The sequence below is a fragment of the Sabethes cyaneus genome, chromosome 1, assembly GCF_943734655.1.
Source record: "Sabethes cyaneus chromosome 1, idSabCyanKW18_F2, whole genome shotgun sequence".
NCBI lineage: Eukaryota > Metazoa > Arthropoda > Insecta > Diptera > Culicidae > Sabethes > Sabethes cyaneus.
The window spans coordinates 96,230,172-96,374,350 of NC_071353.1; the positions used below are offsets into that span (position 1 = coordinate 96,230,172).

At 39.9% G+C, this 144,179-nt stretch overlaps 4 protein-coding genes across 6 annotated transcripts in view; 3 read left to right on the top strand and 1 right to left on the bottom strand.

The window, feature by feature from the left end:
• The first annotated feature begins 1,086 nt into the window (after positions 1-1,086).
• Positions 1,087-16,597, top strand: LOC128739659 (WASH complex subunit 4). Its single transcript, XM_053835157.1, has 9 exons — positions 1,087-1,195; positions 1,250-1,758; positions 1,898-2,122; positions 2,186-2,434; positions 2,505-3,014; positions 3,073-4,041; positions 4,391-4,634; positions 4,712-5,107; positions 16,157-16,597. Exons 1-9 carry the CDS (start codon positions 1,171-1,173, stop codon positions 16,420-16,422), a joined length of 3,393 nt encoding a protein of 1,130 aa, XP_053691132.1. The 5' UTR covers positions 1,087-1,170; the 3' UTR covers positions 16,423-16,597.
• Positions 16,445-48,899, bottom strand: LOC128739669 (peptidoglycan-recognition protein LE-like). Its single transcript, XM_053835168.1, has 7 exons — positions 48,822-48,899; positions 48,597-48,756; positions 48,438-48,549; positions 33,086-33,314; positions 19,889-19,999; positions 16,719-16,998; positions 16,445-16,661 (listed from the first exon to the last, which is right to left on the bottom strand). The coding sequence occupies exons 1-7, from the start codon at positions 48,874-48,876 to the stop codon at positions 16,529-16,531; spliced, it is 1,080 nt and encodes a 359-aa protein (XP_053691143.1). The 5' UTR covers positions 48,877-48,899; the 3' UTR covers positions 16,445-16,528.
• A 12,913-nt stretch (positions 48,900-61,812) lies between these two features.
• LOC128745611 (excitatory amino acid transporter 3-like) lies at positions 61,813-119,167 on the top strand. 3 transcript variants are annotated; one of them, XM_053842717.1, is made up of 4 exons: positions 61,813-61,925; positions 117,332-118,081; positions 118,182-118,745; positions 118,817-119,167. In XM_053842717.1, exons 2-4 carry the CDS (start codon positions 117,375-117,377, stop codon positions 118,989-118,991), a joined length of 1,446 nt encoding a protein of 481 aa, XP_053698692.1. In that variant the 5' UTR covers positions 61,813-61,925; positions 117,332-117,374; the 3' UTR covers positions 118,992-119,167. The 3 variants fall into 3 exon arrangements, with proteins under 3 accessions (XP_053698692.1, XP_053698757.1, XP_053698810.1); XM_053842782.1 differs by lacking the exon at positions 61,813-61,925 and adding an exon at positions 61,958-62,058; XM_053842835.1 differs by lacking the exon at positions 61,813-61,925 and adding an exon at positions 61,989-62,100.
• Positions 119,168-143,449: 24,282 nt separating this feature from the next.
• Positions 143,450-144,179, top strand: part of LOC128745979 (uncharacterized) — a 2,892-nt gene continuing 2,162 nt past the window's right edge. Inside the window, exon 1 of the mRNA XM_053843035.1 lies at positions 143,450-144,179. This exon is cut by the window's right edge and continues 2,162 nt beyond it. Coding sequence (XP_053699010.1) covers positions 143,450-144,179 — 730 coding nt within the window.

Consider the following 144,179-nt stretch of genomic DNA (forward strand, 5'->3'; position numbering starts at 1 on the left):
ATATACAGAGTGGCGACAACGTCAAAATTGGAATGATAATTATCTGTCAGTGTCATTCCAATCGAGCAGACGACCTATCCAACGCGTATGCAGGAAAGAGAAAGAAAAACCTTAGAAAAACCGCATTGCATACATTTGGGATGGGATGTATGTGGGATACATTTAGTTGTCAGGCGGGCGTTTTTGCTGCAGTAGCGCCCTTCGTTAAGTCGACTGTCATACACCGTTCGTTAAGATACGGATAGCACCCACCCGCTTTGGCGCGTCCAGCAGAAATCGAACAAAAATCTGGCAGCGAAAAACTTTTTCTGCCGGACATTCTGCCGGATTTCTGGCCGCCGTCACCCGTGAAAACTAGCAGAAATGCAACAACCGATTCTGGCAGAAATTTCGCCTAACGGTTTTGTCAGCCAGATTTCTGTTCGATTTCTGTCAGTGATGACGGACAGAACCGATACCGAAACCGATTCAACCGGTTTGTGTTTTTTGCGTAACTTTTTGATTAAAAAAAGCTGTCATCAATAATAAATACAATACATAGATACATTTGCGCATTTTACACTACTTTATTGTTCATTCTTACGTTTTTGTTAGTTTTCGGTGCATTTCAGAAGCTAAAACCAGATGAGCGGGACCTTTGGTCTGAAAACAAAAAGAATGCACGGAGCACGCACGTTATTGGAATCGACCATTTAAAACGTTTCGTGAGGCTTTAAAAACAGAAACTAAATCCCTCAGAAACAGGTTGAATATTATTTTCTTACCTGTAATGCAGAACTGCAACATTAGGCAGCATCGTTTGAAGCACGTTTCTCCCGTTTTAAAATGTCATTTTTGACATACAGAAAAGCGAGCGAAAAACGAAGAAGACGAACCGGTTCTGAATGTCAAATTTTGCCGGCGCCATATTGATTCTGTTCGATTTCTGCCGGGCATCCGAATTTTTCCTAAGCGGGCATCTGCCTGATAAAAATAACTGCGAAAACATTACCTTGTTTTTAACGTACTTTGGGCATCGCCTCCAGTCTTCTTGATAAATTGTTATTGTTTAGACTTTAGTTTAAAAATCGAAAAATCAAAAGGGTAATGTTTTGGTGTTGTTGCTCTTAGGTTTCTGTTAATTATATTACCCTAGATTAATGATAATATTTATTCAAAAAATAAAAAATAATGTACCGAAGTCAACCCAATCTAAGTAAGTAAAAATTCGAAATGGTAGTTACTCTCTAAACCAGTTTTATTTCTATAGATTACTATGGTACTACACAGATCAAAGAATTCGGTCTATTCTTGGAAGATTATGACGTACGATTGCTTAATTTGGCCTCTGTATCGGGCATTAAGGAATGTGAGAATAAAACGACGTATGTTGGACTAAAGGCTGCTCAAGAAAAATTAGATTCCATTAGTCTAATAGACACCGATAACAAGGTGCTCAATAAAATCTTGTACACATTAAGCGCAATGTGTCTGGAGGCTAACTTATTGAAGGATGAATTCGAAGAGATTATACAGGAGTTTCTTTGTTTCGATGAATCACTAGATGATAATCCAGATCAGCTACGTGAAGATAGCACTTCAACTGTTGATCAATCTTCACTCATAATCATTAGCGACAAAATCGAATTACTAACACGAATTAAGTGTTACTTCGAGCGCATTATAGAAGTATCCGTTTTAATTTTGTCGCAGCTCGGAGGCCTCTTCGACCCCGCAAACAAGTTTGGTCATTTTAACCATGTAAATTGGGAGCTACATGTAAGTAGAGTTGAAATATGTTTATTTGCTATCAGTCAAACCCTACATCTTGGTCTACGACTATTACCGATGTTACAAATTTGTGACGGGTTCTAGAAAAAACCAATATCTTGCATTTGTTTTTTCCTTCTATTTACAGATTATGTTCGATTGCCTAGCGGAACTGATTTATTTACCTGTATCGTTTGACGTGATTGTGGAGAACTCTGTTTTCAAAACGTTTTGGAAATTTTATGTTAAACAAATTAAAGCTTTGAGCTTAAACCAAAAGAGAATTACTGAAATTGAAAACTCTGATCACGTTTGTGATTTAAGCAAAGCAATAGATGCAATTGCTATATGGTGTGATGGAAATGCCTACAAGGTTGTGTATATTTTAGTTTCTTAAAAGCTGACAAATGATATTCTTTATGTTTATGTCTTACAGTACATTTTGGAAGCCATGTTTGATACTAAGCAAAAACTCATGCTAGAATCTGCTTCGATACTAGGGGAAAATTTTTTACGTTATCTCAAGCATCGCATTACCGAAATAAACCTATATAGTACCATTTTGCCAAGTAACGACGAAGCAACCAGCATCATTAAGTTAAACGGAATGGTAAACATGTACCACTATATTTTTGTTAGTATCGATGGTAAAGTTTTGAAAAACGTGCTAGATATAAACGAAAAGGTAATACATTAATTGTGATGTAGCATTTTAATTAATCTTGTATTGTAATTCATATATCAATTGTTTACAGTTTTGTGATATCCCTCTAAAAGGGAAGGCAATATGGGTTGCCGATGATTTTTTTCGGAAGTATGGTCATAAATCCATTCGCGATTGTGATCGCAATGATTATCAAAAGGCAAGAGTTGCTCGTCTGATGTATAGGAAAAAGAGCTTGGTCAAGGATCTTCTAATTCACTGCATTCGAATTGCCAGTTGGTTAGTTAGAATTACAGCTGCTTTTACGACAACTAAATATGATACAACATTGGACACGCTGCGGCAAAAGTGCGGACTAATTTTAGAAGGTGTTCGTTATGCGGAAGAAATCAGCTTCGTTGTGCAATCGGTAACATCACTGCATTTATATCTGCATGAATCTGTCAGCAAGGAAATATTTCAAACTATTGGAAAAATGCTGGAATATTTGCAGTGTATTCACAATTTTTTTGCTTCTTATCAAAAAGCGATATTGGAAGCAAATCAGTTTATAATCCAGCACTTGCAGCATAAAATTTTTGTCATTGTTGGACATTCGAAGGTCTGTTTAACGTTATTTATTTTTATTCTGGTTTAATATCATTCTTATTTTGCTGCAGAAAAAACTTATCAGCGAAGCCAAACAAGCAAAAATGAAGAAAAGTGAAGCTTTCATTGATAAGCTCTCTGCTTTCCATGTGATAGAGCGATGTATGAGCGGTCCAGCAAACCGAAAGCGCTTGATTGTTGCTCGATTAGCTATATCAGTGAGCGATCCTCGACAAACGCTAACGCCCGAAAGCTATGAAAGAATTCGAATTCTGTTAAATCAGTTAGAGACGTTATCCAACATTCAGAGCAAAATCAGTCAGCTATGCAACACTCAGTTTATGTATTGGCATCAGTCATTTTTTGCATTTTGTGTGACAGATTACTACCAACAGAGCTCTGCGCAGGAAAATATTAAATTTATTATACAAAATGCTTCTATGTGTTGTGATAGCGTCTTGAAAGCTTCTTCTGATAACAAAATTGTGTCTCATCTAGCAAAGAGCCATCGAAAAATAGTAAACGATCGGCTCATGCATCAAATCAGCAATCACATAGAGACGTACATTCGTCTTGATTACTATGGAAAAACATGTCAGATTGAAGCTTTTAATCCTTTTACGGACTCGACATTGGTATTAAAAAATATTCATTCATTACTTCGAATGGAACCTGTCCTAGTCGGTGGTCAATATTTGTGTGCAACGGAACATGGCAGGCGCTATCTCAGTAATACATTCTATACACTTGCCTCAATTTCTCAACATGATTGGAAAATATATAAAGAAATGCGTTGTCAAGCAGAAAACTATGAGGTTGAAACCATAGAAGATCAATTACCAAAACAGACACTTGAACAAGGGCTGGATATACTAGAAATCATGCATAACATTGAACACTTTGTCAGTCACTACGTATATAATTTGAATTTTCAAATTTTTATTCAACAAACCAGTAACAATAACTTCTTGAATACTGTCAATATAAGCCACATAGCCAACTCACTACGCAGACATGGAAATGGTATCATAAACACAACGGTAAGTAAGTATAAACATGCAGCATGCTTTTTGGCAGTAAAGGGGAAAATAAGATTAATACACTTGAAATTTTATAATACAGGTCGAACTCGATTATCCGTATGAAAAAAAAAAATTTTCAATGGTAAACAAGCTTTTAACGTAAACGTATTTCGAAAAACTAATTAGAAGAAAAATTTACTCGGATAATCGAGTCCAAACTGTACTTACTTTACTCATAATTCACCAAATATTTTTTTCTTTAATTACGTAAATACATACTCAAGACTAATAAATATAACAAGATAAATGTTTTTTGTTCAAATATAATATTGTAAATTTAAATGTAATTTTGTAAATATTCTTTCAGGTTAACTACACTTTCCAATTTTTGCGGCAAAAGTTCATCGTTTTTTCCAATTTTTTATTCGATGAGCAAATTAAGGCTCGTCTTATCAGCGATGCGAAATATTTCTCAGAAAATACTGATGAACTTAATCAAACATATGATTACAATCGAGCTCATGCTTTCAATAGAAAAATAAAGAATCTTGGCCTGTCTGAAAACGGTGAAACTTATATGGACTTATTTCGGAAATTAATTTGTCATATTGGTAAGATCAGATTACATTCATTACATCAGATTACATAAAATAACATGAAAAGTTGTTTCATTTATCACTTCATACAGGAAACGCAATGGGCTACGTGCGAATGATTCGCTCTGGTGCTTTGCACGAATGTACCGAAGCGACAATTTATTTACCGGTGATAGATGGCGATCTCAATTTTGTAAAATATGCTAAAGAAGAGTACTTACACGAACAAAGCCTCAGTGCTGCACAGATTCTGGAAAATGATATAAACACACTTTGTAAAAATTATCGCATAGACACAAACTATTTTCGTTTGTTGGTGAATGCCTTTTTGACGCTGCGCGATCCTGAAAATATTCACCTGCAAAACTTCTACATGATCATTCCTCCATTGACGATTAATTTTGTAGAATTTATTTTAAAAGCAAAGGAGAAAATCACCAAAAAAGACAAGGTTGGTGCTTTGTTTACAGATGATGGATTTGCAATGGGTAAGTTAGCACACATTTCAAATAAAACTGCGCTTAGGATTGCTAAGATGTCCATCTTCCGTTCACTTGAAAAAGCTTTTAAAGTTGAAAGTTCACCAACACGTTATATTTTTATGCCAACACCTATATTTTTTAAGGTACCTTCACCTTCACTGTTGATAATCTGTCAAATATCTGCAAAAATACCAAACCAATAATTTGATTTACAATCGTTTTGCCTTTCTACTATATAAATATACTAGCTAACCCGACAAACTTAACTTAACAAATTAACCTGTGTTGTACATAAATCATGAATCTCGGATGATCTTTGTCACAATCTCGAGTTTTGCAAGCCCCCCAGTGGGCGGCGCTTCCGACGACGGGTCACCGGCAACACTCGCGACCGTCTCGTCCTGAATGATCTAGTGTTACTATAGATAGTTTTTGTGGTCTTGTACTTGTTGACTAATGTTTTATGGAAAAGTCTCGAATTTCTCGAGTTCGATTAGTTTTTGAGTTTCGCAAAAATTTCTGTTTTATTTGTATGAGAGTCCTTTGCGTCCTACCACAGGGGTGAGAGATCTCTAATTATCGTAAAATAAATTCAAGACTCCAAAATCTCCCACATGCCAAATTTGGTTCCATTTGCTTGATTAGTTCTCAAGTTATAAGGAAATTTGAATTTCATTTGTATGGGAGCTCCCCTCTTAAAAGGGGAAGGGGTCGTAATTCACCATAGAAAAATTTCTGCCATCTAAAACTCCCATATGCCAAATTTGGTTCCATTTGATTGATTAGTTCTCGAGATAAGAGGAAATTTGCATTTCATTTGTATGGAAGCCCACCCTCTTAAAGGGGAGATGGGCCATAACTCGCTTTCTAAAGAAGAGAGGGGTGTCAATTCACCATAGAAAAAAACTTGCGTCCAAAACCACTTACATGTCAAATTTGGTTCCATTTGCTTGATCAGTTCTCGAGTTATGAGGAAATTTGTTTTTCATTTGTATAGGAGCCCCCCCCCCTCCTAAAGTGGGGAAATCCATAGAAGGTATATTTTCTAGAAAATATTCTTGCCTACAAAAACACCCACATGATAAATTTGGTTCCATTTGCTTGATTAGTTCTAGAGTTGTGAGGAAATTTGTATTTCGTTTGTATGAGAGCCCCCCCTCTTAAAGTTGAGAGGGGTCCTAATTCACCATAGAAAATATTCTTGCCCTCGAAAACTTTCACATGTCAAATTTGGTTCCATTTGTTTGATTAGTTCTCGAGTTATGAGGAAATTTGTATTTCGTTTGTATAGGAGCCCCCCCTCTTAAAGTTGAGAGGGGTCCTAATTCACCATAGAAAATATTCTTGCCCTCGAAAACTTTCACATGCCAAATTTGGTTCCATTTGCTTGATTAATTCCCGAGTTATGAGGAAATTTGCATTTCATTTGTATAGGAGCCCCCCTTCCTAAAGCGGAGAGGGGTCCCAATTCATCATAGAAAAAAAATTTATCTCCAAAACCACCCACGTGCCAAATTTTGTTCCATTTGCTTGATTAGTTCTCGAGTTATGAGGAAATTTGTATTTAGTTTGTATAGGAGCCCCCTCTCTTAAACTGGGGAGGGGTCCTTATTCACCATAGAAAATATTCGTGCCCTCGAAAACTTTCACATGCCAAATTTGGTTCCATTTGCTTGATTAGTTCTTCAGTTATGAGGAAATTTGTATTTCATGTGTACAGGATCCCCTCCTCCTAAAACGGGGAGGGGTCCCAATTCATCATAGAAAAAATTTTTGTCTCCAAAAACACCCACATGCCAAACTTGGTTCCATTTGCTTAATTAGTTCTCGAGTTATGAGGAAAATTGTGTTTCTTTGGTACAGCAGCCCCTCCTCTTAAAGTGGGGAGGGGTCCTAATTTACTATAGAAAATATTCTTGCCCTCGAAAACCTTCACATGCCAAATTTGGTTTCATTTGCTTGATTAGTTCTCGAGTTATGAGGAAATTTGTATGGAAGCCCCCCCTTTTAAAGAGGAGAGGAGTTATAAATAAAATAAGGAGTCTCAATTTACCATAGAATAAATTCTTGTCACCGAAAACACCCACATGCCAAATTTTGTTCTATTTGCTTGATTAGTTGTCGAGTTATGCAGAAATTTGTGTTTCATTTGTATGGGAGTCCCCCCTCTTAGTGGGGGGAGGGGTTTCTAACTATCACTAAAACCTTTCCTGGCCCCAAAAAACCTTTACATGCATATTTTCATGCCGATTGGTTCAGTAGTTTTCGATTCTATAAGGAACATACGGACAGACAGACAGACAGAAATCCTTCTTTATAGGTATAGATAGTATAAAGGTATAGAAATCACTTCGAAAACCGGAAATGGAAAGAAGGTCCTGCGAGCCGAATGTCATATACCATTCGACTCAGTTTCGAAAACTGAGCATTTTCTGTGTGTGTGTATGTATGTGTGTGTGTATGTATGTGTGTGTGTATGTATGTGTGTGTGTATGTATGTGTGTGTATGTATGTGTGTGTGTATGTATGTGTGTGTATGTATGTGTGTGTGTATGTATGTGTGTGTATGTATGTGTGTGTATGTGTGTGTGTGTGAGTGTGTGTGTGTGTGTGTGTGTGTGTGTGTGTGTGTGTGTGTGTGTGTGTGTGTGTGTGTGTGTGTGTGTGTGTGTGTGTGTGTGTGTGTATGTGACGCTTTCAATCTCACTCTCTTTTCTCGGAGATGGCTGGACCGATTTTAATGTTTTTAGTGTCAAATGAAAGGTCTAGGTGTCCCATAGGTCACTATTGAATTTCATACTGATAGGAATTTTAGTTCAAAAGTTATGTATAAAAATACGAACAATATGGGACCTCATTATCTCATAGGTCCCTTAACCGATTTGAACAAATTTGATTGCATATGAAAGAGGAGCCTTGCAAACCCTTAACTTCCACATTTCATGACGATTGGACTTGTAGTTTGAAAGTTACATAAAAAAAAACCTGATTTAATCCACCTAGTGGTGAAAGGAACCTTTGTTATACGGCCTTACTTGCTATTTGAGATAGAAATCGACACGTCTTCGGAAAATAGTTCATCTATTGGTAGCACTTATAAATTTTGATAGTTCCTTTTCTCATGAAATTGCTGAGTAAGTTGTTACTAATGTGGGTAAGTGCAAGTAACATTAAGTTGTTAGAAGAAATATTATTCTTTAACATATACATTGCGTAGTAAAGGCCTAGTTTATAGGTTTTTGAACTATGCATAATTTCCTGTAATGCCATTCTATTTGGTTCAGATCAACAAAGTTTTCTTGAATAAATTTCATCAATTTTTATTAACCTTCGGTTACTCACGCTGCTGTATTTTATACAACATGTGCAGGTTTTTGAATGCCATATTGTTGTATAGTTATAAATCATTGTTTAACTAACGTATATTCTTCAATAAACTTGTTATGAGCAAAATGTCAGAATTATTCGATGCATTAATACTTTAAATTGTTAGGAAAATAGATCAGCATAAACCGACAGAAAATCACAGAAACGAATAAAGCAGCATGTGAGGTGTACCGCAATTGGCCCCAACTGGCATTTTATCTCGTTTCTTCATATAGAAAAATGGTGTCTGTATGCAGCAAAACTATCAGCAAATGTAAAATGTTTAAAATGTAGCCGTCTGTTGGTAGTCGAATAATTCGGAGTCAAAATTAGGGTGTTTTTACCTTTGTTATACTATATAACAAAGGTTTAGAAATTGGTCGAAAAACACGAAATTGATCTAAGGTCCGGAGGGCCGAGTCACATGTACCAATCGATAGGGTTCGACGAACTGAGCAATGTCTGTGTGTGTGTGTGTGTGTATGTATGTGTGTATGTGTGTATGTGTGTTCGCTCCGAATTTTCTATCGCCTGTTACTCGGAGATGGCTGAACCGATTCGACCGCTATTACTTTTGTTTGAAAGGTACTATTGCCTAGTATATCACTATTAAATGGTTTTGTGGTCTGACTTTTCGTTTGAAAGTTATAAGCAAAAATGTGAAAACTACGTGACACGGTTTTCTCCGGAACCACGCAACCAATTTTAACGGTACCAAACGAAAGCTCTTACTATTACTAAACATTTTGCTAAGTTTTATTGAAAACGGACAAGCAGTTTAAAAGTTAGCCCTGAAAAACCTGTTTTGACTAGGTACAAATGAACGCCTGTTTCTCAGAGATGGCCAAACCGATTTACACGCTATTAGTTTCATTTGGCAGGTAATATAGCCGGATAGATCACTATTGAATGGTTCTCTGATCGGACGTTTAATTTGAAAGTTATGAGTAATCGAATACACCACACCAAAATTAACAATAATTTATAATGATTTTAACCAAGTTAATTTACCTAATTTCATTTATTTTAATATCAAACGAGAGGTTTTCACACTACGAATATATATGCAAAATTACATAAGTATAGGTTTTACCGGTCAAAAGATATTAACCCTCGAACACTCGCCCCAACTTTTATAACACGGTTACTTGCGTGCAGAATACCCAGTAAACATTTTCATATGCATATCAGAGCAATAAATGAGTTATATGTACCTATATATACCCTGAAAAATCGTACCTGATGCACAAAACTAGCATATGCGTACTAATTTGGAGGCCATATACGTACTACAAAATATACGTTAACAATTCAACTTTATAAGTCTTTGTATGCGATAAGATCCGACTCAAAGCGATTAGTTTTATTATGCTATACAATTCTGTACTGAAAGTCGTAGGTCAATCACTTGCTATCGTTAAATACGATAGAATATAAACTTATGTGCGTTTCATTAGACTATATTTACGACACTGAATTTATTAAAAGTTAATAACGATAATTTTCGTACATTGATATACGAGTTGGTGTTTGCTGGGTAGCCCAAACCCAAAGAAAACGTGCGCACTAGAGTTTTGACTAGGAAAACTTGGTTTTAAGTTTATCGAACCTTTGGAAGAGTTTCTTAAAATTGAAAGTTCTATCGTCTGGTAGAATTTGAATTTTGATTAATCCCCCTAAAAGTGAAATAAAAAAATTATTTTCCTTCAGTGTCAATACAACACATGGATGCACACGGTGGTGGTTCTGCAAACTTTTAGAGCATATTATTACAAGAAATTTTGCTGAAAACAGTAACCTTCTATCTCTTCAGTGAAGGTAGAAAAATCTTATTTATTGTATATGAATTTGTAAAATCAGTTTTTCTATTCTAACTCTTCTTATAATTGTTGTATGACTTTTTCGTGTATTACAAAGTTGTACAAATAATAAAAATACACAACTTTGTTGAATTTAGTATACCTCTATGTTTGCTTGTTAGGAACTGTAGAACTTTAATTGTAAAAAATAACCTGATTTTGACCCCGAATTACTCGATTACCAACAGACGGATACATCTTAAACATTTTACATTTGCTGGTAGTTTTGCTGCATACAGACACCATTTTTCCATATGAAGAAACGAGAGAAAATTCTATTTGGGTTTAATTGCGGTACACGTCACATGCTACCTGCTTCGTTTCTGTGATGTCGGTTTATGCTAATCTTGTTTCCTAACAATTTCAAGTATTAATGCATTGAATAATTCGGACATTTTGCTCATAACAAGTTTACTGAAGAATATACGTTAGTATATACGTAATATACGATTTGTAACTTTATAACAATATGGCATTCAAAAACCTACACATGTTGTACAAAATACAACAGCGTGAGTAACCGAAAGTTAATAAAAATTGATGAAATTTATTCAAGAAAACTTTTTTGTTGTGAATCAAAAAGAATGGCATTACGGGAAATTATGCATAGTTCAAAAACTTACAAACTAGACGTTTACTACGCAATGCATATGTTAAAGAATAATATTTCATCTTACAACTTACTTTTACTTGCACTTACCCTCATTAGTAACAACTTACTCAGCAATTTAAGCATAAGCATAAGCATAGGATACCGCCCGTGTGCTGCTACTCCGTTATTGACCAGGACCGATGAAAATTGCAAAATGATGGTTGGAAAAAGCATACTTGGGACAGCAGGCTATTTTTCATTGTGCAACATTATCAGGTCCCTGCATGCTGATCAATACCGACGCCGGCCACGTCCGAATGCGGGTCCTGGTGGGATGGGAAGGAATGTTAGTCCAATACTTGTTGCTACTAAAGACCAGGGAATCCTCTGCATCTTCACAAGTATTTCGGGAAAGGAATTGTTGTTAGTAGATGGGCGGAGCTAGATGGATAATGTAAGTATGTAAGCATCAGTCATATGAGACTAACCTGGATATTCGAAAATTTTCTTGTAAAGCCAGTAACTACGAAAATTAAGATATAAAAAATACCTTTTTAACAAATTCAATATAATGCCAATGGTGCTCATATACAACCATAATTTAATTTATATCGAAAAATACTACGCACATGCGAGATTTACGGTTCAAAAACCACGTAACAACTTGAACTTATCCGCGATCAGGGAAATCAGGGATAATGAGACGAGTCAATATAGTCCCTAAGTTGATAAGGATTTCCTCTTACCAACGCTAATATGCAGAGATATAGCGCCCTACACGCTTAGTAACAACTTACTCAGCAATTTCATGAGAAAAGGAACTATCAAAATTTATAAGTGCTTCTATTTGGTTCAAATTTTGTAAACTTATTCAATTTCCAAAAATTTCATGTAAGCAAGTAAGATCGTATAACAAAGGTTCCTTTCACCACTAGGTGGATTAAATCAGGTTTTTATAATCAAAGTTCTACAGATCCTAAACAAGCAGACATAGAGGTATACTACATTCAGTAAAGTTGTGTATTTTTACTATTTGTACAACTTTGTAATGCATGAAAAAGTCATACAACAATTACAAAATAGCCGAAATAGAAAAATTGATTTTACAAGTGCATTTACAATAAATAAGATTTCTCTATCTTCGCTGAAGAGATAGAAGGTTGCTGTCTTCAGCAAAATTTCTTATAATAATATGCTCTAAAACTTTGCAGAACACATCAATGTGTTATATTGAAACTGAAGAAAAATATTTTTTTTATTTTACTTTTAGGGGGATTAATCAAAATTTAAATGCTACCAGACGATAGAGCATTTAAATTCAAAAAACTCTTCCAAAGGTTTGATAAACTTAAAACCAAGTTTTCCTAGTCAAAAATCTAGCGCGCACGTTTTCTTTAGTTTTGGGCTATTGTGCGCGCGAGTAACTGTGTTACAAAAGTTGGCGCGAGTGTTCGAGGGTTAATATATTTTGACCGGAAAAACCAATTCTTGTGAAATTTTGCATATATATTCGTAGTGTCAAAACCTCTCGTTTGACATTAAAATAATTGAAATTAGGCAAATTAACTTGGTTAAAATCATTATAAATTATAATTAATTTTAGTGTGGTGTATACAGTGGCTCATAACTTTCAAACTAAACGTCCAATCAAAAAACAATTCAATAGTGATCTATCCGGCTATATTACCTTTCAAATGAAACTAATAGCGCATAAATCGGTTTGGCCATCTCTGAAAAACAGGCGATCATTTGAACCTTGTCAAAACTGGTTTTTTAAGCGTAACTTTTAAACTGCATATTTGTTTTCGATGAAACTTGGTAGAAAGTTTAGCGATAGCAAGAGTTTTCATTTGGTACTAAGATCTTTCACATTGGTTGTGTAGTTCCGGAAAAAACCGTGTCACGTAGTTTTCACATTTTTGCCTATAACTTTTAAACGAAACGTCGTACCACGAAACAACTGAATGGTGATATACTAGGCAAAAATACCTTTTCAACAAAAGTAATAACGGATGAATCGGTTCAGCCATCTCCGAGAAACAGGCGATAGAAAATGAGCTGCACACACATACATACACACACACACACACATACAGACATTGCTCAATTCGTCGAACCCTATCGATTGGTATATGACACTTGGCCCTCCGGGCCTTGGTTCTATTTCGCGTTTTTCGACCAATTTCTAAACCTTTGTTATATAGTATAACAAAGGTAATTATATAGTATAACAAAGGTAAAAAGTAAAAAAATAGTATTTAAACATATTTTTGTAACATATAAACATTAATTCAATGAAAAAAATCACACATTTTATTATTATTTGAAAATTACTGCTGAGATCTATCAAACGAAACCGAGTTATCCAAAATCAGACGGTTCATTCAAAAGTTATTTAAACTTTAACACTTAAGCACCGTATATTAAACCGTTAAAACGTGTGAAATCAAAACAAATGTTGATTGTATGCAATGTGTGTGATGTATGTGTGTATGTATGTATGTATGTATGTATGTATGTATGTATGTATGTATGTATGTATGTATGTATGTATGTATGTATGTATGTATGTATGTATGTATGTATGTATGTATGTATGTATGTATGTATGTATGTATGTATGTATGTATGTATGTATGTATGTATGTATGTATGTATGTATGTATGTATGTATGTATGTATGTATGTATGTATGTATGTATGTATGTATGTATGTATGTATGTATGTATGTATGTATGTATGTATGTATGTATGTATGTATGTATCTATGTATGTATGTATGTATGTATGTATGTATGTATGTATGTATGTATGTATGTATGTGTGTGTGTATCTGATGACAATTTGCAATTTTTAAATTTGCATTGAAATTCAAGAAAAGTGAGAAACATGTCAATTGTCGGAAGTTTTTGAAGCCTCTTAGTGGAATACGAAATTTGAAATTAAAGAAAAAAAAAATTTTACCGACTAAATTTCACTATTTAATATTTATTCGCGACAGATACGTATACGCTTTGAAATAAGACACTGATGAAGCCTGCACGTCGTAGGCGAACTACGTATCTGTTGCAAATAAATATTAAATAGTGGGATTCAATCGAAAAGCTTTTTCTTTTCTTTGATTTCAGATTTCAATTGGCATTTTGTTCACTTGCTGTTACTCACAATTGTACAAGCAAAGCAAAAAGCGAAGAAAAGCAGTTCATTTAAGCATGTAGGTATAGTGGTGTATAGGATTAAAAATACTAGTGAGTTGATTTTTCCAAATAAATTTTTACAAATTTCAAATAAATTTTGCGCATTATTAGATGCTCTTTTTAATCAATAGATACTAGAGCTTAGAAATGTTATATGAAAAATAGGAAGTAGACGTTGCACGGTAGTAATTTTGTAAGATTTGTTTTCGTTAGTGACATTTTAAAGGACAGATGTCTTATGTCATGTATCATGTTTTAATATGTGCTATGTGCTATGTGCAGTGCTATATTGACCAATTTACAAAGTGGTGTTGCCTAAATAACCTGACCATCAGTATTTCCAAGTGCACTGTCATCACCTTCACTCGAAGCAAAACACCTATTGTATATAATTATAAAATCGACGAGTCTAGTCTTGAACGGGTCAGCGTTGTTAAGGACCTAGGAGTCGACCTGGATACTAAAATGACTTTCAACAACCATTACTCAAACATCATTTCAAAAGCCAAGGACTTCCGTGATCCATATTGTTTGCGAACTCTCTACTTTTCGTTGGTGCGCTCTATTCTCGAGACGGCTTCCGTGGTATGGAGTCCATTCACTCATATTTGGTCAGCAAGAATCGAAGCCGTGCAACGGAGATTTATTAGACACGCGTTAAGACATCTCCCGTGGTCCGACTATCAAAATCTCCCACCTTATGAGAACCGCTGTAAACTGCTAAATATGGAAACCTTACGTAAAAAGAGGAACGTATCCAGAGCCGTTTTTGTAGCTCAACTTCTGAAATGGGAGATAGATGCACCTGAACTTCTGGGTATGATAGACATAAATGTTAGACCTCGGGCACTTAGATCCCGAGGATTTCTTCGGCCGGCTTTTCATCGCACACAATACGGACAACACGAACCAATTCAGGCAATGTGCTGTTTATTTAATGACGCATATGAACAATTTGACTTTTCTATATCGACGAGTACATTTAAGAATAGGATAAGGGCTAATGCATTTTAATGTGAAATTTATGTTTTATGTTTATTTAAGTTTGTGCTTATAAAGTAAAAATGCCTAAAATCCATTTTTTTTGCTCGATTAAAATAATCTCTTTGTTTTTTCGCCCCCCCCCCCTTCAGTGGCCCAACACCGGAAGGACAAAAGCTTTATAAAATATTTGTAATGGCCTAAATTTGTTTAGACAAGTTCTTTCGGTAGAAGAAACTAATGAAATTAAAGTGTGTATAGAATCCTCGGGGTAGGCCAAGAAGGAAAGGAAAAAAACATCTGTCCTCATGAGGATTACGCAATATCGTTGAATCATTGATTGCTTTGAATTCAGCATTCAATGATCCGAATTATACACCGTGTCCAACCTCTAACTTCGCTAGTATAACGAACAACGAAGCTAATGGGCATGCTTCAAACCACCCTGTTACAATCTAATTTTTCGCTGTTTCTCCGTCATGTTTTATTCCACCACCAGAAGGTTTATTGTGAACATTATCGTCTGACTTTATTGATAAGTCGTCACAACAATAAGATTACAGCTTTAGTCTAGTGAATGTGAATACTTATGAAATTTGACTGTATGGCTAAATCAATATACTAGTCGACAAATACCAGACTATAACTTTATTTTAATGTTATTATAAACTTTATAGATTCCAAAGAAGATTACAAATTTAGCAGTGTTATCTGGTTATCCCTCCACAACTAAATGCTGTCCGTTGTCGGGTATGATTTACGTTCAGTTATAAAAATAAATTGCTGGTAATTTTTGTCGAATCTGTTGTTTTGTAAGGCGATAAAAAGTTCCCTATAAATTTTATAAATAATTTCATTCCGTAGTTGATAGCTGCTTATATTAGAAAAATTCTTTACGTCAACAAGTTATTGAAGAATTCAATTCGACGACGACTTTTGTTGAAAGTAAATAATGAACATGCATGAACGGGTGATGGACACCTGATTGCACCTAAGATAAGAATTCACTTACAAAAATGTCATGAATTAATAACCCATCTTTTTAATAATAATTTGCAGGTATCGCTTTCATCCTAAAACTATTGGATCAAACAAACCAATTCAATTCGCTACATTGGTTCCGGTCTGTCAAAAATAAATACAACCAAGAAATTGAAAAATTGGACTCCAATCAGCAGTTATCTGCCAAAACAAGCGACACAGATAAACTGATGCAAACTTTCGCTTTAACCAGACGGAGACTCAAAATGGTGCAACAGGAGTTCGATTTGTTATTCTGTAATCTGAGTAGTGCCAAAATATTTTTCAATGATGCCGTAGATTAGCATATAGGAACTTAATGTCAAAGGATTTGCATGCAAACTACAGAGTAATTTATCTTAAGACGAAGTCATCTATAAATTGTCATATGTAATATTTGATATTTTCACATTATGGTTCTGCTTTCCACTGAGGCCATGTTTTTATTTCTTCGAATAACATTCTACCCGGGCTTTCTGTTGGACTGCATTGGCAATGTGCGATTAGTTTATAATCTTTCTGAATGTATCCTTCCCGAACTCCTCTAAAATATAGTTCAAAAAACCATTAGACTTTGTATTAAATCGTAATTACAACATACTTTTTGATTAATAATTTACAAGCATCGAATGCAATTTTAGTAGGTAATTCATTCATGAAGCAACCTACAAAGCTTATGCCAATTCCTCGTTCATTATAACCATAAGTGTGAGCGCCAACTTTTTTCCAACCGCGTCCTTCATATACATTTCCATCGTTGCCAATCAGAAAATTATAGGCAATGTCATTCCAACGCCTTGACTCAATGTGAAAACACTGAATATTTCTTACCATGTATACCATTCCTGCTTGTGTTTCAGCAGATTCCGTGGCAGTGTGTGCTAGAAAAAAAATGATGAAAATTAAAAATTAATTTGAGACTGCTGTTGTTATGCATTAAGAAATTTGAAAAAAATTTGGATTAAAGTAATATACTTAACTCTTAAATAAGTGCCTCCCCCGCGAAACATTCTTAGTTCCCACGTTGGCGACCACAATGTTAATCAAGAATTCAACTATTTAATGTAAGGAAAATTAAACGCTCAAGTGCAACCGATAATTACTGCAACCGCTGCAGTAAAGTTTCCGCAGTTCTGAAAATTAGACCCTGCATTGTGCCTCGCACAAGCTGAAGCATAATTAGCGTTAGCAGGTGTTGCACAGGAAGACTAACAACATTTTATCACATCGTTGCCAAAATAGACCAATCGGTCCTCGGTCAAGTCGATGATCTAATTGAAGATCCACCGCAGCAGGACAAGTATACTTCCATTGAGGATCTCTGATTTCCCATTTTTAGTTATCGCCTGAGGCAAAACTCGAACAGCTTCTCGGGTCTTTCGGTTTGGGAAACCTTCGTCCAACGAACTTGTTACCCAAAATGTAGGAACTCCCGCCCAGTTAGCTTCGAGGTGCGATGCTGGTCTAACAAGCCAGTCGTCGTATGTTTCTTACAACCAAAACCGGTATTTTATTACCTACATGATCCATTTTCAAATATCAACTGAAGAAGCTTTCACCACTGTTAAAAATTTTTAACGTTTAGTGTCAATTCAATTTTATTATTGAAAGTTATAAAAAACAACTCAATTATATAATTCTTCTAAAGGAGAAGAACACACTCTGGAAGAGAAAATCGTTCGGTTACTAGTACAAACTGGAATAGCCTGTTGACAGTCCTACGCCAATTCTACAAGCTCCGCTCTCCGTTTCACACTATTAAAGCAAGCATACATTTAACTTGAGCGACGAGAAATTCATAAACAGTTTTGGCTGCTGTCGAGTTGCTGTACCGGAAAAATGGCAAACTCTATGAAGCTGACTCTACGAGCTGCACTCGGAACACATTTCATCTACTGTTCGGGTCATTGTATTGGTCGAATTTCACGAGAGAGTTCGTCGTATATTTTAATTTATTCGATTTTACAATTAACCGCAATCATCGTGATTTCATAACAAATAACTGTGCAGTATTCTTCAAGACTTCAAGAGGTTTTACTAGTAACAAAGTTAATGGAATAAATGCAAAAATGGCCAAGAACCGCTAGCAACGGCAGCAACGGCGGAGTGGATCGAAGATGTAGTCTGTCCCATCTACAAAAAGGGCACCCGCTAGATTGTTGTAATAACCGCGGCATTACGTTGGACAATACACCTACAATGCACCTACAAGGTGCTCTCTTAGATATTGTTGCTTCGTCCACAGACTAACAGACGTAACACTGAAGTCTCATTCCATTGCCAATAAAAACGATCATTTCAAATGTTCACGTAAGCCAAGACTCAAACAACAGTCGCTGCGCGAGAACACCGCTCGCTTACGCTGGCGCTGTTGTCAGATAATATACAAGTAAATTTATAGCATTGCTAAATTTATCGCAAGCTGCTTTGCGTGGCGCGAAGACTGCACCAGGTAATGCTAGTGTTTTTTCCCAGTTTTAGGGGTGTCATTGAAACGATGTTTTGTTAGAAAATTTGTTCGAAGTGTTACGTCTGTTAGTCTGTACTTCGTCTATCCTTAATAGCAAGAGAATTCGTAGGGCAGTATCAGGCGGGTTTTATGGGGATCCGTGCAACAACGGATCAAATTTTTACTTTCCAACAAATCCTCCAGAAATGTCGAGAGTACAACGTGCCCACACAACATATTTTCGTGGATTTTAGAGCAGCGTACGATACAGTTGAACGTGAACAGCTATGGCAGATAATACCCGAGTACGGTTTTCTAGACAAACTGACGCGGCTGATCGAAGCTACCCTGGGGCGAGGGATCTGCTACTTGTGCGTTTCTGGAACACTCTCGAATCCTTTCGAATCGCGCAGAGGATTGCGGCAAGGGGATGGACTGTCCTGTATGTTATTCAATATCGTTATTGAAGGTGTGATCCAGCGAGCGGGCAACAAAATATGAGGAACGATCTTCAGCAAGAGTAGTCAGGTCTTTGCAGATGAACTCGACATCATTACTAGAAACCTTGGAACAGCGGAGGAAATCTACGCCAGACTAAAAACGGAGGCTAGGAGGTTAGTGTTGCAAATCAATGCGTCGAAAATCAAATATATGGTAGGAAGAGGCTCCAGAGAAAGCAACGTTTGCCTCCCACGGGCAGTGACTATTGACGGCGGTGAACTGGAAGTAGTTGATGAGTTCGTATATTTGGAATCTCTGGTCACCGCCGACAATAATACGAGTAAGGAGACTCAACGACGCATTCAAGCTGGAAATTGAGCCTACCTTTCCTTCCGCTAGACGCTTCGATCAAGGATCGTTGCGGACTATTTTTGGCAGATTACAAACGGAAAGCGAAGAGTGGCGGAGGTGTATGTATCACGGGCTACAGGTACTGCTTGAAAAGATTCCCATCGTTTATCTGGAGAAAGTTCTCCCAACTTGTGGTGGGCCGGCCACATCGCAAGGATTCCGGACAACTGTACAGTAAAATCCGCTCTCTTTAAGAACCTCACCGGCACCATGAATAAAGGAGCCCAACGTGCTAGATGGCTCGACTAGGTTGAAGCCGACTTACGTGTGTCGAGACGCGCAATGAATTGACAGCGAGTAACCCAGATCCGAGTACAATGGAGAGGAATCCTTGATACGGCAAGAGCCACCCCGGCTTTCGACTGGTAAAGCAAGTAACTAAGAAATAAATGCAGAAGCCAAGCTGGGAGAGAACCCAAATCAACTGGACTGTCAGTAATAATTTAACTTGATTCTTGTATGATACTTACATATAATCACATACGGAACAGGAGTATCTAGTGTTTTGTATTCCAAAGCCGGTTGAGCTAACCATGTTCGTCGATCAACTATGCGTAGCACTCTGCTGTCCACATTTTTTACTGAAAAGATATTATTTTCATTATTTAATTATTATCGCGGTCTACATAAATATCTTAAAGCTATGTACATTGTCAAAAATTGCAAAAGTTAAAACGATCTCTAAAAACATTATTAAATACTACCATTGAGGTCGAATTTATCATATGCTTTTTAAAGGGATTACCTACGAATGGCCGAAACTTAAAAGGCCGAATCACGAATAGCCGGCCGAAAATATTCACGGCTTTCAACCTGCACAAACGTTGGGTACATTTTGTCCTTACTCGCTGCTGCTCGTTCGGACTTATTATTTTGTAGTGTTTGGTTATCGTTTTTACTCAGTGCTAATATGCTGTTTTTACGTTTTTTCTGGATTTTCTCTATGCTGCATACCACTTTTTGAATGCATCTCATCGCATTTAATTGGAGTTGTTTGGAGTACAACGTCTCCCGGTGATTATTAGTGCAAAATCGCCAAGAAACTGCTTAGCTTTGATACTGATTATTGGCCGCGCGAAAAGCAATGGAGTCGGTTTGTTGTGCTTGTACCCATGGCTTAGAAGAGCCAGATCAAATTATATGCAGTGGCTTTTGCAAATCTTCTTTCCAGTTAAAATGTGCCAATGTATCAGCTGAAATGCGTGATGCTGTGGCTGGTTGTTCCCAACTGTATTGGATGTGTAGGGCTTGCTCGAATATGATGAAAAATGCTTGTTTTCGTCAAGTCATTTCATCCACAAACATGGCAATGCAGTCAATTGCTGACGAGCAAAACAAGGTGCTGGAATAGTTGAAAAAAGAAGTCGCACTAAAAACTACCAAAATCAACACCATACACCATTTATGTATACTTGAGCGAACATCACTACCAACTACACCGAGGCTTCCTAGATCACAACTCACATTAAACTTGCGGAAGAGGCCACGGTTATTGATAACGGATGAACCGCCCCAGCCGCAACACGAACCAGCTTTCGAAGGTACAAAGGATATCGAACCAGATGATGCAATACCGTTAGCTGCTGCTAGAAAGGAACAGCTGTTTTGGGTGTATCTGTCCGGTTTTGATCCTCAGGCGACAGTGGAGCAAGTCGAAAAACTTGTCAGAAACAATTTAAAAACTGACAAAGTTGTACAAGTAGTTAAATTAGTCCCTAAGGGCAAAACACTGGACGAGCTCACATTTGTTTCTTTTAAAGCCGGCATCGATACCCAGTTGAAAGATTTAGCGCTATCAAAATCGACCTGACAAAAAGGCATTATTTTTCGGCAATTCGATTTTCAGCATGCTTCAAACACACGCGCTCCCTTTCGCTTCCTATCTACACCAACGGGAAACCAATCACAATGATCAAGCTGTATCGTCATCTAATTGTCCCCGCACGGAATATTCTAACACTAGCAACGATCGATCGTCTACAGTTTTACACAACAGCACGCCTTCTCCTGCCAATCGCTTTTTGATCCCGAACAGACGAGATCAGATTGCACCCGCTAACACTTACCGTTCACTCACGCTCTATCAACAGAACGTTCGCGGGCTTCGCACAAAGACTAATAGTTTACTGCTAGCCTTGTCGCAATGAGATTATGACGTCATCGCTCTCACAGAAACCTTGTTGAATAACACCCCATCGACATCTCTATAACGAGCTGCAGTAAACGTCAGCGACAACATGTCGTGGGCTCAAAATTTGACAGCGGGCCCAAATCAGACTGTTGGCAGTTGAGTGAAACGCAGTGCTGACATGCTATATCATTTTCGCACACACGAGATGTTGGCAGCGAAAACATGGTTGCCTGCCGATGGGGTGTTGAATAATGATATTCGCAATTCAGAACAGGGGGGATCTATTGCTGTCAAATTCCATACATGTGTGCGTTATCGCAGATGGTGTTTGGTCCATGACGTTTGTACTGTCATGGACCAAACGGCGTGTGATTGATTTCGAGCCAAGGGACTCGCAACTCTATTTTTGTCTGCTGCAGTTGACAGAAACTCAAACCCAAACACGCAGCGCAATTGTCGTTTGTATTGTTTTGATCCCGATAATGGATTTATCTGCTTTTTAGCGTAAATAAAACAAACTAGTAAACTTTTCGGAAGCTACATATACAGGTAAGAGCAGCAAATCGGTAAGAAAAAAAGTAGCAAGAGCGGCATTGAAAATTATGGTCACCTGCCTGCCCCTTCACATGTGAGTTTCACAATTCCTTACCGATAGATCCCCCCTGATTCACACAACTATACCATTTATCGGTGTGATCGAAACGAACCGACCAGCCGACACAGACGCGGCGGAGGGGTTCTCATTGCTGTGAATAAACATCTTCGTAGCACTGCTGTTTGTGTTGAAGGCAGTGATCAGCTGGAGCAAATTATTGTTCGAATCGCACTGATGAATTTTGACTTAATTGTTTGCTGTATCTATTTGCCACCTAACAGTGAGCCTGCATTATATCAGCAGCATGCGGTATGCGTGCAAAAATTGATCGATCTTGCTGGTGATCGCAATTTGGTTTTGGTTGTTGGGGACTATAATCTTCCACGCTTATGCTGGACACGCGATGAGAATTTGAATTGTATGCTGCCTATAAATGCCTCATCCGAACAGGAAATTGCTTTGGTCGAATCCGTTTTATCAATTGGACTATAAATGACATAACGAATTTTAATGGGAGACTTCTCGATCTAGCTTTCATCAATGATAATAGTCATGTAGAACTGCTGGATCCGCCGCTACCGTAACTTGCAATCGATCAACACCACGTTCCCTTTGTATTAAGGTTTGAACTTGCTGACGAGAAAGATAATGCTTTTAATACTGTGGACCCGCTGAATTTTGACTTCAACCGATGTGATTTTGAGTCGGTTAACAGACGATTTGCCGAGACTCGCTGGGAGGATTTTCTTGTTGGTTGCAGTGCTGATGAAGCTGTGGCACGTTTTTATGACCACATTTACGGAATACTTAGCGAAGTTTGCCCCAGGAAGAAACAATTCTGCCGGCGTGGAGGTAAGCAGCTGTGGTGGAACAATCAGTTACAGCATCTGCGAAACCGACTCCGCAAGGCTAGAAAACGTTTTTTTCGCAGAAGAGATGAAAGGAGTAACGCTATGTTGCGTGATATTGAGAGCGAATATAACTCATTACATGCACACTGTTTTCGCTGCTACATTCGTCGCGTGGAATTTAACATTAGATGTGAACCCGCATCGTTTTGGACGTACGTGAGGAATCGGAAGCAGCAGGGTGGAATTCCACAACGAGTACACTACTTCAACACCGTAGCCGAGTCTCCGTCTGAGTCAGCAAGCCTGTTCTCATCATTCTTTCGAACTGTGCAAAGTAATAACTTACCACCTTCGTCTGAAGCGTATTTGAGCAGTTTGCCGCTATTCGACTTAAACATGCCGCTGTTCAACTTCAACAACGATCACCGATGTGGCGTCGAAGCTACAATCAATTGATGGATCGAAAGGCGCCGGACCTGACAGCCTGCCACCGCTTCTTTTCAAAAACTGCTCTGCAACACTTGCAATTCCTGCAACGATTATTTTTAATCAATCTACGACGGAAGGAATTTTTCCGAGTGTTTGGAAGTCTGCTGCAATTACACCTGTCCATAAAGCAGGTAGTACCCATGACGTTACCAACTACCGCGGTCCGCGGTATCTTTTGAAAGCCTTATCCACGATTCGCTTTACACGAAGGTTCATCATATTATCTCGGAATGGCAGCATGGATTCGTGAAAAAACGTTCGACGATCACAAACTTGATGGCGTATGTTTCAACACTGACGAGAGCGCTTGAAAAGCGACAGCAAATCGATGCGATTTATGTTGATTTTGCTAAAGCTTTTGATAGGGTGCCGCACCTGTTAATAGTAACGAAGCTAGACAGAATGGGATTTCCTGTGTGGCTAACACGGTGGATATCGTCATACGTTCTTCTTCTTCTTCTTCTTCAGCAGCATAGAGCCGGGGTGGCTCGTGCTGTTTCAAGCACTCGACTCCATTCAACTCGGTCTTGGGCCACTCGTCGCCAATTTCCTAGTCGTCTCAGAAGTCGCAAATCGCTTTCGACCTGGTCGAGCCATCGTGCACGTTGGGCCCCCCTGTTCCTGGTGCCGGTGGGGTTGTTGAAGAGGACCATTTTCGTCGCACTGTCGTCCGGCATCCTTACGACGTGTCCGGCCCACCGTAGCCTGCTAACTTTCGCTAGATGTACGATGGAGTCTCCCCAAGCAGTGCCTGTAGCTCGTGATTCATACGACTCCGCCACTCTCCGCTTTCAGTTTGTACTCCGCCAAATATCGTCCGCAGCACTTTCCGCTCAAACACGGCAAGGGCGCGTATGTCCTCCGTAAGCAGCGTCACGGCTTCAAGTCCATAAAGAACTACCGGTCTAATAATGGTTTTGTACATTGTTAGCTTCGTGCGGCGGCGTATGCTTCCTGATCGTAGCGTTTTACGAAGGGCAAAGTAGGCCCGATTTCCCGCTTGGATGCGCCGCTGGATCTCCTTACTAGTGTTGTTGTCCGCGGTCACCAGCGATCCCAAATACACGAACTCTTCTACCACTTCTAGTTCGTCGCCGTCAACGGTTACCGTCCGTGGGAGGCGCGCATTTGTTTCCTTTGAGCCTCTTCCTTTCATGTATTTGGTCTTCGACGCATTTATTTTTAGCCCAATTCTCCTAGACTCCGCTTTCAGTCTGGCGTAGATTGCCTCCGCCGTTGCAAAGTTCCTGGCTATGATATCGAAGTCATCTGCAAGGCCTAGAAGTTGGCTACTCTTGGTAAAAATCGTGCCTCTCGTTTCAATGCCCGCTCGTCGGATCACCCCCTCAAGAGCAATGTTGAACAGCATGCAGGATAGACCGTCACCTTGTCTCAACCCTCGTCGCGTCTCGAAGGGACTCGAGAGTGTCCCAGAGATGCGTACGAAACACATCACTCGATCCAATGTAGCTCTGATCAGTCGCGTCAGTTTGTCCGGAAAACCGTATTCGTGCATTATCTGCCATAGCTTGTCTCGATCGACTGTATCGTATGCTGCTTTGAAATCGATAAAGATGTGATGCGTGGGCACGTTGTACTCCCGACATTTCTGCAAGATCTGTCGGATAGTAAACATTTGGTCCGTAGTTGCGCGAGCCCCCATGAAACCCGCCTGATAATTCCCTACGAAACCTTGTGCTATCGGTGACAGCCGGCGTAACAGGATCTGGGAGAGTACCTTGTAGGCGGCGTTTACCAGCGTAATACCACGATAGTTGCAGCAGTCTAGCCGATCACCCTTTTTGTAGATGGGACAAACCACTCCTTCCATCCATTCCTCCGGTAGCTTTTCCTCCTCCCAAATCCTCGAAATAACCCAGTGTAGAGCCTTTGCTAGCGTTTCCCCGCCATGTTTATAAAGCTCTGCCGGTAGGCGGTCCTTCCCAGCGGCTTTATTGGTCTTCAGCAACCTGATTTCTCGTTTGACTTCTTGGAGATCAGGTGCTAGGACATCGCTATCTTCCATGGGCGCTCCTAGGTTAATTTCCGTTCCGCCTCCTTCTGCGACTTCGCCATTGAGGTGTTCATCGAAGAACTGCTTCCACCTGTCGACCACCTCGCGCTCGTTTGTAATTAGATTCCCTCCCTCGTCCCTACACATGTCAGGTTTCGATGTGTAGCCCTTCCGAGTTTGGTTCACCTTCTCATAAAACTTGCGCGTGTCATTAGCTCGGAATAGTTGCTCTAATTCTTCACGATCTCTGTCCTCCTTTTGGCGCTTTTTCCTCCTCAGGATCGTGGTCAACTGGTTCCTAGCTCGTCGGTACTTGGCCAGGTTCTCTCTAGTGGCAATACTTAGATAATTTTTCCAAGCATTTTTTTTCTCCTCCACCGCTTGTTGGCATTCCCCATCAAACCAATCATTTTGTGTACTCCGAGGCTCAATACCTAGTGCCGCGGTAGCGGCCTCTCCGATGGCCGAGCGTATTCTGCCCCAACCGTCTTCGAGGTTTGAAGCACCTAACTCCTCGGAAGAAGGCAGTGCCTCATTCAGTACTCGCGCGTAGTTCTCGGCAGCTTGTGGGTTATCTAGCTGCCTGATGTTCAGCCGAGGAGGGCGGCTTTGACGTGTCCGGTATACGGTGGACAGCTTTGAGCGCACATGTACTGCTACTAGGTAATGGTCAGAATCAATATCCGCACCCCGACGGGAGCGTACGTTCGTGATGTTAGAGAAGAACCGGCCCTCTATGAGAACGTGGTCAATTTGCTTCATTGTACGTTGGTCAGGTGATCTCCAGGTGGCTTTGTGGATATCCTTGCGCGGGAAAAAGGTACTTCGGATCACCAGGCCTCGGGAAGCTGCGAAGTTTATACATCGTTGGCCGTTATCGTTTGTGTCGGTGTGAAGGCTATGGGGTCCTACCACCGGTCTATACAGTTCTTCCCTACCGACCTGGGCGTTCATATCCCCGATGACGATCTTGATGTCCCGTGACGAGCAGCTGTCGTACGTAGCCTCCAGCCTCGCGTAGAACGCTTCTTTCTCATCGTCGGGTCTACCTTCATGCGGGCAGTGCACGTTAATGATGCTATAATTGAAGAAACGGCCCTTTATCCTCAATACACACATTCTCTCGTTGATCGCCTTCCAATCTATCACGCGATCCTGCATCCCGCCCAGCACTACAAAGCCCGTTCCCAGTTCGTTGGTAGCGCCACCGCTCTGGTAAAACTGGGCCTTTCCGCCACGGATCTTCCATACCTTCTCTCCTTTGCGACAGATTTCCTGCAGAGCTACGATGCCGAGTTTGCGGGGTTCCAGCTGTTCAATCAGCACCCGCTCGCAACCTGCGAAATTTAGCGATCTGCAGTTCCAAGTCCCGAGTCTCCATTCGTCGTCCTTATTTCGTCGCCTAGGCCGATGCCGAATATTCCGCTCCGAATATGCTTGAATGTTGTTAGTTAAGTTTAGTTTAGGTGTGTAGCCGTACTGGGGCAACACTACCGAGTCTCGCGATGGGGCTGCCATCTCATAGTGCCGAGACGCACTATACCTCCTTCCCGGTTAGTATGCGACCTTAGTTTCCACCGGGGTTGGTTACCCGATCTCCGCTAAGGTTGCTCGTATTCCGGCTGGTACCACGAGGAGGTCGGGATCGGAGTTGCTGGATAAGAGGCTAACGACCACTATGGGGTCTATATTCCGCATTATCTAGCCGTTTACCAACCATACCTCATACCTTACCGGTCGGAATACGTTTGTGCGTGTAAATGGAGCAAGTTCCCCTCCATTTGAAATGCAATCAGGTTTGCCCCAAGGAAGCCATCTGGGCCCATTGCTATTCATCCTTTTTGTGAACGATTTGTGCTCTACAATTGTATCCCCTAAGAGTATGTTTGCCGACGACCTGAAGTTCTACCGTGTAATATCTTCGAGAGTTGATTACTGTGCCTTACAATCTGACATTGATTCGTTACTAAATTGGTGCATTCTGAATGGAATGAAGATGAATGTGCAGAAATGTAATGTCATCTCATTCTGCAGAAATAGACAGATCACTTCGTTCAACTATAAGATGGAAACAGCCAGTATCACCCGGGTCGACACCGTGAAAGATTTGGGCATTTTTCTGGATAGCAAACTTTGTTTTGCGCAGCAGGTCGCAGCTGCTACTGCTAAAGCTTATGCTGTACTAGGCTTTATCAAACGGAATACACAGCAGTTCCAGGATGTCTACTGCCTAAAGTCCCTCTACTGTTCGATTGTGCGCAGTATTCTTGAGTACGGGGTGCTTGCATGGGCGCCCTACCATGCAGTTCAAATCAACCGAATCGAACGAATCCAGCGTAATTTCATCCGGTACGCTCTTCGAATGCTACCTTGGAATGACTCAGTCCGTTTGCCTCCCTACGAGCACCGTTGCGCCCTAATACGTCTGCCCACTTTGGCAAATAGGAGGAGTATGTTGCAACGACTATTTATCTTCGACCTCCTGCAAAACAATGTCGATAGCCCGGAGATGTTAGGACAGCTTCGACTCAACGTCCCGCCAAGGCGTACCCGACGAGCGGACTTCTTTAGATTTTCAATGCACCGTACTTTGTTTACCAGGAATAATCCTATTGATGTGTGTTGTCGTGAGTTTAATGTTGTATCTGATTGTTTTGACTATAATGTGACAAGAACTGCGTTTAAACTTAGAATTAGTATATATTAGAACTGTCTGTACGATACCTTCGAAGACCAGTATTAATAAATTAAATTAAATTAACTAAGGGATAATTCCTACTAGTTAGTAAACCTAGGAGAACGCATGCACCTAAATAGAAGTGGCTTCTGCGGAGGGGCTGCCCCAAATCAGAAATATCCGTTTCATTGTAAGTAAAAATAAAACATCATCAATTTGCATTCTTCCAACTTTATTTCTTCAAAACATTGTGTCTTAAAAACTAAATAAGGTACATTTCTAAATTATTGATATATTATCAATTGTGTAGGGCACTATATCGCTGCATATTAGCGTTGATAAAAGGAAATGCTTATCAACGTATGGCTACGGCCCATTTCCAGATATCATGAACTCAAATATGTCACCTGGTCTTCGAGTCACCGTTCCGTCACCGATGATCAAAATTATTTCAACGCATCTTCGGGCTTGAATCGCTGTAAAAAGTTGTAAAAGTATACAAATATCACTTTAGATGATTCAATGTTGGGTTTTATTCACATAGAATCATATAATCATGAAACATCATATAATGCCCAATTGATAATATATCAATAATTTAGAAATGTACCGTATTTAGTGTTTAAACACTGATGGCAGATGGAGCAGCCGTTGTGATAAGAACATAATAAAATCGTTAAAGCAACTTTGCCTCCGGAATATCTGGAGGAATTGAGTGACAGCAACGACAGTTTCATGGACCCAAATTCAATGTTACAACCTTTCCAGAACATGTTGGTAGGCATTTAATCATCTTCGATGCCGTGCACTCTCAATTTGCATATTATGCGTCTAGTACAAAGATGGTCTCCAATCCAAATGTTTCGATATATCTTATATGGGTCATTCCATCTCAAACGTGCACAAAAATCGGCAAAATTGGATCCGACCATCAGCGATTTCAACTAAAGTTGACATAATTTTTCATTCCGACACCACAACCAATTTCCCAAAGTTTCGCGCCGATTGATCAATCCCCCTAGCAGTGGCGCTACTTCCTTTTTACAGATTTTCAAGAAAAGTCATTTTTCGGGTTTAAATATCTCTGAAAATTTTACATAAGATCACTTATATTTCATCAGCTGGCAGGCCGTTTCTGAATTTCGTTCGTTTTTAAGCTATAGTTGCAATGAAGTGTTAATAAAGCCATTTTCAAGTTTCGATATTACTTCGAAATTTCGAATAATCTCAGGAGTGAAATACCACATTAGTCGACATAGCAATGCATTATATTGCACAAATAACTAGCATAATTCAATAATAGAACTATAAAAAATTGTACGAAATTGCTACTTTTATTTAAATATATACAAAAGTATCCAGAACATGAAAAGTTAACATGTTGATTCTATGTTGAAAATGCATCTTTTTAATCAAAATACACTATTTAGTCATGAAAAAGTCCGGAAGTTTTAGGTAGACGTGTTTAAACATACTTTCACTAACAATTCAAATAGAACTTGGCATGCCGCAGATATTTAAAACGCCATATTTCCCAAACTACCAATATTGTTTTTTCTAGTTAAGTGATTCTTATGTAGAATTTTCTGACGAACATTTTAGGCATATTTATTTGAAAATAAAATTGGGAGTGTTTTGAGATATTCGCATTCTTCGCATGTATCATGTTGCCAAATTAGATAAAAACTGCTAACATCATTCGATTACGCGGCCAAAAACCCATAGAAAAAGTATTTTGGCATGTCTTTACATCAAACTGTTTCAGAGATATTTAAACCCGAAAAATGACTTTTTTTGAAAATCTGTAAAAGAGGAAGTAGCGCCACTGCTAGGGGGATTGATCAATCGACGCAAGACTTTGGGAAATTGGTAGTGGTGTCAGAATGAACAATTATGCCAACTTTGGTTGAAATCGCTGATGGTCGAATTAAAACCTTGTGTACGTTTGAGATGGAATGACCCATATATAAAAATGGATTTCTGTCTGTCTGTCTGTCGGGATGTTCCTTATAGAATCGAAAACTACTGAACTAATCGGCGTGAAAATTTGCATGTAGAGGTTTTTGGGGCCAGGGAATGTTCTTATGATGGTTAGAGACCCCTCCTCCCACTAAGAGGGGGGGAGGGGCTCCCATACAAATGAAACACAAATTTCTGCATTACTCGAGAACTAATCAAGCAAATGGAACCAAATTTAGCATGTGGGTGTTTTTGTAAGCACATTTTTTTTCTATGGTGAATTGAGACCCCTTCCCTCTTTAGGAGGGGAATTATGGTTCCTCTCTCTTCAATAGTGGGGGGTCTCCTATACAAATGAAATACAAATATCCTCATAACTACAGAACTAATCAAGCAAATGGAACCAAATTTGGCATGTGGGGGGTTTTGGAGGCAGGAATTATTTTTATGATGGTTTGACACCCCTCACCCCTGTGGGGGATAAGGACTCATGCAAATAAAACAGAATTTTTTGCGTAACTCAAAAACTAACTGAACTCGAGAAATTTTAGACTTTTTCATAAAACATTAGTCAATAACAAGACCACAAAAAACTATCATTAGTAACATTAGATGATTCAGGGCGAGACGGCCACAGGCCGCGAATGTTGCCGGTGACCTACCGTCGGAAGCGTCGGTAACTGCGGGGGAGTCCCTCGTAGCGATCACCTCTATCTAGGTTTATTTATTTTCCTAGATCTACTGACCACTATTACTTTCCTCCAGTTGGGTCACCCCTGCGAAATGGTACTTTCTACGAAAAGATTTTCCGTGAAATGGTACATCCCGCGTAAGATTTTTCGCAACATGCTATTCTGCGAAACTTTATATTCCGCGTTATGGTCAACCGAAAATTGGTGTTCCGCAAAATGGTATTCGGTGAAATGGTTTGTTGTGATGGCGAATATTCAAATGCTATCCGCTTTATTTTATCAGGCTAAGCAATGAGGAGGAGTTGTTTTCTACTTTACTGTGAGCAAAATTTGTATATGAAAACACCCATGAAGTCCCCAGAAACTTGCAAAACTCAAGATTGTGACAAAGGTCATCCGAGATTCACGATTTATGTACAACACAATTTAATTTGTGGCAATACGAAGTTTGTCGGGTCAGCTAGTTTCTGATAAAAATTCAAAATGGTCAATTTTGAGTTCCGGTAGAACCGACCCGACAACGGGTATTGCGGAATATCCAGACCGGGTCAAAATACATCCAAAAGTACTCCCAAGAAATCGCGTTGAAAAATCCTTTTATTTGATACCCCATTTTCCATATTACTGAAGAGAATTCAAAACGGCCAATTTTCAGTTCCGGTAGATACCGATACCGGATGTTCCGGAGTCTGGGACATGAATTTGCGCTCTGCTCTACAGGGTAGTGTAAGATTCATTCTTATTGACCAAAACAGAAATGGAGGACATTTGCGCACTTTGTTAAGCGGATTTCTCGTTTTTATTTCACCACATACTTATGACTTATGTCAAAAATCCCACTGCGATCAGGAATATCTCCAGGAAAATGGAACCGTAATTTATCAACTAATTTTTTCATCAAAGGCCAATCTAATGTGCTTCTTTTAAGACTAATTGCATAAAAATCGAATGAAAATAAGTGGAGATAGAGCCAAAAGTGTAGCTGCAAGTACCATCATTTTTGATGTCGGGGTTAATAACAATCAATTTAAGGCTGTGAACCATTTCGCGAAATTTTTAACTTTTTAGTAAAAATTTGACAGTTCGATGGCTATTTCTCCTCGAGTGGTTAAAATCAGTTCAGAATGCGAACCATTTCATATTTGACAGATTGATAGTTGTTTTACTCAATGAGAGCATATAGAAGGTGAGGATGAAGATATGTTTCTATAACAGCGAATTTATTTATTCAGTCCAGGCTGGAATTGGATGAATTTTTGGTGTTCATTTGCTCCTATTTGATAGATAAAATTTATCTCATTTCATTTCGGGTTGAATAAACAAATTTGTTATATGTTAAACATCCATACATCGGTGAAAAAAAAATTCAAGGAAAAATCAGTGAAACACAGCGAAGCTCTTTCCTCACCTATGGCATATCTCATTGACTCTCAGAAGCGAACCATCGAACTGTCAAAATTAACCATGCTCCCGAGCAGGGTTATTTTCGAAAAACCATCGAACTGCCAAATTTTAAGCAAAAAGTTAATTTCGCGAAATGGTTCACAGCCTAAGTAAAGCGTCGATGACACTGGGTGAGTTTTTAGGTTGCTAGTCAGTTCACGAGTGGGCGAGTTAGCGAATGCGCGAGTCATGATGACACACAAATCGGCAAGTAAGCTAGTATGCGAGGGGTTTTGATAAATCTAAAACGTATTAGGCTGTGATGCCGTACATACAAACAAATCGTTGCTAGATAAACGATCAAGTTTAACGTACACAATGTACAATTTACATAAGAGTTATCTCATGTTATTCAATTCTAACTTCTTCATAGATGTTTAATTGGTTAATATGAAGTATTACGAGGAATTACTTCAATTAATTCACATTGCATTTACAATTTCAAAATTAGTAAAAATTTCTAAAAAAACTATCACATATTTAGGCGTAAAAATGTAGGATTTCATCATTTCAACTTAACATGTATATGATCTAAGCCGTGACAATAATTAGTCTTTATTATGAAAGAAACCAAGTCCCAATAACACCGATCGGTACGTTCTACAACAAATTAAATATATTTATACTCTAATGTTGAGAAATCATTATATCTGATTGGACACATTATTAGCCATTGGTTATGTTGCATACCGCTTAATCAACCAAACACGTGCCTACTTTTCATTATAAGACCAAGAGCATTCAAATCGGTTCAAATAAGGAGATTCCACGAGTTGTATCTTTGTCTGTGCATACTGAAAGGTATGATGAACTTACCAACATTACTCACAAACAAATCATCCTTATTTCGCTCCTCCTCTTCTACATGATCGTAATTAATGTTAGTATCATTCGTTCCTCGTGATGGATGTTGCTGCGTTGCTGTCGATGAAGTAGAAGCGATTTGATGGATAGATCCCATGTTGCCACCATTGTTGTGTATTATATGAATTGGTCCAGTCACGTAGGTGACATTACCAATGTGTACTTTATTAGAATTTGCGACCTGAAAAGCAAAGCAAAGCCATAGGTATAAACGTCCTTAAGAACTTGACTTTTCTTTATCGATAGCCTTCGGAGCTGGTTATTAGAGTATAGGACAATTACGAGGCTAGTACAACGATCCTACCCACTCTATAGCAGCCTAGCCGAGATTCGTACCCTGGGCATTGGTTTTTGCGACCTCAAATACATTTTGAATCATCAAAAATGTAAACACCTTAACCTTTCGAAGATCTGCGTCATTTTTGTGCACCGCAAAATTTATTAATGGTCGTGATTTTTTCGTCAATATTTTTTCATCAAAGGTAGATTTTTCAAAAAATTTGTTTAGTTTCATAATTTGTAAAGAGTTATTGTAAGCTTACTACATTAGCATTAAAAGTTACGTGAAAACTTTGCGATATCGCTGATGCTGAAGGACAGTTGACTCCAACTGGATGACTCAATTCGGCCCACACTGGATTGCAAGAAAAAGTTGAACCATCCCATACAGATGATGATGTTTATGCAATTTTAATCTTTGTATATAAAAGTGAGCGTGAGTGTGTTTGTATGCTTGTATGTTTGTATGCTTGTATGTTTGTATGTTCCACCATAACTCCAGAACGCCTTGACCAATCTCTACCAAAATTGGCACACATGTTCCTTGACATAAAAAAATCAGCACTGGAGGGTTGACAAAAGAGGAGGGGGGTTCATAACTAAAAACTAAAAACATTGTTTACAAACAAGCTTTGTCTTGAAGTGAAATGAAAGGAATGACAGGTTTGTTGTATCCCTGGAAGAAACACTGTTGCTCCTTCTACTTTTTTGATGTAGGACTACGTCTTTGTTTACTATACTGGGACTGGGTAGAAGATTTCAAATTTCAAAATTTCAAGATTTCAAATGCTAATAACTACTAAACTACTGCACGAAACTGAACAATTTATATGTCGTTGGATAGATAAAATGATTAGCAATTTTCTGAAGGGGGTAAGAGAGCAATTTTATGGAGGGCGTAAGAGGGGGGGCTCCTATACAAATGAAACACAAATTTCCTCAAAACTCGAGAACAAATCAAGCAAATGGAACCAAATTTGGGATGTGGGAGTTTTAGAAGGTAGGATTTTTTTCCATGGTATACTGAGACCCCTTCCCCTTCTAAATGAGTTTTGTGACACAATCAGACAGAGGGGGGAGAGGGGGTCTAAAAAACAGAAATTTGGTGGACGTCATATTTTAATCCTTGTGTAACCAATGGCTTTTTTAAAGGCCACAAGCGAGTTAAAGCAAGATTATTGAAACATGTAAAGCTACGCATAATAATTTTTAATACAAAAATCTATGGGCTGGTCATTCATTACTATTCTAACCTTTATGATGCACACATGTGATTTTTAAAAGGAATCTCTATGTCCCAATAGTTGCAGGCGTTGTAGGGGAACTGTGGGTAAGACGAACAGGGTGGGTAAGACGGACAGGTGGTTGATTCTACCAGTTAAGCATTAAAATTCGTAAATATTTTATTTTATTTTTATTTTTATTTTATTTTACAAGTCTTCGAATTAATCGTACAGACTGGTCCTACGACTTAATCTACGCTTAAAAATTGTTTTACTAATGTTAAAGTCATAGCACTCAGATACATTTTCGAAATTTCGGCAACACATATCAAATGGATTATTTCGGCCATATGTAGTACGGTACACTGGAAGCCTCAGGAAGTTAGTCCGCCGTGTAAACCTTGAGGGCACGTTGAAACGAACTCGGCTGAGCAACTCGGGGCAATCAATATTGTTCTCCAGAAGATCAAATACGAAAAGCCGTTGTAGCAGTATCCTCCTACTTGTAAGCGTGGGCAAGCGAAGAAGCGCGCATCTGTTTTCGTAAGGAGGTAGACGGATTGGATCACGCCAGGGCAGCAATCGTAGGGCGTATCGAATAAAGTGGCGTTGGATTCGTTCGATGCGATTGATTTGCAGAGCCTGGTAGAGAGCCCACACTAATACACCATATTCGAGTACGCTGCGAACAAGTGCACAATACAATGACTTTAAGCAGTAAGCATCTTCGAATTGCTTTGTGTTTCTTTTGATGAATCCTAAAACAGTAAAAGCTTTTGCGGTACAAGCTGCAATGTGTTGGGTGAAGGTCAATTTAGTGTCCAATAGAATGCCTAAATCTTTAACCGTATTCACCCGACTGATGTTTGCTGTTGACATTTTATATTCGAACAAAGTAACGTGTCTTTTTCTACAGAAAGAGATGGTATTGCATTTCTGAACGTTCACCTTCATCCCGTTCAACAAGCACCAATCCATTAATGAATTAATGTCTGCCTGGATTGCACTGCAGTCAGCTGCCGACTCTACTACCCGGAAGAATTTAAGATCATCTGCAAACATGTATCTAGGAGATTGTATGGTAGAGCACAAATTGTTCACAAACAGTATAAACAGTAGTGGGCCAAGGTGGCTACCTTGAGGCACACCTGATTCTATCTTGAAGGGTGTCGAATTTGTTCCATTTATGCGTACATACGCAGTACGTTGAGTGAGGTATGAAAATAGCCATCGTGTTAGCCACACAGGGAACCCCATTTTTTCCAATTTAGCTACCAATAAAACGTGCGGCACTGTGTCGAAAGCTTTCGCAAAATCGATATAAACGGCATCGACTTGCTGTCGTTTATCAAGAGCAGTTATCAGCGATGAAACATAAGCCATCAGGTTCGTAGTTGTCGATCGTTTTTTAACAAATCCATGCTGCCATTCAGAAATAACACGGTGAATCTTCGGGTACAGCGAGTCGTGGATGAGGCTCTCGAATATCTTTGGCAAGCAGCTCAGAATTGAGATCGCACGGTAGTTAGTAACTTCTTGCAAACTGCCGGTCTTATGAATAGGCGTTATTGCAGCAGTCTTCCATACATCGGGGAAAGTTCCTTCAGCCATCGAACGGTTAAAAATAATTCTTGCAGGTATTGCTAGCGTTTCTGCACAGTTTTTAAACAGTAGCGGTGGTAAGTAGTCAGGTCCGGCGCCCTTGGATCCATTGATTGATTGCAGCTTTAACATCACTTCGCTTAGCGTAAAGTTGAAAAGTGGCACATTCAAATCGAAAAACGGCAAACTATTCAGATACGCTTCAGACGAAGGTGGGCGGTTATTACTTTGCACGCTTCGAAAAAAGGATGAGAATAAGTTTGCTGACTCTAACTGCGACTCGGCTACAATATCGTTGTAACGAACACGATGTGGGACACCAGTCTGTTGTTTCCGATTTTTAACATAAGACCAGAACGACTTAGGATCACGCTTGATGTTTCCTTCCATGCGATGAATATAACAACGAAAGCAACGAGCATGCAAAGAGTTGTATTCGCTCTCAATGTCATGCAATGCAACTTTACGCCGTTCATCTCGGGAGCGAAAATATTGCTTTCTAGCTTTACGAAGACGATTCCGTAGACACTGCAACTCATCATTCCACCAGGGTTGCCTTCTACCAAGAGACCGACGTGTTTTTTTCAGAGGCACAACTTCACGAATCACAGCAAACATTTGCTCATATAAGCGAGACGCAGCTTCATCGACACTGCATCCAAACAGAAATTCCTCCCAGCGAACCTCGGCAAATAATCTATTGAGTGACACAAAATCGCACCTGCTAAAATCGAAAGCATACGGATCCATAACACTAGAAACATTTGTTTTTTCGTCGGGCAGTTCAAATAGCAACACAAAAGGCCGGTGGTGTTGGTCAACTCGTAGCAATGGTAACGGTGGTTCCAATAATTGTACGCAACTGTTGTCATTGATAAATGCTAAATCAAGAAGCCTGCCGTTTACATTTGTCAAATGGTTGATCTGGAGCAGACCGCTAGACATAACAGACTCAGTCAAAGTAGTTTCTTGCTCGGAAGAAGCGTTAATGGGTAGCAAACAATTTAAATTTTCCTCTGGCATCCAACACAATTGTGGCATATTGTAATCGCCAACAACCAAAACCACGTTACGATCACCGGATCGATCTATAATCTTTTGCACACATGCCGCATGCAGCTCATATAAAGCAAGCTCGCTGTTAGGTGGAAGATAAACGCAGCAGACTGTTATATCAAAACCTGGTAGTGAAATCCGAACAATAATCTGCTCCAACCGATCACAGTCCTCAATACAGACAGCAGCACTATGAAGCCCATTCTTAACGGCAATCAATACACCGCCACCACGTTTGCATCGGCTTGTTTGAGCATTTCTATCACAGCGGTAAATCACGTAATTATTAGAGAGCTCAGAATTTTTAATATCGTCATTTAGCCAGGTTTCTGTAAATGCAATTACGTCATAATCACATTGAGAAAGTGCTAACAAAAGATCATTCGTTTTTGTGCGAAGGCCGCGGACGTTTTGATAGCTGATCGCAATAATTGTACGGTACACATTACTGACAGGAACACTTGTATGTCTGGCTGTTAACGGAATGCTGCGATCTGGAAGGCTAGTGCTGTTTCGGGGAAGCATGGGTGATCGTTCTTCATTGGTCGAGGAATTTACAGTGCGGCGATGCGGTGATAATACTAGCTCGATGTGATTGCACTCCACCCGGCGTCGGTTGGAATCGAAAGAAAGTACGTGCGTTTGAATTGTGTTGGAAATCAAACGGCCGGAATTTAATTCCTTTCTGCCATGTCGAACTAGATAAAGCTAGGTCTTTTAACTCAATGTTGATACCAGCTTTGAACGAGACAAATGTGAGTTCTTCCAGTGTTTTCCCTTTTGGGACAAGTTTGACAACGTCCACAGTCTTGTCGGTGTTCAGATTGCTTTTTACAAGCTTTCGATCTGACTGGTCGTAGCCTGAGGATCAAATCCGGATAGATACAGCCAAAACAATTTTTCCTTTTTAGCTGCAGCCAGTGGGATAGAATCATCAACCTGCACATCTCTTGTTCCTTCGGTGGCATTATTACGTTGCGGTGTTTCGTCCGGAATTATCAGTCGTGGCCGTTTGCGTGAGTTTGTTATTTGTTGTGATAATGGAATTCGTGGTGTTGTAGACAAAGGCGTTCGCTGAAGAATTGTGTTTATTTTGGTAGTGTTAAGTGCGATTTCTTTGCGCAACTCGTCAAGCACCTTATTTTGATCGTCAGCCATCGCTTGCATTGCGTTATTTGTGGATGTTATGGCTTGGCGAAAACGAGCATTATCCATCATTTTTTTACAAGCGTTGCACATCCAGAACAGTTGCGAGCAACCAGCGACAGTATCACGAATTTCGGTGATCAGACGAACGCATTGCAAGTGGAAAGATGATTTGCAAAAGCCATTACAAACTATTTCATCTGCTTTGGCTAGATCACCGGCACAAGCACAACATACCGACTCCATTGCTCGCTCTACTTGTTCGCTATTCATTAGGAAACCAAAATAATTTGATGGCAATTTTCACTACGAAATCCTCACGAAAAATGTTATACTCCAAAATATTCCGATGAAGTGGTAGAAAATACGTTGGATACGATATGAACAGCACCAAGAAAATCCGAAAAAACGTAGAAAAACGAAGAATTAGCACGATTAAAAATCAATGACTAGTCAATTGTTTACCTTACTATACAAATTTTGATGAGAATCCAACCATCTTGCTATCTCATGACGTCTGAACGTTTCCATCATCATTTAGAACTTTCAAATTTTGATAAAGTACAGTAAAACTGAAAATTGTAAGTGATTCTGCGTTTGGATGTAACTTTTTACCTTTGTTATACTATAACAAAGGTTTAGGAATTGGTCGAAAAACACGAAATTGATCCGAGGCCCGGAGGGCCGAGCCACATATACCAATCGACAGGGTTCGACGAACTGAGCAATGTCTGTGTGTGTGTGTGTGTATGTGTGTATGTGTGTATGTATGTGCGGGGCGCAACTTTTCTATCGCCTATTTCTCGGAGATGGCAGAACCGATTTGTTCGCTATTACTTTTGTTTGAAAGATATTATTGCCTAGTATATCACTATTGAATTGTTTCGAGGTCCGACATTTCGTTTAAAAGTTATAAGTAAAAAAGTAAAAATTACGTGACACGATTTTCTCCGGACCCAAATGACCGATTTCAACGATCTTGGTATCGAATGAAAGCTCTTGTTAACACTAAATTTTTCGGATAAATTTTATTGAAAACAAACAATCAGTTTAAAAGTTATGCTTAAAAAACCTGTTTTGACAAGGTAATAATTATCGCCTGTTTCTTAGAAATGACTAAACCGATTTAGACGCTATTAGTCTCATTTGACAGCTAACATAACCTAATAGATCACTATTGATTTGTTTTTTGATTGGACGTTTAATTTGAAAGTTATGATCAATTGAATACAACACATTAAAATTTACAATAATTTATAACGATTTCATCTAAGATGATTTATCTAGTTTGAATTATTTTGGCATCAAATTAGAGATTTTAATGCTACAAATATATCTGCAAAATTTCAGAAGAATCGGTTTTGCCGATCAAAAGATATTAACCCTCCAACACTCGCGCCGACTTTTGTAATTCGGTTACTCGCGCACACAATGGCCCAAAGCCAAAAAGACATGCGCATTAGAATTTTGACTGGGAAAACTTGGTTTTAAGTTTATGGAACCTTCGGAAGAATTTCTTAAAATTGAAAGTTCTATCGTCTGGTGCAATTTAAATTTTGATTAATCCCCCTAAAAGTGAAATAAAAAAATTATTTTTCTTCAGTTTCAATATAACACATTGATGTGTTCTGCAAAGTTTTAGAACATATTATTACAAGAAATTTTGTTGAATACAGTAACCTTCTATCTATTAAGCGAAGAGAGAAAAATCTTATTTATTGTATATGAATTTGTAAGATCAGTTTTTTCTATTTTAGCTCTTTTTGTAATTGTTGTATTCCTTTTTCATGTATTACAAAATTGTATAAATAGTAAAAATACACAACTTTGATGAATATAGTATACCTCTATGTTTGTTTGTTTAGATACTGTAGAACTTTGATTAAAAAAAATGCCTTAATTTTGACCCCGAATGACTCGACTACCAACAGATACATTTTAAACATTTTATATTTGCTGATTGTGTTGCTGCACACAGACACCATTTTTACATATGAAGAAACGAGAGAAACTTCCAGGGCCAATCGTGGTACAACTCACATGCTGATTGCTTCGTTTCTGTGATGTCAGTTTATGCTGATCTATTTGCCCAACAATTTAAAGTATTAATGCATTGAATAATTATGACATTTTGCTCATAACAAGGTAATTGAAGAATATACGTTAGTTAAACAGAGATTTGTAACTTTATAACAATATGGCATTCAAAAACCTACACGTGTTGTACAAAATGCGTGTTGTACAGCGTGAGTAATCGAAGGTTAACAAAAATTGATAAAATTTATTCAAGAAAACTTTATTGATGTCAATCAAAAATAATGGCGTTACAGACATTTATGCGTAGTTCAAAAACCTATAAACTAGACTTTTACTACGCAATGTATATGTTAAAGAATAATATTTCCTCTTATAACTTGCTTTTACTTGCACTTACTCAAATTAGTAACAACCAGCTTACCCTTACTCAGTAATTTCATGAAAAAGGATCTATCAAAATTTATAGGTGCTGCTATTTTGTTTAAATTTTGTAAACTTATTCAATTTCCAAAAATTTTATGAAAACCAACGCACCACGCAACGTTAACCAATAGATGAATTATGTTCCGAAGACGTGTCGATTTCTATCTCAAATAGCAAGTAAGACCGTATAACAAAGGTTCCTTTCACCACTAGGTGGATTAAATCGGGTTTTTGTCATCAAAATTAAGCTTTTTTAGTGGCTTAAGTCTGAAATAGATAATTTTATTTTCAAATGAAAAATTGTAAACGCTTTAAAAAAATGTATAATCATGGGGTGAAATGGACAACTGCTAGTGTGGGTGATGGTCAGTGAACATATTATAATAAAATTGTTGATTTTGCTTCTTAGTAATATCTCATGCATATAACCGGCAAATGTGGACTTCAAACAAATTAGCAGCAGCCAGGCATGGAATAGATTTTAGAATTGTTATTTATATTGCCGCTGTCAAACAATTTTCGATTGTCTGCCACTGGGTGGTAGCGGGGGGGGGGGCAACTGCCCCTTTCACTTTTTGCACGATACACCAACATATTTTACGTATTCAATTTGTTAATGGTCAAAAATAATAATATGCTCTCAGTTGGGGCGATTCAGAATACCTGTCCATCTTACCCCCACACATTGTCCGTTTCACCCGCAGCACTAAAAAAGTACATTTTTTCGGACCATTTTTAAAACGCAAAATACACATCGAAAAACATTTTTTGTTAAATATTTCAGTAGCCGCTTTTGAAAACAATATATTGAACTGAAGTAAACTGTATTTAGATTTTATAAATAATAAGCTCTCTGTATTATATTACATGTTCTTCCTAACCTGTTCGTCTTACCCACAGTTCCCCTACTTATGAACTCCTGTCCACGTATTTTCAAAGCCACCATTCCATTCAATGAAGAATTGAATCTGAATATTTCGCTCTTCTCTTTTAAACATTCACTTAAACAATGGCACTCACAGATTCTTACAAACATACGTATGCCAGAAATGCAGTTTACATTAGTCTTCGATCTAATGATCTGATATAGTCCTACGTCACCCTTTCGTACAACCCTTAGGGCTGTATACCTTGTAGTTTTTTATTAGGATAGTATGTAGGGTATAGTGGACCCTTTACCTATAATGGACCTCGAGGGCAGTTTCGGCGTTTATTAGCGTGTGCTTCTTATTTCCGAGGACATATGACATGAAACAGAAAGTATTAAACATACTACACAGTTCAGTTTATAAAATTTTAGCTGAATTTAATGATTAATGCCATAAAATCGACATTTTCAATAAGTTAAGGTCCATTTTATGGTTAACAATGCGAAATGTGGTCATTAGTGGACCCTCTTCAGGCAAAATACACTAGAACGCCTATAATGGACCCGGTGGGGGTATTGTAAACCACATGGTCCATTAAAGGAAAACGGACATTTCAATCTTTTTTAAAAACTGTGTAAAATATAGAGATTTGCAACATATATAGCTATTTTTTAGGCTTAATCGAAAGTTACTTGTATTGTAAGTGCCATCTGTTTCGTGTTTAGCCTTACCAGTTTAAAATAATTCGTGGAAGAAAACTAGTCAAGTACTAACTGGTCCACTAATGGTTAATTTACCCTAATACTAAACTAAATTTCCTATGGGTGGGGTGGCCATTGTTAAAAGCGGAAGGAAATAGGAAAAATGGTTTTGTTTTTCTTTCTTTATAGGGTTTTATAGGGATTTCCGTAAAGAAAACAGATGTGCAGGTGGTCGGGTAGACATAAAAGGCGGAGCTGACAAATGGGGAGGAACCACCCCATCGGCAGGCAACCATGTTTTCGCCACCCACATCTCGTGTGTGCGAAAATGAGATAGCATGCCAGCACTGCGTTTCACTCAACTGCTAGCAGTCTGATTTGGGCCCGCGGTCAAATTTTGAGCCCAGGACATGCTGTCGCTGACGTTTACTGCAGCTCGATATAGAGATGTCGATGGGGTGGGAGGAACGTCCGAAAGACCCAGTAAACATTTTCATATGCATATCAGAGCAATAAATGAGTTATATGTACCTATATATACCCTGAAAAATCGTATTTGATGCACAAAACTAGCATATGCGTACTAATTTGGAGGTCATATGCGTACTACAAAATATACGTTAACAATTCAACTTTATAAGTCTTTGTACGCGATAAGATCCGACTCAAAGTGATTAGTTTTATTATGCTATACAATTCTGTACTACAAATCGTAGGTCAATCACTTGCTATCATCAAATACGATAGAATATAAACTTATGTACGTTTCACTAGACTATATTTACGATACTGAATTTATTAAAAGTAAATAACGATCATTTTCGTACATTGATATACGAGTTGGCGTTTGCTGGGGAGGAACAAGCGTTGTATTTTTGCATTATAAGCATTTCGGTTACAATAACCGATGTACAAGTGGCTGTGAGACAAAGGCTCCCCGAGTAAGATCGGGCACTCAGCTAGTGTGGTAATAAACATAAGAGGCATCTGAGAATTATCAAACCCCTGGGCTGATATCAGGCGAAAAACCCGGTATTCCGCCACAAGTAGCTGAAAACTGACGTATTGATCATATAACCTTCATAATAAGTTTAGTTATCTAGAGCTGCGTTAACAGCCTTGAAAGAGAAAATTTGATGCTCAAAGAAATAGCAAAAAATTTTTCAATGATAATGAGGCATTAAAAAAAATACAAGTCAGTGTGTTTTCGATTTTTGCAATAATGAGTAGGTACTAACGTGTTGTCCCCTGGCACGAATGTCATTCTCATATAGTTTTCTTGAAGCCGTTTGAGCCAGCTGATTCAATTTTATGTCAAATCTGACAGCAGCTGTGAGAATTACGCAATCGTACGGTTGTATACTCGACTAAATTTATTGCATGTAGGATGTACATAGTGAAAGACGTTTGTTTTTTTCTGTTATCGGCAACGGAAGATTGGAAAAATTCAGACTTTTGATACTCTTATTTTTTACGATAAACGGAAGAGGGGAAATAACATGCTGCATTCGTCATACTGCACAGCATCAAATACAAGCGGTCCCGTATAAACTTTGCTTTAAAACTTTTAGTCAACCTCTATTACCACTCCACCACTATCGGAGGCGGCTTCAGCTGACAGCTGTCGTGACAGGCATATGCGCGTTGTACGTTATACGCGTTTTTAACCATTAGCATAACTAGGGGGGGGGGGCTAGGGAGAGGCCCCCCTAGAAGACATTTAGCCCCCCCTAGAAAAATTAAGCTGGATTTTTAAATTTAAGAAAAAACTATAGTTAGATAACTTTACATAATAAAAATATGAGAGTAATTTTTATAGGCATCACAACTTAAAGTTCCCATGCATCAATGTACATTCAATTTTAATGTGCCAAGGAAATAAAATGGTCGAAAAAATGCCGGGGGCTATAGCCCCCCCTAGGAATGATCACTAGTTTCGCCAATGTTTTTAACACCAGGCATGGACTGAAGATCGAAATTAATTGGTAAATAAAACGGGGTTTAATCATTTTTTACGTAAGATTTTCACACACGAAAAAATTATGAAATATTCACATTTTAATAGTAACTCATGTTACTTGTAACAAAAAAAAAATTAAATTGATGAGTTAAGTTGTGAAGTGTCGAAATCCTTCATGCTGCAATGAAATGCGTAGCAACCTGCTGAGTATATTAGCCTTGCCCATTCAGGGAAACAGCAGTTGGCCTACTTGTTCCAGACCCATCTGATGTCATCAGTTTATGCTATTATTCCAACATATTTCGTTGCAATTGCCTATCCCAATCCCGCAAGGCAGCCGCTAAACCCCTCATGATATCACGAGAAACATTTTTGTTTAAAAGTAGCTTATTCAACTAATTTATAGCTGTACTAATGGAACAAGTGTTTGATAAGCTACTATACAACAAACATAATTTTTGGGATGTATTGTTCTTCTGTTCCCAAAAATCTTGCCTGCCGCATGTGACCAGAGTGGGGTCAGTATTTTGCTTCAAAGGAAACCGCGGATGGTCATTACAGATCTGTAGAGGTGGGCACAATTCCGCTAGTCCGCTAACAACTCATTAGCTCAGCTAACATTTTGGTTAGCGGCTAGCGTTTTCGCTAATTTTTATAACTGTTAGCGTTTTTGTTAGCTTCCGCTAAATTTACGTGTCGCTAAATAAACCGCTAACTTTTTTTGTCAGAAGGAAAATTATTGAGAAATATGAAAATGTTCTTTTAATTCTTCTATTAAGTTATCATATTATCACACAGGTTTACGTCGAAATTCCAAATTTCACACTTTTGTATGCGGACTCAAATAACCCTTTAAGGACGTGACGTTTTTCGGAATTTCGCGGAAAATCATAACAGTGAAACAATTTCTCCAATCCAATCCCATCTAATCTAACTATTGGAATACCAAGAGTAACTTTTACGCTAACGTTTTCAAGTTTTGTACTTTGTGGGTCACACGAGTGATTTTGTGTAGTCGTTTTACCAAAAGTTTTCACCTACACAATTGTATGAGCTAGTGCTTAAAGGGATAAATCTATATTTAGTTCTTTGTATGCTAGTTGACGAGGGCACGTGTTCACGATGTAGAGTAAAGTAATGCGAATTAAGTGAACCCTACCCTAGTGAGTTTCTGAGCATACACCAACATTTATTGACAACGTCAATGCGGAAATAGGTTCTGTTCGTGAGTGGGCTATAAACGAATTAGTTTTTTTTAAAGATTTTGTTTGAACTTTGATTTTTATGAACTTGTTTGAACTTTGTTGAATTTGTTCAATGTTTCTATATTCTTCCAATGTCTAACTTTTTAAATACAACTTGAATTTTGATGTTTCAAAAAATCTTACTAAGATTTTTCACGGGGGGAGGGGGGATTGGCCAAAATCTTATACAGAGGGAGGGGGGGGGGGGGGTAGTTGAAAATGAGGAAAAAGTCCTTACGTAATTAGTGCACGGCCCCCAACTCTAGGTATCTGATGTAGCCATAGACAAGTAAATTGAATACTTGCTTGAAAGATAGTTTTACGTGTTTTTATTTTACCAAAATTACTTAATAAAACTACGAAACGGACGGTGACTGAATCCAAATTAAATAATTCCAAATATATGTTTTCCATGAATGATCACTTTTGTTACCTAATTACAAATAAGTTACAAAAGTTACAAAAGTCACAAAATTTGTTTACTTTATTATTAAAGAATTCAAATATTGCATATTAACAGATTGATTGACCATAAAAATGTGGCCATCTTTATTTGTAAAATCATTGACTATAGCAACTTAGCTAGAATGATTTATGAATCATCAGCAGGCGAATATAAGGTACCCCGGGGCAAGTGGGAACACGGGGTAAGTGGGAACGGAGCTCATAACTCTCTTCCGCCTCATTTTCTCCAGCAGAACCTTTCTAGAAATGAAAGATACAACTCAAACGCATGTATTAAAATTATAGATTATTTATAACAGGCATTGTAAGGCGTTGTAAGTTTGACGCACCTTTCTATAAATGATATTTTGGCCACAGGCTTTACGTAAAAGTACATGTTTTGTGACAGTAGGTAAACATAATGAGTGTATAAACAAGTTACACCCGAAAACTAGTTGGTTAATTTGACAAACGGCATTAAAAAAAATGGGTCGAAATAAGGTCGGCCCTTCAAAGCACCCGAGGCAAGTGGGACCTATTAAAAATAAAGTGTTTCAGTACAAAACTTCCTGTCTTAATAGGGGAGTGTCGTCATGGTTGGGCCACGTTTTGGAAGTCGCCCATAACTTTCGTTTCAAAAGGAATTTTGGAAATCTAAATATATCGTTACAAAGGTCTAAGAATAAGGTATATTTCCGGAAAGTTTTCAACTGATTGCTTGAAAAACAAAAAAGTTATAGGCATTTTCGTGAAGACAAAAAATGTTGTCATAATCAGGCCATATTGTACAGGTTGGGTCACCGCAAAAAATCTAAGACATACGTATTGAAATTCTATATAGAGACATGAAAAGAATGAATTCCGTGAACAACGGTTCATATAGGTACAAATACCCTAGTTTTAATAGCATTTTTGCGAAATTTTGGCGATCTTGTGAAATCAGTATTGCTACAATCGCCTTTTCCGAAGTGTACAACTACAATGAAAAAAACAACAAAAATCTAGGTTCTTGTCGTATTAATTGTGCTTTATTTCATCACATTTTACGTGACTGACATTCTCTAGCGATTATTACGCTTCTGTGCTTGAAATTATGGTGGCCCAACCATGACTACTCAAGTGGTCCGACCTTTACAAATAGCGCTTTTCTAGTATTTCACCTTAGCCTTCCCAAACACCTTACTGGAGGGGATTTTTCTATAGTCTTCGTGTGCAGCACAACACACTTCATACATATTCAAAATTTACCTCGATAATTGCATTTCATGAATCATTTCTTGAAGAAAAGTTCATTGCACCTGGAAAACTGTTTTTGTAAGATTTAGTCACTGAATTCAGTACGGGTGTTTTGAATACGTGATTGAAACTCACAATATTGTGGAAAGTTAGCTGTCACAGTAAGAAGTTTTACAATGGTTGTATCATAGATATTATGAGTTACTAAAACTGTAAAATCGTGATGGCCCGACCATAACAGTGGCCCGACGATAACGACAATACCCTACATTTCTTAGATGAACTGCCGAACATTTTCAGTTCAATTACATAATATTTATACCAGTAAAGCTTTAAAATAAAACCGAAAAGGACTAAACCAAGGGGCCGCAAAATAGAAGCCCATATGCACAGCTTGTGAGGGAACAAACCGTTTGGTCACATTTTGGTTACACCTAAACGATGTTAATTGAATTTGGAAAGGCAAATTTGATATAATTAAGCAAATCTGCAACTGGAATTGAAACAATAAACAAACAGATCATAATCGTATTTTCGAGCTATTAAACAATGGTTAATCCTAAATTACGTCTCGCAAGAATTGGATACAACGACATATTCAAGTACATTTCATTACAATAATGCTTTACAGCGTAATTGCTCACGATCTGTGTTTTATATAAATTATAAGGTCGCCCGTTGTGATCTGATTTTGTTACGCTATTTTTGAATGAACCCTTCGTACAAATATTGTTTTTGATTGCTTCTTGCAATGCTTTAACGTTGCTGTATATTAACTTACACAATTTACTATTATTTTATGTTTTTTAATCAAATTTGAATATAGGTCCCCCTTGCTCCGGTAAATGGGGCAAGTGGGACCTATCGCCATAATTTTGAAAATTCTCCTCCAGGTTCATTTCATGTAAATTGATAGGCCTTTTTCGTAATTAATCCTTCGAAGTGATACCACTGAAGAGTTTCTGTGTTGAAAGAATTTTTAAATAATGATAGGTATAGAAAACACAGTGGAATAAACCTAAACTATGCATTTTTAGGTCCCACTTGCCCCGGTGTACCTTAAATAAAACGAACGCCTACTTACCTGAATATTCTCAAAAGTTTGTGTGCTATTTCCTTTTAAAACTGTTTGCAATATTTCCGTGTGGTTAATGTGCGAGACCGTGTTGGACATAATTTTTAATTCGTTTCCTAAAAACAACATGTCATTAGATGCTACATTGCTAGAACATATGATTATTTTTTTACCTTACCTGTATCAACACTGTTATCATCATCATTTGTTAAATCTAAATCACTATCTGCAGCGGTTGACACAAATTCTGTGCTGCAATCGCTAATAGAGAATCCGTCAACGCTGGTAGTCAATGGCTCTATGGAATCAATCCATTTTTGGCACTTTTCTTAATTTGTTGAATACATTCAATGGCCTAAATCAATTCTTTCAAATACATGTAACATGGCTTACCTTTAACTGCACTTTCAGTAGTGTAATCTGTACAAAGCCTATTTTCAAAACTCATGTCAAAATACTATTAATACACGATTTGAATAATAAACTAGTTATCATAATATATCAAGCGACAGAAATTGAATGATTGGTAGCCAAACTAAACTGAGTTATTTATCTTATCAGTAAATGCGCAACCTACACAAATACTCATTGGCGATTCCAGGGAGGAGCTAGGAGAGCTAAGTTTGAAAAAATCTGGGTGTAGGATCACGATAGTGAAATCGGGTTCGCTTTTCAAAAAGATTTATTTAATTTGTGTTCATTCTAGCTAGGAATTGGGATTCAAAAGTACGGAATCTACGAAATCTACGTACTTATGCTATGCTATGTGGTGTGACATATACTGAAATATGTGATTTATAGGGTGATTCACCTATTCATTTGATTTTGCCGTATATGTCCAAAATAGAGTACACGTAACACACTGTCCAAATTAGAAGGATCATTAAAATTTTGTCGCCTACGTTGTCAAATTCGAAATCGCTCCAAAATCGAGACCCGATTTTGATCTGCAGAAATTGTATATAAATGTGCCAAAAGTTAACTAATCATCATTAATCAACGCTTTTTCGCGATATTGCAACCGTTTTATGTTTGGAAAGTTTGACAGGAGCTGTCGCAACTCTTTTGATATCCTGCGGTGATACGTAGTCCTACGTCAAAAAAAACTACAACTACATTTTTTTGTATGCCCATACTGAAGACATCACGGTTTCGTCATTTAGAATGTGGACGCGAATACTGATAGATATTTAAGCGTATTTTTAGAAGTAAAATATTTTTTGTTGCCAAAAACGAGTACTTTTATTGCCAAAATTGGTTCATGCCAACAAAATTAAAATCCCGCTGTACTACAACGAAGGAAAGGAAGCCCGAATTTATGCATGTACAAATTTATGTGGTAGCTCTGCATCAGAATCCAAAGCCAGAGCAGCGCAAAGCGAAACAGATAACACGGTAGGGTAAATGATTCAAAATGGTCCTGTTTGGAGACTTTTGAGACCACCATTCGCACACTCAAAGTAATATTCATTTTCAACAACTCGGTTTCATTTGATAGATCTCAACAGTAATTTTCAAATAATAATGAATTGTAGGGTGTTTCTTATTGAATTAATACAGTCACCCCAGTATTATGGGCCACCCAGTATTATGGGTCAGTCTGCATTTTACGTTATTTTATACGTAACAAATTAATATTTAACTATCGAGTATGAGTTCAATAGATGGCAGCAACATTTTGCTGCATGGTTAACAGCAATAAACTCAGTTCCAATGCGTTAATTTACTTAATTTTCCGATAGTTAACAGTTGGCCCCAATCGACTTTCGATTTGTTATTTTTGCGGTTGTTATAAAAAGTCGGTTGTGAATTATAAACTGAATAGCGGCGTAAATTTGTGTGTCTGAACGTAAAATGGATGAAATCGAAGGAATACATACCTATTCATAGAATTACGGTGAAACCACCAAGAAAAATGCATTTTTCGCTTTAATATACGAAATTAAACAATGGTCCATAATATTGGGAGCAAAATTGACTTTTCCCAGTATTATGGATCAAGCATATAGATCAACAGTATTCGCTGTTTTTGACTATAATTGTAATTTTTTTCTCAGTAAAACGAAAAAACGTGCAAGGAAAATCAATATACAGAATCCGAAGCTCTATGATCCTGATATATTACATTACGCATCGTAGCAAGACAAGCCGAAACAAATCGGGAAGTTGCAAGGGATCACAATCTACCGTACTGTACAGCTCCGCGTTATTTTTGGAAACCACCCAAAACTAATAAGCCAGGACCAAATATTTTTCTTTTGCTTGAACTTACTTACTTTACTTTACTTTACTTGGCTTGCCGTTCTAAGACAAAGCCTGATGAACAAAGTTTCTCCAATGGACTTGGTTTTGGGCTAACACTCACCAAATTCTCAGACTTGCTTCACTTAGTCTAACCATCTTGCTCGCTGCACCCCTGGTCGTCTTATTCCTACCGGATGTGAGGCAAATACTTTTCAGGGTAGTTGTTCGGCATTCTGGTTTTGGGCTAACACTCACCAAATTCTCAGACTTGCTTCACTTAGTCTAACCATCTTGCTCGCTGCACCCCTGGTCGTCTTATTCCTACCGGATGTGAGGCAAATACTTTTCAGGGTAGTTGTTCGGCATTCTTGCAACTTGTCCTGTCTATCGTATCCGGACAGCATTAGCCGACTTTTGTATACTTGGTTTGCCATGTGCTATCCTGGAGCCATCATCTTGATGAAGCCCTCTGCGTGATTCGGATGAACTTGATAATTTACTCGAAATCCGAACACAGCACTGACTACCATCCATCATAGATTGAATCAGTTTGATGAGCTACCTGAAGAAGAAGCTAAAATTGATTCTAATCTCAACCCACTCTGACAGTTGTTGAGTACAGTACAAGATACAACAAGATCACTAAATTGCGAGAACTACACCCACACACACACCCACCCACCCACACACCCACCCACACACACACCCACCCACACACCCACCCACCCACACACCCACCCACCCACACACACACACCCACACACACACCCACCCACACACACACCCACCCACACACACACCCACCCACACACACACACACACACACACACACACACACACACACACACACACACACACACACACACACACACACACACACACACACACACACACACACACACACACACACACACACACACACACACACACACACACACACACACACACACACACACACACACACACACACACACACACACACACACACACACACACACACACACACACACACAAGCGCGCGCACTTTTCTCTAAATAAAACCAATTTTGTTTTACTGACCCATAATACTGGGAGCATGGATCCACAATTCTGACCAGGTTTAAAAGTGGTCCATAATACTGGGAATGGAACATGCTTACATTTTGTTGTTCTGCAAAAAAGTGTGTGATTTTGGAATAAGTTTGCCTACACAATACCAAATTATGATATATTTATAACCAATGAAGTTATAAATAAACTGTAAATTATTTAAATCTGTGTTTCTACCAATAATTTTGCAGCATCATCATGCTTAGCTGGCCCATAATACTGGGATGACTGTAGTATAACAAAGGTAAAAGAGCGTGGAAAAACTATCTACGCATATCCACGAGAGAGTATTTGGCCAAGTATCGACGAGTGCAAAATGAGATGACCACGATCCTGAGAAGGGAAAGCGCTTGAAGGAGAATAGAGATCGTGAGGAGCTGAAACAACTATTCCTTGCTAATGAAACGGGCAAGTTTTACCAAAAGATGAACCAAACTCATAAGAGCTATATACCTAAACCTGACACGTGTAGAATGAGGGAAGGAATCTAATCACAAACGAGAGCAAACTGATCGACAGGTGGAAGCAGTTTTTCGATGAGCATCTCAACGGCGGTACAGCAGAAAGAGACGCAACGGAAGTTAACCTAGGAGTGCCTAAAACAACACCGTACCGGCTTCCGATCTTAAATAGTCGGCCATCTGTCTGTCTGTCTGTCTGTCTGTCTGTCTGTCTGTCTGTCTGTCTGTCTGTCTGTCTGTCTGTCTGTCTGTCTGTCTGTCTGTCTGTCTGTCTGTCTGTCTGTCTGTCTGTCTGTCTGTCTGTCTGTCTGTCTGTCTGTCTGTCTGTCTGTCTGTCTGTCTGTCTGTCTGTCTGTCTGTCTGTCTGTCTGTCTGTCTGTCTGTCTGTCTGTCTGTCTGTCTGTCTGTCTGTCTGTCTGTCTGTCTGTCTGTCTGTCTGTCTGTCTGTCTGTCTGTCTGTCTGTCTGTCTGTCTGTCTGTCTGTCTGTCTGTCTGTCTGTCTGTCTGTCTGTCTGTCTGTCTGTCTGTCTGTCTGTCTGTCTGTCTGTCTGTCTGTCTGTCTGTCTGTCTGTCTGTCTGTCTGTCTGTCTGTCTGTCTGTCTGTCTGTCTGTCTGTCTGTCTGTCTGTCTGTCTGTCTGTCTGTCTGTCTGTCTGTCTGTCTGTCTGTCTGTCTGTCTGTCTGTCTGTCTGTCTGTCTGTCTGTCTGTCTGTCTGTCTGTCTGTCTGTCTGTCTGTCTGTCTGTCTGTCTGTCTGTCTGTCTGTCTGTCTGTCTGTCTGTCTGTCTGTCTGTCTGTCTGTCTGTCTGTCTGTCTGTCTGTCTGTCTGTCTGTCTGTCTGTCTGTCTGTCTGTCTGTCTGTCTGTCTGTCTGTCTGTCTGTCTGTCTGTCTGTCTGTCTGTCTGTCTGTCTGTCTGTCTGTCTGTCTGTCTGTCTGTCTGTCTGTCTGTCTGTCTGTCTGTCTGTCTGTCTGTCTGTCTGTCTGTCTGTCTGTCTGTCTGTCTGTCTGTCTGTCTGTCTGTCTGTCTGTCTGTCTGTCTGTCTGTCTGTCTGTCTGTCTGTCTGTCTGTCTGTCTGTCTGTCTGTCTGTCTGTCTGTCTGTCTGTCTGTCTGTCTGTCTGTCTGTCTGTCTGTCTGTCTGTCTGTCTGTCTGTCTGTCTGTCTGTCTGTCTGTCTGTCTGTCTGTCTGTCTGTCTGTCTGTCTGTCTGTCTGTCTGTCTGTCTGTCTGTCTGTCTGTCTGTCTGTCTGTCTGTCTGTCTGTCTGTCTGTCTGTCTGTCTGTCTGTCTGTCTGTCTGTCTGTCTGTCTGTCTGTCTGTCTGTCTGTCTGTCTGTCTGTCTGTCTGTCTGTCTGTCTGTCTGTCTGTCTGTCTGTCTGTCTGTCTGTCTGTCTGTCTGTCTGTCTGTCTGTCTGTCTGTCTGTCTGTCTGTCTGTCTGTCTGTCTGTCTGTCTGTCTGTCTGTCTGTCTGTCTGTCTGTCTGTCTGTCTGTCTGTCTGTCTGTCTGTCTGTCTGTCTGTCTGTCTGTCTGTCTGTCTGTCTGTCTGTCTGTCTGTCTGTCTGTCTGTCTGTCTGTCTGTCTGTCTGTCTGTCTGTCTGTCTGTCTGTCTGTCTGTCTGTCTGTCTGTCTGTCTGTCTGTCTGTCTGTCTGTCTGTCTGTCTGTCTGTCTGTCTGTCTGTCTGTCTGTCTGTCTGTCTGTCTGTCTGTCTGTCTGTCTGTCTGTCTGTCTGTCTGTCTGTCTGTCTGTCTGTCTGTCTGTCTGTCTGTCTGTCTGTCTGTCTGTCTGTCTGTCTGTCTGTCTGTCTGTCTGTCTGTCTGTCTGTCTGTCTGTCTGTCTGTCTGTCTGTCTGTCTGTCTGTCTGTCTGTCTGTCTGTCTGTCTGTCTGTCTGTCTGTCTGTCTGTCTGTCTGTCTGTCTGTCTGTCTGTCTGTCTGTCTGTCTGTCTGTCTGTCTGTCTGTCTGTCTGTCTGTCTGTCTGTCTGTCTGTCTGTCTGTCTGTCTGTCTGTCTGTCTGTCTGTCTGTCTGTCTGTCTGTCTGTCTGTCTGTCTGTCTGTCTGTCTGTCTGTCTGTCTGTCTGTCTGTCTGTCTGTCTGTCTGTCTGTCTGTCTGTCTGTCTGTCTGTCTGTCTGTCTGTCTGTCTGTCTGTCTGTCTGTCTGTCTGTCTGTCTGTCTGTCTGTCTGTCTGTCTGTCTGTCTGTCTGTCTGTCTGTCTGTCTGTCTGTCTGTCTGTCTGTCTGTCTGTCTGTCTGTCTGTCTGTCTGTCTGTCTGTCTGTCTGTCTGTCTGTCTGTCTGTCTGTCTGTCTGTCTGTCTGTCTGTCTGTCTGTCTGTCTGTCTGTCTGTCTGTCTGTCTGTCTGTCTGTCTGTCTGTCTGTCTGTCTGTCTGTCTGTCTGTCTGTCTGTCTGTCTGTCTGTCTGTCTGTCTGTCTGTCTGTCTGTCTGTCTGTCTGTCTGTCTGTCTGTCTGTCTGTCTGTCTGTCTGTCTGTCTGTCTGTCTGTCTGTCTGTCTGTCTGTCTGTCTGTCTGTCTGTCTGTCTGTCTGTCTGTCTGTCTGTCTGTCTGTCTGTCTGTCTGTCTGTCTGTCTGTCTGTCTGTCTGTCTGTCTGTCTGTCTGTCTGTCTGTCTGTCTGTCTGTCTGTCTGTCTGTCTGTCTGTCTGTCTGTCTGTCTGTCTGTCTGTCTGTCTGTCTGTCTGTCTGTCTGTCTGTCTGTCTGTCTGTCTGTCTGTCTGTCTGTCTGTCTGTCTGTCTGTCTGTCTGTCTGTCTGTCTGTCTGTCTGTCTGTCTGTCTGTCTGTCTGTCTGTCTGTCTGTCTGTCTGTCTGTCTGTCTGTCTGTCTGTCTGTCTGTCTGTCTGTCTGTCTGTCTGTCTGTCTGTCTGTCTGTCTGTCTGTCTGTCTGTCTGTCTGTCTGTCTGTCTGTCTGTCTGTCTGTCTGTCTGTCTGTCTGTCTGTCTGTCTGTCTGTCTGTCTGTCTGTCTGTCTGTCTGTCTGTCTGTCTGTCTGTCTGTCTGTCTGTCTGTCTGTCTGTCTGTCTGTCTGTCTGTCTGTCTGTCTGTCTGTCTGTCTGTCTGTCTGTCTGTCTGTCTGTCTGTCTGTCTGTCTGTCTGTCTGTCTGTCTGTCTGTCTGTCTGTCTGTCTGTCTGTCTGTCTGTCTGTCTGTCTGTCTGTCTGTCTGTCTGTCTGTCTGTCTGTCTGTCTGTCTGTCTGTCTGTCTGTCTGTCTGTCTGTCTGTCTGTCTGTCTGTCTGTCTGTCTGTCTGTCTGTCTGTCTGTCTGTCTGTCTGTCTGTCTGTCTGTCTGTCTGTCTGTCTGTCTGTCTGTCTGTCTGTCTGTCTGTCTGTCTGTCTGTCTGTCTGTCTGTCTGTCTGTCTGTCTGTCTGTCTGTCTGTCTGTCTGTCTGTCTGTCTGTCTGTCTGTCTGTCTGTCTGTCTGTCTGTCTGTCTGTCTGTCTGTCTGTCTGTCTGTCTGTCTGTCTGTCTGTCTGTCTGTCTGTCTGTCTGTCTGTCTGTCTGTCTGTCTGTCTGTCTGTCTGTCTGTCTGTCTGTCTGTCTGTCTGTCTGTCTGTCTGTCTGTCTGTCTGTCTGTCTGTCTGTCTGTCTGTCTGTCTGTCTGTCTGTCTGTCTGTCTGTCTGTCTGTCTGTCTGTCTGTCTGTCTGTCTGTCTGTCTGTCTGTCTGTCTGTCTGTCTGTCTGTCTGTCTGTCTGTCTGTCTGTCTGTCTGTCTGTCTGTCTGTCTGTCTGTCTGTCTGTCTGTCTGTCTGTCTGTCTGTCTGTCTGTCTGTCTGTCTGTCTGTCTGTCTGTCTGTCTGTCTGTCTGTCTGTCTGTCTGTCTGTCTGTCTGTCTGTCTGTCTGTCTGTCTGTCTGTCTGTCTGTCTGTCTGTCTGTCTGTCTGTCTGTCTGTCTGTCTGTCTGTCTGTCTGTCTGTCTGTCTGTCTGTCTGTCTGTCTGTCTGTCTGTCTGTCTGTCTGTCTGTCTGTCTGTCTGTCTGTCTGTCTGTCTGTCTGTCTGTCTGTCTGTCTGTCTGTCTGTCTGTCTGTCTGTCTGTCTGTCTGTCTGTCTGTCTGTCTGTCTGTCTGTCTGTCTGTCTGTCTGTCTGTCTGTCTGTCTGTCTGTCTGTCTGTCTGTCTGTCTGTCTGTCTGTCTGTCTGTCTGTCTGTCTGTCTGTCCGTATGTTCCTTATAGAATCGAAAACTACTGAACCAATCGGCATGAAAATATGCATGTAGAGGTTTTTTGGGGCCAGGAAAGGTTTTAGTGATGGTTAGAAACCCCTCCCCCCACTAATAGGGGGGCTCCCATACAAATGAAACACAAATTTCTGCATAACTCGACAACTAATCAAGCAAATAGAACAAAATTTGGCATGTGGGTGTTTTCGGCGACAAGAATTTATTCTATGGTAAATTGAGACCCCTCCCCTCTTTATAAGGGGAATTATAACTCCTCTCCTCTTTAAGAGGGGGGGCTCCTTTACAAACGAAATACAAATTTCCTCATAACTCGAGAACTAATCAAGCAAATGGAACAAAATTTAGCACGTGGGTGGTTTTGGAGACAAAATTTTTTTCTATGATGAACTGGGACCCCTCCCCGCTTTAGGAAGGGGGGTTCCTATACAAATGAACTGCAAATTTCCTCATAACTCGAGAATTAATCAAGCAAATGGAACCAAATTTGGCATGTGAAAGTTTTCTAGGGCATGAATATTTTCTATGGTAAATTAGAACCCCTCCCCACTTTAAGATGGGGGGCTCCTTTACAAACGAAATACAAATTTTCTCATAACTCGAGAATTAATCAAGCAAATGGAACCAAATTTGACACGTGGGTGTTTTTGGAGACAAAAATTTTTTCTATGATGAACTGGGACCCCTCCTCACTTTAGGAGGGGATGCTCCTATACAAATGAAATACAAATTTCCTCATAACTCGAGAGCTAATCAAGCAAATGAAACCAAATTTGGCATGTGAAAGTTTTCGAGGGCAAGAATATTTTCTATGGTGAATTAGGACCCCTCCCAACTTTAAGAGGGGGGGCTCCTATACAAACGGAATACAAATTTCCTCATAACTCGAGAACTAATCAATCAAATGGAACCAAATTTGGCACGTGGGTGTTTTTGGAGACAAAATTTTTTCTATGATGAATTGGGACCCCTACCCACTTTAGGAGGGGGGTTCCTATACAAATGAAATTCAAATTTCCTCATAACTCGAGAACTAATCAAGCAAATAGAACCAAATTTGGCATGTGGAGGTTTCTGGAGGCAAAAATATTTTCTATGGTGAATTAGGACTCCTCCCAACTTTAAGAGGGGGTGCTTCTATACAAATGAAATACAAATTTCCTCATAATTCGAGAACTAATCAAGCAAATGGAACCATATTTGGCATGTGGGTGTTTTTGGAGGCAACCATTTTTTCTATGATGAATTAGGACCCCTTACCTTTTTAAGAGAGGGGTGCTCTCATACAAACGAAATACAAATTTCCTCATAACTCCAGAACTAATCAAGCAAATGGAACCAAATTTATCATGTGGGTGTTTTTGTAGGCAAGATTATTTTCTATGGTATATTTTCTATGGATTTCCCCTCTTTAAGAGGGGGGGGGGGGGCTCCTATACAAATGAAAAACAAATTTCCTCATAACTCGAGAACTAATCAAGCAAATGGAACCAAATTTGACATGTAAGTGGTTTTGGACGCAAGATTTTTTTCTATGGTGAATTGAGACCCCTCTCTTCTTTAGAAAGCAAGTTATGGCCCATCTCCCCTTTAAGAGGGTGGGCTTCCATACAAATGAAATGCAAATTACCTCTTATCTAGGGAACTAATCAATCAAATGGAACCAAATTTGGCATGTGGGAGTTTTAGATGGCAGAAATTTTTTCTATGGTGAATTACGACCCCTTCCCCTTTTAAAAGGGGAGCTACCATACAAATGAAATTCAAATTTCCTTATAACTTGAGAACTAATCAAGCAAATGGAACCAAATTTGGCATGTGGGAGATTTTGGAGTCTTGAATTTATTTTACGATAGTTAGAGACCTCTCACCCCTGTGGTAGGGGGATATGGACTCTCATACAAATAAAACAGACATTTTTGCGAAACTCAAAAACTAATCAAACTCGAGAAATTCGAGACTCTTCCATAAAACATTAGTCAATACAAGACCACAAAAACTATCTATAGTAACACTAGATCATTCAGGACGAGACGGTCGCGAGTGTTGCCGGTGACCCGCCGTCGGAAGCGCCGCCCACTGGGGCTTGCAAAACTCGAGATTGTGACAAAGATCATCCGAGATTCATGATTTATGTACAACACAGGTTAATTTGTGGCAATACGAAGTTTGTCGGGTCAGCTAGTATGTAAATAAATAAAATTGATTTGATTTAAGTTGAAAAAATCCATACCGTCTCTCAACTTAAACTACCTACAATAAAATTAGTTTACCTACACCAACTTGGGTATACCTACACATAGGTTACGTAGTCCTAAGCATCAAATTACACATTGCATATGTTAACCTACACTAATTTTATATACCCACACATAGGTTACGTAATCTTAAGCTCCTATAAACCCTGTAAAATTGCTTTGGCCAATTTAGTTCGAAAACAAATACAGCGGGATTTCAATTTTGGCAACAAATGCGTGTCGCTTATGTTGCCAAAATCGAAACCGTGCCAAAATCGAGACCCTTTTTCGATATGAAAATATTTAATGTAAATGCTTTAGAAATTGACAAAATATCATTAATCAACGATTGCAACCATTTTATGTTTAAAAAGTCCGCCAAAAGCTATCCGTCCGGTGCAAATAAGTTATTGACACCCTGCGGTAAGACGTAGTCCTACGTCAATGAAAATATTATTGTTTGAAACCGCAAAACTTTTTTTCATGAACATACTGAGCGCATCATTTTTTCGTCATTTAAAGTATGTATGCAGAAACTGATTGATATTTAAGCATATTTTTGGAAGAAAAATATCTTGTGTTGCCAAAAACGAATACTTTTGTTGCCAAAATCGAACCATGCCAAAATCGAACCATGCCAAATTCAAAATCCAATTGTAGTGAGGAAGTCTGCAAGTCGTAGGTGAAATACGTATCTGTCAAGAATAAATATACATAGTAGTATTAAATTGGTTAAGTTTTCTTTTTATTCCAGGTATTTTTGTTGTATACGGGAATTCCACACGCCGAACCGATCTTTATATTTTGGCGCAATCTTACCTCGTGCAGTTCAAAATGTGGAAAGTTTAATGAAAATATTATTATTGTAATACATTGTAAATGAATGCTTTATCTATCTTCCGAAAAGCAAGTAGATGCGATTTCTTGTTTGGGTTTGTTTATAAGGGACAATTATTGTCAACGATTGTTTGCAGTATTTTTAACCCTAAAGTTTGAAACGCTATTTAATCTAAACAGTTCGCTAATATTATTTGTGTACAATTCCAAGTTATGAATAAATATGTGTATGTTTTAGATCATCTTGAATTTGAGCCATCAGTTTGCACAGATCTAATATATTTTAATAATCAAATAATGTATTCAAACGAAACTAGTACACTAGTAGGCTGGGCCATATCCACGAAAAAATACTATAATTAGGGGGATTAGGGGCATAATGAGCACCCTAACTTGTTGACTGATTTAAGCACCCAAAATGACAGAATTTTTAAAGTGTCGTCATTGCAAAACATACATTCACTATCGATAATTAAAGGCATACTGTTAACAGATTGAAAAATAATTGATATGATGACGAAAATTGCAATTTAAACTTATGTTTCAAAAACTAAAAATCGGTCAGTGTGTGGGGCACAATGAGCACCCCCTGGGGCATAATGAGCACCCTTATAAACACATGCTTGAAGGGTATATATAAGAACAACAATCACACACACATACACACACACTCACATACATGCATATACACATACATAAACACATACATACACATATACACATACACATACACACCCATACATACACAAACATAAAACGTGTCAAAACGCCGATAAAACTATTGACCGCAAGCCGCTTAAAGGCAATTAATCCGCGGAGGTTGCCTCTGGAGCACACAAGAAAAGTTTTGGATGACGCTTAAGCTAGCTGTGTTTTAGTGTTGAAGACATATGCTTTTCCGTTTCCCTCTACCAGCTGGTATACGAGGGTTCTGATTTCACGGGTAGTAATACCGTAGCATTGAACCCCCATATACAAAATATGGACCACCAGCTCTTGTCCAGTAGCGGGAGCGGAAACAGTTTTGAAGCAATCAATTTGGTCCACCTCCTGCCCAGAGATTGCCCTTTCGTTTGGCCTCACATATCGAGCTAACGTCTGCCGCAGAATGCTGTGGTACTTGACGACTTGTTTTGTGAGTATTCCGTCTCGCCTTAGAGTGGTCAAGGCCGCTTGCAAGGCCTTTTTTGACCAAATATGTCTTCCGCATTCTCTTGGCATATTCATACCATCACTGTAAACAAGCATTGACGCGATAAACAAAGAAACTGACAGGTTAGTTAATGTGACATAGTGCTCGTTTCACCTCACCTAAGGGTGCCCATTTCGCCCCCATTCAAGTAGTTAAAGTAAAAATGGGTTTTTACAATAATTATAGTAAAAAATCAAAACTTCAATGAAGGTGAAATTTGAGATACAACGTATACATCATGTTGCAGTGTGCACTTTATAGTTTAAGATATTTAAATGATCGTAAAACCTTATTTGGTAGTGCACCAAAATTATAATTTTTTCAGCGTCTGAGAACCAAGTTGAGTTTTTTAATATAACTCCGTGTTTTAAAAGTAGAGATCACTTATTTTTTGATAAATAGATACTGTAGTACCTACAGCAGTGTTCCGTATGCCATATGATGTTACAAAATGCGTACTTTCGTAGAAAAGAGGGGTGCCCATTTTGCCCCGTGTGCTCATTATGCCCCTAATCCCCCTACTATTAACTTTAATATTTCAAAGAATAAATTCATTTTTTTTTTCTAATATAGCTTTATGTTTCTAAATAAAATATTTTCTTTCATTGTAGAATTTCATTATTTTTGTCGTTATCTTATATACCGTGAACGCAGGTAATTTAAATCATTCAATTAAAGTAGTTGATTATTAGAATATTGAATCAAAAAGCATGGGAATCCTCATGATGAAAGCTTGCCCTTGATCTATGAACTTTATTTCAATCTTTTAAAACTCGGCTTCTTCGATTGAGTGATTGGAATTAGGAACTGATCGGAATTACCTGCCTTCTAGGTATTTATGGATTATTTTCGAGCATGATCAGATGCCCATTCAAAGTTGTTTGTCAGTTTTTATATCCAGAAATTTTACTAGATTCGTTGAGAGTACTGTCAATCCCATAAATCCATCAGCAGGCGCAAAATCCGTTTATTTCACGCATACATTTCTTACAGGTCCCTATAAAGTAAGAAAAAATGATTGTCATCAACAGTCACAATCAAGAAAACTAAATATATATTTTATAGCGCATAGCCACCCCAAGAAGTGCACACCTTGATCGTGACTAGAACAGCCCAAAGCTCTCAGTTGTGTGTAAACAGTTCTCGGGTGCACACGCGTTCATTAAAAGCTTCTACGGGTTGCCAGTATATTAGCAGCATCATTGTGAACGTGAAGTGACCAACTGATTGAAAGAAAACATCTTATTAACGTCTTGTAAGTTTTCTAAACTTTTGAATATACATGCCACGATTACGAGTCTGCAGCAGCCTTTCGTGATATGGAGATATTCTCATAATTATCATGGTTGATATATGGCCGGTTTAAAACATAATTGGCTGTAAAATCGGTATGTGCATTGAGAACGAAAAAGTGAAAGTTTTTCATTCAGGTAACAGTCAAGATGCCAGAATACGAGAATGATTCATATGTTGCACAGATATTGTTAGCGTATTAACCAGAAAATATGCTAATTCAAAACAATAACGTTTAAGCCGTGGTCAAAACTGAAAACTGAAATTTTAATTTCCGTCGCAACGGTTATTGACCAACATATATAGTGACATGTCATGATTATATTCAGTTCTTAAAACAATACTATGTATATACAGTACAATATGAGCCACAAATCTTCCACACGATTGTGAGGAACGTGCTGCTCGAGCCTCAGATACTGATACGTGATAATACAATACTAAGCTAATTGGCCATCCTAATATCCTATCAACAACCTCCCTGTTAACAACTGATAATGAATTTTAGTATCGTACATTAACGAGCATACTGATAAACAGATATTTCAAAACTGTCGTGGAACAACTGCCTACCAAGAAACATTTAAAAATTACAAGCCGATGTACCGTGTGACATTATCATGATGTAAACTGAAGTATTGCTAACAAAATTTATTCGCTTTTTTATTACTTACATTTTACTTCTCTGTGTGCCAAAATGTCAAAGAATCATATATTTTGGCACAGGAACAATTTATTGCTTTATTTTGCCCACTTTCATTAGATTTTGCCGCAATGGCCCCAAATAGAGTCCGCGTAACGCACGGCCGAAATAGATATAGTGCGCTACGTTCCAATATACTTTCCAACCATGTGTGGTATTGTGCGTTCATCGCAATTTCCCAGGTTTCTTCCAATCTATTTAACTGGGCTGCTCGGCGCAAATTCGTTGAGCGTCTTGTAACTCTATATTTCCCCTCTCATGACTGTAAGAGTGATCTCAAGGTCATTCAAGCATTAATGCTATCAGATTATTCTGTCTCCATGAGCAGGTTTGAATATGGGATAACTTTCATGAATAGGGACAGATAGTAAATCGCGAAACAAAAAACATCGACTAACGGTCAACAGTGGCAAGACTTAAATACGCAACCGAAACCTTACAAGGAAGGTCCGCTGACAGGCCACACGGAGCCAGCATTCTGAACCGACTTACGAGAAGCAAAACTGGTAGCCCCTTTTTGGGGTCGCAAATGACGTAACGAAATTTCAAGAAAAGAAATATTTAAGTGTCGACATGCATCTAATACCTGAGTTTAAATCGTTTAACTAGCTACATAGCATATAATCGGGGGATGGTGTTTTACTTACGACCAATATAGCCCTACCGCTCTTCATCCACTTTCTCCGGGCTGGTATTTCCACACCCGGGAATAGGTTATTTTCCGCTTCCGTCACCACTAATCCGCTGTAATTTCACCTAACCTAGCCGAGGATCGGCCCCGTGGTTCCATCTCCAGGAATGGGGATTTGTTTCCAACTGGCATCCCCGGGAATGATTCTCCGCAACCGTCTCGTCTCGTTAGCAGTAGGATGGCCGATCTGTTAACCGGATCAGCACACCTCGGTGGGTATTCCTCTAATAGTGGAATTTTTATTCCAAAGAACAGAAAAAGGTCAGTTTTGGATATGCTCACTTTTATTACGATTTGTACAGACATAATTTAATTAAAAAAATTAAAAGATTTAAATTTAAAATAAATAATTTTATAGTGTTAACACTGTTCAATTTTTATCTACTATGACGCAATAAATTTTAACTTGTAGTTTGCGTTCTATAATTCTATTTAAAACTTTAGTTTTTAAGTAGCCTAACTGGCCGACACTAAACCCCCCTTATTCTTGACTTTTAAATACTTTTAGAACTCTTAGACGCCTATCCGACTTCTAATCTTCTCGCTAGTGTAGGGTAGAAAGATCGCACGCCAGTGACGTAGCCAGGATTTTCGTTTGGGGGGGCCAAGCCATTTTTTTATTAGAGAAGTTTTAAACCTAAGAGGTTCACTCGCCTCTCGAGAGAGGCCAAGTTATTATGCAGAAAACCATTTGTTTAAACAATATATTTAATGCTTATGTTACAGAATTTTCTTTCGAATTAATTAATTTATTTATTTAACTAAGTATTCATGTAACAAAAATAATTTTCTAATGGTTTTCAAAAGTTTGCGTACAATATGATTTCTGCTAATTAGTTTGCTGTTGAGAAGAATTTTTTACAGGATTTTTATAGACTGCATGGCACTCTCGCATCGAGCCTACTTTTCCTTCCGCAAGACGCTTCGATCAAGGAGCATACGCCGCACAATGTCCTGTCCTATTCTTCAGCTGACGAATTTCACGCCGGATCTCTTCGAGATCGGGAGCCGGCACGCAGTTGTCGTTTGTAGGTGCTCCGAGGTTAACTTTCGTTGCGTCTCCTATTGCTATATCGCCGTTCAGCGAAATACTGCTTCCACCTATCGACCGTCTCGCACTCGTTTGCGATTAGATCCCCTCCCTCGTCCCTACACATGTCAGGTTTCTGTGTGTAGCCCTTATGAGTTTGGTTCACCTTCTCGTAAAACTTGCTCGTGTCATTAGCCCGGAATAGTTGTTCCACCTCCTCACGATCTCTGTTCTTCTTCTGGCGCTTTTTGCTCCTCAGTATGATGGTCAACTCATTCCGTGCTCGTCGATACTTGGCCAAATTTGATCTCCTGGATATGCTTAGACAGTTTTTCCAAGCTCTGTTTTTCCTCTACATCGCTTGTTGGCATTTCCCGTCAAATTAATCATTTCGTGCACTCGAGGTTTCTACTCCTAGCACCCTAGCATTTCCAGGTGCCTTTGAGGATATCGTTGTGGAAAAATAAATTGCTTCTGATCCTCAATTCTCGTAAAGCTGCAAAGTTGACGCATCGCTGGCCGTTGTCGTTCGTGTCGGTGTGCAGGCTTTGGGGCCCGATTGCCGGTCTATGCATTCCCTACCAACCTGGGCGTTCATATCTCCGGCGACGATCTTGATGTCCTGTCGTGAGCAGTTGTCGTACGTTGCCTTCAGCTGCGCATAGAACGCTTCCTTCGCGCTGTCGGGTCTATCTTCATGTGGACAATATACGTTTTTGATGGTGTAGTTGAAGAAACGGCCTTTTATCCTACACGCACATCCTCTCGTTGATCGCTTTCCAGTCCATTACGCGATCCTGCAGTTTGCTATACTACGAAGCCCGCTCCTAACTCGTTGATCGCTCCACCGTTCTGGAAATATTGGGCTTTGCCGCTACGGATCCTCCACACCTTCTCGCCTTTGCGACAGCTCTCCTGCAGTACCACGATGCCAAACTTTCGGGATTCTAACTGATCGAGCAGCACCGTGTCGCCAACTATGAAATTTAGCGATTTGCAGTTCCAGATACCAAGTCTCCATTCCATGTCCTTATTTTTCCGTGTAACTGAGAGCTACATAGTTGAGAATTTTCAAAGACTGTGAGAGATACAAAACGATGTCGGTTATATTGTTATTCAAAGGCGCACTCATAAAAAATATACTTGTGCTACAGCTTTGGCTTGGTGTATTGTTATTCTGCATTGAATTTTTTTTTTTCAAATTTAGGCTAAAATATTTCTGGGGGGCAAGGCCCCCTCCTGACTACTTGGCTGATCGCACCGTGCCAGATGCCGAGCCTTTTACGCTAATTTCTCTCCAGAGCGATCGTAAAATTGGCAAAAATCAGAGGGGTTGTGTACAAGACACGACCGCATATATAGGTGACGCAGGACTACGTAAGTCTCTTTGCAGTGATAGTAGCATGTATTTATGCTTGTAATCATTCGATTCTTCATGTATACATGCTATATGCAACATATATACATGCTACGTGCGTTGTATGTAACATTTATCAAAGTAGTAACATTGCATACGTTCAATTCTCAAAAGTTTGTGCATTTGAAAACAATTTAACAAAATCAAGAACACAAACTATTGCTTTCCTGCTACCTTACAGAAACTAAAGATTGTTTTTATTACCCATGGTTCCCCACGTTGAAGGGATTTTATCAATTCAGTCCTATTTTATCAACAGCACATCTTTTCACTACACTTCTAATGAAACGGCATCGGCAAGTATGCGTAGTGATGTCCGAAATTTCCAATTATTCGATTACCGATTAATCGGTGAGAGTTGTCTGCACTAATCGATTAATTCAACTATTCGTGTCAGAGGTGTTCGATTAAAAATATTCGAATATTTCGTTGATTAATTCGATTAATCGAACGATTATGAACGATTAACGAGCATTATTCGTACTCATTGAACTATTCGATTAATTCAACTACTCGTGCTGGCAGTATTCGATTAAAAATTATTCGAATATTCCACGTGTTATTCGATTAGTTGAATTAATCGAACGATTAACGGACATCACTAAGTATGCGTACTCATACAGAGTCGTGTTATAACCGAACACTACAGCTGTAGCACATTTTTCCAACACAGATATCAAATTCACCGAGGTTTAATCGTCTCGCAGTAAAGAATCTGCGATCTGTTGGTACGACGAACCTGTGTCATTTTTTCTGGCGCACTTTCCTAACACAGACATCAAATTGGACTAGGTTTCTTCGCGTTCGTAAGAAATCTGTTGGCACGAGGGGGCTTTGTCACTCTTTCTGGCGTACTTCCCAAGCAAGGACATCAAAATGGTCTAGGTTTAACCGCGGTGTTAAGAAATCTTGTTGAAATGAGGAAACTTTGTCACTTGTTTTGGCGTACTTCCCAAGCACAGATATCAAATTGGTATAGGTTTAGATCATCGCAAAGAATCTTCCAACCAATCACAAAGCGAGAATTCTGGTAAAACATAGGTTCATTATTTTCAATTTTTCAATAGTTCAACATCAAGGATCCATACTTTTCTTCATTTGGGTCAATTCTTAGAAGATTTACCGATCGATTGGTGTAAGAATATTGAAAACAATTTAACAAAATCAAGAACACAAACTATTGCTTTCCTGCTACCTTACAGAAACTAAAGATTGTTTTTATTACCCATGGTTCCCCACGTTGAAGGGATTTTATCAATTCAGTCCTATTTTATCAACAGCACATCTTTTCACTACACTTCTAATGAAACGGCATCGGCAAGTATGCGTAGTGATGTCCGAAATTTCCAATTATTCGATTACCGATTAATCGGTGAGAGTTGTCTGCACTAATCGATTAATTCAACTATTCGTGTCAGAGGTGTTCGATTAAAAATATTCGAATATTTCGTTGATTAATTCGATTAATCGAACGATTATGAACGATTAACGAGCATTATTCGTACTCATTGAACTATTCGATTAATTCAACTACTCGTGCTGGCAGTATTCGATTAAAAATTATTCGAATATTCCACGTGTTATTCGATTAGTTGAATTAATCGAACGATTAACGGACATCACTAAGTATGCGTACTCATACAGAGTCGTGTTATAACCGAACACTACAGCTGTAGCACATTTTTCCAACACAGATATCAAATTCACCGAGGTTTAATCGTCTCGCAGTAAAGAATCTGCGATCTGTTGGTACGACGAACCTGTGTCATTTTTTCTGGCGCACTTTCCTAACACAGACATCAAATTGGACTAGGTTTCTTCGCGTTCGTAAGAAATCTGTTGGCACGAGGGGGCTTTGTCACTCTTTCTGGCGTACTTCCCAAGCAAGGACATCAAAATGGTCTAGGTTTAACCGCGGTGTTAAGAAATCTTGTTGAAATGAGGAAACTTTGTCACTTGTTTTGGCGTACTTCCCAAGCACAGATATCAAATTGGTATAGGTTTAGATCATCGCAAAGAATCTTCCAACCAATCACAAAGCGAGAATTCTGGTAAAACATAGGTTCATTATTTTCAATTTTTCAATAGTTCAACATCAAGGATCCATACTTTTCTTCATTTGGGTCAATTCTTAGAAGATTTACCGATCGATTGGTGTAAGAATATTGAAAATCAATCGGAAAACCGCTGAGCTATTAGCGTTCAAAATCTTTCATTTTTCGTGATGCTCGCATTTTTCGATTTTTTGGAATGACACCCTATCTCAAAACTTGCCGTAAGACGTAGTCCTACGTCAAAAAAGCCGTAGACCAAAACTCGTGTTTTTAGTCTTGTCACAACGACAACTTATTAAGCGTAGCTACCAATATCCCCCCCCTCAGTTTTCATTCTTTCCCCTCCTTTTAAAAATTCTTCATTACTTTCCCCTACAGTCCCTTCATCAATTGTAGAACCACCGTTTCCAAAAAATATTTAAAAAGCCGATTTTTGACATCCATTCTTGACATTCACATCCGTTTGGCAAATTACGCCCGCGATGACGAAGTTAGTGAATGCAACATAAAGTTAACATATTTACAAGTTCGTTCAAACTACTACACTCAAAATAAATTTCACGTCGAAATCATAGGAAGTTATGTGAATATTTTCCATCCAGCTTGTCCTGTAATATTTACGTGATTTTCAGGTAGTTCGCGCGCATACTAATGCGCTAACGTGAAAATCAGATAGATGTTACTATTTTTTCCAATAACTTTATAACAATAACAATAATAACTTTTCCAATAATAACAATCGACTTTTAGCATAATTGCGTCGTTCAATCACCTTACGTAGTCCTACGGCAATGAAAATATTATAGTGAAATATGCTATATATATATATATATATATATATATATATATATATATATATATATATATATATATATATATATATATATATATATATATATATATATATATATAGGGCCCTATTCTGTAAGTCACGTCGAGCAACTCGGCTCGACTCAGTCACTGTCGAGTGTCGAGTGCAAGAAGAACGGGCAGCATAGCGGCTCAATGCAGGACCAAAACAAAGCTAGCTCAAGCGTCACTTGCTAACCGTTTAGTCACTAGCTTTTTGGCGGTGGACTCAGTCGAGTTACTCGACAAAATCGGGTCGCATGTGACTTACATAATACCAAAAGTCGACTAGTCGAGCAAAGTGACACTCGACGTGACTTACAGAATAGGGCCCATATATATATCAATTTGTTGCTGTAGCATATTTCACTATAATATTTTCATTTTCATTTTCATGCATTGCATTAACATAATGCAAATAATGAAAAAGTATGATAAAAAAAATTTCAAAACATCGTTTCGCTTCCTTGTTTCGGGGAATTTTGGGCGTCCTCAGACCTAGCGCGTTTGGCAGAGACCAAGCCGGTCTAGCCAAACGCACGCGGTGGTCTTGCTCTTTAGTAGCCAGTGTTCGAAATATTTCGAATTTTGCATTGCACGGACCGATTTTGGTAACAAAAGTATTCGTGTTTGGCTACACAAACACCGCTATTCTATATTTCGAACGAACGGATTGTTATTTCGAACGAAATTTCCGCCAGCAAAATCAAATGGGCAAAACATCTCGTTCGAAACAAGTCGAACGAAATAAAGATTCGTTCGAAATACAGAATAGGGGTGTTTGTGGACGCCCAGGTCTGAGGACGCCCAAAATTCCCCGAAACAAGGAAGCGAAACGATGTTTTGAAATTTTTTTTATCATACTTTTTCATATTATTTGCATTATGTTAATTTTATTGAATTGTTAAAAAATATGCTAAAATTTAGTGCGATAAATAGAAAAGGTATTAAAAGGTATCACACATTCACAGTTCACGTGACGGTATACAAATATGAGAATGAGATAAAACAAGTCGAACAAAACAAGTGTTTCATCATACCTTGACTCACCCTAAGCCACGAAAAATGTTTGTTGTAAAAAGTTGTACCGATCATTGGCGTCAAGGGGTTGATGCGGAATATCACTGTAAAACAACTGTGCCTTTACCATTCCGGAGAACTGATGTAGCGTTAATAAATACCTGAATGAAGATAGGGTCGCTTTATAATCAGACCGTATGGGGTACGAATGCGGGAGTGCTCGACGAGATATGCTGTACATTTTAAATGTAGAGTCACAAATAGCAACAAAGCAGTAAGAAAAGAGGAAATAACTGAATCACCATCATCGAAGCGCAGGTGCTGTGGAATAAATTGCTTGTTCAATCGAATTCATTTAGATTCTACGTTGTTTTCTTGTACGTACATTCTAACAGCTGAAGTATTTAAGCAAGTTATTTTCAAAGTTTAATTCTATAAATCGATTGTTAGATGAATAATATTGCTCATAATATGCTCATTTTGATAACGTAATTTTCGTATGTATTTGATTTGAGGCTTTTGGCTCATAAAGGAATAAACTCACAGAAGCAGGAGAAGATAGGTAGAAGTAGCCTGCAAGTTGAGACTAGTTGGAGGTTGAGAATTATTTTTAAATGAGATCAAATTTTACTCTAAACATCAAAGATCAAACCTACACCTTCGTTTGGATTTAAGTTGGTTTAGAAGAAACTAGATGCGTATTTTCTTTGTGAGCCGAGTGGATTATAAAAACCCACTTTAATCCACCTAGTGGTGAAAGGAACCTTTGTTTCACGGTCTTACTTTCTATTGGAGATAGAAACCGACACGTCTTCGGAACATAATTCATCTACGTTAACGTTGCATAGTGCGTTTGTTTACATAATTTTTTTGGAAATTGAATAAGTTTACAAAATTGGAACAAAATAGGAGCACTTATAAATTTTGATAGATCCTTTTTTTATGAAATTGCTGAATAAGGATAAGTAAGTTGTTACTAATTTAAGCAAGTGCAAGTAAAAGAAAGCTTTAAGAGGAAATAACGGGTGACAACTAAAATTTTGGATTTTTTTTCTCAAGCTGTCAAAAAAGACAGATACATAAAGAAGATCTGATCTACCGAAATTAAAAATACATTATCCATTGTTGAAAAAAAATTAGTGTACATTTGAAAACGGTCCGTAATAGGCTGTTCGGCGAAGCTTTCGTTGGACGTCGAAACAGGAGCGTTGTACGGCCGTCATGTCAACTTTGCGAATGCATCTCTTGATTTTACCAATCTACTTTTTGCAATTCGTTGTTCTCCAGTTATTTTTGTACACCAAGGAACTCAAAACCCCGAAGAAATCTTCGATTGGACGCACTGAGACAGATTTTTCGGGTCGTAGTTCTTGGGTAAAAATGGGATCGAATTCAAGACCTATTGTGTTTTTTGACGTAACGCGATGATGCTCTATCCTGCCAAAACACGTATTGTCCATCTATACGATGTTTTTGTAGAAACGGAATCAAAATTTTCTTCAAACATTCGTATGCTGCATCTTACTTGATAGCCAAATCAGAGGGCTTGTTGTTGAAGAAACGAGAAAGAGAACGTCCTGATACGTACGATACGATGAAAACGAGCTAAAATAGAAAAACTGATTTTACAAATTCATATACAATAAATAGGGTAAGGAATAAGTTAAGCAGTGTCACCTATTTTAATCAGTTGAAAATAAATGAGCCAAAAATGCACTTTTCTATTCATATTTTCAAAATCTTTTGATAGGATCATCTTTACAAATCACTTAACCATACATTTGATTCCCACAAACACAATTTACTGGGTTTCCGACAAGAAATATGATGAATTAAAAATTGTTGTCCAAAAACGTACTTTTTTCCAAATTGTTGTCCAAAAACGTACATCGCCACCTCGCTACTAACAAATCCATCACATTTTTAGCACTGATTACAGCCACTCTAAAAGTCAAGCACTCAATTGTCACATACCATATTATTCACTATCTTTTTTTCTATTATCTAAGGCTTTGTCACTAGCCGAAAGTTCTATTATTTTATGACAAAACTGAAAACAAATTCTGAATTGACGGAACCTGTTCACCAGTAGCAGCAGCTACAGCAAAACTGATAAACTATCGTGTTGCCAAGACACTGTTTCGGTTCTGGAAATAAGAATTACAGGTTTGAAATTAACTGAAACCTCCAACGGTGAAAACGTGATTCAATACTTTCAAGAGAAATGTATGTTCATAATTAGTTTTTTTTTATTAAAAACAACAGAAAAGACAACTTTTTCAATAATTTTCGAAGATTTTCTCAGTGATTTAATGAAGCAACGATGTGTTTCAATGTTATTTGCTTTGACAACACTGTTCTGAGTCGGACCGTGCGTACTGCTATGTTTACCTCTTTTGTTCTCCCACCATCCTTATGAACAGCGAGTGAGATGAGTGAGTGAGTGAGTTTCCCATAAGAACACTAGAGAATAAAAGAGACGACGAATACCGTTTGTCGAACGGTGCGGTGAGTGTATGCCCCGATAAACAATTTAGACAGATGATATTTCACGCATCTATGCCGATACGCTATGCCGATTACGCATCAGATTCCGATTAATAGGTCGCGGATAGGAACGCGAACTTACTGAATAGGGGGAAAAGTTCGAGGGATTTTTTACGGGGACATAAAAAAATTCAGATTTCAGGATTGCTTAAAAAACACCTTGAGGGTGAAAATATGTTCGGGCTGATCAAAATTAGTTCCACCGCTCCAACTTTTAAAGCGGAAAATCAAAAGTTTAGCACAACAATAGTGTCTTCCAATGGTAACAGCTTGAAGAACTAAAGAAAGCAAGAAGCTTGGTATGCTGATATCCCCCACTTAGTCAGTGACCCGCTTAGACTGCTTAAAACCGGTTCTTTACCCTAAGATTTTTCTATCTTCGCTGAAAAGATAGAAGGTTACTGTCTTCAGCCAAATTTCTTGTAATAATATTCTGCATTATTACAACACACGCACACACATGCACACACACACACACACACACACACACACACACACACACACACACACACACACACACACACACACACACACACACACACACACACACACACACACACACACACACACACACACACACACACACACACACACACACACACACACACACACACACACACACACACACACACACGCACACAGGCATTGCTCAGTTCGTCGAGCTATTTCGATTGGTATAACGTGACTCGGCCCTCTGGGCCTCGGATCAGCTTCGTATTTTTCAACCAATTCCTAAACTTTTGTTATATAGTACAACAAAGGTAAAAATGGTCAAAAAAATTTAATGGAAACTTTTTCAAACCAATTTTTTTTTAGTTTTTCACCAGCAATTGATTCAGGTTTTTTTATGTATATACTAGCTGACCCGACAAACTTCGTATTGCCACAAATTAACCTGTGTTGTACATAAATCATGAATCTCGGATGATCTTTGTCACAATCTCGAGTTTTGCAAGCCTCCCAGTGGGCGGCGCTTCCGACGGCGGGTCACCGGCAACACTCGCGACCGTCTCGTCCTGAATGATCTAGTGTTACTATAGATAGTTTTTGTGGTCTTGTATTGACTAATGTTTTATGGAAGAGTCTCGAATTTCTCGAGTTCGATTAGTCTTTGAGTTTCGCAAAAATTTCTGTTTTATTTGTATGAGAGTCCATATCCCCCTACCACAGGGGTGAGAGGTCTCTAACGATCGTAAAATAAATTCAAGACTCCAAAATCTCCCACATGCCAAATTTGGTTCCATTTGCTTGATTAGTTCTCAAGTTATAAGGAAATTTGAATTTCATTTGTATGGGAGCTCCCCTCTTAAAAGGGGAAGGGGTCGTAATTCACCATAGAAAAAATTTCTGCCATCTAAAACTCCCACATGCCAAATTTGGTTCCATTTGATTGATTAGTTCTCGAGATAAGAGGAAATTTGCATTTCATTTGTATGGAAGCCCACCCTCTTAAAGGGGAGATGGGCCATAACTCGCTTTCTAAAGAAGAGAGGGGTCTCAATTCACCATAGAAAAAAATCTTGCGTCCAAAACCACTTACATGTCAAATTTGGTTCCATTTGCTTGATTAGTTCTCGAGTTATGAGGAAATTTGTTTTTCATTTGTATAGGAGCCCCCCCCCCTCTTAAAGTGGGGAAATCCATAGAAAATATACCATAGAAAATATTCTTGCCTACAAAAATACCCACATGTTAAATTTGGTTCCATTTGCTTGATTAGTTCTAGAGTTATGAGGAAATTTGTATTTCGTTTGTATGAGAGCCCCCCCCTCTTAAAAAGGTAAGGGGTCCCAGTTCATCATAGAAAAAATGGTTGCCTCCAAAAACACCCACATGCCAAATTTGGTTCCATTTGCTTGATTAGCTCTCGAATTATGAGGAAATTTGTATTTCATTTGTGTAGAAGCACCCCCTATTAAAGTTGGGAGGGGTCCTAATTCACCATAGAAAATATTTTTGCCTCCAGAAACCTCCACATGCCAAATTTGGTTCTATTTACTTGATTAGTTCTCGAGTTATGAGGAAATTTGAATTTCATTTGTATAGGAGCCCCCCTCCTAAAGTCCCAATTCATCATAGAAAAAATTTTTGTCTCCAAAAACACCCATGTGTCAAATTTGGTTCCATTTGCTTGATTAGTTCTCGAGTTATGAGGAAATTTGTATTTCGTTTGTATAGGAGCCCCCCTTAAAGTGGGGGGGGGGGGGGGGGGGTTCTATTTCACCATAGAAAATATTCATGCCCTAGAAAACTTTCACATGCCAAATTGGGTTCCATTTGCTTGATTAATTCTCGAGTTATGAGGAAATTCGCATTTCATTTGTATAGGAGCCCCCCTTCCTAAAGTGGGTAGGGGTCCCAATTCATCATAGAAAAAAATTTTGTCTCCAAAAACACCCACGTGTCAAAGTTTGTTCCATTTGCTTGATTAGTTCTCGAGTTATGAGGAAATTTGTATTTCGTTTGTATAGTAGCCCCCCTCTTAAAGTGGGGAGTGGTCCTAATTTACCATAGAAAATATTCTTGCCCTCGAAAACTTTCACATGCCAAATTTTGTTCCATTTGCTTGATTAGTTCTTCAGTTATGAGGAAATTTGTATTTCATGTGTATAGGATCCCCCCCTCCTAAAACGGGGAGGGGTCCCAATTCATCATAGAAAAAATTGTTGTCTCCAAAAACACCCACATGCCAAATATGGTTCCATTTGCTTTATTACTTCTCGAGTTATGAGGAAAATTGTGTTTCTTTGGTACAGGAGCCCCCCCTCTTAAAGTGGGGAGGGGTCCTAATTTACTATCGAAAATATTCTTGCCCTCGAAAACCTTCACATGCCAAATTTGGTTCCATTTGCTAGATTAGTTCTCGAGTTATGAGGAAATTTGAATGGAAGCCCCCTCTTTTAAAGAGGAGAGGAGTTATAATTCCCCTTATAAAGAGAGGAGGGGTCTCAATTTACCATAGAATAAATTCTTGTCACCAAAAACACCCGCATGCCAAATTTTGTTCTATTCGATTATTTATTTGCAGTCAATCGTGTGTAGACCGTGATACAAGCTTAACCTAATGTTATCAATCGATTACATATTCTATTTATGTTTGCTCGTTTCTGCTAGTTTTCTGTTGTTATTGGCTTGAATTACTTATTGTCCTAAAATATTGCTTCAATTTGGTTTTTTTTAATTGTGAAGTCAATAAAATTACAATGTTGGTTGTATAGCACCATCATTTGATTTATGGGCCCGAATTTAGCATAATTAGTTCGATAATGATCCGTGGCAAATAGTGTACGAACACGTAAATTTCTAGTAGGTGCGTAAAAATTTAATTTAGATAAGAGTTCGGCAGAGTCAATACGTTGTGAGACTATGTCATTAACAAATGAGACCATTGCAAATTCACGACGCGCCTTTAATGTTTCGATATTTATAAGTTTGCAACGGTCGTCATATGACGGAAGAGGAAGGCTCGTCTAATTTAAATTACGGAGTGCGTACAACAAGAATTGTTTTTGTATTGATTCTATTCTATTTATGTGTGCATTGGCAAACGGAGACCATACCACGCTACAGTACTCAAGAATTGAACGAACGTAGTAAATGTAAAGTGTTTTTAATGTGTATGGGTCTCGAAAATTAAAGCTAAAGCGTTTTATGAAAGAGAGCATGTTGCTTGCTTTACAAGTAATTGTATTATAGTGTCTATAAACGTTAATTTTGAGTCTAGAATAACTCCCAAATCTCTAATTCGTTCACAATTTTCTATCATTTGATCTTCAAGGGAGATGTTGGTTATAGGTGTATTTCGTTTTCTACTGAATTTAATTAATTTACATTTGTTCACGTTTAGTTGAAGTAAGCTCTTCTTACACCAATTATAAAAAATTTGAATTTCGTTACAAAATGTGTTGACATCTGTCTCATTTTTTATTTCTAAGTATAATTTCATATCGTCGGCGTAAATAAGGATTTTTATATTCTTGAGAACGAATGAGATATCATTAACGAATAAAATAAACAATAGCGGTCCTAAATGAGACCCTTGAGGGACTCCAGAGGTGACTTGAATGGGATTAGATGTTTTTCCTTTAAATTTAACAATTTGCTGGCGGTATGTGAGATATGATTCGATCCATATTAAAAGTTCTTGATGTATACCTATTTTTTGCAATTTGAAGAGAAGCATTGGTATATCAATACGATCAAAGGCTTTACTAAAGTCGGTTTATAAGGCTTCAACGTAGTTTCCATTATCCATTGCGTTAAGCGAAAAGTTAACAAACTCGAGTAAATTTGTTGTGGTTGAGCGTCCTTTGTAGAAACCATGTTGTGTATGAGTAATTCTATTCTTTATTTGCGAGAATACCTTCTTATTGACAATTGCTTCAAAGAGTTTTGGAATACAAGAGATAATTGCAATACCCCTATAATTACGGAAATCAGATTTCTTACCAGCTATGAACACAGGCACTAAGAAAGATCTTTTCCAGATGCTTGGGAAAATTCCAGATTGAAGGGACATATTAAAAATTTGCTTGACTAGTTGTCGAGTCATGCAAAAATTTGTGTTTCATTTGTATGGGAGCCCCCCTCTAAAACCATCACTAAAACCTTTCCTGGCCCCAAAAAACCTCTACATGCATATTTTCATGCCGATTGGTTCAGTACTTTTCGATTCTATAAGGAACATACGGACAGACAGACAGACAGACAGACAGACAGACAGACAGACAGACAGACAGACAGACAGACAGACAGACAGACAGACAGACAGACAGACAGACAGACAGACAGACAGACAGACAGACAGACAGACAGACAGACAGACAGACAGACAGACAGACAGACAGACAGACAGACAGACAGACAGACAGACAGACAGACAGACAGACAGACAGACAGACAGACAGACAGACAGACAGACAGACAGACAGACAGACAGACAGACAGACAGACAGACAGACAGACAGACAGACAGACAGACAGACAGACAGACAGACAGACAGACAGACAGACAGACAGACAGACAGACAGACAGACAGACAGACAGACAGACAGACAGACAGACAGACAGACAGACAGACAGACAGACAGACAGACAGACAGACAGACAGACAGACAGACAGACAGACAGACAGACAGACAGACAGACAGACAGACAGACAGACAGACAGACAGACAGACAGACAGACAGACAGACAGACAGACAGACAGACAGACAGACAGACAGACAGACAGACAGACAGACAGACAGACAGACAGACAGACAGACAGACAGACAGACAGACAGACAGACAGACAGACAGACAGACAGACAGACAGACAGACAGACAGACAGACAGACAGACAGACAGACAGACAGACAGACAGACAGACAGACAGACAGACAGACAGACAGACAGACAGACAGACAGACAGACAGACAGACAGACAGACAGACAGACAGACAGACAGACAGACAGACAGACAGACAGACAGACAGACAGACAGACAGACAGACAGACAGACAGACAGACAGACAGACAGACAGACAGACAGACAGACAGACAGACAGACAGACAGACAGACAGACAGACAGACAGACAGACAGACAGACAGACAGACAGACAGACAGACAGACAGACAGACAGACAGACAGACAGACAGACAGACAGACAGACAGACAGACAGACAGACAGACAGACAGACAGACAGACAGACAGACAGACAGACAGACAGACAGACAGACAGACAGACAGACAGACAGACAGACAGACAGACAGACAGACAGACAGACAGACAGACAGACAGACAGACAGACAGACAGACAGACAGACAGACAGACAGACAGACAGACAGACAGACAGACAGACAGACAGACAGACAGACAGACAGACAGACAGACAGACAGACAGACAGACAGACAGACAGACAGACAGACAGACAGACAGACAGACAGACAGACAGACAGACAGACAGACAGACAGACAGACAGACAGACAGACAGACAGACAGACAGACAGACAGACAGACAGACAGACAGACAGACAGACAGACAGACAGACAGACAGACAGACAGACAGACAGACAGACAGACAGACAGACAGACAGACAGACAGACAGACAGACAGACAGACAGACAGACAGACAGACAGACAGACAGACAGACAGACAGACAGACAGACAGACAGACAGACAGACAGACAGACAGACAGACAGACAGACAGACAGACAGACAGACAGACAGACAGACAGACAGACAGACAGACAGACAGACAGACAGACAGACAGACAGACAGACAGACAGACAGACAGACAGACAGACAGACAGACAGACAGACAGACAGACAGACAGACAGACAGACAGACAGACAGACAGACAGACAGACAGACAGACAGACAGACAGACAGACAGACAGACAGACAGACAGACAGACAGACAGACAGACAGACAGACAGACAGACAGACAGACAGACAGACAGACAGACAGACAGACAGACAGACAGACAGACAGACAGACAGACAGACAGACAGACAGACAGACAGACAGACAGACAGACAGACAGACAGACAGACAGACAGACAGACAGACAGACAGACAGACAGACAGACAGACAGACAGACAGACAGACAGACAGACAGACAGACAGACAGACAGACAGACAGACAGACAGACAGACAGACAGACAGACAGACAGACAGACAGACAGACAGACAGACAGACAGACAGACAGACAGACAGACAGACAGACAGACAGACAGACAGACAGACAGACAGACAGACAGACAGACAGACAGACAGACAGACAGACAGACAGACAGACAGACAGACAGACAGACAGACAGACAGACAGACAGACAGACAGACAGACAGACAGACAGACAGACAGACAGACAGACAGACAGACAGACAGACAGACAGACAGACAGACAGACAGACAGACAGACAGACAGACAGACAGACAGACAGACAGACAGACAGACAGACAGACAGACAGACAGACAGACAGACAGACAGACAGACAGACAGACAGACAGACAGACAGACAGACAGACAGACAGACAGACAGACAGACAGACAGACAGACAGACAGACAGACAGACAGACAGACAGACAGACAGACAGACAGACAGACAGACAGACAGACAGACAGACAGACAGACAGACAGACAGACAGACAGACAGACAGACAGACAGACAGACAGACAGACAGACAGACAGACAGACAGACAGACAGACAGACAGACAGACAGACAGACAGACAGACAGACAGACAGACAGACAGACAGACAGACAGACAGACAGACAGACAGACAGACAGACAGACAGACAGACAGACAGACAGACAGACAGACAGACAGACAGACAGACAGACAGACAGACAGACAGACAGACAGACAGACAGACAGACAGACAGACAGACAGACAGACAGACAGACAGACAGACAGACAGACAGACAGACAGACAGACAGACAGACAGACAGACAGACAGACAGACAGACAGACAGACAGACAGACAGACAGACAGACAGACAGACAGACAGACAGACAGACAGACAGACAGACAGACAGACAGACAGACAGACAGACAGACAGACAGACAGACAGACAGACAGACAGACAGACAGACAGACAGACAGACAGACAGACAGACAGACAGACAGACAGACAGACAGACAGACAGACAGACAGACAGACAGACAGACAGACAGACAGACAGACAGACAGACAGACAGACAGACAGACAGACAGACAGACAGACAGACAGACAGACAGACAGACAGACAGACAGACAGACAGACAGACAGACAGACAGACAGACAGACAGACAGACAGACAGACAGACAGACAGACAGACAGACAGACAGACAGACAGACAGACAGACAGACAGACAGACAGACAGACAGACAGACAGACAGACAGACAGACAGACAGAGACAGACAGACAGACAGACAGACAGACAGACAGACAGACAGACAGACAGACAGACAGACAGACAGACAGACAGACAGACAGACAGACAGACAGACAGACAGACAGACAGACAGACAGACAGACAGACAGACAGACAGACAGACAGACAGACAGACAGACAGACAGACAGACAGACAGACAGACAGACAGACAGACAGACAGACAGACAGACAGACAGACAGACAGACAGACAGACAGACAGACAGACAGACAGACAGACAGACAGACAGACAGACAGACAGACAGACAGACAGACAGACAGACAGACAGACAGACAGACAGACAGACAGACAGACAGACAGACAGACAGACAGACAGACAGACAGACAGACAGACAGACAGACAGACAGACAGACAGACAGACAGACAGACAGACAGACAGACAGACAGACAGACAGACAGACAGACAGACAGACAGACAGACAGACAGACAGACAGACAGACAGACAGACAGACAGACAGACAGACAGACAGACAGACAGACAGACAGACAGACAGACAGACAGACATCCTTCTTTATAGGTATAGATGTATTATGATATATTATGTGTTGTGTGTGTGTGTGTGTGTGTGTGTGTGTGTGTGTGTGTGTGTGTGTGTGTGTGTGTGTGTGTGTGTGTGTGTGTGTGTGTGTGTGTGTGTGTGTGTGTGTGTGTGTGTGTGTGTGTGTGTGCGCTTTATACTGAGTTGACGGTCAAAAAAACATTGGCTTCACTAGGTGTCGCTCCTGTATTGCCTTAGCCATTTTCGAATGAAATGGATCTAAATTTAATGCTTGATGTTAGAAAAATACCATATTTACAAATAAAATGACCTTTGTTTCCATTATTGAACGGAAAATTTCCCAACCTGCAGCAACATTTTTTTTACGTGAGACTCGAAGAGAATCTTTCATTTGCACATAAGCCCTTTTCGCCTAATACTACTTCATCCGTCATACGTGAAACACCCTATGATCAGTATTGGGGACCGCCAATTCGGTAATTAGCTAACCGATACAATTTGCTCGATAATCGTGGAAATTACGCTAATCACTAATCGCAAACTGCAAATTAACAGTCACTGCTTATTTTTGAACATATCGCCACAACTTGCATTGTAATCCGTCACTGTACAAATTATTACTAATTTGTATATATTACATGACTTTTCTTAATTATACTAAGATCAAAACCTATTATAATGGATAAAATGCTTCACAGTTTATTAATTTTAAAATAAACAGCGGCATTTCATTTGGTATTATGGACCAGCAACAATTCGGCTAGTCTGAGTATAAATTTTAAAGTATAACTAGCGTTTCTCGATTGGTCGGTTAGCGAATTAGCGCATTAGTGGTGCCCAACACTGCCTATGGTTATTTATGAATGAAGGAAAATTAGCTCCCACGGAATTCGAGGCGAAAAATATCCGAAAGCTAACGCTGACTATAAACGATTGCTCTCATCTTGAACGTATCAATGTTATCAAAGACTCTAGGAGAAGATCTAAATACTAGAATGATCTTTCAATACAACTACCTCAACATCATTTCTAAAGTGAATCGTAACCTAAATATAATGAACGGACAGCCAATGATTTCCATGATTCATGCAGCTGTTGAGTTCTTTACTTTTCGCTGGTACGATCCATTCTTGACAAAGTTTCTGTGATGTGAAACCTGTTTACAAATATTTGGTCATCTAGAATCGAAGTCGTGTATCGCAGTTCATCAGACACGCGTTGGGTTATCTTCCTGGTCGGACCCCCGGAAACTAGATGATAGATCCAAGTTACTCATTATCGAAACCCTGAGTAAAAGTAAAAACGTGTCCAGAGCCGTATAATGTGGATTTTTAGTTTTTTGACGTAGGACTACGTCTTACGGCAAGTTTTGAGATAGGGTGTCATTCCAAAAAATCGAAAAATGCGAGCGTCACGAAAAATGAAAGGTTTTGATCGCTAATAGCTCAGCGGTTTTCCAATCGATTTTCAATATTCTTACACCAATCGATCGGAAAATCTTCTGAGAATTGACCCAAATGAAGAAAAGCATGGATTCTTGATGTTGAACTATTGAAAAATTGAAAATAATGAACCTATGTTGTACCAGAATTCTCGCTTCGTGATTGGTTGGTAGATTCTTTACGATGATCTAAACCTATACCAATTTGATATCTGTGCTTGGGAAGTAAGCCAAAACAAGTGACCAAGTTTCCTCATTTCAACAAGATTTCCTAACACCGCGGTTCAACCTAGACCATTTTGATGTCCTTGCTTGGGAAGTACTCCAGAGAGAGTAACAAAGCCCCCTCATGCCAACAGGTTTCTTACGAACGCGATTAAACCTAGTCCAATTTGATGTCTATGTTAGGGAAGTGTGCCAGAAAAAATGACACAAGTTTGTCCCAACAGATCGCAAATTCTTTATTGCGAGTCGATTAAACCTAGGCGAACTTGATATCTGTGTTGGAAAAATGTGCTACAGCTGTACTGTTCGGTTATAATACGACTGTATGAATACACATGCTTGCCGTTTCATTAGAAGTGTAGTGAAAAGATGTGCTGTTGATAGAATAGGATTGAATTGGTAAAATCCCTTCAACGTGGGAAACCATGGATAATAAAAACCATCTTTAATTTCCGTAAGGTAGCAGGAAAGCAATAGTTTGTGTTCTTGATTTTGTTAAATTGTTTTCAAATGCACAATCTTTTGAGAATTGAACGTATGCAATGTTACTACTTTGATAAATGTTACATACCACGCATGTAGCATGAAGAATCGAATGATTGCCACTATCACTACAAAGAGACTTACGTAGTCCTGCGTCACCTATATATGCGGTCGTGTCTTGTACACAACCCCTCTGATTTTTTATTCAGTTTATATTTTTATGTTTATTCTTAATTACTTAGGAATAAATAATGTATGCCAACTTTTACGCCGATTTCGGAATGCGAGAAATAATTGCAATTTAAATCGACTTTTCTCACTTTTACTGTTTAATTTTTATTTAAACATAGGATCATGTAAAGAAAGTCAAAAAAAATAATACGTGGGTTTTTTAAAAGTAAATGCGCACTATTCAAAAAGTTAGATTTCATTCTGATTGTGAACCACTTCAAATCTAATCAATCTGATTGTTGACATTTTACAGCAACCTATATTGACTAATCAAGTGATATATAAAATTTATGACCCACGGCTTTATGAATAACGCGAAAAAAATATTCGATTGATGTGATAACTCCTGCCGTCTCATGCCGACATTCCATTACTAATATAAACATATAACGTCATGGTTTTAAACTTTTACAAACGATATCTACATTGGCGTACGTTATATTTCAAGTGCCAGTAGTAATAATTTTATTGTAAAACTGAATTGTTATTTGGGCCTTTTGTACAAGTTAAATGTAATAACAAATGCACAATTTACAAAAAATCGTTTGTTATTGATATTAGCCACCCCAGCCAGCACCAACTCGTATATTAATGTACAAAAATAATCGTAAATACAGGGGTTAGACAAAATGATCGGGACAGGCAAAATTTTGATGACATTCAAACGGCCATAACTCCCATAAAATTGGATATTTTTAGATGAAACCAATTGCATTCGACGGGAAATTTTTTCTAAATTTTCAAAAACATTTTAAGATTCGCAATAGTCAGCGGAAATCGGAGATATTCCGGGTTATCTGAGTGTATGTCAAAAACTGATTTTTTTCATCGCTTGTATATTTTTCTGTCATGGAAATTTATTCAAATTCATATTTTATCCCAAAACTAGATTTCATTTCCAGTCGATTGGGGAAAAATGAACGGAAATCCGACGAGAAACAACCAAGTTACGGCCATTTTCGTAACATCAGTACTAGTAACATCTATTGCTCTGGCCAGTTTAGGACATATCGCAAACCATGTCAATATGAGCATCAAACGTTAAGGTTTTATGAGCCATTGACACTGGAACCATTCCCAGGTCCGCAGCAAGCCATGGCAACCCTGTAGCAGGTTACAGGTACCCCGGCGGAAGGGGTCGTTTCAGGGAATCATGTCAAAATGGGTGTCAAACTTCAGGATTTTACCCTCGTAAATTTTTGAAGTTTGACATCCATATTGGAATGGTTTTGGTCATGTTTTAAAATGGTCATAAAGGTAAGACATTACTGGCAACATTTCCAGAACTGATTTCACTAAAATGGCCATATCTCGGTTGTTTCTCGTCGGATTTCCGTTCTTTTTCGACCAATCGACTGAAAATGAAATCTAGTTTTGGGATAAAATATGAAAATTAATAAATTTCTATGACAGAAAAATCAGAGGGGTTGTGTACAAGACACGACCGCATATATAGGTGACGCAGGACTGCGTAAGTCTCTTTATAGTGATAGTAGCATGTATTCATGCTTGTAATCATTCGATTCTTCATGTATACATGCTATATGCAACATATATACATGCTACATGCGTTGTATGTAACATTTATCAAAGTAGTAACATTGCATACGTTCAATTCTCAAAAGATTGTGCATTTGAAAACAATTTAACAAAATCAAGAACACAAACTATTGCTTTCCTGCTACCTTACTGAAATTAAAAATTGTTTTTATTATCCATGGTTTCCCACGTTGAAGGAATTTTACCAATTCAATCCTATTTTATCAACAGCACATCTTTTCACTACACTTCTAATGAAACAGCAAGCATGCGTATTCATACAGAGTCGTATTATAACCGAACGGTACAGCTGTAGCACATTTTTCCAACACAGATATCAAGTACGCCTAGGTTTAATCGTCTCGCAGTAAAGAATTTGCGATCTATTGGGAACTTGTGTCATTTTATCTGGCACACTTCTCCAACACAGACATCAAATTGGACTAGGTTTAATCATGTTCGTAAGAAATTTGTTGGCACGAGGAGGCTTTGTCACTCTCTCTGGCGTACTTCCCAAGCAAGGACATCAAAATGGTCTAGGTTGAACCGTTCGGTTAAGAAATCTTGTTGAAATAAGGGGACTTGGTCACTTGTTTTAACTTACTTCCCAAGCACAGATATCAAATTGGTATAGGTTTAGATCATCGTAAAGAATCTTCCAACAATCACGAAGCGAGAATTCTGGTACAACATAGGTTCATTATTTTCAATTTTTCAATAGTTCAACATCAAGAATCCATACTTTTCTTCATTTGGGTCAATTCTTAGAAGATTTTCCGATCGATTGGTGTAAGAATATTGTAAATCAATGGGAAAACCGCTGAGCTATTAGCGCTCAAAACCTTTCATTTTTCGTGACGCTCGCATTTTTCGATTTTTTGGAATGACACCCCATCTCAAAACTTGACGTAAGACGTAGTCTATGTCGAATTAAAGCTTTGTGACGATAAATCCTTACGTTTAATTTTCAATAATATAGTGGGGGGCTCCAATAATAATATAGTATAGTGGGGGGCTCCGTAGCCGCAAGGTTACCGAGTCTGCTTTGACAAGCGAGTGGTCGTGAGTTTGAATCTTAGTAGAATCAAGCCATTCGATGTTAAGTGACTTTAGCATGGGTTTATTCTCAGGCCCCTCCATTTACCCTTCCTTCGTGCTGAATTCTATATTTACCCTCTGAGGCCTCTTGACAGTGCAAATGTCCCTCCTATAGTTAAGTGTACTGGTCACAGGTACGAATGAGTCCTCGCCAGGGACGGCTATAATATGGGATAGTGCTGACAGCGAGGAATAAGTGGGTAAAGTAGATCAAGCTTTGAAGGAAGGGTAAACCCCAATACACGCAAGCACGCATACAATTTAAAATAAGCATATCGCTCACTCAATAGCGATTATAGCAAAAAGAAATGCAGTGCAGGTCATACAGCAAACACCCGGGCGATATTACAATAGATCAACTATACTGGTCGCAGTAATGAGTCCACACATGGAAAAAAAAAGCCCTCTAGTGCCAACAGATTTCTTTCGAACGCGATTAAACCTAGTCCAATTTGATGTCTGTGTTAGGGAAGTGTGCCAGAAAAAATGGCACAAGTTCGTCGTCCCAACAGATCGCAAATTCTTTACTGCGAGACGATTAAACCTCGGCGAATTGGATATCTGTGTTGGAAAAATGTGCTACAGCTGTAGTGTTCGGTTATAATGGTTATAATACGACTCTGTATGAATACGCATGCTTGCCGTTTCATTAGAAGTGTAGTAAAAAGATGTGCTGTTGATAAAATGGGATTGAATTGGTAAATTCTCTTTAACGTGGGAAATCATAGGTAATAAAAACAATCTTTAATTTCAGTTAGGTAGCAGGAAAGTAATAGTTTGTGTTCTAGATTTTGTTAAATTGTTTTCAAATGCACAATCTTTTGAGAATTGAGCGTATGCAATGTTACTACTTTGATAAATGTTACATACAACGCATGTAGCATTATATATGTTGCATATAGCTTGTATACATGAAGAATCGAATGAGTACAAGCATGAATACATGCTACTATCACTGCAAAGAGACTTATGTAGTCCTGCGTCACCTATATTTGCGGTCGTGTCTTGTACACAACCCCTCTGATTTTTGCACAAAGAACTACAAAGGAATTTCACGAGTGGTTGACCGGGAGGACATACGCGCCCTTGCTGTGTTAGAACGGAAAATACTGCGTAAGATGTTTGGTGGGGTACAAACTGAAAGCGAAGAGTGGCAAAGGCGTTGCAAGATTGAGCTACATGCACTCCTTGGAAAGATGCCCATAGTACATATGGCGAAAGTCAGTAGCTACGGAGGGTCGGACGACAGTGCGATGAAAACAACCCCACCGGCACCAGCAACAGAGGGGCAACGTGCAAGATGGCTCGACCATATCGAAAGTGATCTGTGCCATCTATGAAGACTGGGAAATTGGCGACGAGTGGCCCGAGTCGAGTTGAATCGAGACGACAGCTTGAAACAGCATGAGTCATCCCGGCTCTAGGCTGCTGACGAGGACGACAACTGTACGTTTGCGATGCCTAGTGAAAAAATCAGAGGGGTTGTGTACAAGACACGACCGCATGTATAGGTGACGCAGGACTACTAGAGTCTCTTTGTAGTGATAGTAGCATGAATCCATGCTTGTAATCATTTTCTTTTTCATGTTCATACAGCATATAGTAAGCAGCATATATAGAGTAGGGCGGGGCATAAGTGCGATGTTAGAAGTTGTCATCAATTTTTGTGAGATATAAAGAACAAAACAAAACAAACATCAACAAAATGCAGAGCCTGGGTGGTTGGCAGGGGAGATAAATGGCCACACTGGATGGTTCCCCGAGTCGTACGTAGAAAAGGTTGATACCAATCTGAACACTGTAGTAGCACCGGCTGTCGCACCGTTGGCGGAAACAATTGCCTACACCGAACCGGTCGCTGCCACCACCACTACCACCACCTCCACCTACACAGCCCCCAGCGAAGTAGAAGGTACGTCAGTAGCGGAAATGAACAATGAATACGTTAGTAGTAGCACTGGAAATAATAATACTGATGAACAATTTGCAGCGACTTACAATGGCGATGTCGAATACTATGTTGCCTGATACGCTTACCAATCGGCGGAGGCGGACGACCTGGTATTCGATGCCGGTGAGGTCATAGCTGTCAGCAAGAAGGATGGTGATTGGTGAACGGGTAATATTGGCAATCGCACTGGTCTTTTCCCCTCGAATTATGTACAAAAGCAGGAATCTGTAAGTAGTGCAATAGAAAGCAGTAGTAGCGCTACTGTTGTAGCAAACGAAAACAAAAGACGCACATATGATTTTCTTACGTCTACTCGGCTTAAGAACTACATCTGCTGCTCTTCTTCTTACTCTAGGTATCATCTGGATCGCGTTGGGGGCCCCATGATGACTACTGCAACATTTCAGGTGAACGAGCTCTGCTACGTCACCGCCGATCTATCACTCCCGTCGTTCGCCTAACTAAACTTCACCGAATCAGTGCACCGCGATGCTTTACTGCTCTGCTTGTTCAGGGCTTGATCCCTGCCAGGGATATGGCTATCTTTTCAAGTCACCGTATAGCCAGTCTTGGCCTAGCCGACTATGTACACTGAAGAAGTGTCGTTGAATGGCCGATTAGTACCACATTATTAAAAAGCCCTGCAACGAATGCAGCGGTATTGACCAGAATCAAATTGAATGGTGTTATGGTTTACCTTCTTGGAGGGCTTTTGTTTCACCTGGTGGCTCTCAACGGAGGTATCGACGATTTCGGTTGGGTGAGACGATAAGCCTTACCAATGTTCGCCGTGGTTTTGCCAGTGGGTCGTTAATATGAGCTATGGATGTCGTCTGCTGGCTGCCTGTGATCTTGCACGTGGGTCCTTGCTATCACCTGTCTTTGATGGAACGATGGTTATCGACTGCTGGCCGTACGTTTGTGTCCGGAAGCAAGTATAACTCGAATCTCGTCGTATTTAGCTGACAAAACGTATTCACCGCACTTGACTACCCCAGATAGACGCGACCGACCTGCACAGAGTGTCCTTTTCTTGATCACTGGGCGTTTTATTTGATAAACCACGTTATCTGGCACATTAGACTTAGTGGCGACTCACCCGCTTAGAGGTTCACCGGAAACTGAGGCTTTATCTGTAAGAGTGTGTTCGGGTGCTTAGCACGAAAAGAGCCTTCTAACGCAATTGTTGCAACGCAACGCAAATGCCAATTGAGAGCTGGTCTAATTTTTGAGGCACATACTTTACTGCAGATAATGGGCTGCGTAATGATAATTTGTGCACAATGGGCAATTGTGCGGCATTTTGTTGGTTCAATTTCGAAATGTAACACAACATCATGCAAGCGGCGACGAAATTTTTGCGGAGGATTGCGTCCGCAAAAATTTCGTGTGAATGATGACGTAAGATATTGAAGAGGCCAATTGATTTTGTATTACTGTATGCAATCTCGAAAAGATATTCTCCAAACTGGAACTCCAAGACTGTGGTTTTTTTGATTCATAGTTCTTCCATACACATCTTATTAGCTAACGGTAAATATTACTCGTGTTACACCTTTGGTGCCAAATTATTCCACGAAACTGCTACCGCTTTGTGTTTGCGGGATATTTTATACTATCTTACTATCTGTCTAAGTCTAAGGCCAATCGCATCTTCAATATATGTGTTATAAATATATGTTGGGCGCCAGAAATTGCCAAGAAAATACATATATAACAGGTGTCTAAACTGAATGACAATTGTTTCTTACATCTATAACATGAGTATTTTTTGCTTGAGATTGGTTATAGCATATGTTGATGATACTTGCATAATTCTGTCTGAACAACTGTTCTCGAAGGGAGTGAGGAGATCAAATTGGGTAATCTTACTGTTAGCAGTGTAGAAGTGAGCGATTTCTCTCGATTCGCGAACGGCACGCACGGTTGCGCCTGATCGTCGGAGGATATCGAGTTTCCGTTCGTTAGTCTCCCGAGCATTGTGAGCCCTTGTAGATCTTGCTTGTGCTCTGGTGAGCATTGAGTGTGTGGTAATGACTGTTGCCGACAGGGTATCGATTCTATTGTTATGGAGCCTCTAATTGGTCAACAGCAGCGGTAGTTCTTAAGCCGAGTAGACGTAAGAAAATCATATGTCCGTCTTATGTTTTCGCAATCGGTATTCTACCATTACAGTAAATGTGTAATCGTATACCTGCACGTTTTGTAATGAGTTATTAGCTAGCCGGAGGACACTAAAGTGATTTCTCGATACGCGGAGTGACGTGACATTCGACACACGGGTTGTCTTTGCGCTTCATTTTAGAAATTCGCAACAGGTGATCTCTACGGGGGGCTGCCCCCCGCAGCGGCCGGCGCTTCCGACGGCATTATCTAATGTTACTATTGATAGTTTTTGGTGGTCTTGTTATTGACTAATGTTTTATCAGTCTAAAATTTCTCGAGTTTGATTAGTTTTTGAGTTACGCAAAAATTTCTGTTTTATTTGTATGAGAGTCCCCCTACCACAGGGGTGAGGGGTCTCAAACCATCATTAAAAAAATTCCTGCCTTCAAAACCCCCCACATGCCAAATTTGGTTCCATTTGCTTGATTACTTCTAGAATTATGAGGAAATTTGTATTTCATTTGTATAGAAGCCCCCCCCCCTCTCCTAGTGCAGGGGAGGTTTCAATTCACCACAGAAAACATTCTTGTCTCCAAAAACACCCACATGCCAAATTTTGTTCCATTTGCTTGATTAGTTCTCGAGTTATGAGGAAATTTGTATTTCATTTCTATGGGAGCCCCCCCTCCTAAAAAGGTAAGGGGTCCTAATTCATCTTAGAAAAAATTCATGCCTCCAAAAACACCCACATGCCAAATATGGTTCCATTTGACTAATTAGTACTCGAGTTATGAGGAAATCTGTATTTCATTTGTAGGGGAGCCCCCCTCCTAAAGTGGGGAGGGGTCTTAATTCACCATAGAAAAAATTTTTGTCTCCAAAAACACCCACCCCGCCCGTCTTAGTGGGGGGAAGGGTCTCTAACCATCATGAGAACCTTCCCTGGCCCCAAAAACCCCTATAGGCAAATTTTCACGCTGATCGGTTCAGTAGTTTTTGATTCTATAAGGAACATACGGGCAGACAGATAGAAATCACTTTTTAATGGGAATAGATTTGTATGGGAGCCCCCCCCTCTTAGTGGGGGGAGGGATCTCTAACCATCATAAGAACCTTCCCTGGCACCAAAAATCCCTACATGCAAATTTTCCCTTCGATCGGTTCAGTAGTTTTCGATTCTATAAGGAACATAGAGCAGACAGAAATCCATTCTTGTAGGCATAGATTTGTATGGGAGCCCCCCCTCTTAGTGGGGGGAGGGGTCTTTTGCCATTGAGAGAACCTTCCCTAGCCCCAAAAACCTCTACATGCAAATTTTCACGCCGATCGCTTTAGTAGTTTTCGATTCTATAAGGAACATCGAGCAGACAGAAATCCATTTTTATAGGCATAGATTTGTATGGGAGCCCCCCCCTCTTAGTGGAGGGAGGGGTCTTTTGCCATCGAGAGAACCTTCCCTAGCACCAAAACCCTCTACATGCAAATTTTCACGCCGATCGGTTCAGTAGTTTTCAATTCTATAAGGAACATACGGGCAGACAGACAGAAATCCATTTTTATAGGCATAGATTTGTAGAGGAGCCCCCCTCTTAGTGGGGAGAGGGGTCGTTTGCCATCGAGAGAACCTTCCCTAGCACCAAAAACCTCTACATACAAACTTTCACGCCGATCGGTTCAGTAGTTTTCGATTCTATAAGGAACATACGGACAGACAGACAGAAATCCTTTTTGCCTTTCTACTACCGCCATCCGGGGTGAGATTGTGCCACGGGGGTGAGATTGTGCCAAAAACCAAAAATGTTTATTTGTGAAAATTTATTATAACTATACAAACTGATGGCTTAAATTCAAAATGATGGTGAACATAACATATTTATCCATAACTTAGAATGGAGCACAGATAATATTAGCAAACTATTTAGCCTAAACAGGGTTTCAAAGTTCGCGATCAAAAATACTCGGAAATAACGCTTGTAAAAAATGTATCGCATAAACCAACCCAAACAAGAAATCGCATCAACTTGCTATTTTGAAGGTATATGAACTAATCATTTACAATGTATTGAAAGGTTATTATGCGTTGGATAAGTTTTGATTACGAAAATAATATTTTTCGAAACTTTGTACTTTTCGAGCTTCACGGGGGTGAGATTGTGCCAAGCCATAATGATCGATTCAATTTGTGGATTTCACATGCACAACAAAAATACGTCAGTATACACCAGTACACTCACATTATTTACTATTGAGCACAATATTTTGACAGATTAGGTTGCATCATCCATTTTGGAGCAAACAGTATTATAGGTCTGCTAAATAATTTAAACTAATTTTTACTTTTTCTCTGGAAATTTCAGATACTTTGAATAAACACTCTAACATAAGACGAATATATTATACCGTGTATAAACTGCAAGTTTTAAGGAGGGGGAGGGGGTGGGATTGGCCACATGTTCTGCGGCCGCGGGTTCTCAAACGAAGTAATGGTTACTTTTGTTAAATGAACAAATAGATATGCCCCTATATGCCCCTTCCCCTTGTTAACCCTAGGAACGCTACTGGCTATATAAAGGTTGTCCATTGACTGCGAACTCATTTTCATACATACATACATTTCATACATTTTGCATGATGCGTTGTTTTTGTTCGGCCCCTGCCTCTAATAGTCCATTTAGTTCATGGACGGCCCCATATGAATTACTTTATACTGATATTCATGTGTATTGTTTATAAACATGCTAATGTTCACTGTTTAGGTTTTTAGCCTAACTTTATGTTTTTGGCACAATGTCACCCCCTCGAAATTCGTGCACTTCCAGTAAGATTGGGTTTCATTGTAACTAAACCACCTCTACGGCAGGGATGGTTCGATCACTTTGACTCAATTTTGATTCATTTGACAGTAGCGTCCTAACCGAGCAAAATTTGACAAATTGATGTATGGGACATTTGTAGATAATAACTAGATCTACAATTTTGCTGAACAAAGTGTTGCTGTATCTTTTATAGTTACGGTGCTACAATGCTAGTACATCATTAGTAACTAAATGAACGTTCATTTAGTTACTAAAGAGGTACTAGCATTGTAGCGCCGTAACTACAAAAGTTACAGCAACACTTTATTTAGCAAAATTGTAGATCTAGTTATTATCTACAAATGTCCCATACATCAATTTGTCAAATTTTGCTCGGCTGAGACGGTAGTGTCAAATGAATCAAAATTGAGTCAAAGTGATCGAACCATCCCTGCTCTACGGTAGGTGTTAATTGAACAATTCAGTATATATTGACAGGTTTGAAATCAACTTAGTTCCCAAATTGTGTGTATACTGAGCTAAAGAACAAAAACATATGGTCCCATAGGTCGCTATTGAATTTCATATTGATCGGACTTTTAGTTCAAAAGTTATGTATAAAAATACGATTAATGTGGGACTTCATTATCTCATAGGTCCCTTACCCGATTTGAACTAAATTGATTGCATATGAAAGAGAAACCTTGAAAACCCTTAACTTTCAAATTTCATGACGATTGGGCTTGTAGTTTGAAAATTACATACAGAATTGTGAAAAAATAGTATTTAAAACCTATTTTTGTAACATATAAGCATTAATTCAATGAAAAACCCCAATTAATCCACCTAGCGGCGTGACCTAGCCTTTCTACTGCCACGCTAATCACTATATAATTTCTCAGGAACATCTATAATTTACTTGACTATATTTTTAAATATCCGTTCTGTATTCCTCAAAATCCTTACTTGCAATCAATTTCACAACGTATTGCGTACAATAATTATATTTTCTTTCCTTGGGTGCAGAAATACTATAAGGGAGTGTCGTCGTGGCTGGGCCACGTTTTGGAATTCGCCCATAACTTTCGTTTCAAAAGGAATTTTGAAAATCTAAATACATCGTTGCAAAGGTCTAAGAATAAGGTATATTTCCGGAAAGTTTTGAACTGATTGCTTGAAAAATAAAAAACTACAAGGTAAACAACCCTAAGGGTTGTACGAAAGGGTGACGTAGGACTATATCAGATCATTAGATCATAGACTAATGTAAACTGCATTTCTGGCATATACATGTTTATACCCAAGCAGCACACTTCTCCCACTTATGGTTGCAGAAACTTAAATATGACTGAAATTAGTCATAAATCGGTTGCCATAACTAGTTTGTAATAATTGTGCTAGTAGGGTAAGAATCTGTCAGTGCCATTGTTTAAGTGAATGTGCGAAAGGAAGAGCGAAATATTCAGATTCAATTCTTCATTGAATGCAATGGTGGTTTTGAAAATACGTGGACGGGAGTTCATAAGTACAACGCCTGCAACCATTGAGATATAGAAATAGTAATGAATGACCAGCCCACAGTTTATTGCATTGAATATGATTATGCGTAGCTTGACATGTGATGTTTCAATAATCTTACTTTAACTTGCTTGTGGCCTTTAAAAAGGCTGTTGGTTACAAATAACATTGAAGCCACAGCATGTTCCTTGTAAATATGACCATTCGAATATCCTTCTCTTTTGACATGAATGACAACAGGCGCGTAAGTTAGCGGCGTCGATTCACTGTCTTTTGCTCAGAGAAGGTTTTACTAGTTTACTTTCACAGTTTACCGCTTGTCATATAGCAGAAAATATGGCACATACGCCAAAATTTCTGTTTTATTTGTATGAGAGTCCTTATCCTCCTACCACAGGGATGAGGGGTCTCAAACCATCATAAAATAAATTCATGCCTCCAAGAACCCCCACATGCCAAATTTGGTTCCATTTGCTTGATTTGTTCTCGAATTTTGAGGTAATTTGTGTTTCATTTGTATAAGAGCCCCCTGCCCCTCTTCTAAAACTGTTTTCTAACCCCTCCATAAAATTGCTGGTTATTTCATCTATCCAATGACATATAAATTATTCAGTTTCGTTTAGTAGTTTAGTAGCTATTAACATTTGAAATCTTTCATTCAAACGTTACACTTTTATTTTCGTTTTCACAAAGTGCTACCCAGTCCCAGTATAGTAAACAAAGACGTAGTCCTACGTCAAAAGTTATAGGCATTTACGTGAAGACAAAAAATGTTGTCATAGTCGGGCCATGTTGTACTGCTTGGGCCACCGCAGAAAATCTAAGACATACGTATTGAAATTCTATATAGAGGCATGAAAAGAATGAATTCCGTGAACAACGGCTCATATATGCACAAATACCCTATTTTTAATTGCATTCTTGCGATATTTTGGCGATCTTGTAAAATCAGTATTGCTACAATTGCCTTTTCCGAATTGTACAACTACAATGAAAGAACAATAAAAATCTACGCATTTATCGTATTAATTTTGCTTCATTTAATCACATTTTACATGACTGACATTCTCTAGCGAGTATTGCGCTTCTGCGCTTAAAATTATGGTGGCCCAACCATGACTACTCAAGTGACCCGACCTGTACAAATAGCGCTTTTCTAGTATTTCACCTTAGCCTTCCCAAACACCTTACTGGATGGGATTTTTCTATAGTCTACGTGTGCAGCACATCACACTTCATACTTCATTTTCAAAATTTATCTCGTTAATTGCATTTCATGAAACATTTCCTGAAGAAAAGTTCATTGCGGGTGGAAAACTTTTTTTTTTGGAAGATTTAGTCACTGAATTTAGAACGGGTGTTTTGAATACACGATTGAAACTCACAATATTGTGAAAAGTTAGCTATCACAATAAGAAGTTTTACAATGATTGTATCATAAATATCATGAGTTACTAAAACTGTAAAATCGTGATGGCCCGACCATAACAGTGGCCCGACCATAACAGTGGCCCGACGATAACGACAATACCCTATATATATATCACAAATTTAATCATTATTTGAAAATTACTGCTGAGATCTATCAAACGAAACCGAGTTATTTAAAATCGGACGGTTCATTCAAAAGTTATTCAAACTTTAACACTTAAGCACCGTTAATACGTGTGAAATCAAAACATATCAATCAAATGTTGGTTGTATTCAATGTGTGTGATGTATGTATGTATATATGTATGTATGTATGTATGTATGTATGTATGTATGTATGTATGTATGTATGTATGTATGTATGTATGTATGTATGTATGTATGTATGTATGTATGTATGTTTTTTTTTTTTTTTTTTTTTTTTTTTAAGTGAGGAAACGCTCTATGCCTGGCACACTAATGATGGTATTCATCACGTGGCACGGTGTGGGACTCTAACCCACTAAAAACCTCACTGCTCCTAGCTCAAAATCCCCCCGGGACCGCTACAAGGCGACTACTTCGGGGAGAGGCTGTGCTTATGCACTGCTCCAATAACGACGCACCTGCTACCCATCGAGACGTGAACCGATTTGGGAGAGCCTGTCATCATAACGTGCACCCCATCACGGCCACCCTCGCGGGGTATTGCTACCCGTCGAGACGTGTACTGATTGGGAAGTGCTCTTCACCATAACTCGCACTCCGTCACAGCCACCCTCGCAGGATTTCTCATTAATGATGGATGCTTTCACCCATCGAGACGTGTACCGATTGGAAAGTGCCTACGTTCATAACGTGCACCCCGTCACGGCCACCCTCGTGGTGCTTTACTCCCTTCGAGACGTGTACTGATTGGTAAGTGCCCTCCATCACGACGCGCACTCCGTCACAGCCACCCTCGCAGGGATCTCCGCCAGTTATGAACATTTGCACAAAATGGGTACCGGGATTATTTAGGGTACGAAGCCCATCCCCACACATATGAGTCCGGTCAAGGGTTTTACCGCGCCCAGAATCGCGTTGCTTTGGATTAAGATGTCATATGCGGCCCAAGGGCGTTTGTTCGATTGGCTGCATCGTCATCATTATCCACCCCGACTGGATGTTAGCACTGCTGGATTTCTGACGCTAGCTGGTGCCGCTGGAGCGCTGTTCGGCTCTCCATGTTCGCTGCAGATCGGACAAGATGTGTGTTATCACCCTGTTGGCAACATTCCATATGTTCTCATCTCTACACATTTCCCTGACAATATTATCTACGTTAAGAGATGGCAGCTCGCGTCGCGCAGACTCAAATCTTGGGCAGACGAAAACTACATGCTCTGGAGTTTCCTCTTCATTATCACACTCGGGGCATAGGGGGGACCTTGCATGCCCGAACCGATGCAGGTACTGCCTGAAGCAGCCGTGCCCTGATAGGAATTGCGTCAAGTAGAAGTTCACTTCTCCGTGCTTCCTGTTAACCCAACTGACCAAGTTCGGTATCAGCCTGTGTGTCCATCTTCCATTCGTAGCAGTGTTCCACTCTTGTTGCCACTTGGCTATCGACTCCGCTCTCATCCGTTTACGTATTCCTCTAGTACCTTTCCGCCTATAACATTCACTGTCTTCGGCCAGCGTAATGCAAATAGGGATCATTCCGGCGATAACACAAGCTGCTTCCGACGAGATGGTTCGGTAGGCAGTAGCAACTCGTATAGCTATCAACCGAAAGGTACGGTTCAGCTTTGTCCTATTCCGGTGGGTTTCCAGCGCTGCGTTCCATGTTGGACCCGCGTATCTTAGGATTGAGCAGGATACGCTAGCCAGAAGACGCCTCTTGCTGCTGCTTGGACCAGCACTGTTTGGCATGATTCTGGAGATCGCGTTGAATGCCTTGGCAGCCTTATTGCAGGCATAGTCAACGTGGCTGTTGAAATTCAGCCGATCGTCGGCCATCACACCCAAGTATTTCAGCACACGCTTAGAGGCTATAGTGTGCTCACCAACGTTGAGTACCAACCGTTGCACCGCTCTACAGTTGCTAACTAATAGTACCTCTGTTTTGTGGTGGGCTATTTGCAACTTTACTCCTTTCATCCAGGTTTCGATCGCGTCTATTGTCTGGGATGCCAGCATTTCAACCTCCTCCAAAGTCTCGCCTATTACCGTCGTTACGATATCGTCCGCGAAACCGACGATTTCCACACCTCTAGGCAGTTTCAGTGTTAGTACACCGTCGTACATAGCATTCCAGAGCGATGGGCCGAGAAGTGAGCCTTGTGGAACCCCCGCGGTAACCCTGAACGCCTTCTGGCCGATGTTCGTTTCATAAACCAGAAAGCGGTTCTGGAAATAGCTATTGAGGATCCTACACAGATAGGCAGGGACCCTCATTGCGTACAGCGCTGCAGCGATAGCTTGCCAACTGACGCTATTGAAAGCGTTCTTAACGTCAATCGTGATTACGGCGCAGTGTCGATTTCCTCTTCTTTTCTGGTTGGTTGCCTTCTCAGCTTTTTCGATCACTGTACGTATGGCGTCTACTGTACACTTTCCTTTCCTGAATCCGAATTGCCTCGCTGACAGTCCATGTTCGCTCTCCGTGTATTTTGTAAGCCTGTTGAGAATAATTCTCTCCAAGAGTTTACCGAGTGTGTCCAGCAGACAGATGGGTCTGTAAGCACCTGGATCTCCTGAGGACTTTCCTGGTTTCGGTAGGAGTACTAACTTCTGTGTCTTCCATGGATCTGGAAAGCAGCCTTCCTGCAGGCATTTTTGTAAAACCGGTCTAAACATGTCTGGAAATGCCTGCAGTGCCGCTTTCAGCGCTACGTTGGGGATTCCATCTGGGCCAGGCGCTTTCCTAACTTTCATACTTTTCGCGGCAGCTACGAGTTCCTTGTTGGAGACACGTCTTTCATCGGCGTCAACCTCCTCAACTTCACCGTATGGACAAGGTGGCCAGATCGTTGTATCGTGCTCCGGGAAAAGCTCTTCGATGATGATCTTTAGCCTCTCTGGACACGTTTCTGTGGGCGTCGTCGGACCCCTTATCCTTGCCATTGCAACTCGATATGCGTCACCCCAGGGGTTAGCATCAGCATCTCGACAAAGTTCCTTAAAGCAGTTGGATTTACTTTGAATTATTGCCCGTTTCAATGCTGCCTTGGCCACCCGGTGCACTATTCTCCGTGCCTCTCTCTCAGAGGTGTTCTTTGCCCGTTGAAAGCTTCTTCTGGTCCTAAGGCATTCAGCACGAAGTTCCCCGAGTGCGTCATTCCACCAGTAAGCAGGTGCCCGTCTGTTTCTAGGCTCCCGTTTTCTAGGCATTGTGACATCGCATGCCTTTGCTAGCGTTTCTGTCAGTTCATCCGCTGTCAGGTCCAGGGAGTCACTATCGACACGTAGAGCCTCGACAAAAAGTTCTCTGTCAAATACTTTCGTTTTCCACTTCCGTCCGCAGTCCCTAATTCTTCGTGGTACCACGGGATTCTTGCGACCAATGGTATATCGAATCGCCTGGTGGTCGCTGTACGTGAAGTCCTCACTGACTCTCCAGTTCATGCTTACTGCTAGCGGCGGGCTGCAGAAAGTAACATCGACAATGGATTCATGCCCATTCCTTCTAAATGTGCTAGTGTTACCTACGTTACACTGTGTAACTTCTAGCTTCGTAAGAGCTTCTAGCAGACTGTACCCTCTTGCGTTTGTACATCTACTTCCCCATTCCGCTGCCCAGGCATTGAAGTCACCTCCGATGATGATTGGCCTCCGTCCGATAAGCTCTTCGGTTAGCTCATTTAGCATATAATTAAACTGATCCATAGTCCATCTTGGTGGAGCGTAACAGCTGCATATATAGATTCCATTGACTTTGGCAACCACGAACCCCTCATGCGATCTGTCTATTACCTCCTGGATCGGGAATTTCCCCATTACATGAATTGCAGTGGTAGCTGCTTTGTCCGCCACCCAGTTGCCGTTATCGGGAGGAACACGATATGGCTCCGCAATAATTGCAACATCGCACTTTGCTTCTGTCGTCGACTGCCACAACAGTTGCTGCGCAGTGTCACAATGATTGAGGTTAATTTGGACTACCTCTATCATTTCTGGCACGCCGCCGCCTTCTTAAACTCTGGGCATCTGAACCCTCCCGTCGCGTGGTCTTTTTCTGTTTTGCAGAGCAAACACCTTGGTGGGTTTTTGCAATTCAGAGCAAAGTGTCCCTCTTGACCGCATTTCCTGCATAACTTGGATCTATCAGGTCCATCGCAGCTGCTCGCTAAGTGGCCAAAGCCCATGCATTTGAAGCATCTCTCCGTTTCTTTACTCGGGCGAGGAATGGCTTTGAGTGGGCACACAGACCATCCCACTTTCACTTTACCCAGCTTCAGGACCCTTTCAGCTGCCATCACCGAGAGTCGTATCGTTGCCGTCTGCGTGCGGCCATACGTTTCCTTTAATCGGATTGTCATTGGTACACCCTGAAGGTCACATTTTTCCGTCAGCACCTTCCTTAGCTCTTCTTCTGTTGTAACCTCGTCTAAGTTCCTACATAGGACTACTGACTCCTGAGACAAGGCTCTCACGTTCGCCTCTTCGCCGAGAGCCTTTTCAATGAGCTCTTTGAAGGCTGTACTCTTGACCGTAGGGTCTTTCTTTAATTCGAACAGCATTTCACCGTTCTGAGTGCGCCTAGTCTTCATCACCTTCTCCCCAAGCTCCTTCAGGTCAGGGTCGGCTCTTACTTTCCGGAGGATGTCGGCATATGTCAATTTACCCGTTGCACCAACGATTAGGGCATCGCCTCTTTTTTTCTCACGACGCTTCTCCTTTTCCTTTTCCTTTCGCTCTTTTTCTTTCGCTTTTTTCTCCATCTCTTTCTTTTTTCTCTTTTCGACGGTCTGCCAGTCGCTGTCCTCCTTCTCTTCTGCTGGGTTTTCGGGTTCGTCAAGGTCTTCCTGTACGTTATCTCCCTCCTGGTCGTCCTTACGTTTCTTGTCCGCTGGGGATTCCTTGTCCCCTGGTGAGTCACGATCTCGTTTCTCGGTACGCAAGTTACGAAATGCCCGAGGTGTAACCTGTACTCCGACCTCTACCATCTCGGCTTGTTCTGACAGCGCTAATTCAGCAGTTGCGGCTCTGTTTATCAGCGCTAAGTACTCCCTTTTGGCGGCATTCAGAACAGTTTGAATACCAATCACTTGCTGCTTAATCTCATTGTGGACGTTGCTTCTCGCTTTAACGAACTCGTAGAGGTTAGTGACCCTATCCATAGCCTGTGCCAACCTCGTGTTTTTGAAATCATCTCCTGGAAGTCCTCTACTAGACTTCGGTGTAAGCATCTCGGTAAAGTCGCTACCGTTTATGTGCGCATCTTGCTGCTCAGCATTAACACCGCTGTTGGTGAACATTGTTGACACCGCACGTTCCAACACTGGCGATCGCAATAATTTTCCGCTTTTTGCAAACACATTTGCATCACTGTCGGTCGTGTCCATCTCACCTTCGTCGTCATCTCTCTGATATTTTCGATTATTTTCCATATTGTTGGGTCCCCCCTTCGGGCCGCTATCTCCGCTCGTTGTACATAGTCGCCTGAATGTGATCCCATGGTTATCTATGCAAGCAGGGAGGCCATGCTAGGGTTGACATGGTCCTTTATGGGAAACCATGTTCAGAGCCAGATCGGCGCAATCAGGAATGTTTCATCTGATCCTAGTACTACCAAAGCACCACTTTGGAAACGAGTTTTGAACGTACCCGAAGGCCTGCCAAGGTTTTACCGGGACTGAGGCAACCAAGTCATTAGCCCACTCGCCATTTCAGGGAGGTATCACCCTTCCTTACTCAGAGAGTAGAATGGCTCAGAAGCCAGCTTCTTAGCGTCAAATCCAATCGTGCATTCCAGTAACCAGTATACCATAATTAGGATCTTACTGGCGTTAATCCTAATGTGCTCACCGTACGTAATTGATTAACGTCACAAGCACTATCAGGACGGGGCAAGACACTTATAGCGGTGTCAGATCGCATTGACGAGCTGGTTTCTGAATTTTGTGGCATTTTTTAGGAGACTCGGCATGCCCAGGGCTCGCCCCACCACACCTATCCAACTCACCGGGTGGATCAACCGGTAACGCCATGGCGCTGGATGGGGTTCCCATTCCCCTACCATATGTATGTATGTAAGTATGTATGTATGTATGTATGTATGTATGTATGTATGTATGTATGTATGTATGTATGTATGTATGTATGTATGTATGTATGTATGTATGTATGTATGTATGTATGTATGTATGTATGTATGTATGTATGTATGTATGTATGTATGTATGTATGTATGTATGTATGTATGTATGTATGTATGTATGTATGTATGTATGTATGTATGTATGTATGTATGTATGTATGTATGTATGTATGTATGTATGTATGTATGTATGTATGTATGTATGTATGTATGTATGTATGTATGTATGTATGTATGTATGTATGTATGTATGTATGTATGTATGTATGTATGTATGTATGTATGTATGTATGTATGTATGTATGTATGTATGTATGTATGTATGTATGTATGTATGTATGTATGTATGTATGTATGTATGTATGTATGTATGTATGTATGTATGTATGTATGTATGTATGTATGTATGTATGTATGTATGTATGTATGTATGTATGTATGTATGTATGTATGTATGTATGTATGTATGTATGTATGTATGTATGTATGTATGTATGTATGTATGTATGTATGTATGTATGTATGTATGTATGTATGTATGTATGTATGTATGTATGTATGTATGTATGTATGTATGTATGTATGTATGTATGTATGTATGTATGTATGTATGTATGTATGTATGTATGTATGTATGTATGTATGTATGTATGTATGTATGTATGTATGTATGTATGTATGTATGTATGTAGGTATGTGTGTATGTGATGACAATTTGCAATTTTTAAATTTGCATTGAAATTCAAGAAGTCAGAAACATGTCAATTGTCTGAAGTTTTTGAAGCCTGTTAGTGGAATACGAACTCTGAAGTTAAAGAAAAGAAAAAACTTTTACCGACTAAATTCCACTATTTAATATTTATTCGCGACAGATACGTATACGCCTTGAAATAAGACTCTGATGAAGCCCGCATGTCGTAGGCGAACTACGTATCTGTTGCAAATAAATATAAAATAGTGGGATTCAATCAAAAAGTTTTTTTTTCTTTGATTTAAGATTTCAATTCTCATTTTCTTCACTTGCTGTTACTCACAATTGTACAAGAAAAGCAAAAATCGAAGAAAAGCAGTTAATTTAAGCATGCAGGTATAGTGGTGTATAGGTATAAAAATAAAATAAATAAATAAAAAATAAATGATTTTTCAAAATAAATTTATACAAATTTCAAACAAATTTTGCGCATCAATAGATGCTCTTTTTTCAATCAATAGATACTAGAGTTTAGAAATGTTATATGAAAAATAGGAAGTAAACGTTGCACGGTAGTAATTTTGTAAGATTTGTTTTTGTTAGTGACATTTTAAAGGACAGATGTCTTATGTCATGTATCATGTTTTGATAAATAAATCAAAAATGACAAGCACTGGAAATCATATCGATCATATATCGCATTCTCAAGTATGTTTATGGTGCAGCTATTTTTCGACCTCATCTTGTTTTCCTCCCCCTCTAACGGGATACATTGTAAAAACGATGCGATCAAGCTAATGACTATCTTTTCATGAACGTACATTCAAAAGAAGCTTAAGTTTTGATTTTCATGCAAAAATAATTATCTGAAGGAGCGCCAGCTAAGAAAAAGTTCAATTTCTCTTTTGCATATCTAATGCTCTATTCAGTTATTTTTTCTAATTCAGATATATTGCAAAATTGAAACCAAGCAATCAGGTATCAGGTATCAGCATCTTTGGCTCGAGCAGCACGTTCCTCACAATCATGTGGAAGATTTGTGCCTTGCCCATCTTGCCCGTGTCATCATTTACCTGATGAGGACGGGAAGGAAAACAGAAGGAATAGGAAGGGGTGGATGAGGAATTTGGACAAACACAAACATATATATACCGAGAGATTTTTGTACCCCCGAAGGGATACTGCAATCCTTGGTAGTTAACTTATCAAAAGTACACCCCCTGGGGGGTATACTCATGATAAATAAGAGCTTATAGCTCAATACCGCTTTCGGTAAGGAACATCAAAATGTCTCGTAATTTTAGTTTCCTAAAATCCGATTCATTTAAGACGTAGGATCCAAAGATCCTATGACGCAATTGTGCTACTGCAGGACAGTTGCAAATTACGTGATATGGTGTACCGTAGTCGGATTCACATAAATTACAATGAAACGATTCAGCTCGCTGAATCGTAGCCATATGATAATTTAGCCTGCAGTGACCAGTCAGTGATCTGACAAGAATACTGCAATTTACCTTTGAGTGTTGCAAAAGAAATTTCGCAACCTTCTCACAAGGCTTAACAATGAAACTTTTCGTTTGACGACAAGTTTCAAGATTTTCCCAATAACGTACATGTTCAGATGAAAACCAAGATCGAATCTTTTGTTTTATCCAACATGCCGCAATTGGTAAAGCAGGTTCCGGTCCGAAAACCGACTTTTCTGCTCCAGATCTTGCTAGTTCATCAGCCCATTCATTTCCGGTTATACCAGAATGGCCAGGAACCCAAACCAGATGAACGGCATTTAGAATGCTTAGTTCTTCTAATTGGGTGTGGCAGGCGATGACTGTTTTAGATTTAGAATTAGCCGCACAAAGCGCTTTTATAGCGGCTTGACTGTCAGAACAGAAGTAGATAATCTTGCCTATCAGTTCTTTCTGAACTGAGCAAACTGCAAACTGAGCTCCGCACATAATTGCAAAGATTTCAGCTTGAGAAACGGTGCAGTAACTACCCAACGAATAGGATTCCTCCAATTCTAGCTCACGGCAGTAAACACCAGCACCCGCGCGACCTTCGTACAAGGAACCATCGGTATAACAGACCACATAGTCGGAAATTTTCCTTTCCATGTAGCCTGACATCCAATCCTCTCTAGGAGGAAAGTCACTTGAGAAAGTCCTATACGGGAAAGCACGCATGAGCGTTACATCGCTAGGAGCAAGGGCAAACTTGTCCTCAGCAACAATTTGCGACCACAATCGAGTATGACCAGTGGAACCGTCCACAGACTGCCAAAGGCCAATCGCGTGTAGTCGATAAGCACATATTAGTGCCTCTTGCTTCAGGTGGAAGTGTAGAGGTTTAATATTGAAAATAGTTTCTAGGGCGGCAGTAGGAGTTGTAGTAAATGCACCAGACATTGCCATTAAATACATCCTTTGAAGATGGTTTAGCTTTGTCTGGACAGTCACAACTTCCCCTCTCTGCCACCATACAAGACAACCATACGCCAGTATTGGTCTGACAACGACCGTGTATAACCAGTGTATGTATTTGGGTTTAAGCCCCCAAGAGTTGCCAATTGCTCGTCTACATTGCCCAAAGGCCATGCACGCTTTTTTAATTCGGAAGTCAATATTTGTGGACCAGTCAAGCCTGGAGTTGAGAATCAACCCCACGTACTTCACTTCGTTCACAACATCAACATCCGAATCGTAAAAGCGCAGAGCGCGAGCTCCATTGGTATTTCTACGTCTTGAAAATAAGACGATAGATGTTTTGCTCGGATTTACCGAAAGTGCAGTTTCTCGGCACCACGTTTCCACGACGCGTAGTGCCTGCTGCATTAAGTCAAATAATGTGCTTATGCACTTTCCAACTACTAGGATGAGATAGTCATCCGCAAAACCATATGACGGATAGCCTAGACCATTGAGTTTCCTCAATAGGCCGTCCGCCACAAGGTTCCATAAAAGAGGCGAGAGAACGCCACCTTGTGGACATCCACAAACACTTTGCTTCCAAATGCTTGCTTGCCGTAAGGACGAAAAAAGCAATCGGTTACTAAGCATTTGTTCTATCCACTTTATGATTATTGAAGGCACATTATGATAACGAGCAGCCTCCAAAATGGAAGCGAAAGATACGTTATCAAACGCGCCTTCAATATCCAAAAAAGTTCCTAAGCAAGATTCCTTTTGTGAAAAAGCAACCTCAATTTTATCCACCACATCATGTAATAAAGTGGTTGTAGATTTGCCACTTTGATAAGCATGTTGTGCTGAATGAAGAGGAACTTCTACTAAGCTTGTTTCGCGGATGTGGTGATCAACAATCCGCTCAAGTGATTTAAGCAAGAATGACGTTAGACTGATTGGTCTAAAACTTTTTGCTTGCTCGTATGTCGCGCGTCCACCTTTAGGAATGAACTTAATGGTTATTTCACGCCATTGAGTTGGGATGTACTCAATAGCAATACTACACACAAACATCCTTCTCAGAATGTGTTTGAAGTACTTGAATCCTTTCTGCAGTAGAATAGGGTATATTCCATCTGTTCCAGGAGATTTGTATGGAGAGAAGCTGTTCACGGCCCACTCAATCGCTTCAGTTGTGACAAGTCTCCGAGCAAAAGCCCATGAGTCTAAGCCACCTAAAACGATTTCTGGATCGTTTCGAACTTCAGGTTCCACACAGCCCGGAAAGTGACTATAAAAGAGACATTCCAGGATTTCATTGTCATTCGAACAGTATTCACCGTTCGAACTTCGAATGTTATTAACCTGATAATCTTTCGATTTTGACAGGATTTTATTAAGTCGACTTGCCTCGCCGAAACTGGAAACGTTGCTACAGAACCTGTGCCAGCTCGTGCGTGCTGAAGACCGTAGAGCCTTTGCATAGGCTTTCCGGGCCTGCTTGAAAGGCTCCACGCCATCCCTCCGACGTCTATTCCAGGCTCTCCTGCATTGTTTCTTTAGTTCCGCAAGATGAGAGTTCCACCACGGTGTTCCTCTAGTCGTTTTAATAGTTTTTAGCGGGCAGGCTACTTCAAAAGATTCCGCAATAAAAGATGTTGTGACATCTACAGCCACATCCAAGTCGATCGATGACTCAATCGTCGATTCGAATCCTTGAAATTTCGTCGCCAGTTCCTCCTCAAAGAGTTCCCAGTCAGAAAATCTCGGATTGCGAAAGGTTGCAGCGTTCAAAGAGACACCCAAATGATCAAAATATATAAAGCAATGATCAGATATTGGTGTCTCATTTGAAACATGCCATTGTGCCAACTCATGACTGATCCTGTTAGAGCAGAGTGTTATATCTAACACTTCCTCTCTACCAGCTCGTATGAAAGTTGGACAAATACTCAAATATTCCATCAAATCAGAGCCTCTCGGATTGATATCCGAGCTGCCCCAAATGATGTGATGGGCATTGGCATCACTGCCTACAATGAGCGGAAGCCCATTAGATTGGCAGTATCTCACCACATTTCTGAAATCGTCGCTGGGAGACGGTTCATCGTGTGGTAAGTATGCAGAACAGTAGACATAGCGCCTATGGACATCATCCACGACGAGTTCTACTGTGACTGCACAAATATCTCGAGTAGTCAACTCAGAGATAAGGCATGCACTTATTGACCTATGCAACAATATGCATGCCCTGGGCATCAAACGAGGATTTGTCATACCAGTTTTGCTGAAAGCAGCAAAGTTCTGGTTTCCAATATCCGTCGAATGAAAGTACCCCTTGCGAAAATATGGCTCCTGAACCAATGCGATGGTGACAGAGCCATTAAAAAGTTTTTCGCATAAATACAAATTTGCTGCCCGTTTGTGTTGAAGATTTATTTGTGCGACCCTAACTATTTGACTAGCGGAGTATATGCACAAACAATCTCCAACACAGATCAGACAGCAAATTGTAAGCGAAGCCAATTATATTGGCCAGAACGCACTTGGCGTAAAACCCATAAGGGAAATTGGGCAGGACTACTATGCTGTTCCCACGAAACGCAAGGGACAACAAAGATCGACCGTACCAGAGCCCCGCATGGCACAGTAGGGGCAAGATGCCCAAAGCACTCCGTTCGCGACTGGCATGTTTTCACCCCTCCAGCCATTCAGTCATCGGCACGGAGGTAGACCTTGACTTAGGGGCTCCTGATTTGCCGACTCCCGGCAGGATCAGGTCCCGTGGCTCAATTTTTGCCCAAACGTACAATTCGGCACCAACCGCCAAAGGGCCTAACTGCAGATTGTGTAAAACAGACCGATTTAGAGTCTCTCTCTCTGTGCTAAGCCAGCTGAGAAAATAACTCTCTCCCGGTGTGCCCACACCCCGCAGCCGCGCCCTCCGAAAAACCTGCGCCGAACTGCATGATTAGGTAGCCGCAAACCACACGGCGAGTGTTCCACCTTCTCTGTCTGCATACGACAACCAAGGTTGCGTACCACCAGGTGCGCAACTTTGGCTACCGTACCCCAGCCGGCACCTCGTGGAGGTAGAGATAGGAGTTAGAAAACAGAGGTGATATATTTGCACATGTTCACTCATTTGCCAGCCAACTAATAGTAAAATTTTGAGATTAATCATTTTGTTGTAGATATCCTTTTTTTTTCAAAAGCGAAGTATAATAATAATTTTTCTGAACTCTTGTTTTTCAAAGATGGTAACTTTTGAACGCATGGTATTAATATCAAAATATCAAAAAATTTGCTGCGAACACATGTTTCATATTGACAATTCAAAACAAGTTTCGTATATGAATCTGAAGCCCGAAAGTTACGGCCGTCTGTAGACTCGTTAGAGGGTTAATTTTTAATTTTCTAAATATATTCATTTAAGTCTGCAAAAATTATCGTTTGTGTTAACATTATTCTTCTATAAATCACGTAAATATTATAAAGCTAAATAAGGTGTTCATCAAGTAACATGACTGACGCTTACAAGTATTTACGCACCCAAGGAAAGAAAATATAATTATTGTACGCAATACGTTGTGAATTTTACTGGCAAATAAGGATTTTGAGGAATACTGAACGGATATTTAAAAATATAGTCAAGTTAATTATAGATGTTCCTGAGAAATTAAAGAATGATTATTGTGGCAGTAGAAAGGCTAGGTCACGCCGCTAGGTGGATTAATTCGGGGTTTTTATAGGTATAGAAGATAGTATAAAGGTATAGAAATCACTCGGAAAACCGGAAATGGAAAGAAGGTCCTTCGGTCCTTCGGAAGGTAATTCGGGTTTTTTGTTTCATCAGCGGAAAAACATTGTTTTCCTTCGGCCAACATCTGTAGAGCACACAGTTTTCTGCAGATCTTCCATTTCTAGTATCTGTAATATAGTGTCTAAAGTTGTATATAATACGCTATACATTTTTGCCTCGTCCATGAATCGCATTTTTGCCCCGTCCGTGAATCGCACTTTTACCTTGCTAAGCGCTTGACGGGGTTAGATTAAATTACGGAAAAGCGAAATATATTTTGTAAATTCTTTTCACCGTATTTTCAAAACAGATATGTGAGTGATGTAAAACGCTGAAACAAATTTTCTACAAGTAATATCCTCCTGTTGATATCATATTTGCCGCATAACGATAAATTACATCAAACCCGCCCTAAAATAACATTTGCACATATCTCAGCAACTATGTTTCGTAAGCAATCAAAGTTTACGTTAGATTCAAGCTGTCAAAGTTGTCACCCATCCATGCAAATGTAGTTAATTCACTCGGAATCTCTGCACCGATAAATCATTGAATCGCACTTTTACCCCTCCTTACTCTACATGCTACGTGCGTTGTATGTAACATTCATCAAAATAGTAAGTTGCATACGTTCAATCTTCAAAAGATTTCAGAGTTATTTCTATGTGCATTTGGAAACAATTTAACCCTCTAACGGGCAGCACCGTAAAAACGATGCAATCAAGCTAATGACTATTTTATCATGAAAGTACATACAAAAAACCTTAAGTTCTGATTTTCATGCAAAAATAATTATCTGGAGGAGCGCCAGATAAGAAAAAGTCCAATTTCTCTTTTTGTTTTTTCATGTCTAATGCTCTGCCCAGATATATGGACTCAAAATGGATAAACATCAACTCCTGGAGTGATTTTATGAATTTGATACCAATGTTGTGTGGTTTTATTGATAATTGCACACTTTTGTTTTGGATCCGGAACATGGTCCCGGAGATCCGGATTTATGGGAACTAGACGTGGTGCCAGGCTTGGTAAGTCTCATGCTCTAAAAATAGACAAATTTTCCAATCTTTTGACGGTTCAAGATCCAAAATCGGTCAAGAATTGATAAAGTTAGAAGCATTTCATTTCGGTGGGTACCCGGGTACCCATCCGAACACTTATGGGTGTTAAATTTCCCGTACACATAACGGTTAAGCCCACGGTTTTCGGCTTTGCTGGGACTCTCCCATTTTCTCATTGAAACTATCTCCAGATACTAAGTAAGTTTAGCAACATGAGGGAGAGTTTATCGACTGTAAATTATTATTTTGACGTAGGACTACGTCTTACGCCATTTTTTGAGATAGGGTGTCATTCCAAAAAATCGAAAAATGCGAGCGTCACGAAAAATCATAGGTTTTGAACGCTAATAGCTCAGCGGTTTTCCGATCGATTTTCAATATTCTTACACCAATCGATCGGAAAATCTTCTAAGAATTGACCCAAATGAAGAAAAGTATGGATTCTTGATGTTGAACTATTGACAAATTGAAAATAATAAACCTATGTTTTACCAGAATTCTCGCTTCGTGATTGGTTGGAAGATTCTTTACGATGATCTAAATCTATACCAATTTGATATCTGTGCTTGGGAAGTAAGCCAAATGACAAAGTTTCCCCATTTCAACAAGATTTCTTAACACCGCGGTTCAACCTGTGAAGTGTGCCAGAAAAAATGACACAAGATCGTTATCCCAAAAGATCGCAAATTCTTTACTGCGAGACGATTAAACCTCGGCGAATTTGATATCTGTGTTGGAAAAATGTGCTACAGCTGTAGTGTTCGGTTATAATACGACGCTGTATGAATACGCATGCTTGCCGTTTCATTAGAAGTGTAGTGAAAACATGTGCTGTTGATAAAATAGGATTGAATTGGTAAAATCCCTTCAACGTGGGAAATATGGATAATAAAAACAAGCTTTAATTTCAGTAAGGTAGCAGAAAAGCAATACACTCAAGTCGCTTTTTACGCGCAGAATACGTCCCGCGTAAATCAAAACCACGTAAAAAACCCGATTTAATCCACCTAGTGGTGAAAGGAACCTTTGTTATACGGTCTTACTTGCTATTTGAGATAGAAACCGACACGTCTTTGGAGTATAATCCATCTATTGGTTAACGTTGCGTAGTGCGTTGGTTTACATAAAATTTTTGAAAATTGAATACGTTTACAAAATTTGAACAAAATATGACCACTTATAAATTTTTATAGATCCTTTTTTCATGAAATTGCTGAATAAGGATAAGTAAGTTGTTAATAATTTGAGTAAGTGCAAGTAAAAGTAGGTTGTAAGAGCAAATATTATTCCTTAACATATACATTGCGTAGTAAAGGTCTAGTTTATAGATTTTTGAACTATGCATAATTTCTTGTAATGCCTATTTGATTCACACCAATAAAGTTATCTAGAATAAATTTCATCAACTTTTATTAACCTTCGGTTACTCACGCTGTTGTATTTTATATAACACGTGTAGGTTTTTGAACGCCATATTGTTATAAAGTTACAAATTGTTGTGTAACTAACGTATATTCTTCAATAAACTTGTTATGAGCAAAATGTCATAATTATTCAATGCATTAATACTTTAGATTGTTGGGAAAATTGATCAGCATAAACTGACATCACAGAAATGAAGCAATCAGCATATGAGGTGTACCGGAATTGGCCTGGAATTTTCTCTCGTTTCTTCATATGGAAAAATGGTGTCTGTATGCATCAAAACAATCAGCAATAATGCAAAATGTTTAAAATGTATCCGTCTGTTGGTAGTCGAGTAATTCGGGGTCAAAATTAGGGTATTTTTTATAATCAAAGTTCTACAGTTTCTAAACAAGCAAACATAGAGGTATACTACATTCAGCAAAGTTGTGTATTTTTACTATTTGTGCAACTTTGTAATACATGAAAAAGTCATACAACAATTACGAAAAGAGCTAAAATAAAAAACTGATTTCACTAATTCATATGCAATAAATAATATTTTTCTAGCTTCGCTGAAGAGATAGGGGCTTACTGTCTTCAGCAAAATTTCTTGTAATAATATACTCTAAAACTTTGCTGAATACATCAATGTGTTATATTGAAACTGAAGAAAAATAATTTTTTTATTCCACTTTTAGGGGGATTAATCAAAATTTAAATTGCACCAGACGATAGAACTTTCAATTTCAAGAAATTCTTCCAAAGGTTCCATAAACCTAAAACCAAGTTTTCCCAGTCAAAACTCTAGTGCGCATGTCTCTTTGGCTTTGGGCCATTGTGCGCGCGAATAACCCGTATTACAAAAGTTGGCGCGAGTGTTGGAGGGTTAATATCTTTTGATCAGCAAAACCAATTCTACTGAAATTTTGCAGATATATTTGCAGCATTAAAATCTCTAATCTGATGTCAAAATAATTCAAACTAGATAAAGCATCTTAGATGAAATGGTTATAAATTATTATAAATTTTAATGTGTTGTATTCAATTGCTCGTAACTTTCAAATTGAACGTCCAATCAAAAAACAAATCAATAGTGATCTATTAGGCTATGTTACCTTTCAAATGAGACTAATAGCGCCTAAGTCGGTTTAGCCATCTCTAAGAAACAGGCGATAAATATTACCTTGTCAAAACAGGTTTTTTAGGATAACTTTTAAACTACTTGTTTGTTTTCAATAAAATTTACCCGAAAAATTTAGCGTTAACAAGAGCTTTCATTCGATATCAAGATCGTTGAAATCGGTCACTTGGTTCCGGAGAAATTCGTGTCACGTAATTTTCACGTTTTTACTTATAACGTTTAAACGAAATGTCGGACCTCGAACTAATTCAATAGTGATATACTAGGCAATAATACCTTTCAAACAAAAGTAATAGCGAACAAATCGGTTAAGCCATCTCCGAGAAACAGGCGATAGAAAAGTTGCGCCCCGCACATACATACACACATACACACACACACACACACACACACACACACACACACACACACACACACACACACACACACACACACACACACACACACACACACACACACACACACACACACACACACACACACACACACACACACACACACACACACACACACACACACACACACACACACACACACACAGACATTGCTCAGTTCGTCGAACCCTGTCGATTGATATATGTGGCTCGGCCCTCCGGGCCTCGGATCAATTTCGTGTTTTTCGACCAATTCCTAAACCTTTGTTATAGTATAACAAAGGTAAAAACGCGTAAATTCCGAAAACCGCGTAAAAACCCGATTTAATCCACCTAGTGGTGAAAGGATCCTTTGTTATACGGTCTTACTTGCTTAGAACTTGAGATAGAAATCGACACGTCTTCGAAACATAATTCATTTATTGGTTAACGTTGCGTGGTACGTTGGTTTTCATTAAATTTTTGGAAATTTAATAAGTTTACAAAATTTGAACAAAATAGCAGCACCTATAAATTTTGATAGATCCTTTTTTCATGAAATTACTGAGTAAGGGTAAGCTGGTTGTTTCTAATTTGAGTAAGTGCAAGTAAAAGCAAGTTATAAGAGGAAATATTATTCTTTAACATATACATTGCGTAGTAAAAGTCTAGTTCATAGGTTTTTGAACTACGCATAAATTTCTGTAACGCCATTATTTTTGATTGACATCAATAAAGTTTTCTTGAATAAATTTCATCAATTTCTGTTGACCTTCGATTACTCACGCTGTTGCATTTTGTACAACACGTGTAGGTTTTTGAATGCCATATTGTTATAAAGTTACAAATCTCTGCTTAACTAACGTATGTTCTTCAATTACCTTGTTATGAGCAAAATGTCATAATTATGCATTAATACTTTAAATTGTTGGGCAAATAGATCAGCATAAACTGACATCACAGAAACGAAGCAATCAGCATGTGAGTTGTACCGCGATTGGCCCTGGAAGTTTCTCTCGTTTCTTCATATGTAAAAATGGTGTCTGTATGCAACAACATAATTAGCAAATATAAAATGTTTAAAATGTATCTGTTGGTAGTCGAGTCATTCGGGGTCAAAATTAAGGCTTTTTTTTAATCAAAGTTCTACAGCACCTAAACAAACAAACATAGAGGTATACTATATTAATCAAAGTTGTGTATTTTTACTATTTATACAATTTTGTAATACATGAAAAAGGAATACAACAATTACAAAAAGAGCTAAAATAGAAAAAACTGATCTTACAAATTCATATACAATGAATAAGATTTTTCTCTCTTCGCTTAATAGATAGAAGGTTACTGTATTCAACAAAATTTCTTGTAATAATATGTTCTAAAACTTTGCAGAACACATCAATGTGTTATATTGAAACTGAAGAAAAATAATTTTTTTATTTCACTTATAGGGGGATTAATCAAAATTTAAATTGCACCAGACGATAGAACTTTCAATTTCAAGAAATTCTTCCGAAGGTTCCATAAACCTAAAACCAAGTTTTCCCAGTCAAAATTCTAATGCGCATGTCTTTTTGGCTTTGGACCATTGTGCGCACGAGTAACCGAATTACAAAAATCGGGGCGAGTGTTGGAGGGTTAATATCTTTTGATCGGCAAAACCGATTCTTCTGAAATTTTGCAGATATATTTGTAGCATTAAAATCTCTAATTTGATGCCAAAATAAATCAAACTAGATAAATCATCTTAGATGAAATCGTTATAAATTATTGTAAATTTTAATGTGTTGTATTCAATTGATCATAACTCTCAAATTAAACGTCCAATCAAAAAACAAATCAATAGTGATCTATTAGGTTATGTTACCTGTCAAATGAGACTAATAGCGTCTAAATCGCTTTAGTCATTTCTAAGAAACAGGCGATAATTATTACCTTGTCAAAACAGGTTTTTTAAGCATAACTTTTAAACTGATTGTTTGTTTTCAATAAAATTTATCCGAAAAATTTAGTGTTAACAAGAGCTTTCATTCGATACCAAGATCGTTGAAATCGGTTATTTGGGTTCGGAGAAAATCGTGTCACGTAATTTTTACTTTTTTACTTATAACTTTTAAACGAAATGTCGGACCTCGAAACAATTCAATAGTGATATACTAGGCAATAATACCTTTCAAACAAAAGTAATAGCGAACAAATCGGTTCAGCCATCTCCGAGAAACAGGCGATAGAAAAGTTGCGCCCCGCACATACATACACACATACACACACACACACACACACACACACACACACACACACACAGACATTGCTCAGTTCGTCGAACCCTGTCGATTGGTATATGTGGCTCGGCCCTCCGGGCCTCGGATCAATTTCGTGTTTTTCGACCAATTCCTAAACCTTTGTTATAGTATAACAAAGGTAAAAACCGCGTAAATTCCGAAAACCGCGTAAAAAAAACCAAAATTTTGAATAAAAAACTTTGTGGATTTCAACACTACGCGAAAAAATAGACGTTTTGAGCACATCCGCGTAAATTCCGAAAACCGCGTAAAAAAAACCGCGTAAATTCCAAAAACCGCGTGAATTCCGAAAACCGCGTAAATTCCGAAAACCACGTAAAAATAGTCGCGTAAAAAAACCGCGTAAAAAGCGACTTCTGTGTAGTTTGTGTTCTTGATGTTGTTAAATTGTTTTCAAATGCACAATCTTTTGAGAATTGAACATATGCAATGTTACTACTTTGATAAATGTTACATACAACGCATGTAACATGTATATATGTTGCATATAGCATGTATATATGTTGCATATAGCATGTATACATGAAGAATCGAATGATTACAAGCATGAATACATGCTACTATCACTACTATCCTTTTTCTAAAGATTTTGGAATTATACAATGATTTAGGTTGTTTTTCTAGCTGTAAAACAAAAATTTTAGACAGACACAGAAAACAACTTTCGCTACCGTACTTAGAAGTATGCCATAAACACAGAATAGCATAAACAATCGTACAGACACACAGGGAATAAACGCCATATATGCAGGAATATTACACACACTAAAAAACTTCACTAAAATGGTTATAATCTAATTTCAATACACAAACGTCACAGTGATGTCAGTTCGAGATAGTGATAGACAGGGGGTTGATATGACGTCACATTTTCGTTGCTCACATGAAAAAGGCGGCAAACGCAAAGCGATTTTACAAAACGAATTTATCTAACCATTTTCACAGTTTCATGTATTTCGCATTAATTGTCTGCCTGAAATTGGCTATGTGATGCTAAAACCTTGACTAAAATCGAACTAAAACTAACAAAATTTAACAATTTATACATCCGACTCGGTTGTCAGCTTGAGCCCATCTATGAAGCTGTCAGCTTGGGCCCGCTCTATGTTGGCTACGTTTTTTTTGTATAGGTTGGTATTGGAAGTGTCATTCCCGTGGTGATAGACAATAAAACACCATCCGCAGAGTAACCCGAGTAAAACAAACCGTAAAACCCCGCTTTCTGGACCACATTTTAAGTGCAAACAAAACGGAAAATAAGTTTAAAATTCAAATTCAATAAAATACAGTAACTAAAGTACTCAGACAACACAGTAACAGAAAGTTAACCTAAGTTCCTTAAAAATAGTACATAGTAAATGCCATGTTATTAGGTTGCACAACAGGTATACATAAAGGTATGATTAAAAACGTTCAAGCTTTTGTAAGTTCCACCATAAGTTACAGCTAGAAAAACCACCTAAATCATTGTGTAATTCCAGAATGCTAAGAAAAAGGTGAAACAAATCGCCGAAACGTCGGATAAGTAAAAGCAAAAAAATTATTTGCTACATCCACTTGGCTGAAAAGCCGAAAAAACGTCAAAGAATTTCGTAATATAGATAATCAAATTTGTTGAAAGGGTATGATTTTTTTTCTATCAATATCCAATTCACTACAAAACCGTATTTAGGCATGGACTGAAACGTGAAATTTCATTTTCGGCTATTTGAGCCGCTACTTTAAATGGGGCCCTTCTTCTGTGCACCTCAAAAAAGCCTTGTTTGGGTCTTGGTTTAGTCTGAAAATCCCTTCTTCTGTGCACCTCAGAAAAGCCTCGTTTGGGTCTTGTTTTAGTCTGAAAATCCTGCCACAAATTGAGTCAAATGACGTATACTATAAATTTCGTATATATTTAAAGTATCAGTGAAGTTTTGCACGTTTTTGAGAAGTTTACAGTTTGATGGAATGGTTACCTGATCACCGGATTTTTACAGAACATTTGTTTCTTACAACTGTGCTAAATCGTTAGTTAGAAATGGTAATCTTGTGGTAATACTTTTCTGTTATCTAATCTTGTGCGGGAGTTCTATGACTTTTCTTGATTCTAAAACATGGATGATGCCCAACTACATAAATAAAAAAATATTTATCGAACATTTTTCGTAAAGAAACGAATACCTATTAAGTTTTGAACAAAGTCAAAGCATTTTTAAACTTCGGTAGTTACTTTTTTTCATGGAATTCATGGAATGAGATATAGACCGCTGCTCGAACATATGTATATTTAGAATCATAAATAGTGTACACATTGAAAAAAAAAACAACTGAAAGTTGTATTCAATTTATTTACAGGACAAAATCGACCCACAATCAACGTAAAATTTGTTTGATCAGGATGAGACGAGAACGTTTTAAATTGTTACTGAAAGAGAATCTTCTAACGTTACTCACCATCATTGGCGTAATTGTAGGAATTATCCTTGGCATTGGGCTGCGAAGAGTTCCTGCCGAAGGGGAAAAATGGTCTCCACGAGATGTCGCCTATATTAACTTCATTGGAGACATTTTTCTACGAATGCTTAAAGCATTGATTCTTCCACTAATTATAACGTCATTAATATCTGCTGTTGGTTCGCTGGATCTATCGTTATCCGGAAAAATTGGTGGCAGAGCAGTTCTTTATTATATTGTAACGACAATCATGGCAGTAATTTTGGGAATTATTTTGGTAACCACAATCCAGCCAGGCAAAGGAGCAGAAGCTTCCAGCGGAGAAGTAACGGGAGAATCGAGAAATGTTACCACAGCAGACACGTTGCTCGATTTGATACGAAATATGTTTCCACCGAATCTTGTACAAGCATGTCTACAACAGTTCCAAACGATTCTAATTCCACCGAAAAGCAATCCCAATGAACTTGACCTCAATTTATGGTCTGTTAGTGGAAAATATTCTGACGGAATGAATATCATCGGGTTGGTAGTTGCAGCGATTGTTTTCGGAATAGCATTGAGTTCGTTGAAAGAGGAAGTACAAATAGTACTAAGATTTTTTCAACAGTTATCGCATACTGTAATGAAAATCACTGGATGGGTTATCTGGTAAGTTACTTCATATTCAGCTCAGTTGTACAAAAACAGTTATACGGGCTTATTTAAATTCAGAATTCTCTCTACTACTTACTATATTTGGTCTTTGTAGGTTATCACCAATTGGAGTGCTTTTTCTAATAACAGCCAAACTTCTCGAAATGGATGATCTTGGCGTGGTTTTTGGGAAATTAGGACTATATTTTGCCGTCACCGCAGGAGGTATATTATTCCACGGATTTGTAATATTACCAACAATACTATTTGTTTTTACCCGGAAAAATCCTGCGCGATTTATTGCCAATATGGGTCAGGCTATTGCAACGGCCTTTGGAACATCATCCAGTTCGGCTACGCTGCCTGTTACAATGCAGTGTTTGGAAGAAAAGAATCATGTCGACCCTCGAGTTTCTCGATTTGTTTTGCCAATAGGAGCAACAATCAATATGGATGGTACAGCACTTTATGAAGCAGTGGCAGCCATTTTCATTGCACAACTGAGAGGTCTTTCGCTATCATTTGGTAACATCGTTGCTATTAGCATTACAGCGACTGCAGCTAGCATAGGTGCTGCCGGTATTCCACAAGCAGGTCTTGTTACTCTGGTTATGGTGTTGGATACTGTTGGACTACCAGCAGAGGATGTGTCTCTTATTATCGCTGTTGACTGGTTATTGTAAGTCTAACGCTATAAATGCGCAACTGGAGTGTATTTACTATAATATTATTTTCCATTACATATACTAGGGATCGTTTCCGCACGGTGGTAAATGTACTTGGTGATAGCTTTGGTGCAGCAATTGTAGCACACTACAGTCAGAAGGAGCTAGCTGCTATCCCAACCAGTGAAGAGAATCGAAAAGTTTTGCGAAATTCAGTAGCGAACAGTGCAGAAACTGTTCTATTTGAAGAAAGGCTATAAAGTTGAAGGGCAGGGAGAGTATTAAAGAGAGATGTATAAAAATAGATTTTCTCGTAACTAAAGATGTACTTTAACTGAAATGTTATTTAATATATTTCTAATGAAAGTAGATAATTAAATGGTATTTTTACAGTTTTTGAACACAAATTCTCATAACTTCATGTTTTTACAGAATCTCAGGCATATAGCATAAATCTTGCTTGTATCATATAACATATAATAATTTTGATGATTCTTAGCACTACCAAACAACGAAGTGAGACATGCGTTTAACGAATCTGATAAACAAATAGTTAAGGAGTTTCTGTAACAATGAATTACATAAATTATAAATATTAAACCTGACGTGTCACGAAATTTTAATTGTCTTTCAAAACAATTACCTCAGTGCAACATACTTTTGATTTCGCATCGACAGTATACATTGAAAAAAGTCTATTTTTTTAAATACAGAAAGTTAAAGACAGAATATAATAAGATTTCTTACGACCGTGGTTAAACCTAGGCTAATTTATATCTGTGTTAAACCTTTCTCTGTACCTTGGGGTCACATTGACCCCAGGCCACTTTGAGAAGGTATAACTTTTTGCCTTTCTACTATATAAATATACTAGCTGACCCGACAAACTTCGTATTGCCACAAATTAACCTGTGTTGTACATAAATCATGAATCTCGGATGATCTTTGTCACAATCTCGAGTTTTGCAAGCCGCCCAGTGGGCGGCGCTTCCGACGGCGGGTCACCGACAACACTCGCGACCGTCTCGTGCTGAATGATCTAGTGTTACTATAGATAGTTTTTGTGGTCTTGTAGTGACTAATGTTTTATGGAAGAGTCTCGAATTTCTCGAGTTCGATTAGTTTTTGAGATTCGCAAAAATATCTGTTTTATTTGTAAGAGAGTCCATATCCCCCTACCACAGGGGTGAGAGGTCTCTAACTATCGTAAAATAAATTCAAGACTCCAAAATCTCCCACATGCCAAATTTGGTTCCATTTGCTTGATTAGTTGTCGAGTTATGCAGAAATTTGTGTTTCATTTGTATGGGAGCCCCCCTCTTAGTGGGGGGAGGGGTTTCTAACCATCACTAAAACCTTTCCTGGCCCCAAAAAACCTCTACATGCATATTTTCATGCCGATTGGTTCAGTAGTTTTCGATTCTATAAGGAACATACGGACAGACAGACAGACAGACAGACAGACAGACAGACAGACAGACAGACAGACAGACAGACAGACAGACAGACAGACAGACAGACAGACAGACAGACAGACAGACAGACAGACAGACAGACAGACAGACAGACAGACAGACAGACAGACAGACAGACAGACAGACAGACAGACAGACAGACAGACAGACAGACAGACAGACAGACAGACAGACAGACAGACAGACAGACAGACAGACAGACAGACAGACAGACAGACAGACAGACAGACAGACAGACAGACAGACAGACAGACAGACAGACAGACAGACAGACAGACAGACAGACAGACAGACAGACAGACAGACAGACAGACAGACAGACAGACAGACAGACAGACAGACAGACAGACAGACAGACAGACAGACAGACAGACAGACAGACAGACAGACAGACAGACAGACAGACAGACAGACAGACAGACAGACAGACAGACAGACAGACAGACAGACAGACAGACAGACAGACAGACAGACAGACAGACAGACAGACAGACAGACAGACAGACAGACAGACAGACAGACAGACAGACAGACAGACAGACAGACAGACAGACAGACAGACAGACAGACAGACAGACAGACAGACAGACAGACAGACAGACAGACAGACAGACAGACAGACAGACAGACAGACAGACAGACAGACAGACAGACAGACAGACAGACAGACAGACAGACAGACAGACAGACAGACAGACAGACAGACAGACAGACAGACAGACAGACAGACAGACAGACAGACAGACAGACAGACAGACAGACAGACAGACAGACAGACAGACAGACAGACAGACAGACAGACAGACAGACAGACAGACAGACAGACAGACAGACAGACAGACAGACAGACAGACAGACAGACAGACAGACAGACAGACAGACAGACAGACAGACAGACAGACAGACAGACAGACAGACAGACAGACAGACAGACAGACAGACAGACAGACAGACAGACAGACAGACAGACAGACAGACAGACAGACAGACAGACAGACAGACAGACAGACAGACAGACAGACAGACAGACAGACAGACAGACAGACAGACAGACAGACAGACAGACAGACAGACAGACAGACAGACAGACAGACAGACAGACAGACAGACAGACAGACAGACAGACAGACAGACAGACAGACAGACAGACAGACAGACAGACAGACAGACAGACAGACAGACAGACAGACAGACAGACAGACAGACAGACAGACAGACAGACAGACAGACAGACAGACAGACAGACAGACAGACAGACAGACAGACAGACAGACAGACAGACAGACAGACAGACAGACAGACAGACAGACAGACAGACAGACAGACAGACAGACAGACAGACAGACAGACAGACAGACAGACAGACAGACAGACAGACAGACAGACAGACAGACAGACAGACAGACAGACAGACAGACAGACAGACAGACAGACAGACAGACAGACAGACAGACAGACAGACAGACAGACAGACAGACAGACAGACAGACAGACAGACAGACAGACAGACAGACAGACAGACAGACAGACAGACAGACAGACAGACAGACAGACAGACAGACAGACAGACAGACAGACAGACAGACAGACAGACAGACAGACAGACAGACAGACAGACAGACAGACAGACAGACAGACAGACAGACAGACAGACAGACAGACAGACAGACAGACAGACAGACAGACAGACAGACAGACAGACAGACAGACAGACAGACAGACAGACAGACAGACAGACAGACAGACAGACAGACAGACAGACAGACAGACAGACAGACAGACAGACAGACAGACAGACAGACAGACAGACAGACAGACAGACAGACAGACAGACAGACAGACAGACAGACAGACAGACAGACAGACAGACAGACAGACAGACAGACAGACAGACAGACAGACAGACAGACAGACAGACAGACAGACAGACAGACAGACAGACAGACAGACAGACAGACAGACAGACAGACAGACAGACAGACAGACAGACAGACAGACAGACAGACAGACAGACAGACAGACAGACAGACAGACAGACAGACAGACAGACAGACAGACAGACAGACAGACAGACAGACAGACAGACAGACAGACAGACAGACAGACAGACAGACAGACAGACAGACAGACAGACAGACAGACAGACAGACAGACAGACAGACAGACAGACAGACAGACAGACAGACAGACAGACAGACAGACAGACAGACAGACAGACAGACAGACAGACAGACAGACAGACAGACAGACAGACAGACAGACAGACAGACAGACAGACAGACAGACAGACAGACAGACAGACAGACAGACAGACAGACAGACAGACAGACAGACAGACAGACAGACAGACAGACAGACAGACAGACAGACAGACAGACAGACAGACAGACAGACAGACAGACAGACAGACAGACAGACAGACAGACAGACAGACAGACAGACAGACAGACAGACAGACAGACAGACAGACAGACAGACAGACAGACAGACAGACAGACAGACAGACAGACAGACAGACAGACAGACAGACAGACAGACAGACAGACAGACAGACAGACAGACAGACAGACAGACAGACAGACAGACAGACAGACAGACAGACAGACAGACAGACAGACAGACAGACAGACAGACAGACAGACAGACAGACAGACAGACAGACAGACAGACAGACAGACAGACAGACAGACAGACAGACAGACAGACAGACAGACAGACAGACAGACAGACAGACAGACAGACAGACAGACAGACAGACAGACAGACAGACAGACAGACAGACAGACAGACAGACAGACAGACAGACAGACAGACAGACAGACAGACAGACAGACAGACAGACAGACAGACAGACAGACAGACAGACAGACAGACAGACAGACAGACAGACAGACAGACAGACAGACAGACAGACAGACAGACAGACAGACAGACAGACAGACAGACAGACAGACAGACAGACAGACAGACAGACAGACAGACAGACAGACAGACAGACAGACAGACAGACAGACAGACAGACAGACAGACAGACAGACAGACAGACAGACAGACAGACAGACAGACAGACAGACAGACAGACAGACAGACAGACAGACAGACAGACAGACAGACAGACAGACAGACAGACAGACAGACAGACAGACAGACAGACAGACAGACAGACAGACAGACAGACAGACAGACAGACAGACAGACAGACAGACAGACAGACAGACAGACAGACAGACAGACAGACAGACAGACAGACAGACAGACAGACAGACAGACAGACAGACAGACAGACAGACAGACAGACAGACAGACAGACAGACAGACAGACAGACAGACAGACAGACAGACAGACAGACAGACAGACAGACAGACAGACAGACAGACAGACAGACAGACAGACAGACAGACAGACAGACAGACAGACAGACAGACAGACAGACAGACAGACAGACAGACAGACAGACAGACAGACAGACAGACAGACAGACAGACAGACAGACAGACAGACAGACAGACAGACAGACAGACAGACAGACAGACAGACAGACAGACAGACAGACAGACAGACAGACAGACAGACAGACAGACAGACAGACAGACAGACAGACAGACAGACAGACAGACAGACAGACAGACAGACAGACAGACAGACAGACAGACAGACAGACAGACAGACAGACAGACAGACAGACAGACAGACAGACAGACAGACAGAAATCCTTCTTTATAGGTATAGATAGTATAAAGGTATAGAAATCACTTGGAAAACCGGAAATGGAAAGAAGGTCCTGCGGGCCGAAAGTTATATACCATTCGACTCAGTTTCGAAAACAGAGCATTTTCTGTGTGTATGTGTGTGTGTGTGTGTGTGTGTGTGTGTGTGTGTGTGTGTGTGTGTGTGTGTGTGTGTGTGTGTGTGTGTGTGTGTGTATGTATGTGTGTGTGTGTGTGTGTGTGTGTGTGTGTGTGTGTGTGTGTGTGTGTGTGTGTGTGTGTGTGTGTGTGTGTGTGTGTGTGTGTGTGTGTGTGTGTGTGTGTGTGTGTGTGTGTGTGTGTGTGTGTGTGTGTGTGTGTGTGTGTGTGTGTGTGTGTGTGTGTGTGTAACGCTTTCAATCTCACTCACTTTTCTCGGAGACTTCAAAAGCGAAGTATAATAATAATTTATTCTGAACTCTTGTTTTTCAAAGATGCTAACTTTTGAACGCATGGTATTAATATCAAAATATCAAAAAAATCTACCCTATGAGTTAAAACCATTAAAAATGTGTGTATGTAACGCTTTCAATCTCACTCACTTTTCTCGGAGATGGCTGGACCGATTTTAATGTTCTTAGTGTCAAATGAAAGGTCCAGGTGTCCCATTGGTCACTATTGAATTTCATATTGATCGGACTTTTACTTCAAAAGTTATGTATAAAAATACGAAAAATATGGGACTTCATTATCTCATAGATCCCTTAACCGGTTTGAACAAAATTGATTGCATATGAAAGAGGAGCCTTGCAAACCCTTAACTTCCAAATTTCATGACGATTGGACTTGTAGTTTGAAAGTTACATAGAGAAATGTGAAAAAATAGTATTTAAAACCTATTTTTGTAACATTTAAGAATTGATTCAATGAAAAACATCACACATTTTATTATTATTTGAAAATTACTGCTGACATCTATCAAACGAAACCGAGTTATTTAAAAACGGACGGTTCATTCAAAAGTTATTCAAACTTTAACACTTAATCACCGTATATTAAACCGTTAAAACGTGTGAAATCAAAATATATCAATCAAATGTTGATTGTATTCAATGTGTGCCATGTATGTATGTATGTATGTATGTATGTATGTATGTATGTATGTATGTATGTATGTATGTATGTATGTATGTATGTATGTATGTATGTATGTATGTATGTATGTATTGATGTATGTTTTTTTTTAACGAGTAGGGAAATCTGCTATCAGACACCTGAGAAGACAACTCAGGGAGTGGGGTTTGGTATCCCGACCCCCCTACTGGGGCGTGAGGATCCAGGCCCACTAAAACCCTACTCGAGTCTCCAGCCTCAATCCCCCCTGGAACCACCTTATCGGTATTACTTCAGAGAGGGGCTATTGTGCTTAACGCACGCTCTTAGATAACTATTGGACTATGGTAGTTAGGCTGTTTATTCGCCGTTGATCGGCTTTCCAGCGGTTTTGTAGCTCAAGTACGATCTGGGTAGCAGCCGCATTGACCGCACCCCAGACGTCCGAGCTAGAACATATCCTTTGGACTAAGCTATCCGGAGTAGTGTCCTGTCCGCTAACTGCCATCATGTTGCTTCTCACGCCCGCGAAACGAGGGCATATGAAAAAAGCATGTTCTGCAGTTTCCTCAACGTCCGCGCATTCGGGACACTCGGGGGACTCCGCATGCCCAAATTTGTGCAGATACTGTCTAAAACAACCATGCCCTGACAGAATCTGTGTCAAGTGGAAGTTGACTTCGCCATGGTGCCTGTTGACCCATCCGGATAGTTCCGGGATAAGTCTATGTGTCCACCGGCCTTTTGTGGAATCAGACCATGCCCGCTGCCATGTGATCATCGAGGCCGATCTTGTGGTACTCCGTATGCCTCTAGTTCCACGTTGGTTGAAGCACTCTACGTCCTCGCTGATGATGATACCAATAGGCATCATACCCGCTAAGACGCAGATTGCGTCATGTGAAACTGTGCGGTACGCACTCGCCACTCTTAAGCACATGAGACGATAGGTGCTTTCCAGCTTGGCTAGATAGCTTTTGGTACCTAACGCCGATGACCACACCGGCCCGCCATACCTGAGTATGGACTGGACCACGTTGGCTAAAAGCCTTCGCTTGCTGCCATATACCGCAGAGCTATTAGACATCATACGAGACAATGCCGAAATAGCTGTGGAAGCCTTCTTGCAGGCATAGTCGACGTGGCTCCCGAACTTGAGCTTGTCGTCGACCATGACTCCAAGGAGTTTTAAGAACCGCGTTGACGAAATAGTGTAGTCCCCGACACTGATATTTGCTTGCTGCACCGACTTGCGGTTGTTCACCACGATAACCTCCGTTTTATGATGCGCTAGGTCCAGTTTCCTGGATCGCATCCAATCTTCAACAATGCTTATAGAGTGGGCAGCCGTCAACTCAACCTCTCTGATAGATTCACCGTAGACTTCCAAGGTGATATCGTCCGCAAAGCCGACAATCACCACCCCTACCGGAAACTTTAGCTTCAACACCTCGTCATACATGACGTTCCACAACACCGGGCCCAGTATGGAACCTTGCGGAACCCCTGAGGTGATTGGAACGCATTTCTGACCCTCCTCCGTGTTGTAGCATAGCACACGATTCTGGAAATAATTTTCCAGAATTCTGTACAGCGACACCGGCACTTGGACGTTCCGAAGCGAGCTGGCTATGGAGTCCCAGCTAGCGCTATTAAACGCATTTCTCACGTCGAGCGTGACAACTGCGCAATAACGAATACCTGTCTTCTTGGACTGGATTGCCACCTCGGCTGTCTTAGTGACAGACAAGATGGCATCCACCGTAGATTTGCCTTTTCGGAAGCCGAATTGGTTCCTTGACAGACCGTTTGTACCCTCCGTGTACTGTACGAGTCTGTTAAGGATAACCCTCTCCAGCACCTTGCCGGCAGTATCGAGTAGACAGATCGGCCTATATGACGAGGGGACACCCGGAGGTTTTCCCGGCTTCGGCAATAGGACCAGGTTCTGTCGCTTCCATCTGTCCGGGAAGTGGCCAGCTTCCAGGCAACTATTCATTACTGCCCCGAATAATTCGGGAGCCTCTAAAATAGCCGCTTTAATGGCCATATTCGGGATACCGTCTGGCCCCGGTGCCTTGCTCACCTTTAGGGATTTAGCGATATCAATGAGTTCCTCGTTCGTAACCGTCACTTCCTCCCCGACCTCCAAACCGCCGTCGCCCACGTTACTTTGGATGTTCGGCTGGGAGGCCGACCGTCCTACGCTATGGTCTGAGATACTGGAACGTCGGCCGTGGGCCGACTCAGCGGCCTGGGGCCAGGGCCTTGGCTCGTGGCGCGGAAAGAGGCCCTCGATGATCCGCTCCAGCATCTCTGGCGATTGCTCAGCGGGCGCCATCACACCCTTGGTCTTTGCCATTACGACTCTGTAGGCATCACCCCACGGGTTCGCATTGGCACTAGCACATAACCTTTCAAAGCAGTCTCGTTTACTAGCTTTTATCCCGCTCTTAAGCGCTGCGCGTGCAGCAACAAGTGCTACTCGACATTCAGCCCTGCTTTCATCCGAACGAGCTCTTTGCATAATTCTCCTTGCACGAAAGCACGCTCCGCGGAGTTCCGCAATCTCATCTGTCCACCAGTAAGCCGGTGACCTGCCATACCTAGGTCGACCTTTCCTAGGCATGGTAGCGTCACATGCTCGCGACAGTACCTCAACCAAATGATCAGCGTTCGGATCGGGCATACCGCGATCACCGCACTCTCTCCGGATCGCTTCCACAAATACTTCGGGATCGAAGTATGATGTCTTCCATCCACGGGTGGTTGGAGTGTTGGCCCTACTCGCCGCCTGCCGCCTCGTTATCTGACCGACACCATAGCGGACCGCCTGATGGTCACTGTGAGTGTAGCCATTATCTACCCTCCAGTCTCCTATCAGACCAGGACTGCCGAAAGTCACGTCGATGATAGACTCCGCACCGTTCCTGCTGAAGGTACTTGTGTTGCCGACGTTGGCCAGATCTACGTTAAGCTTTGCCAGAGCTTCAAGCAGAATCCGACCCCTATGGTTCGTGCGACGACTTCCCCACTCTACCGCCCAAGCGTTAAAGTCGCCCGCCACAACCACCGGCCTTAAACCAGTCAGCACAACTGATACTCGGTCTACCATCCGCGTAAACTGCTCGATAGACCAACTCGGCGGAGCATAACAACTGCATTAGAACACTCCACCCACTTTGGCAACCGCAAATCCCTCGTCTGCAGTTGACACAACCTCCTGAACCGGGAACCTGCTTGTTGTCCATATAGCCGCCGTCGCAGACCTATCCGAGACCCAGTTGCCGTTTCCGGCAGGGACGCGATATGGATCCGAGATTATGGCAATGTCCATTGCTGACTCAGAAACTGCTTGGTGTAACAGCTGCTGAGCCGTGCTGCAGTGGTTCAGGTTGAGTTGTGTCACTTGCACTATGAACGTGGCTTAGTCGCCGGCACACCGGCCGGGCACCTTGGACCTCCCGTTACGTGCTTTGCGTCCCGTTTACCGGTACAGATCAGGCACTTGGGAGGCTCCGCGCAGTCCTTTGCTTTATGGCCAGCACTGCCACATCTCCTGCACAACTGGCTCCTATCTGGCCCCTTGCAGTTCCAGGCTTTATGTCCGTGCTCGAAACACCGGAAGCAAGCTTCCGACTGCTTGGACACGCTCAGTGGGCATACCGACCACCCCACTTTTAGCCTAGCAGCTTTCAGGGCTTTGTTTCCGTCAGTCAGCGGAAGTCGCATGGTGGCTACCTGGGTCCCGGCCGGACCCTTGCGTAGGCGAACCGCCTCGGTTGCCACCACCACTCCACTTTGCTCTTTGAGAGCTTGTACGACCTCACGCACTTCGGTGATCTCGTCCAGGTTCTTAAGCTGGAGAGTCACTTCTGGTGTGAGAGCACGTACCTGCACTCCGTCCCCGAGCACTTCTTCCGCTATGGGCTTGTATGCGGAACTCTTCTTTGTGGCGTCCTTCTTTAACTCGAGGATCATATCGCCCGTGCGTGAGCGGCGGATGCTCCGTACGTCCGCGTATGGTATATGTTCGTTCCATATACCTTATCCACTCGTTTGCACCTTACGCTCTTATGGTGGCGTTACACCATATGCAAAAGATTTACAGACGTTCGGACAACTTAGCAGGCTGGCTGATAGAACAGAGGAGTGGATTTCTTTTCTGGTGTCTGGGGTGTCTGCGTACAGATCCCAGATCAAAATTGAAGTGTCCAGTCTGGTCGGTTCTATAATTCTGCTCGATTTATTGGTTGGAACTTGGCTTTTTATACAAGATTACTGCTGACTTGCACAAATCGATCAAGCGTCGATTTGTGTGCGCGCCTTCTGACTTTGTTTACTAACAGCGCGTGAATCGTTCAGTTTTGTTATTGTTTTGCTTAAGGCAATCGTACGCTATCGTACGCTATCGTATGCTATCGTACGCTATCGTACGGTACTATGTGTGGTGCAGCGACAACTGCTAGGAATTTGATATTTGTTTACATGCATGCCGATCGTTTGCTGCTTGGTTTGGTATTAATTTATTTACGCGGGGTGTGACTCAGTGCTGTGGTCGCGGACACACCGTTGGGTGACACTTTTGCTGTGTCATCCAATGATCGCATGCGTTCACAGCACACCTCCCCTCTTAGAAAGAATGATGTAGAGAAGCGTAATCATTCTAACAGTTGTCCTTGCTTCTTCTAATTTGTTTGACTTTCTGAGCTATTGTGGTAATTGTTTTATTTAAACTAGATGAATTTCTGTACTTTTGAATATCGATAATAATGTTTGCTGTTTTTGTATATAAGGTTTTTGTAATACTTTATAACATTTTCTTCATATACATGTTTTTTGTAATATCTATCACTTCTTAATCTAACACTTCTTAATTAATTAGTTTTCAAGCTTTAATTAATCTGTTTTTGTGAACAATAATTGGGTTGTTACTGGAATTACATTGTTGTATTTTACAATTTGGATTGCAAAGTTCTATAATTTGATATGGTCCTGAATAAAATGAATCTAATTTTCGTCTGTTTTCTACTGTAAGGTATACTAAATCTCCTATTTTGATATTGATTGGATTACTTGCATTAATTGAATTTTCAGCTCTAGTTGTTTTAAGGTTGATTAAATTTTGTTTGGCTATTTCGTTAGATTTCTGGACTTTGTATTTCAATTCATAGTAGTAGTTATCGTAGTTGTAGACTGGTTCAATTCCTTTGCTGTAGATTTCATTAGGAAGGTTTGCCTTCTTTCCGAATACTAGTTCAAAAGGTGTAAATTTATGTTCAGTATGAGGTGTAGTGTTGTATGAAAAACTGTAATATTTCAACCAATCATCCCAATCCGTACCATGCTCGTTAGTAAAAGATCTCAGATATTCATTCAAACATCTGTGATTTCTCTCCAACGAACCGATAGTCTGGTGATGATAAGCTGTAGAAAAGGTTTGTTTAATTTCTAATAATTTGCAAATTTGATCAAAGACTTCGTTCTTAAATTCAGAGCCTTGATCTGACCTAAGTTCTAAAAAGTTACCATAGATTAAAATAAAATTATCCATCATTGCTTTTGCAATGGTGTTTGCATCTTTAGTAGAGGTAGGAATTAATATTACATATTTGGTTAAGTCACATTGTATTGAAACTATATATCTATTATTATTGTTAGTTTTTGGAAGTGGTCCAACTGTATCGATGGATATCACTTCGAAAGGTTTTGACGGTGTAGCTGTTACTACCATATTTTCTTTGGTATGTTTTGTAATTTTGTTCTTCTTGCATAATTCACAGGCCTTTATGAAGTTAGCAATTGAACGTTTCATGTCATTCCATCTATATTTTTCTCTTAATTTGAGGTACAGTCTGTGCTGTCCTACATGTCCTCCAATCGGTGAGTTGTGATTGGTTTGCAATATTGCTTGTATTTCATTTTCGTCGACGATATATCTTGGTTCTTTGTATATTATAATTTGCGCATCTTTTATTACTTTGTTAGCTACTTGCTTAAATATTTCAATTGGCCATATTTTAAATAAGTCATCATCCGAAGATAATGCTATTTTATTTATATTTCTTGATTTCATCATATTTCTTATTTTTAGAAGAGCAAATTCTAACATTTGACTTCCACTTTGATTCAATTGATGCTCTTGTGCAACAATTATTTTATTTTTCTTCATTATTCTCATTTTTAAAGCGCTATAATTCGTACTCTTTGTTTGAAGCTTCATTAATTTGTTTGTTATTGATGGATTTTCCGTTACATAAGCTGTGAGGTGATCAATCTCCTGGCTTGTTGTATTGGTTATATTTTGTTGTGTTTTCGTATTTCGTTTTAATTCCCTTGTCATTGATCTGGTATTGACCATTAACAAGTTCATGTTTTTTAATTCGTCAGACGTTGTTATAATACGTGACAACGCATCAACACTGACATTTGCTTTACCTTGTATGTACTCGACTGTAAAATCATATTCCTCAAGTTCGAGTCTCATTCTTGTTAATTTAGATGTTGGGTTCTTCATTCCGAACAGATAGACTAGTGGTCTATGATCTGTTCTTATTATAAATTTCTTTCCATAGAGATATGGTTTAAAATAGTCTATAGCCCAATGAATAGCTGTCAACTCTTTCAATATTACTGGTTTATTTTTTTCTCCAGGCGTGAAGTTTTTGCTGGCAAATGCCACTGGTAAATCAGAATTTCCATATTGTTGTGATAAGACTGCTCCGCACCCTGTGTTCGAAGCATCGGTAGTTACAATGAAAGGTTTTGTGAAGTCGGGATATTGTAATATTCTTGGTGACATTATGTAATTGCCTAGTGTATCAAAAGAATTCTGACACTCTTGTGTCCAAAGGAATGTTGCATTTTTCTTAAGCAATTTATTAAGTGGTAATGCTATAGTTGAAAAGTTAGGAACAAATTTCCTATAATAATTGCAGAATGCGACAAATCTTCTTGTGTCGTCGGCACTCCTGGGGATAGGATAATTTTTTATAGCCTCATATTTTGAGTCGTCTGGAAGTATTCCTTTATCAGTCACTTTGTGTCCTAAGAAAGTAACTTCTGACGAAAAAAAATTGCATTTATTAAGGTTTAGTTTGAGATTATAATGTCTCAATCTTTCAAAAACTTTGGTGAGATTTGACATGTGATGTTGAATTGAACATCCAATCACCACTATATCATCTATATAAATAAAAGCATGTTCAGGTGTTAACCCTGCCATTGCTATGGTCATCATGCGTTGAAAACTGTTCGGACTTATATTTAATCCGAATGGTAATCTTGTGAATTGATAATGACCCGATGAAGTTGAAAAAGCAGTATATTTTTTTGAGTTTTCTGTCAATGGAATTTGATGAAAACCTGACACGAGGTCTAGAGTTGTAAAATATTTAGCTCTACCAAGCTGATCCAAAATAAAGTCTATTCTTGGTAGTGGGAACTTATCCGGAAGTATCTTTTTATTTAACTGGCGAAAATCAACAACTAGTCGCCATTTTTTGTTTTGGTGTTTTTGGATTTGAAACGATTTCTAGGCCCTTATTGTTGCAAACAATAAAGCGCTTCGGAATAACGAGTACTGCATATAAATGGTTTGAGAGCTACTTATGTGACAGAACTCAAAAGACAATTTTTAATGATTTTATCTCAGATCCCGCGACGAATACTCTAGGTGTACCTCAGGGGAGTGTATTGGGGCCTCTATTATTCGTTATGTACATTAATGACATGAGACGAGTTTTACGTTTCTGTGACATCAATCTTTTCGCTGATGATACTGTGTTGTTCATAGCAGCTAAAAATCTCGATTATGCCATAACACACTTGAATGTAGATTTGCGCTCGCTGAGTAGATGGTTGAAATTCAAACAATTGAAGTTAAATACTAGTAAAACCAAATTCATGGTAATATCGCGCAACCGTTTGAATGATCACGTTGATGTAGAGATTGACGGCGAAATCATTGAACGGGTACACGAGATTAAATATCTTGGTGTTATTATTGATGACAAACTCAAGTTCAATACTCATATTGACAATGTCATCAAAAAGATTGCCAAGAAGTACGGGATTCTCTGTCGTTTGAAAAAAGAGCTGAATACTTTCAGTAAGATTCATCTCTATAAATCAATCATCTCTCCCCACTTAGACTTTTGTACTTCCATATTATTTTTAGCGAATGAATCACAAATATCGAGGTTACAGCGTTTGCAAAATAAAATCATGCGTTTAATTTTGCGTTGCAATAGATTCACTTCCTCAACGCTGATGCTGGATGCTTTGCAATGGTTGTCGGTGAAGCAACGAATTGTTTTCTTGACAATGGTGTTCATATTTAAAGTAGTTAACGGATTGCTACCTCGATATTTGTGTGATCGAATTGTAAGGGGTAGTGACATCCATAGATATAATACAAGAAATGCGGCAGAGATTAGAACACCTAATTTTATAACTGGTGCTTCTCAAAATTCTTTGTTCTTTAAAGGAATTAAGATATACAATTCGATACCTAGGCACATCAGACGTACAACGACGCTATCAGAATTTAAGAGACAATGCATTTCACACGTAAAGGCTGTATTTTGAGCTTAAATGATATTTGACGAAGTTCTTGCAACTGATTATTTAATTTTGATACCTGTTATTATAGTTTTTTTTAGAGATTAATGAAGCACAATGAAACTATTATGTTCGTCATCATGGTGATGATGGATTTTGTAATTGTTAATGTAGTTTAAAAAAAAAAGAGAAGTCTTCAAAGGTTTGAGAATCGCGCGCGATAAACAGATATAGAGGACTGATTTAAAAATTTGACTGTTCTTGCTATTAGAAATATCTGACTTAACTACTAGTAGTTGACAAATTCGTGATTGTTCAGGAAGATTTGGATGCTTCTGCTTGTTATTAGATGTATAATTTCCTAGCCAGTCAAGGATTTTTTCGGGTTGGAAATTTTCTTGATTTCCCTGGGTGGGGATGCTCTTATAAGTCTCATACTAAGTTGAAGGTTGGACTTGTGCTTTGCTTGCTGATTACAGCGGGAATGGCCTCGTCGGGACTGCTTCGATTTAGTAGCGGACTAAACTGGGTATCGGCTTAACCTAAATTATATGAACATCTTGGTAACTGACAGTAGGTTGCAAATTGGTACTGAAGATTCTTGGTTTGGCAATAACTTGAAAAATTATATATTTTTAATAGTTATAACTTGTATTTGAATACTATCGAAGGAATTTATATCTGTGTTAAAAACCAGATCGTTTTGTTTGTTTACCTGGTTCAAATGTATATTCACTAATTATCTATTAGATAAATCGACTACCTCAAACCTTTGTAGGGGAACGAGGTGGGCTCCATCATCATCATTTTGTTATTTTCTGTTGATTTCTTAGGAACCAACAGTATTGGAGAGTTGTAAGAAGAAATAGATGGTTCTATTATACCATCACTTAGCATTTTATTAACCTGATCTTGAACCTCTTGCTTCTGAGAGTGGATTGTCTTGTAATTGGGTATGTAAACTGGAATATTGTCATTTAATGTAATCTCTTGTTTATAAAAATTGTTGGTTTCTATCTTGTCATTAGGTAAGCACAATATATCTTCAACTGTTAAGAGCTTGTATAATTTATTTTTGATGTAATCTGGTAAATTTGTAGTTTCTATTTCCTTCAAAATGTGTTGTTGTCTAACAGTTGGATTTGAATTTTGTCGTATATTAAGTGTTGTGTAGTTTGATAGTGGTTCTATGACTGGGTTGAAATTAGAGATAAATACTGGTCTTTCTGTTGTGTTTATGAACTTAACAAAAGGTGAGTTGGCTGATATAATTGAATTTCCGCAAAATATACCTGGTAAAATTTCTTTTGAATGTATGACCATGTCCTCGTTTATTCTGAGGTTTGGTACTCTTTTAATTATTTCACATCTACTGGGAAGCATAAATCCATTGTTCAGGTTGTCCTCTATTGGAACTGAAATTAATTGTCCGTGGAGGCAAAAATTCAATAACCATGATTCATAATCAATCACGCATTTGTACCTTGTCAAGAAATCTCTCCCTAAGATACCGTCTGTGACTATGGGAAAGTCAGCTGGAACCAAATGGAAGGTATGGTAAATAGCAAGTCCATTCTGAAAATATATCTCAGACTCCGTTGAAGCCAATGTTTGAATAGTATGGCTAGTTATGCCTGATAATTGTATTCTTTTATTCATATTTACCGGTTGTTTGGGGTTTACATTATTTATCTTAAAAATTGAAATATCGGCTCCACAGTCGATAATTAGACTGCATTGCCTGTTGGTCATTTGAATACCAACTGAAATAAAATTTGAAGCATTTAAGTTAATGTTCAGCAGTGGGTATTTTACTGCTGGGTTACTCCTAAAAAATTTGGTTGCTGAAACATATTAGAACTTGTATATGCCATTGGTTGTACTTGAGTAATTTGTTGTGATTGAGCTTGTGTTTGATTCTGTCCCATTGTCTGTGAGTACTCGCTGGCTTGTACTGCTGTTCCTTCATTAGCGAGGAAAATCTGATTATTCCCCCTTTGGCCAGAGAATCTAGGGTTTCCCCTAAATTGTCTGTTACCTCGTTGGCTATAATTTCTATAACTATTGTTGTAATTATTATTATAGTTATTGTTATAATTTCTTGGCTGATAATTGTTTCGATTATCAGAAAATCTTGGGCGATTATAATTGAATCTGCCTCTATAATTGAAGCGATTATTACTAAAGTTCCTAGAATTATTATGTTTATTTGTTTATTTATTTGTACATCAACAGGCCTTGTGGCCCAAATGATAATTTAACCTAAAAACTACGCGCTATTGAAAAAAAGCGATTTTTCAGCACGTTACGGCTGACGTCAAATTCGAAGCTGGTGTAAAAGCGGTTAAAATGGCGTTGGAGACCGGTAATCGTGCTGAAGCTGCTGTAGTTAGTCCGTCGATTCGGCACGTGTAAAAAGTGGCTATTGCGTAATGTACGACTCCGGACGTGAATATCAAGGTTTTGCAATATATACGGGCAATCCACCCGTGAGGTCAATAAATCGGAAACAATTGTTGCTCTATTTACATCGCGACGAACATGAAGGGGGTCTAGGTCGATGAGCTTACAGCGTTGTTCGTAGCTTGGCAGCTGGAAAGGGTTATTCCACGGAAGTTTCCGAAGAGCAAAACGAATGAATCTCCGCTGCACTGACTCGATTCGGCTAACTCCATTTTGATAGTATGGGCTCCAAACTGGAGCACAGTATTCAAGGTTGGAGCGGACTAATGCACAATAAAGAGCTTTCAAGCAGTAAACATCGTTGAAGTTCTTGCCGATGCGCATAATGAATCCGAGGTTTCTGCAGGCTTTGTCCACGATGTACGCGATGTGCTGTTTGAATGTAAGTTTAGAGTCGAGCAGTATCCCCAGATCCTTGACGCAGTTTTCACGACGTAATGGCGTATTTGACAGCTTGTAGTCAAAAGCGAACGGGCTCAGCTTTCTGGAAAATGTGATGACTTCACACTTGTTGGGGTTAAGCAGCATTCGGTTGTCGACACACCATTTATCAAAGGTCGATAGTTCCTCCTGAAGGACAGCGGCGTCGGATAGATTTTCAACTTTTGAGTATAACTTGAGGTCGTCAGCAAACAAGAGTCGCGGACCTTTAAGCAGGTAGTTGACGTCATTAAAGTAGATTAGGAATATTAAAGGACCAAGATGGCTGCCTTGTGGTATTCCAGAATGAGCAGTGAACGATCCAGAGAGACTGCCCTCAATGTTCACCTTTAAGTGGCGATCGGATAAGTATGAACGGAACCAACGCAGCAACGGACCACCTATGCCAAGCTTATCCAATTTAGCAATAGCGATTTGGTGGTTCAATTTGTCGAAAGCTGCGGAAAGATCAGTGTAAATGACATCTGTTTGCGACCGAGCATCGAAACTATTTATCACGTAGGATGTGAGAGTCAAGAGATTGGTAGTCGTGGAGCGCTTGGGCATAAATCCATGTTGGTTATCAGAGATGTACGGTTTGAAAAATGCAAATACTGGTTCAAACAGGGCGAGCTCAAACAGTTTCGAAATTGAGTTTAGAGCAGAGATTCCTCGATAGTTATCTACGTTTTTCCTATTTCCCTTTTTATGCACAGGGAACATGTAGGCCGATTTCCATGCTGAGGGAAAGACACCTGAGTTAACGGATAAGCTGAAAAGATGACTCATTGGAGCAGCGATAGCGTGGATGCATTTTTTCAGGAACACATTATGATTGTGGTTATTATTATAATTATTTCTATTGAAATTGTTATTATTGTTTACAGATGATCTAAAAATAGATGCATTTGTTGAATCATTATTATTTTCATTTTCCAAAACAATACTTATTGCTTCGGAGAGGTTGTCGAATTTTCCGACTTTAAGCATCATCTTAGTATCTTCTTTTTTTGAAGCTTTAATGAGAGCTTGAACTCCTGCTTTCTTAGACATGTTTGTGGCTGTTTGGTCTGGAATTTCATCGCGAATATATGCTTGCGTTAATTTGCTGCATAGTTCGTCGATATCTTTTGTTGTTTCGTTAAGGTCATTTTTATTCTTTAAGTTCTTTAATTTAGATAAAGTCAAATCTGTGCTGGTTTTATCGACACAGTTTTGCTTTATTTTGTTTGTAATAATCTCGAAATTTTCAGGCGTCTCAGAGAATAATTCTCTGGCTTTTCCTGTTAGTTTGGATAGAATTAGTTGAATTGCAGCGTTGTGCTGATTTGCTGGCACAATCTGCTGTACTAAACTTACTGCATCAACGAATGATTTTTGCCCTGTTGGCTCTCCACCATAGGTTGGTATCAACAAAGATAACTTTGCTGCTGTTTTTATATCTAGTGCCATGTTGTTTTTGAAAAGTTTCCTTAATAATATAATAATGTTTACCAATAGCTTAAATGATATTGGTTTAATAATATTTTTGCTGCTTAATTTTAGGTCAACTCTCGTTCTGATTGAGTCGATAGTTGTCTTTGCTGTATGCATGTAAAAATTAAATTGGGAATTTGTAAGTTCGTTTTGATTCTCTAATAATGTGTCGTTAATTGTTTTGTATATAAATTCTGATTCCTTTCTTTTTGTTAGTAATGTTCCATATTTCGTACACCTATTCAACGATTTGCAAATAGAGACTAAAAGTTCAATTTTAAAATCTAATTCTTTCATAATACATTATAAAGTGAAGCTCTTAATATTCATAATATTCATAATATACGTAATATTTATATTCATATTTGTAATATACAATTTGTTTATAATCATTGGTTTTTAACTTATCTCTCTTGAGTGTTTCTGCTGGTGGCCTCTGTGAGCACGTTCGATAATGACACCGCTCGCTGGATGTCCCGTGCTGTCCGTAAGCGTTCGTATCGTATTATTCCTCGGTAAATGTAGTATGCTGCTCCAACAGCTACTGCTCCAACGGCCAGATATGCCAGTATCTGCGTCGCACTTGCCGTCCTATCTAAGTGTGCTGACTGTTGGACGTTTGCGTTGACGATCCTGATAACGTCTTCGTGTACTGTTGGTTTTTCTTTGGTCTCCTGGTTTCCCATTGCGATATTTTTTCTTTTTTTTTTCACTGTTTACCTCTTCCCTGGGCGAGGTAGTTGCCCTTCTTCATTTTGAGAATAAGTCACTTTTTGTTCATACTTTTGTCAATTTTAACTTGTGGTGTTAGCAGGTGTTTACTTCACTTGGTCCGCTTGGTTCACTTGGCATTGTTTTTATTATATATTTTTCTTCTTATTGACGCTTCTTGAAATCGCGTGGCTGGCTCACTGCACGTTGTTGTGCCACTGCCAATAGTTCTTATGATGTCTTGTAAAAGCCACTAACTATTTCCTTTTCATGGTAATATCATTTTGAATACTCTCCGGCGCACATAAGAAGGACTCCATATAAAGTAGCGGCCAAAATTGCCGAATGTAAAATTTCACATTTTAGCACATGCTTAAACGCGGTTTTGTAGTAAATTGTTTTTTCGCGAATTGTCCAAATACTGCACTGCACGGTATCGTGCCACTGTCAATAGGTCGCCATATGGTATATGTTCGTTCCATATACCTTATCCACTCGTTTGCACCTTACGCTCTTATGGTGGCGTTACACCATATGCAAAAGATTTACAGACGTTCGGACAACTTAGCAGGCTGGCTGATAGAACAGAGGAGTGGATTTCTTTTCTGGTGTCTGGGGTGTCTGCGTACAGATCCCAGATCAAAATTGAAGTGTCCAGTCTGGTCGGTTCTATAATTCTGCTCGATTTATTGGTTGGAACTTGGCTTTTTATACAAGATTACTGCTGACTTGCACAAATCGATCAAGCGTCGATTTGTGTGCGCGCCTTCTGACTTTGTTTACTAACAGCGCGTGAATCGTTCAGTTTTGTTATTGTTTTGCTTAAGGCAATCGTACGCTATCGTACGCTATCGTATGCTATCGTACGCTATCGTACGGTACTATGTGTGGTGCAGCGACAACTGCTAGGAATTTGATATTTGTTTACATGCATGCCGATCGTTTGCTGCTTGGTTTGGTATTAATTTATTTACGCGGGGTGTGACTCAGTGCTGTGGTCGCGGACACACCGTTGGGTGACACTTTTGCTGTGTCATCCAATGATCGCATGCGTTCACAGCACACGCGCCCAGATCCTTGAGTAGGGCGTCTCCTCTCATGGCCTTCAGAACCTCCGAGTATTTCGACCCGTCGGTTTTCAGGATAAGAGCGTCGCCCTTCTTCGCTCGCTTTCTTGCCGGTTTAGGTGGAGCAGTTTTTTTACTGGAGCCTCCTCCGCCTTTTCTCTTGGCCCTAACCTCGGTCCACGGGCCACCTGTCTTAGAGCTTCCCGCTAGTTCATCGGTTAGCTCTGCCAACCCGCTAGCCTGAGGGCTTTTACCGATCAGGCGTTTTTTCGGTCCGCCAGGGGTGCTATCCCCCGGGGACTGTCTCGGGCGCTTGGCGGATGCCTTACCACTGCTGGTAGCGCTTTCCGTAGCCTCCTGGGCCGCGTTACGACACTCCGTCAACGGGCAAGCGTCCGTTTGTACTGCCTTCGACGCCTTCACGGTCACCTTCTTAGCCTCTCCTGCACGCGCCACGAGGTCGTTGTGCGTTTTGGTCGCTGCATTCAAGGTTCTCCGAAGCATGAGCAAGCTCTGCTTCAGGTCTTTGGAGAAATTGCCGCGACCTGACGTAAACTCGATTATTACATCGAGCTGCTGTGACGCTGCTACCACTTTAGGTACAGCGTCTCTATTTTTCTCCATCGCCCTGATAGGCATACCGCCGTGGTAGGCATACCGCTGCCTTTGCCACCCACACTAGCGCTCCTAGTTGCATCCTTCTCCACCCTTGGTGGAGAACGCTGGATGCCTCCTCTAGCGACGTGGTCCACCGTATCCACACTTGTTGTATTTTTGATTTTGTCTTCCATAAGAATCCCACGAGTTGAGGGGAAAGAAAAGTCCGCCACATCAGAGCCCCTCATGATGCGGTAAGGGCTGATTACTGTGGAGGGCGCTCTGGTACTCCACAGGCTCCGTTGGAGGCTGAGTATTTATAGAAACCCCCCCCACCATTCATCCCTCGGCACGGGTCGCATGACACCTTGGATTAGGGGTTTATCCATTCATGTTTTTACTTTTAGCCATGGATAATAGCTATCAAAACCATCCTCCTTTGGGGGCTTTGGACCCTCTGCTCAGGTTCTCGGTATTTTCAGGTTCATCGAACATGCTTCTACCGAGATCCGTCATTTGCAGGCGGAGAGTTTACACTCAGCCTTCGCATGAATGCCCCCTTCTCTGTCCGCATACGACCCTAGTTTCCACCGGTTGTCCGATTTCCACTAAGGAGCGTATCCCGGATCGTACCACGAGGAGGTAGAGATAGGAGTTGCTAAATAAGAGGCTGTGGAACTTCGTGATAGTTCTGGAGCGCATTATTCAACCATTTACCATCCATATTGATGTATGTATGTATGTATGTATGTATGTATGTATGTATGTATGTATGTATGTATGTATGTATGTATGTATGTATGTATGTATGTATGTATGTATGTATGTATGTATGTATGTATGTATGTATGTATGTGTGTATGTATGTATGTGTATGTGATGACAATTTGCAATGAAATTCAAGAAAAGTGAGAAACAAGTCAATAGTCTGAAGTTGTTGAAGCCTCTTAGTGGAATACAAACTCTGAAATAAAAGAAAAGAAAAAAACTTTTACCGACTAAACTGCCCATGGATGCATAGTTGACGTAAAAACCAAAATGACCAAAATGTACTTTTTCGGTCCTACGCACTCTAAACTATGTTGTTCACATGCCCAATACTCAAACAATATATGTTTGTTCGAAAATATTCGAGAAATTTAGGAAAATTGAGTTACTCTGCTATTGTTTCACGTAATGCTAATGGTTGACGTAATTTCCTGCATAATCAATCAGCATAGTAACCTATTTGTTTTTGTAGCTTTACGCCAAGTTATGGGAATAATCGTTCATAAAACAGTCTGTTTATTCACATAAACTGGCGTTCGCATTTTTTAAACACAATAAATGAGGAATGAATCATAAAACCCCATCAGTCCTGTTTTGATTAATAAACTCTATTCTAGATTATTCGTTTGAAAAAGTTTATAGCAAAGATTATATGGCTTTAAACGTTTTTCACGATAAAAATGCGTTTTCTCAACAATCATGGTGCTGGTCGTTACGTCGACTTTGCATCCATGGGCAGTAAATTCCACTATTTAATATTTATTCGCGACAGATACGTATACGCTTTGAAATAAGACACTGATGAAGCCTGCACGTCGTAGGCGAACTACGTATCTGTCGCAAATAATTATTAAATAGTGGGATTCAATCGAAAAGTTTTTTCTTTTTTAGATTTCAATTGTCATTTTCTTCACTTGCTGTTACTCACAATTGTATAAGAAAAGCAAAAAGCGGAGAAAAGCAGTTAATTTAAGTATATAAGTACATATAGTGGTGTACAGGAACAAAATACTAGTGAGTTGATTTTTCCAAATAAATTTATACAAATTTCATACAAATTTTGCGCATTAATAGATGCTCTTTTCAATCCATAGATACTAGAGCTTAGAAATGTTATATGAAAAATAGGAAGTAAACGTTGCACGGTAGTAACTTTGTAAGATTTGTTTTCGTTAGTGACATTTTAAAGGACAGATGTCTTATGTCATGTATCATATTTTAATAAATAAATCAAAAATGACAAGTACTGGAAATCATATCGATCATATTTCTCATTCTCAAGCATGTTTATGGCGCAGTTTTTGTGTTGGTGAACCACCCTATTGCAGCTACGCTTAAGCCCCTCGGTGCGGCAAAGGTAGCTCAGTCCCAACATGAGAGCTATCTTAGTTGCTGACAGCAGTACATACTACACATTAACAAATCATTATTATTGTATATACATTTCACTAATTGTTCATTTTGTCCGTGGTAAAATTAAGCGTCTGTCGGAAACCTATAAAAGGACGACTTTCTGACTAGTTAATCAGTGTTCTTTGTTAAGTCGAGTAGAATAAGTAGAATGAATAAATATTTAAAGAAGTAAACTGATGGTTTAAGTAAAAAACCTAGTGAACTTATTGCTACCCGTGTGATCACATCCCAAGCGAGCGGAGGATTTATTTCGGACTGCGGAATTCCCATTGGCCTTTCTTTGGTGGCCTTGTCATCCTACATCAAACCCATCCGGACCCTATAGAGCCATCGTACAACTGGTCCTTCGAACCAGATGCGGTTTGAGGAACCCATTACATCCAATCCGAAGGACATCAGAAGGCGTCATTGGACCCGGCCTACCCAATCTACTGGAAACCCATAATAGGATACGCCATCTTGCTAAGTGGCGTCGGTTTGCTCCCTCACGGAATTAAATAAATTTATTCAAGTCCTTATTCCTCTGGAAAAATCGGTGAGTGCGATTCCAAAGTTCTACAACCCAAATCCCAGTGCTCGCGGTCTTTCGTTTGTGGACCCACAGGTTGTCACTCGACGGTAGCGGATTGTTCGCACCTTTCCCACGGTGGTAAATCACATACGTAATTGGATTCACACGGCTGATCACACTACACCCGCAACCAATTGGTTTACGCTTACCTGGAAGGAACAATTGTGATTGGATTTATACGAGACGCTATCATTATCAAGGGTTGCTGCTGGCATAACCGGTCCAATTTGGCTGATCCGCACTACGGGGTTACGGATTCTACTGTGTGAAAGTTCGAGGAGCATCTTTATTAAAACAAAAGGCTCATATTCATGAGCCATCAGGTAATTGGCTCTCCAAGCACTTTAGTTTCCCCAAGCTTTGCTACCTTGGTCTCATTTTTTGAGGAACACACCATGCCTGCCGCTAAATCCAAACTTCCGTCACTGAAGTCACTGCAAACGAAACTGCGCGGGTTACAAACGTCGTTCGACAATATGTGTCGATTTATGGAGCAGTACCGGGATGATACGAGATCGGCAGAGGTCAACGTACGACTGGAGCAGCTGGATCGATTGTGGGATAAAAGGAACGAGGCCATCGATGACGTCGAGTCCCACGAAGAATCGATAGAAGAGGCAGATAGTTTCGTCAAAAATCGGATCGATTTCGAGAACCGTTTTTACGAGCTGAAAGCTTTTCTTGTTGGTAAGCAAAGAGAAGATTGTGACCAAACCGTACTTAACCAGACTACTCGCTCTCTCGATAATCCCCCCGGGCCCACCCCTCATGTGCGATTACCACAAATTACCCTTCCAAAATTTAGTGGTAAAATAGATGAATGGCTTACCTTTCGGGATCTCTTTACCTCACTGATACATAGGCAGACCGACCTTCCCGAGATCGAAAAGTTTCACTATTTGCGAAGTCAGCTGGAAGGAGAAGCTTTACCGATTATCGATTCACTTCCCCTTATCAAGGCAAATTACACTGTTGCATGGGAACTACTAACGAAGCGTTACTCAAACACGAAGGTTCTCCGTAAACGTCAGGTTCAGGCACTCTTTGAGTTACCAACGATTCGGAGAGAATCGGCTTCTGAGTTAAATTCTCTACTGGACAATTTCGAGAAGATAGTTAAGTCAT

What these genes read in the sequence shown, in the direction of transcription:
- LOC128739659 (XM_053835157.1), top strand. Translation starts at nt 1,171, where the DNA reads ATGTACCGAAGTCAACCCAATCTAA. An exon ending in ATGTAAATTGGGAGCTACAT is followed by an intron (nt 1,759 to 1,897) that starts GTAAGTAGAGTT and finishes TTCTATTTACAG; the next exon opens with ATTATGTTCGATTGCCTAGC. An exon ending in TCATTGTTGGACATTCGAAG is followed by an intron (nt 3,015 to 3,072) that starts GTCTGTTTAACG and finishes ATTTTGCTGCAG; the next exon opens with AAAAAACTTATCAGCGAAGC.
- LOC128739669 (XM_053835168.1), bottom strand. Translation starts at nt 48,876, where the DNA reads ATGAGTTTTGAAAATAGGCTTTGTACAGATTACACTACTGAAAGTGCA. An exon ending in TTTGTTTGTGAGTAATGTTG is followed by an intron (nt 20,000 to 33,085) that starts GTAAGTTCATCA and finishes ATATCTTTTCAG; the next exon opens with TAAAAAATGTGGACAGCAGA. An exon ending in TGTTCCGTATGTGATTATAT is followed by an intron (nt 16,999 to 19,888) that starts GTAAGTATCATA and finishes TTTTTTTTCTAG; the next exon opens with CACACACTGCCACGGAATCT.
- LOC128745611 (XM_053842717.1), top strand. Translation starts at nt 117,375, where the DNA reads ATGAGACGAGAACGTTTTAAATTGTTACTGAAAGAGAATCTTCTAACG. An exon ending in ATCACTGGATGGGTTATCTG is followed by an intron (nt 118,082 to 118,181) that starts GTAAGTTACTTC and finishes TGGTCTTTGTAG; the next exon opens with GTTATCACCAATTGGAGTGC. An exon ending in ATCGCTGTTGACTGGTTATT is followed by an intron (nt 118,746 to 118,816) that starts GTAAGTCTAACG and finishes TACATATACTAG; the next exon opens with GGATCGTTTCCGCACGGTGG.